General features: G+C 40.8%; 5 protein-coding genes, 3 long non-coding RNA genes, 1 other non-coding gene and 2 pseudogenes across 14 annotated transcripts; 6 read left to right on the forward strand and 5 right to left on the reverse strand.

Annotated features, from left to right (window-relative positions):
- The first annotated feature begins 21,245 nt into the window (after positions 1–21,245).
- Positions 21,246–23,911, forward strand: LOC148878166 (protein translation factor SUI1 homolog). Its single transcript, XM_088950108.1, has 5 exons — positions 21,246–21,570; positions 22,909–23,018; positions 23,117–23,322; positions 23,433–23,486; positions 23,597–23,911. Exons 2-5 carry the CDS (start codon positions 22,982–22,984, stop codon positions 23,639–23,641), a joined length of 342 nt encoding a protein of 113 aa, XP_088806234.1. The 5' UTR covers positions 21,246–21,570; positions 22,909–22,981; the 3' UTR covers positions 23,642–23,911.
- Positions 23,912–25,840: 1,929 nt separating this feature from the next.
- On the forward strand, positions 25,841–32,106 carry LOC148878167 (uncharacterized). 4 transcript variants are annotated; one of them, XR_016100819.1, is made up of 7 exons: positions 25,841–27,758; positions 29,913–29,987; positions 30,069–30,303; positions 30,442–30,811; positions 30,898–31,027; positions 31,149–31,259; positions 31,396–32,106. It is a non-coding gene; the product is annotated as an uncharacterized LOC148878167 (long non-coding RNA). The 4 variants fall into 4 exon arrangements; XR_016100817.1 differs by having other exon boundaries at positions 25,842–27,758; positions 30,094–30,303; XR_016100818.1 differs by lacking the exon at positions 30,069–30,303 and having other exon boundaries at positions 26,072–26,347; positions 26,508–27,758.
- A 6,074-nt stretch (positions 32,107–38,180) lies between these two features.
- LOC148878168 (uncharacterized) lies at positions 38,181–39,088 on the reverse strand. The gene is made up of 4 exons (XR_016105524.1): positions 38,919–39,088; positions 38,705–38,832; positions 38,473–38,583; positions 38,181–38,337 (listed from the first exon to the last, which is right to left on the reverse strand). It is a non-coding gene; the product is annotated as an uncharacterized LOC148878168 (long non-coding RNA).
- A 16,393-nt stretch (positions 39,089–55,481) lies between these two features.
- Positions 55,482–56,777, forward strand: LOC148878169 (transcription factor CPC-like). The gene is made up of 3 exons (XM_088950130.1): positions 55,482–55,936; positions 56,237–56,321; positions 56,408–56,777. Exons 1-3 carry the CDS (start codon positions 55,888–55,890, stop codon positions 56,496–56,498), a joined length of 225 nt encoding a protein of 74 aa, XP_088806256.1. The 5' UTR covers positions 55,482–55,887; the 3' UTR covers positions 56,499–56,777.
- A 3,270-nt stretch (positions 56,778–60,047) lies between these two features.
- LOC148878170 (postsynaptic protein-like protein) lies at positions 60,048–67,087 on the reverse strand. The gene is made up of 4 exons (XM_088950121.1): positions 66,876–67,087; positions 66,643–66,760; positions 60,562–60,653; positions 60,048–60,245 (listed from the first exon to the last, which is right to left on the reverse strand). Exons 1-4 carry the CDS (start codon positions 66,889–66,891, stop codon positions 60,181–60,183), a joined length of 291 nt encoding a protein of 96 aa, XP_088806247.1. The 5' UTR covers positions 66,892–67,087; the 3' UTR covers positions 60,048–60,180.
- A 24,246-nt stretch (positions 67,088–91,333) lies between these two features.
- On the reverse strand, positions 91,334–93,435 carry LOC148878171 (putative xyloglucan endotransglucosylase/hydrolase protein 8). 2 transcript variants are annotated; one of them, XM_088950143.1, is made up of 4 exons: positions 92,823–93,435; positions 92,532–92,632; positions 92,179–92,381; positions 91,334–91,939 (listed from the first exon to the last, which is right to left on the reverse strand). In XM_088950143.1, the coding sequence occupies exons 1-4, from the start codon at positions 93,007–93,009 to the stop codon at positions 91,537–91,539; spliced, it is 894 nt and encodes a 297-aa protein (XP_088806269.1). In that variant the 5' UTR covers positions 93,010–93,435; the 3' UTR covers positions 91,334–91,536. The 2 variants fall into 2 exon arrangements, with proteins under 2 accessions (XP_088806269.1, XP_088806278.1); XM_088950152.1 differs by having other exon boundaries at positions 92,532–92,662; positions 92,823–93,099.
- A 24,778-nt stretch (positions 93,436–118,213) lies between these two features.
- Positions 118,214–118,293, reverse strand: TRNAL-UAG (transfer RNA leucine (anticodon UAG)). Its single transcript has one exon. It is a non-coding gene; the product is annotated as a tRNA-Leu (tRNA).
- A 2,782-nt stretch (positions 118,294–121,075) lies between these two features.
- Positions 121,076–126,211, forward strand: LOC148878173 (uncharacterized). Its single transcript, XR_016100858.1, has 2 exons — positions 121,076–121,456; positions 125,861–126,211. It is a non-coding gene; the product is annotated as an uncharacterized LOC148878173 (long non-coding RNA).
- LOC148878174 (Oligosaccharyltransferase complex/magnesium transporter family protein) lies at positions 126,076–137,394 on the reverse strand. Of its 2 annotated transcripts, none has more exons than XM_088950195.1 (2): positions 136,161–137,394; positions 126,076–127,715 (listed from the first exon to the last, which is right to left on the reverse strand). In XM_088950195.1, the coding sequence occupies exon 1, from the start codon at positions 137,234–137,236 to the stop codon at positions 136,199–136,201; it is 1,038 nt and encodes a 345-aa protein (XP_088806321.1). In that variant the 5' UTR covers positions 137,237–137,394; the 3' UTR covers positions 126,076–127,715; positions 136,161–136,198. The 2 variants fall into 2 exon arrangements, with proteins under 2 accessions (XP_088806321.1, XP_088806312.1); XM_088950186.1 differs by lacking the exon at positions 126,076–127,715 and adding an exon at positions 135,204–135,619.
- On the forward strand, positions 128,156–129,377 carry LOC148878175 (isocitrate lyase-like; annotated as a pseudogene).
- On the forward strand, positions 130,196–130,939 carry LOC148878176 (isocitrate lyase pseudogene; annotated as a pseudogene).
- Positions 137,395–144,179: the final 6,785 nt, after the last annotated feature.

Raw genomic sequence — 144,179 nt, forward strand, 5'->3', positions numbered from 1 at the left:
AAAATATGTTGCAACACTCATATCTCCTTGCCTCAAGGCAGCAATGTCTTAATTCAGTCTATAAATTCTGGCATTATTCTTTTTATGCCCATAGGTTTTAAAAACTTTTTCCCATATCTTAGCAGCCATGGAGAAATGTTGAACAGTCCTATCTACTCTTGGAGTCATTGAGGCAAGTAGCCAGGACATAACTGTAGCATTCTCCTTGCGCCAAGCTGCATATTCAGCACTCCCCACTTTGGGTTCCTTCTTCTACCCGTCCAAGTAACCAGTGAGTTCCCGGGATGTGATGAAAAGCATGGCTGAGATAGACCATTCTCTGAAGTTGTACTCATCCAACAACACACTTGTGATCTGTAGGATGTGCAGATTTGGATTCTCCAAATTAGGAGACCTCCCACAAGCCCTAACATCTCTAGAAGACACTTCCCCGGATATGGAAGACATCTTCACTTACTCCTAAATGTCAAGACAGTAAACGCAATATATAGTGAACTGTTTCACACTTACGGAACTTGTTGCACTGTAAATTCAATCCTGAGAACCCGACACAGAGCTGAAACACCAAGTACTACACTGCACACTGTGCCCTAATTACTGCTGTCACAAATTATAATTTGTTGTGCTACCTTCTGTTGTGTTCTAATCACTGCTGCCGCAGCCTGCAACTTGCTGTGTTGGCTTCTACTGTGTGCTAAGCACTGCTATCGCAGGTTATAACCTCACCCACAAACAGTTCTTGGACTGCTGAGATTAGTCCTTCCGCCTAGATCTGTTCTACATAGATCTATCTTAGCCGAATGGCTACAGTCTGTTGTACTGCGTCTATTAGGGCATCAGCCTCTGGGTCTAACTCCCCTTGGGCACTACAACCAAGGGAAACCTTAGATGTAGGTCCAGCTGTGTTTACGACCAACCCTAGGTTTCTTTGCAGCAACCAAAAAAAAAGGTGAGAGAGTTAACTACGAGTAGAAGAAGAGGCGGCTGCTATAACCAATCGAAAGATTAGTGCTCTGATACCATGTTTGCAGAAATAGGGCTATCGAATGAGAGAAGAAGAAGAAGAAGAATATATGAGATGGGCGGCAGAATTGTCCTCAACCAGCCCTAATCTATTATATATAAGAACATTACATAATGTTACATAAATAGACAAGAATGCCCCTGATTAGTAATGGAACACCTAGTCAAAATAAACACTAAATAAGATTAGGCCCAGTAACTAAGGCCCAATAACTAATGACTTAAGACCCAACAAAGATAAACATACAAATTAAGACAGCCGAACCAACAATTAGTAATCTGCATATTCTTTTTTTAATGCTATTGGAGGGGGGGGGGGGGGGGGGGGTTGCAACCTTAGTGTGGCTTCCAGACTCCAAAGGCAGATTTTCAATGAATTAGCTTATTAGTTTGCTGTTAGTAAAGATCTTGTTCTCTCTACGGGGAGGGTTGCAAACTCAATGACTCAAAAAAAGTTAAGGAATAAAACATACACAATTAGGGTTCCCCCGAAGATTAAACACTTCATTTGGAAATGCTTTTAGAATAGCATTGCTGTAGATCAAGTCCTGTGCAAAAGAGGTATTAAAGAGGATAATTTGTGCAAAATCTATGGGAAAGAACCTGAAAGTATTATACATGCCCTCATCTGGTGTGAGCATGCCAAAGGCACTTGGTTTGGGAGCAATCTGAATGCTTTAATGGATAATTTTAGTTCTTTTTCATCCTTTGCTGAGTGGTGGGTTTGGTGCTGAGCCAGGAGCCCATCCTAGCATCTTCAGATGAATTTGTGATGGAATTATTAGTTCATATTCTGTGGTTCATCTAGAAATCCAGAAATAGTTGTGTTTTTGAGGAGTTTGTGCCTAGTCCTTATGATACTTTATTTCATGTGCAATGGAAGTGAGGAAAGCTTCCCCTCTAAAAGCAGTCAATTGTTCTTAAGCTAATCAGCTGGATGGTAGGAATTTTTTGGATTGTTGGACTAAAGTTTCTGGTTTTAAAGCTATGATTGATTGCAATTTTTGTTTTTCTGGTTCTAGTGGTTTCGGATTTTGGATTGCAAATGAGGTTGGTGATTTTTTGTATGCTAAGTGTGAGCCTTGTAAAGTTCCTTCTGTAGTGTTTGCTGAAACTGTTGTTATCCTTGAATGTTGCCTTGCTGCCATTAACTTAGGACTTCATAATTTGGTCATTTTTTGTAATTCAATATCTGTGGTTAATGTAATCACTCAGAAATCTTATGACTGTGAGCCTACTATTTGGCATGTTTTACATGACTTGTATACTCTGATAGGTGTAAAGTTCAGCCTAATTTGTGTTAGTTGAGTTTCAATCCAAGCAACACATTTGCTAGCTGCAAAAGGAAGATCCTGTTCAGAAAAGGATTGGTTCCCCCCTCTTGAGTAGCTGATCCCTTCTTTGAATCCAGATTTGTTTGTTTCGGGTTCCTCCAGAGGTTGTGAAGGTTTCAAAGCCCCCCCCCGCCCCCCCCGTAGTAGATCTCTATTTTTGGGAGCCTCTGTTTAGTAAATTTTAGTTTTCTTAGTTTGTTCTTTTCTTTCTTATTGTTTGTTTGTTTTTCTGCTTTGTTGCTCTGTTTTCCGTGGTTGTAACGAAAGGTTTCTTTCCCCCCCAAAAAAAATGAAGCAAAAAGCATGTTAGAATTTACTAGTGGGCAACTTCGGCGGACCTAACCTGCAATTTTCGATGGACTGGGCTTAGGCCCAAAGGTTGGGGCTTTTGTATTTTTCGGGCTACGCCTGGGTTTAGCCCGGCCCAACTATGTATATGCACATATGCAATTTTTTTGATAAAACCATACATAAATGCATAGATCATAAATATAGATATGTGGACTTTTAGCTCTAATAACCTCTAAACATTGCAAACAAGCCAATTTTGACCAAGGACCATTTTTTACTCCAAACTTTGATAAAAAGGCCATTTATAAGCAAAAACTAATAGCATTTTAAATGGCTAAAGTTTGAAAATGACCACTTTTGACCCTCAAGTTTGAAAATGGGCCATTTTAATAAAGTTAATTAAGTAAATTACTTCATGGTCTAATTAAATGATCCTAAATTATTCAATTTACTTAATTAAGTTAATTAAATAAAATAACTTAATTAAGAAAATACATTTAATTAATTAAATTTAATAAACAAAGCTAATGGGTCTAAATAAGTAAATTAAATAAATTAAGCAAGATTTTAAAAACCAACCCAAAACGGAACCACATTGATCATCAATTTCTAGGTTAACAGTTTTATTGGTTGGTCTGAATGGATTAATCCATGATGTTTTCAAAAATAAAAAATAAATATAATATAATTAAAATAAAAAAAAATCACCCAATAACCATTTATCATATCGAATAGTTTAGCTATTCAACCGTTTGAGTCAGCTTGTTGACGAAGTTACAAATTTTGGATGGTCAATTGTCTAGTTCCATTTTATACCCAAGTGGTAAAACCAATCAACCAATAACCATCCAATTTCACAATTCCATTTTATAATTGGCCCAAAATTTGTCTGTGAGCATGGACTTGCCACTTGGGCTGGATTTAGAATAATCACCCATTAGATTAGGAAAGGGAGGTGATGGGACCTCTGAGATTAATATCAAAATTATTTTGGCTCAATAGTGACTCCAAAACTCAAGCACTGGTCCAACTAATCTGGGTAAGAATGTGATGCGAGAGGGAAGGGATGTAGTCCAATAGATGGGACCCACATAGAAATATTAGCCTACGGATTCGGTTGAAATGCCTGCTAAAACTAATTAATCCTAAATATTAATGCAAACACCAACAAAAACTCCACAATCATGCCTGAGAAAATAACCGAATAAAGGAAGAAAACAAAAATATCAACTGAAGTACACCTATATTCACACAAGAATCAAAACCGAAATAGAACAGAAGTAGCATCACACCATTGTCACTATTAAATCTCAAAACAAAGGACAGAAAAAGGATTATCTAAACAAGCACAAGAGCAAATAGTAAATTCAGGTCAAATTGGCTCGAAGAGCATATCTACGGGGGTGGATCTGATGGGACCTACTCCATCGATCTGCTCTCCTACCTCTAATCTTGTCTGATAGAAATAAAGCAAGAAAGCTGTGTTTGCAGGAGGGAACAGAGATAAACGTGAAACCTCAGGTGGAATGCTAAGAACAACAAAAAAATGAATGCAGCAGAGAGCTTAGGCGACGACAGAATTTGACTCCAGTTCAGGTGACGGTACGGTAACCGAATTTGACTCCTCTTCGTTGTCTTCAAATGTAGAGAACAAGAAAGAAAACAGGGAGCTTCAGCCTATTCACCTTCGGTGCTTCTCTCTCTACTGATACGACTCCAGAATAATGGCTGACTTTCATAGTAACGGCTGATAAGGTTAAGCCGTCCTGGATTGCATGGCGAAAGATGCTGCCGGTGCTGCGTTTAGATCCACTGTGAACAAGAAATGATGACGTTGTTAATGGCGTACCCAATCGGAGACAAGGTCAAACCACAGCAGGTGTAGTTGGGTTTAATTGCTTTCAAACGCACTGCCGCAACGAGTTGCAGCGGTGGAACTGGGTCTGGGTGCGTGATCTGAGCGGCGGAAGGGGGGAGACAAAGAGAGAGAGAGAGAGAGAGAGAGAGAGAGGCAAAGATATCCGATTGGATTCGTCGCCCTTTTGGTTCGGTGATGACAGATCTGCGCAAACTAAGAAGGAGAAGAAGAAGGGGAGGAGGAAGGAGAAGGAGAGAGACGAAAATGAAAGAAAATTAAATTGAAAGAGAGAAAAAGAGGGAGGGATTAAGAGAACGAGGAAGGTCGGAAGGGGATACAGATTGCAGCGGCGGTGACGGAACAGAGAAAAAAAGAAAGAAAAAAAAAAAGGGCGCAAGAAGAACAAGCAGAAGAAGAAGAAAAGAGATGGAAGGAGAAGAAGAGCAAGAGAGAAAGTCGGAGATGGAGATCGATCTGGGTTCGCCGCCGCTCGTGCTCTGTTCTGGTTCGGAGGAGAACGAGAATGAATAGTCGATTTCTTTTAATGAGAAAGGTAGGTTAAAATTTATATTAGGGCTAAAGGGCCGTTTTCTAAATGCAAGGAAATCTACGGGTATTTTGGTAGTTTTGAAAAAGCTGGGTCAAACTGGGTCTGAAATGGTTAAGCCGGGTTTTTGGTTCAATGGCAAGGATTTTTGGGTCAGAAAATGGAGGGTTGAGATGGGTCTGAGTGTTGAAGAGGTTTGTATGAGCGGATTAGCGAGATTGATCGAAATGGAATCTTATTAGATGGAAGGGTAAATGAGTATTTCCCAAGATGGGGTTTTTTGGCATTCTGAGTTGATTGGTGGGGTCAGATTGGCCCAATTAGGCTCGGATTGGGCAAATCTGAAAAGGGTTTGATTCAGGTAATTTGGAGCCTCTGAATGGAATCTATGTTCGATGAAGGGGTAAACGAAGGTGTTTTTGGGTGAAATTTCATAGGGTATGGTGTCTGGGCAGTATGATGTGATTGGCAAGGTCAAATTGAGCCAATTAAGCCCAAATCTGGTGGATATGGAATCTGGTCAATTTGGAGCCTTAAAATGGAATCTTTGTGTGATGGAGGGGTAAGTAAAAGTGTTTTGAAATGAAATTTTATAAATGTATATTTGGAGGTGTCTGGGATCTAATGATGAGGTCTGATCAGTCTTAGAGGATTAAGATCGTAGGAATTTGGGTCAATGTGATATTTTGGAGTAGAATCTTGGTTTGACGGAGGGATAAATGAGGAAATCTAGGGTTGGAACTTCATGGGCAAGTGTTTTGGTGTGTCCAAAGTCTAAAAGTGTGATCTGATTAGATTGCATGTGTTAAGATCAAGGTAATCTAGGTTTTGAGTGTTTAAAATAATGAGGGAGGTCGAAATAGAATCTTTGTTTGATGAGAGGGTAAAAAGTGGAATCTTGAGTTGAAATTTTACGGGTAGGTATAGTGGGAGATCCTAGGTCTAATGGTTGTCAGATATAATGTTTGAGATGTAAGTAAGGGTCGATTGGGGTCATCGGATTGGTATCAGACAGGTTTAACAGTGGATCTAAGGGCTTTCGAGGTGAAACATGGGTTTTTTAAGTTATTGGGTGTTTCAGAGAGGTCGGAAGGATTTGATCGGGTGCTTGGGGTGAATTGGAGGCTTAGACGGTGAATTGAGTAAAAATCGGGTACTGACATTGTCAAAAAAAGATTGACTTGGTTAACAACCCACTCTCACGAATAGTATTGTTCAATCTACTAAATTTTTTGAGTCATTTTTTATTCTAATTACATTTTTTTATTTTTAAATTGTCATGGGTTAATCCATTCAAAGCGAACAATTGAACTACTCTCCTAGAAATTGGTGGCCGAAGTGGTCCATTTTTGGTTGGTTTTTAAATTACCTTGCTTAACTAGATTATTTTAGTTATTTAGATTGATTAGTTTTGTTTATTTAATTTAATTAATTAACTTTGTTTCCTTAGTTAATTTAATTTATTGATTTAATTGCTTTATTTACGTAATTATCTTAATTAGTGTAATTTATTTAATTTAAATAACTAACCTAATTAAATGAATTAAATACTTTAGGGTCATTTAATTAGATCCTGAAGTAATTTACTTAATTAGCTTTATTAAAGTGACTCATTTTCAAACTTTTAGTAGTCCCACATAACGTTGTCTAATAGATTTGTCAACAGTGTTTCAAATGTGTCTATTTTTGTCTATAAATGATCTTTTTATCAAAGTCTACGGTCTAAAATGGCCCTTTTATTCTTTAGAGCTGAAATTGGTCTTTTCGCAAAATTCATGGATTGTTAGAGCCAAAAACCCTATACATTAAATTTTAGTGTGGGCAGATTGACTAACTTGGGCCCAGCTTGGCCCTAAACCCTTAGGTCTAGATTTGATAATTCAGGCTTGACCTCGAGCTCATGCTTTAGGCCCAATTCTTAGGGTTTGGTCTTGGGTTGAGCTTAAACCGAGCCTAGCTTGCCTACTAGGTGTGCAACTAGGACAAACTAAAGTTAGCATTTTACACTTAGGCTCAAGCCTTCAAGTTAGGTCCATTCAAATTATGACAAAAACCCAACTTGATCCCACCCAAGTTGCACCCTTAGAATTTAAATAGTCTATTCTTGGGGTTTGGTCTTGGGTTGAGCTTAAACCTAGCCTAGCTTGCCTACTAGGTGTGCAACTTGGATTGACTCAAGTTAGCATTTTACACTTAGGCTCAAGCCTTCAAGTTGGGCCCATTCAAATTTTGACAGAAACCCAAGTTGCACCCTTAGAATTTAAATAGTCTATTTGCACTTCCATGAATTCACACTGGTCCAAATAAAATTCGCACCTATAAACAAATTGATCCTAAGGCTCAGTTTGAATCGAGTACAAATGTAAAATATGTACAATACAAATATATAAAATAATACAAAATATAAAGGTTTTGCACTCTACAAATTTGTATTTGTACTCCTTCCAAACTGAGCTTAAGGCTACGTTTGGTTGCACTGCAAATAAATTTGCATTGATGCAAAACTATGGTAGTGCAAATGATTTTAGTGTAAATTCTGACCTACTTTTGTTTCAAATTTTAATTTATTTTGTTTGATTGCAATACAAATGAAGTAAATTAAGGCATGACGTAGAGTAAGTAAAACCCTAAGCAAAATTAAACAAGAATTTGCATTCTTTACATTTGCACTCCCTCGCATTTGTACTAGTGCAAATAAAATTGCACTACAACCAAACACAGCCTAAGGCTCCATTTAGAAAGAATGCAAATGCTAGTTTAATGCATATATGCACTTTGGTTCATGTTTGCTGGTGTTTGGTAAAGATTCATTTATGTGAAAAATAATTGCACGGAGCCCCTGTACTATGGGGTCTATAACAAAGACCCCCTTGCACATTTTTTTTGCGATAAACACCTAGGTGTAGCCACGAGTAGACCTATTCATGGGCCAGGTGGCCCGACGGGCTGGCCCGGCTCGGCCCGGCCCCCAAACGGGCTTGAACATGCTTTTTGACCCGCAGGCTTAACCTCAAGCCAAAAAGCCCAGCCCGCATAAAATTCGAGCTGGGCTCGGGCTTTGCCAAAATAGCCCGGCCCAAGCCCAAGCCGGCCTGACCTATAGTTAAACCTAAGTAAAAACCCTATGTGATTTCCATTTGAATAAATTTTTTGATTTAAGAATTGTTGATTCACTTGTAGGCCCATTGTTCATTTAATAGGGGAAAAATCTGAATTAAAATAGATAATGTCGATTTGAATAGGGAAAATTTTGAATTTCTTTTATTAGGTCAGGCTTCGAGCTCGAGCTCGGGCTTTGGGACTTTCATCAGGGGCGGGCTCGGGCCCAAGTTGTAGGCCCGTTGGTCGGGCCGGGCTCGGGCTCGGGCCTAACATTTTTCTGTTAATAAAGAGTAAAAGCCCGGCCCGAGCCCGGCCCGGCCCAGCTCATGAAAAGCTCAGCTTGGCTCGGTTTCAACCGAGCTTTGAACCCAATTTATAGGCTCGTTTATTAATTGAGCCGAGCTCAAGCCTAATAAAGCTTGGCTCGTGAGGATCGCGAGCTAGCTCGAATAGCTACATCCATACATAAAATGATAATAATAAAAATATTATAGAAAATAATGTATAATAATATTAAATACATACATATAATTATTATTATTATAGAAAATAATATATACAATAAAAATGTTATATGTATACTATTTTTATTTGTATATACAATAATAACTAATTATTATAATTCTTAATTTTTTAAATATCAAATAAATAATATTTTGTATATAAAATTTTTTATTTTTATAAAATATTTTTCTCAAATCGAGCTCCAAGCTCGATCTCGAGCTCAAGGTTCTAGCTCGAACCAAGCTCAAGCTCGAGCTCAAGCCTTATACTACCTTGGTGAGTCGAGCTTGAATAGCTAGCTATTCAACTCGGTTAGCTCGAATCCACCCCTAAAAACACCCCCTTCAGCTTTTACATTGCGACAAATACCCGCTTGTCCATTAAGTCAGATAGCATTAGGCATTAAATTACCAAAATACCCCACTAAACTTACTCTATTTTATTTATCTTGCAATTCTCTCTTGAAACCCACCTGACCTCCCCCCCCCCCAAAAAAAAAAAACTTTTAATTATAACTATTCATCCACCACAACCACAAATACAAACACAAACACCACCACCGCTTTGGAATGTGGAGTATAACGGGACCGAATGGCGAAGCTAATAGGATGAGCAACTCGATGGCGAAGGCTAGTAAAGAAGTTGTCACTCGAATTTCCATATCCCGCTTGCCACGCTCCCCAACCTGGCGGGAAAACGATAAATCTATCCCACTGGATTATCCAAACACCTTTTTTCATTGCCAACTTCAACTTTAAGTCGTATCTTTAAACCACTATGCAAAACAACTTCGGTTCTTCTAATTTCCAAATTCTGCTTGATGTTTGTAGGAGAGAGAGCATTTGAGAGACATGCAATTTTTCATTATTTCCAACTTTATTCATCCTTCTAGTGACATTATGACATGTGGCTCCACAAACCTGTCAGACGACAACTCAATTCCACATAAGAAGGCTTCAAAAATAACGGACATCTTGCATCCATCGTGGACTCCTTGGCCCCCACCTCGACAAGTCATCCTGTAGATAGATCAGCCAGTGTTAGGTCAGCGTATGAGACGACTTGTCTCCGCCAACCTAGTAGATACGTAGCCCAACCTTGGCAGGCCGGACTGGAAATTGGTTGGTCAACGGTAGGTCAGCATGGGAAGTGACCTGACTCTGCCAACCTAGTGAAGATTTAACTAGCGACCTATGTGATGTGACGAGTGACCTCCTTGAGTAAGTTGCCACTTCCAACCTTCTTGAGATCATGATGTCACATCATCGAAGCTAACTACTGCCTCGATCGCTTCGGGCGCGATCGGATAAACACTTCCCATTTACACAGAGTCCATCTCTGGGTGTGAAACCACCTCCGAACCAAACGGGCTGGAGATCTCAGGCACGCTTTGTGAACCTCACGGCAACTTGCCTATATAAAGGCATCCCCTTTCATAGAAGAGGTACACATGCGATTTAGCTATCAAACATACTAGATCTCTTGCTTTCTAGTTCTCTAAATACACCTCACTAACTTAAGCATCGGAGTGCCCACCTCGAGTAAAGCAACCTAAACACTTTGACTTTTCTCTTTGCAGCTTGACCAGGCAACTTCAACAGCTCAGCATCTGAGTAGTCCACTACTAGGGAGCACCAGATTGTGCATCATCAATTGGTGTTGTCTATGGGAACTCACTACACAAAAGCCAAGTTCTCACCTCTCTAAAATCCTAAACTCAATGGCATATTCAAACAACAACCCCTTTAACAATGCCAACAACAATGCACGTGTTAACAATACAATTACAAGGGGGTAGGACCAGCCTGCGATGCATACTGAGGTTCCCTCTATTATTATCAGGCAGTTCAACATGCCCCTGACCCTATTAAGCATCCTCGCCATGCGAAACATAAACGTTCCTCTCCTAGTGGTCGAGCCCTCTACGGTTCCTGTTGGGGTTGATGGTCACCAATTTTACAAGCTGGTGCAGTTTGTCCACATGATAGACCTGCAGATGAGAATGTGGGAGGGTCGTTTCATAATAATGGTTGGGGGGCAGCAACTGCAACAGCACCAGACCATTGATCAAAATGTGAACCAGAATCAGTAGCTCAACAACCAGAAGAAGAACTAAGTATCGAATCCACCTCGCCGTTACAATGAGCCAAGCCAAGTCCAACTTGAGGAGTTAAGCCAAGTTGTAGCGTCGGCTGGGACTGAAGGTGTTGTAGATGTACATGCCACAAACTAGGGAGGAGCCACCTTGCCCCAAATGATAATGATGATGCAAATAAGGAAGAGGAGAAGAAAGAGGTGAGTCAGATTGCCATCTCGTTAGCACAGTTGGTGACCCGCACTTCGCCACTGGCCGCTGAAATCCTCATGGCCCCACAACTTAAAGATTTCAAAGCCCCCAACCTGGATCCTATTACGGAACAACCGACCCAGTCAATCACCTTGACAGCTTTCATGCCTTAATGTAGCTTCACGGGGCCAATGACACAAACATTTGCATGGACTTCCCAACCACCTTTCGGGGCACCACTTGAATGTTGTACTTAGGATTGGCTGCGAGCTTAATTAAGAGTTGGAGCCAGTTAACTGATCTCTTCACCACCCACTTCGCGATGAGCAAGCGACGTCCGAAGTCAGCAACCTGCCTCCTCCTAAATGTGGTCCAACAACCCAATGAGAATCTCTAGGATTACATCAAACGATTATAGATCCCAAACCTAGATCCTATCATTCAGCCCACTATGGCAGTTAATGGTGTTCGACATCTTGACTTGTGTTGGGAGGTTAATTTGAACCCTCTAGCTTCTGTGGAGGAGTTTGTCAACTAGGCCGCTAAGTTCACGAAGGTTGAGGAAGCACTCGGATCCCAGTTAGAGCTGAGCAAAAAATAGAAGAGATTGCAAGATGTACAAGGGAGCAACAAACAGAGGAAGAAAAGTAGGTTGCCAAGGCACAATAGGCCCCCACACAACCGGTGAAGTAGGTTGCCTCATAGAAGAAGCATGTCCCCAAACTGAAGCAACAGATCTCCAGGCTGATGCTCTTGCACCCCTCCCATTCAAAACCAGAATTACACTACATTAAATGCAAAGAGATGGGAAATTTTTATGCAGATCAAGACAACTGAGTACGTTAGATGGCTACCTCGGATGAGAGGGGACCCCACCAACAAGAACCCAAACAAGTACTGCCACTTCCACCGAGACATCAGCCACGATATTAAGAAATACCATAACCTAAAGGACGAGATTGAGGAGTTGATCTGTCAAGGTTACTTGAAGAAATTCATCAAGCAAGAAGACTGAAACCGACCTATCGACCAACCAAGAGAAGTGCCATAGTCGAGTAGAGACCAAAATAGGGACTAACCTCCATGAGACTCACAACCAATAGAGTGGCCCATCCGTAGTGTAATCAGCATCATCACGGGTGGGTCCACTATAGCAGGCTACAACACGTTAGCAAGGAAGAACTCAATTTGGGAACTCATGCATGAGGACGAGAACCTGTCGAAGTGCCCTTGTGTGAAGGAAGTAATTTACTTTATTTTGAGGTAAATCGGATTTTGGTCAACTCTAGCAGTTCGAGCAAATGGAGTTGGAGAGGAAGGACCTGCTCCCAATTGACATCCCCCTTGTCGGCTTCAACGGAAAGGTAGTTTGGTCTCTAGTTCAAATTAAGGTTCCAGTGATAGAGGGCTTGCCACCAAACTAGGTACACTTCGACCGTGACTTCTTAGCGGTCACAACTTCCTCTTCCTACAATGCAATCTTGGGTTAACCAGTCCTGCACGCCCTCATAGCAATGGTCTCGACCTACCATCTATCGGTGAAATTTTTGATAGATTATGGAGTTGGAGTGGTGTGAGGTGACTAGCTCGAGTATCGCAAGTGTTACGTGGTGGCGTTGAAAGGGAAAGGCAAGCAGGCCACCGATGTCAACTTGGAGCTGCCCCCGAAGAACGACGACAAGAGAGATCATCCCATGGAGAACACCACCCTAGTGTGAGTCTTTGATACTGACCCTACGAAGATAGTGCAGATTGTAGCCCACCTCAAGGAGCCACTACGATCTAAATTGGGAAGTTTTTAATTTAGAATTTAGATGTTATTGCTTGGTTGACAGTAGAAATGCCTGATACAGGCCCCTCTGTCATAACTCATAGGCTAAATGTTGACCCTCTAGTCAGACCAGTCTGGTAGAGGAAAAGGAACCTCGCCTAGAAGAGGATAGTGGTTGAGGAGGTAGGGAAGCTCCTCGCAACAGGCTTCGTTAGAGAGGTCCAATACTCAAGCTGGACTATAAACCTAATGCTTGTGAAGAAAGCCAATGGCAAGTGGCGCATGTGTGTCAACTACACTGACCTCAACAGAGCCTAACCAAAGGACAGCTTCCCACCCCTATGATAGATTGCCAAGTAGATGCGGCCTTGGGGTTCAAGCTATTGAGCTTCATGGATGCTTACTCCGACTACAACCAAATACAAATGGATACAACCGACCAGGAAAAAACAAATTTTGTAATTGAAATGGCCTTGTATTGTTACAAAGTTATGCCCTTTGGTTTAAAAAATGTTGGGGCGACCTAGTAGTGCGTTGTAAATAAAATATCTTTTGACTTGATTGGAAATAAAGTAGAAGTTTATGTTGATGATATGACTGTTAAAACCCTATTTTCTAACTCCTTAATTTCTGACATAAATTATGTTTTTAATATTCTAAAAAAAATATATCATGAAGATCAATCTGAACAAGTGTGTCTTTGAAGTCACGTCAGGCAAGTTCCTCAGGTACATAGTGAATTAGCGTGGCACTAAAACCAACCTAGATAAAATCCAAGCCATCCTAGACATGAGACCCACTAGGTTGATTAAAGAAGTTCAAAGTCTAACAAGTCAGATAGCTGCCTTGAACTGGTTTATGTCCAAGTCGGCTAGGCGGTGCTTTTTGCTCTTTAAAGCCATAAAAAAGAACCAAGACTTCGAGTGGACCAAAGAGTGTTAGTTCGCATTTGATGAGTTGAAGAGGTACTTGAGTTCACTGCCCCTATTCGAGTGACGAGGTATTCAACTTAGTCTGAATCCGTGAAGTGGACAGAGTGCAATAACTTATATATTTTGTGAACAAGGTCTTGTATGCCACTGAGACTAGGTATTCCAATATCGAGAAGTTAGCCTTCTCGCTGGTGCTAGTAGCCCGCAAACTACGCCCATACTTCCAAGCCCACACCATTGTAGTCCTAACTGATTGACCTTTGAGGAAAGTTCTCCAGAAGCTCGAGGTCTCGGGAAGGTTGACGAAGTGGGCAATCGAGCTTAGCGAGTACGACATATGGTTTGAGCCACACATAGTGATAAAGTCACAAGCCATAGCAGATTTCATCACCTAGTGCATGTTCAGCATGTCAACCCTTGACGTTGCGAAGCCTGTGACCACCTCAGAGGCTACTACTAGTGCAACACCCGACCTGATTTGGGACGAGGAGCCCTGGATCCTCCATGTGGACGACTCTTCCAACCAGCACAGAGATGGAGCTGGACTAATCCTCTATAGACCCAGAAAATTGAAACTAGAGTACACTCTCCAATTCACGTTCCAAGCCTCGAACAACGAAGGTAAGGATAATGGGCTAATAGCAGGGCTATCATTGGCAAAGGAGGTTGGCATGAAGAATCTAATTGTATGTAGAGACTCACAACTAGTGGTGAGCCAAGTGAAAGGGCAGTATGAGGTCCGGGAGCCTGCCATGTTGGCCTATCTGGCCAAAGGTAGAGAGCTGAGTTCCTACCAACTTCCACTCTTAGTACATCCAACAAGTTTCAAGGTCTGAGAACACCAAGGTTGATGTGCTCTCAAAGCTAGCCGGTGTAACAGGTATTACAAAGAGGATTGTCTATATTAAAGACTTGCCATGACCTAGCATAGAAAGGGCAGTAGAAGAGGTCGCTTTTGTCTTGGCTACGAAACTGAGCTAGGTAGACCCGTTCATTTACTATCTGCACCACGAGACCCTACTAACAGAATGCAGCGCAGCTTGGAGGGTAGAGCAACAGTTAGATCAGTATGTGATCATTGTTGAGCAGCTATATCACAGGTCGTTCATGCTCCCCAACCTACGCTACTTGCACCCAATGGAAGTGAACCAAGTGCTGTGCAAGATCCATGAAGGTCTTTGCAGAGGGAACTTAGGGGGTAAGACGCTGGCCTAGAAAGTCCTACGACAAGGCTACTACTGGTTAACATACCACACCATCCCATTGTCAACCTAGTGTACCTTACCAGCTCATGGTCATTTGCATAGTGTGGTATAGACATCCTCGGTCCCTTCCCACTCGCAACCGGGCTAAGAAGGTTCTTGGTGGTCGCAGTGAACTACTTTACAAAGTGGGTGGAAGCCGAGCCATTGGTATCGATAACAGATCAGATTGTCCAGGACTTCTTTTGGAGGAATGTCATCTATAGGTTCAGACTCCCTAAGGTGCTAATATTAGACAATGGGAAGCACTTCAAAGATATAAAATTCCAAAATTTGTGTGTCAAGATGAGAATCCAACAGAATTTCACCGCGATAGCCCAACCTTAGACGAATGGTTATGCTAAAGTGATGAATAAGGCAATACTTCATGGACTCAAAGCTCGACTCTCCTGGGGTAAAGGTTTGTGGGTGGACGAGCTACCCAGTGTTTTATGGGCCTACCAAACTACCATCAAGACAGCGACTGGCGAGACCCCATGCAACTTGACGTATGGAACAGAGACTATCATCTCAATTGAGATCGAAGTGTCGACCTTACGATCTAAGATTTACGACGAGGAGGGTAATGAGGACAAGCTGCAAACTAACGTTGAGTTAGTGGAGGAAATTTTCAACTTAGCCTATATTTGAACCGTGGCTTACCAGTAGCGAATAGGTCGATACTGTAATGCTCGAGTTAAGAGATGTCAATTTCGAGTTGGTGACCTGGTACTCAAGAAAGTTATGATACCTGAGCTCGACATGGAAAAGATAGGTCTGAACTAGGAAGGCCCCTACAAAGTTCTCAAGGTGATCAATAAAGGCATGTACGAGCTCAAAACATTGGAGGGGAGGCTAGTACCTCGTACGTGGAACATTGATAACTTAAAGAGATACTACGTATGAGGAGTTCAGAAGTTTCAAGTTGCGTCCACAAGAGAAAAAGTATAGATCGCTCGCTACGATGACCTAATTGAACTACTAAATGAAGAAAGGGAAGCCAAATCGCTTTAAGCTCTAAGATCCCCTTAAGCTGACCTCTGAAGAAGTTGGCAGCTCGGTAGCATTTTTGACTTAGCCAAAATCACAAAACTTAGCTATGGAGGTGTACATCACATTAGCTTGGCTTGCATTTTACACTTAGCCTAACTTACGCAGGAGAAATCGATCTCTTCGATAAAAAGTGTGAAGTACATGACCATTTAAAAAAAGGGGAAGAAAAGAGAAGGTAAAAAAATATAAACGAAAATATGTATTTAGAGCATGCAGACTCAAAGTACAAAACCTCCCAAAACACATGAATAAGGATCCCTCCAGCAGCTACTCTTCTTCATTACCCTCCTGATTGTCGCCAATCTCATTTGTGCCCTTGTCCTCCACCTCATTGCCACCCTTGCTAGCCTCCTCATCTAGAGTTAGAGGCTCTTGGTCAACCTACATGCCCAGCTTGTCTGGTATCAATCTAATCGATAGTGTCGAAATCAAAGTTGGGATGCAAGGACTTGAGGAAGTGGTGGCATAGCTTGAATCCCCTCTTCACAGAAGGAACAACGTTCTCGATCTTCTATTGCTCGTACTTCGGTGACAAGTAGAAGCACTTGACTGTTATGTCCTTGGCACGGTGGATTTCTTTAGTATACTTAGTTCACCGCTCTTCCAACTTATGCTCCCTGGTCAGAGTGGCGATGGATTCTTTGGCCTCCTCTAGCTCACGCTACATGCCAACACTAAGCTCATAGATTAGGGTGGCCACAAGCCGAGCTTCTCACGAGCTATTTGAACTCAGCTAGGCTCGGTTTAAACCGAGCTCTAAGCCAAGCTCGAACCTGATACATAGTCTCGTTTGCTAATCGAGCCGGGCTCGAACTAGTAAAGCTTGACTCGTGAGGATCGCAAGCCTGCTCGAACTTGATAGATAGGCTCGTTTGCTAATCGAGCTGGGCTCGAGCCCAGTGAAGCTCGACTCGTGAGGCCCGCGAGCCTAGTATAATAAATAAATAATTTTTTATTACGTAAATACATAGATACATACATAGATACATACATACGATACATACATACATACATACATGCATGCATGCATGCATATAAATATGTAAATATATATAAAATAAATAACTTTTATTATATATAATAATATTTTTATATAATCTTTTTATTCTTTATGTATAATAGTAAATAATTTTTATAATTCTTAATTTTTGTATGTAAAACAAAAACACTTTTTTATATGTATATTTTTTATTTTTTATATGTATAATAATAAATCATTTTTATAATTCTTATTTTGTTGTATGTAAAAAAAAATGTTTTTATATGTATAATTTTTATTTTTTAGAAAAATTTGGCTTGCAGTCAAGCTCGAACTTACGAGCTTTGAACTAAGTCGAGCTCAAGCTCAAGTCTTTAGCTCGAATCAAGCTTAAGCATAAGACTTTTTCAACGAATCCGCCCCTACTCGTAGAAGCATCTACGGTCCTCTTCTACATTGCAGTGGGTCGCCTTGGTGCTCAAACGAGCTCCCTCCAATTAGGCCTACAGGGCCTCAATGTTTGCTTGAATCTCCCGCCTTTAACGCTTTGAGACGATGACCTAATTTAGCAACCTGGCCCATCAAGTTCACTTGCAAAAGAAGAAATAATAGTAGTGAGGCTTGGAAGGAAAGGAAAACAAGCATAAAAAATGAGGATCACACACCTGCAGGATGTACCAAGTCATCCTTGTGCCGATGTCAAGAAGGAAGATCCCCCTCCCCACTCTCAAAACAACCAAAGGATTGGTTAGTTGGTCAACAATCGAAAGGCCAATATTGGGGATGAATCAAGGTATGTCAGAGTGTGAGGGGTGGCAGCACACTCATCTAGGGTGACGAGGCAGCCGTACCTGTGAAGACCTGAGTGGGCTCTGTGAATATAGGATTGTTTCCCCCTCGAGGTTGACCACCTCAGGCATATGCACAACAGCCTCACCTCGTGATCAGCTAATGAGCCCTCCATTGACGATCGAACTAAGGAATTTGCTACCCTCCTCATACGCTTTTAGGGCCTCTTGTCCGCCACTAGGAGGGAAGCAATACTCGCCATTTTTGAGGAAACATACAAAAAACATAAGTTATCCAAGCTAAAGAATATCCTTTGATATAAAGACAACAAGCGATGATCAGGCCGACCTACCTACAGGACTCAGGCCAAACCGAACAAGCATAGGCTCAACTAAGAACTGATTTATCATTAATCCCTAACATATGAGGTGTTGAACCTTGAGATACAACTTTTCATCGAACTCAACCTCGTAAACTTTTCTTGCCTCACATCGCCAAGCGATGTCTAGGGGACAGTTGACCTCCCGAGAGAGGAAGAAATACCTACTCGTCCAGTGCCTCACCTTTGTTGGGAAGCCTCCCAGAAGCTTATAGCCACGATGGTAGCTCAAATAAAAACAATAGAGCTCATTGGGAACTCTCTTTATATTACACAACCCCGAGAAGATATCCATATACAGAGGGAAACCAAGGTGGCAACTGAGAGAGATTGTCCGCACGATGGTCCAGATGGAGTTCAGGTGGAGTTGTTCCAATGAGATGTCATAGTGGGAAAGAATGCAACTGAAATCATTTGAGACGTGGAAAAAGGATACTAGCCTGACAACTTCTTCCTCGCTTAGCTCGGTGGGACCGAAATGGGAGCTTGACTGCAACTCTCGTTGAGAAGTTTAGGTCCCTGTATGGGAACCTTGTCACTCTCATGTCGAAGCCCCTTCCTCGGCCCGAGCAGAGTAGGAAGACCCCCTTTAGACTCGCTCAAATACATTACTAAAAGAAGAGGGAAAAGGAGTCACCAGCTTTTCAGGGAAAGAGAGATCAACTTCGCCTAACTAGATTAAGCCCGCCAAACTGACAGCGACCTCCCAACAAATCTCTTCTCCAATTACAAATGGGACCTCTGTGGGAACCCCCTATTTATAGCCATGGGCACGAAAAATCAATGGATGTGGTGTCGCGGTGGACGAAAGTCGAGAGGATCACACCGCTCTAATAACTCAAAGGCGTATTTGAATTTAAAAAATTTGCATGCCCAATTTAAAATTTGAACTTGTCGCGTGTGCTAGTCTGCCCTTGAGTCGAGTCAAGAGGATAGGTCAAGCGATATGTGAACCGACCAGACAAGTCACTACAGACCGGGGATTGGCAACGCTACTCCCTTTTCTGAACTAGCATCGACTCGGGAGTGGAGGGGCAATTGATGTGGGTTGATTCGACCCTCTAGTGACATTACGACACGTGGCTCCACAAACCTATCGGATGATAAATAAATTCCATGTAACTTGGCTTCAGAAATATGATGGACACCTCGCATCCATTACAAACTCCTCGGCCCCACCTTAGCAAGTTAGCTTACAGATAGATTGGTCGACGTATGAGGCAACCTACCTCGCCGACCTAGTAGATACCAGCCTCGGCAAGCCGAAATAGAAATAGGTTGGTCGATGACAAGTTGGTGTGGGAGGCGACCTAACTCCGTCGACTTAGTGAAGATTTAGTCAGCGGTCTATATGACACAACGAGTGACCTCCTCCTCGAGCGAGCTGCCAATTCTAGCCTTCTCGGGATCACGATGCAACATCGTTGGAGCTAACTAATGCCTCATCCACTTCAAGCGTGATCAAATAAGCACTTCCCATTTACACGGAGTCCATCTCTGGGCATGAAACCACCTTTGAACTAGACGGGCTAGAGATCTCGGACGCGCTTCATGAGCCTCATGACCGCTTACCTATATAAAGGCATCCCCTTTCATAGAAGAGGTACGCACGCGATTTAGCTCTCAAGCATACTAGCTCTCTTGCTTTCTAATTCTCTAAATACACACTTTGCTAATTTAAGCATCGGAGTGCCCACCCTGGGTAAAGCAACCTGATCACTCTGACTTCTCTCTTTGCAGCTCAACTAAGCAACCTCAACAACTTGGCGTCCGAGCAATCTGCTAGTAGGTAGCACTAGATCACACGCATCATCACTAGCCATTCTCTCCCACTTAAACATGTCTCTTTGAACTTCTCTTTCAAGAGCAATCAATCTCTCCGTAGCTTCCTCTGCTTGTGTCTTCTACATTTCCACCATAACATAATTTTCAAGGTCTCGGTGTTGTTTCTCCTCCTCATTTACGTTTTCATAATCTTGTTTTTCTTTAGTCTCTCTTTTTGGTTAAAGAATTTTCTTCTATGTAATGTTATGGACGAAACTTCTCGTCTTATTTCTTCCTCCATTTCTTAGGCTATTGAAGCAAAGGATTCTAAGAGGGTGGAAGCGGGATATGGTGGATTTTCAAGGATTGGGGATTGTGATTTACTAGTAAACCTCTACTAGACGAAAGTTCAAAATGGACCAGAAGCCAATGAGGTTCACTAGATCCGAGTGGGAATAAGGGGAGAGTTTGCTGCTACAACTCCCCTATTTTCGTTAGAGGAGGCAATGACAGTTGAGAGAAACTAAACAAAAAACAATAGGGGGAAGGAAAGTTTGAAAAATGATGGAAGGTTAGGACTTTGGAGAGAACGACGAGGTCGAATATTCATTGGATTTATGGCTGGAAATGGTGATGACGGCAAAGAAAAAGAAAGAAAACAATGAAATGGGGGATGAATGTCTCGGCCTGTATTCAGTCCAACTCGTCTAAAAGTCATGAGACGAAACTTGTGGGGTTAGAACGTTCGGTGCTCATGAAGAATGAAGAGGGAGCAAACATGGATGAACACGACGGTGTTGGTTACCTGCATGCGAATGTTTTGAAAGAACAAATGCCTAATATCTGCCATCCTGAAGGTCTCTCTGATAAATGGGATGATGATCATAGTAAAAAAAATGAGAAAAAGGTAAAATAAATTAGAAAAGGGGGCATTTAGAAAGCTTTAAACGGTCAAGTGAGAACTTTTTTCCAAATCAACTGATGGAATGCTAAAGGAGGGGGTCTTTGTCTAACAGCCAAAATTAAAGAGTATTTGTCACAAAATAATGTGCGGGGGTCTTTGTTATTGATCCCATAGTACAAGGGGTCCTTGTAATTTATCTTTAACATTTTTCACAAAATTTAAAAAGATATTTGCATCCAAAATGAAAGTAATAGATGCAAACTTTACACTCAAAGTTGATGAATGTATGTTTTAATCTCGAGATTCATATAATTTATTATTGCAAAACTAAATCAACTTTACATTTGCATAGATTAAAATGCACTTTGCATATTCCTATTTGTATTTTATTTGCACTCTAAACAAAGAGAGTCTAAAAAAATTTGTTATATTATTTGAGAACCTTCCTCAAATTTTCTATAAAACCAAACCTAACATATGAGCATATGATATAAGAATAAGAAAACAAATGCATAAAAGAATGGAAAAGGAAAAGAGAGAAAAAGAAAAAGGGTACGGAGATTCCTAACTCATAAACGAAGTTAGATGGGGCTGAAGTCGTGCGGTTAAGAGCAATCGTCTACAAATATAAAGTGTGGGGCGTGGGGCACCATTACCCATCACAGCCTCCCAACCGCCTTGCATCTTATCTCCTCGATTTCCCTGCCAATTTCCCTTCTCCCTTCTCTCTCTCTCCTCGCTTTTGCTCTGGTTTCTCTGATTAGGGTTTCTTCTTCAACTGTCAATACCGTTCAAACCCAAGTTCGGATCAGGTATTCATGCCTATTTTCCTTCCTTTCTTTCTCTTTGTCCTTTTATTGTTGCTCTTTATATCTTTGATTGTACATAAATAAATCTGATTTGTTTGCTTGAAGCTTCTGATTTTTCTTTCTTAGTTGTTTGGTTTTATTATTGTTTGACCTTTCTGATCTTCGTTTACCTGAACTCTTTCCGTGTAATTTAGATCAATGATTTCTTTGTTTTTTCTTTACATTAGGGTTTGAGTCCCCTAAATCTGGGTAGATCCCTCTCTTTCCCACTCTGTCTTTCTTTGTGGTTGATTATTGGGGTTTTATTATTTTGGCATGCCTTAACACCTAATTAGTTCATGGATTTTTCTTCCATGGAGTGCTTGTTATGTTTAGGGATATTGTCTTCCTTTGAAAAGGTGCTCTTTTTTTCAATCGTATACTCCGTTTCTAAGAAATTCCTTAATTGTTGAGCTATCCATTTCATTTGCCCGGCTATTTGTTTTATGCCATCCATGCGTCTGTACTGAATGCCATTTTTATCATGTATGAATAAATTCGAGGTTTCCTATGCTACTATTCTCATGCTGTTTCCCTTTTGTTCTTGCAAAATTTCTTTGACTGTTGTAAATTCTTATGTTTTTTAATCTCGAATTTCTATGTTATCATTATTTCAATAGTTGTCAAGGGCTTACTGTTTGGATATCATGTTATATTGTTTGTGAGATGCAACTCATGTAGTTGCCGAGTTCGATTTGATCTTACCTGTATAATGGAATTTTATGATGCATACACGCGTTTTTTTTTTTTCTTGGATGTGATTAGCTGACTCTGTTTCTTTCTTTCCATTCAGTTTCTCTTTGTTCTAGTTTTCTTATGTGTTAATTTGCGAGACACTAAGGTTTGTTATGATTACGTTGAATCTTGATGTGTCCTCTGCCGCATATGTTAGTAAGATACATGTTCTTGATTCTCAATCTCATCCCCCTCCCTCCTAGACAATTAAGAAATGGTTCCGAAACAATACAAGTTAAATTTTCTGTGGCACTTTCTGTTTGTTTAACAGGAGAGGGTAGTAATCCCAAAGTATCCCATAATATAAATTACCTTAGCTGCATTGGTGGGATCCATAGGGGCTATCTGTTAATCTAAAAGCTGGTTAACACTTAATTTTAACTAGAAATCTTTTCAGCAAATTGTACAGGAAGAGATCTATAAAAAGTACAGGAGGAGTTTATTTTGTCAAACTGTTGAAATTTTGAAGAATGCAGTTGTGTGTGTGTGTTTCAATTTAAGTTGTATTTGTTTGGATTCTTCTTAATTTGTATTGAAGCTAAATGGTTTGCCTTCCATTTGTGTCAGCTCTGAGCATTTTCTATTATAAGTAAATAGAAGCTCTGTTCCTTTTCTCTCCAACTTTCAACAGCCAAGGTTCATGTCTGAACTCGACATCCAGATTCCTACTACCTTCGGTGTGTTTATTTCTCTCCTTTACCTGATTTCTCCTTTAGACTACATATATATGAGATAAAGTCTAAGTAGTGTCGGTTGTGTTTGTATGGTGAAACAGATCCCTTTGCAGAGGCAAATGCTGAGGACTCGGGCGCTGGGTCAAAAGAGTATGTGCATGTACGTATACAGCAGAGAAATGGTCGGAAAAGCCTGACAACAGTTCAAGGTTTGAAGAAGGAATTTAGTTATAACAAGATCCTCAAGGACCTCAAGAAGGAATTCTGCTGCAATGGTACTGTTGTCCAGGACCCAGAGTTAGGCCAGGTTGGTTTGTAGTTTCGCCTTAGTTTGACACTTTATTTGCCTTTATCTGCTTGTCTGTGTGCGTATGAGGGTTCATATCATAATGGTAGTTTGTTGTGTGGGGATTGTAGGTTATTCAACTCCAAGGTGATCAGCGCAAGAATGTCTCGACATTCCTCGTCCAGGTGATCAGTCACCTCCCTCCTATCCTACTCTCAGTTTTCAAAGTTGATGCACCAACTGAGATTGTGATTTTTGAAAGCCCTGACATTTTCTTTGTTCCTGTGGCGAACAGGCTGGAATTGTGAAGAAGGAACACATCAAGATTCATGGTTTTTGAGCAGAAGTAACAGCAGCATTTGACCAGCCCTTTATAATTAATATTTGCAAATGCATGTCCGCAGGAAAATATAATACATTTAGACACTTAACAGAATATGCCCTTACTGCATGTGATCTATCTTTATTTTAAAATGTTTGGTATTAAGTTTGTGATTTAAGTTGTGTTGGTTCTGCTGCTTGTTTTGTAATGTGGAAGAATTATGGATTGTTCCTGGGCTTTAATCTTTATCCATAATAAAGGAAATGCCTCTATTGACTTTTCTTTCCATCACTGCATGTCTTTGTTTGGTCATCTCTTTAGACATTCAATCAGAAAATCATGTGCATGTGGGTGCCTCTATTTCTCTGTCATCTCCTTGTTTAACACAACATGTACAAAGCCCGGGCCAAGCCCAGACGGTCATCTACCAGTGTAGTAGTAGTTTAGCCCTTTCCAATAAATGGCGGTGGGCCTCATGTCCACCTTGTTAAGTAATCTTCAGTGCGTCTGAAAAAAAAATGATTTGACAGGTGTGATGTTTTAGAGCTGATTGTTTAAGAGGTATATTGGTAGAAATTTTTTTATCAAAAAGTTATAAATTTTTGGGAGAATGACGGTTCAGCCAGGGTCAAATTTTTAGGCCCAAAGTGGATGGGTGTCGGTTCGAAATTGATGCTAATTCATGGGTCGGCAGTGGTGTGTATAGCGAAGGTTTTTGACATTTTGAATGTTTATAATTCTACAGCGAAATGTTATTGGATGTATACTACAACTGTCTCTCTCCTATGGCCTTTGTCCACGGGGCTAGTCATTCAAGAGTGCTTAGAGCCTTGAAGCCTTTTCAAACTCTAATATGAATTCCTTTATCACATGAAGACTTCATTCCACAGGGTTATGGGTTTTAACTAATCGAGACTATATAAGAAACATAATGTTTATGGTGACCTATTCACAGAAACATAATGTGATTGGATCATTGATCTAACACTCAAATATATTTATAAAGAAAAAGTGATCGCAATAAATTATAAAAGATGAACCTTATTAAACTCATGTTCATTGGCCATTACCTCAATACGTTCTATAAATTTCTGTTCTCTAAAATAACAATTTTTTCACTGAATATTACTTCAAATCTTTTGACCCAACAGATAGAAATTCAGGTTATATATAAAAGATGGTCTTATGTTCTTGCTTTTGCACTTAATTCCATATCTTAGCTAGCCTATCGATCGGTTCAAGGGCTCCATTGATCATGCAGCAACTCCCACCTGCGACTTCTGTCAACTTCACCAGTTATGATCAGAGACGACCAAGCCAGTCAACCACCACAATCCTTTCTTGTTCAATTCATTGGCAACTTTTATAATCTTTCTTTCTCACGCTTACATTTAGGAGCTTTCAGAATGCCACCATCTATTAGAGGCTACAACTCAATAGATAGCCTGTAAAAGGGAGAGAAGGTAAAATCAGAACAGCAAGAGAAAGTATGAAAGCATTACCCACTAGAGAAAATGTTCTTATTGCCACTTGAGAAGTACTGCAACCATTAGCATTCACTACAATCCTCATTAATAACACATACATTAATTAGGATAAGCAACAAGAATTAAACTACCATAAGAGCAATCCCTCAGTAGCCAAAATTAAAAAATCCAGAGGAAAATACACTGAGGTTCCTAGAACCTAAGGCATGAGGTTGAAAGAAGGTACACACCTGAACTAATATTATCAGGTTGAAGGCAAACTGGTAATGGATCCCAGTTACAATGCAGTGGTTGTATCAAGAGCAAGAAACCAAAAATTAAATATACATGGGAGGGAAATAAAATAAGAATATTACCTGTTGATTATTAAATCAAACTTTCTATTTGATAAAAAAAAAAAAAACATGCTACATCGAAATAACAAAAAGTTCAGATGGGGAAGTAGAATGATATTTAGTCAATCGAACTCGATTAGAACTTCAAAGCAATCTTTTATATTAAAGCTAAAGCGAAAGGGGTGATCTTCCCTTTCGCTCGTGCCAATTTATACACTATCGATGAAATCTTACTATTTAGTACTCTTCATTTCTGTTAACTTAAACTATTTTATTGCATGTAGCACCTGTTCATACTCCGTGCTTCCTCTTGTCCTCTCCTTCTCGTAGGAAGAACCTGAGGGTGAGTAAGCCCTTATAGAAACCTTGAGGAGTTCGGATCTGATTATTTTATTCCTGGCTCTTACCATCTCGGCTTCAGTTTTGTACTTTATTGGTCTCGTCTTGTTCCTGTTTTATCTCTGGTACTCCCTCGTCGATCGCTCCCGCACCAGCCCATTCGATTCCAGCGCTCCACTGAAGTTGCAGAGGTTCTTATAGGGAGCTGAAGTCGGCCACTAAGGATTTCGGGTTATTCTCCGTGATGGGAAGTCCGTCGCTGTTAAGAAGCTCGATGTGTTCGTTGCAGGCGGAGAGGGAGTTTCAGAGTGAGTTGCAGATTCTCGGCGGGCTGCGGTCGCCGTTTGTTGTTTCTCTATTGGGGTATTGTGTTGAGAAGAAGAGGAGGTTTCTTGTGTATGAGTATATGCCCAACAGGAGCTTGCAGGAATCCCTGTTTGGTGAAGGCTCTGCGTCGCCCAGCTTGAATTGGGATCGGCGATGGCTCTTGGCTTTCTGGGAATCCAGCTTCCGTTCCTGCACAGACTGCAACAGATGGAACTCCAGTTGATAGCGCTACTGAGGTAGATTTTTCTCTCGCTTTGCAAGCTTCCTCTTCTTATTCCAGGAGTAACAATGGCTGAGGTGGCTGAGACGAAGGCGCAAGTGGTGGCGGAAAAAACAGCGATGGAGTTCACCCAGAGTAGACAATTCTCTTCCTCTGACCACTTCTCTCCTTTTCAGATCGAAGCTTTGAAAAATGGAGATGGAAAAAACAGTGAGAGTTGGATATTTCTTATTCATCTTCTCTGCCATGAGCTGCGAAACAAACCCAGAACCCAAAACGTTTTATTTTGAACCGAACCCGGTTCGATTGTGCTATCAGTTCAGTTGCCCATCAAACCCAGTTTTATTAATTATTGTTTTATAATTAATAAATACTGATAATTTAATTAATAATCAATATTTATTAATTATATCAATTCGGGTTATGTTTTGTGTTCAACCGAACCCAGTTTTACCAATAATCTATCATATAATAAATATAAAAATTTATTATATATTTACCAAAATATATACTATTAATAATTAAATACTTAATAAATATTTAAAAAAACGTTTGACCTTTTACCAAAATTAATACTTAATAAATATCAGAAAAAATAATGTTTGACTTTTATTAAAGTTATCATAAATTTGTAGAAAATGTCCAAAAATATAGAAAACATGGATTATTAATTAGATAATACTTAATAATTAACTTACTAATTAAATGATCATATTTAAAATTTAATATTAATTTACCAGAAATACTTTAGATTAATTTATTATAATTACCGATTATTACTGATTATAATTAGTAAATTAGTGTTATTAAAGTCACTGGCATTATTTTCAGATAAAATAGTAGAAATAAATACTTAAATACTTTTAAGTAAAGTTATGATTATCTGCAGAAAAGAGGGTGAATTCAAAAAGTTGAGTTATCGAAGAGAGGCAGAGAAAAGTTGAGTACATATTTCCCTTGCATGGATAAACTAAGGGAAGAGGAACTTTTAAGCTTAATATTGTTTGCCCAGTTTTTAGTTGTAGATTTCCACTTGTACCGATCAAACTATGGGGATGTTTGGTTTACATAAACACTGCCGCTTCAGAACCAGTTCAGCTTTTGGCGCAATAAACGTTTATGGGCACTTTTGGTGGCAGTGTTTAATTAAAAAACGGCAATAAACGTTTTTCCATTTCTCGCCTCCCCTAGTGGCTGTTCATTTTATGATACGCATAGCTGACATGGAACTTACGTGTCGTATGACATGGCACCCGCAAGTTTTAATCTGGTTCAATCGAATCCACCGTCCCATGATTTTCTTCCTTTTGTTTCTCGATTCGTTGAAACCCTGACCACGAACAAGCTTGACACCGCCCACAGATAGATGATCGAAGGAGTGACACCAGAGTCCGGAGGAGCAGTGGACATCATTCTTTGTCGTCAAGGTAATAGATCTATCATTTTCTATTCTTTCAATTTTTCCCTCGGCTTTTTCCCAAGTTACTTGTATATGGTTTTCTTCTTTGAGCCTGTGTTCTTTAGCCAATAGACATATCTATTACTATTTATCGTTTTCACCCATCACTCAACCATATATTTCTTCTTTGATTTTGGGCTGATTACATCTATCGCACTGTCATCTTGCACTTCCCATGGACTGAGAAGCATAGCTATAGTTGATTTTACTTATATTGTAGATTATTCAGTTGATTTCGGTTACTGTAGATTTAACTTGTTATATTGCAGAAGCAATTCGGCTAATTAGAGTGTTTAGCCATATACAATAGAATTTCAAAGACAAATTCTTCATATTTGTATGATGTCAGTTAGGTTGGGCTTTCAAATCATAAAAGGGTAAAATGACGGATGCCCATGCGTGTGAATAACTGTTGAAACTTGTAACACTTAAAAATTCTACATACTATAAATAGATTAAAAAGATGAAGTTAGAAATAGAAATATTCTAGCATTCAATATAGAGGTGATATTGAATGGTCAACTCACCAAAATTTAATAGAAATATTCTGGCATTCAATGGAAATCTATACTATGAATAGATGAAAAAAAATGGTAGCATGGGTGATGGGTTGAATGGTCAAGTCATCGAAATCAAAAAATCCAATAAAGAGGTGATATCCTGATCTGGTCTACCACAACGTTAAAATTGTGTTTGTTTCGACAGAAAATAAAAGGAAATGTATTATAAATTAACAAGCTGCCTCTGTCAAACCAGTCTCTCGGATAATGGGCTTCAGGGCAGATGTGTAATGGACATCTTGCCTGTCTCTGTCATCTCAGAGAACAATCTATTGATGAAACAGCCTGTCCATGAGCTGCAAACCCCACATCACTGCAGTGTAACAGAATACATTCCACTTAATGTGACTTCATCTGTTTCCGCACCTACATCCTGCATTTCTTCGAAAAATCTTAGTGCTTCCTTTTGGCCTTCAATTTTGGGCATAACCTGTGACAGTTGCCGCCCATGCCACCATGTCTTTCTCAGGCAAATCATCAAACAACTCAGAAACTTGTAGATATATACATTTTGTTGCATCAAATATTGAGCAGCCACATTCTAGATATATACATTTTGTTGCATCAATAAAGATCTAACTTAAACCTACCAACCAAAATAGTTTGGCAATGTATTTGCCACCCAGGATTGACATCGAGGGCTGCAGCACAAGCCTAGAAGAGGGCTGAGAAAGTGAAAAATACAGGGCCTGTACCTCCCCTTGTCATGCACTTGTAGAGCAAATATTGACTCAGTGAAGGGACTGTAGACAAAAACCATCTAAAGAAATGGATTCAGGTGCTGGACCTGATCAAAAAGCATATGGAAGGTAGGGGTCCATGGATAAATAAAATTTAGTAAAGCATCCAGATGAGCTTGGCCAAGTGAGAAATTTTGTATTCGCATGGAATAGTTTTTTATAAAACTTTGTTAATTTTTAATACATTTCCTTGTTTTCCTTTAGCAAGAAAAAGGAATGCCACCTAACCCAATTAACAAAATAGAAAAGAGAGGGGGTGGATAGAGAGTCATCCACCGTTGATTGTGGATTATATCATATTTCCACCGTTGGATCTAAAAATCGGTCTTTAAATAAAAGCACACGTAATTTGGACCATTGGATTGACTGATGGATCCTATGCACCAAAGCAAAAGTCTCACACTGAAACATCCATACGACTGTTTCTTGAAATGCCCCACCAAACAGCATGAAATGAAAAAACGTTTATTGTGCTGAGTTGTAAAGGGGCGTTTCTTGAAACGCCTCAACCAAACAACAAAATAAAAAACATTTAAAGTGGGTGTATATCAGATAAACTTTTTTTTCCAATAAACGCACACCCAATAGGAACCAAACACATACCATATACATTTGAATCATTTTGTAATCTGGACATATAGATTTGTCTTGAGATTTGCTTCGAACCGAGTACCACTCCTTGTGGCTGCAGGTAAAAGAAAACAAAGATGAATGAACAAATTCAAATAGTACATGATTTTCTTGCTCTTCAATGGATTAATTCCCTCCTTTTGAGTATTTTCTTTTGAATTTGTTGTCCTGATAGAGATTTTCGTCTTGCAGCTCTTGCAACAAATGCCTGCGATCGGCTGCCGATAAATGTGGAAAGCGATGCCCAAAGTGCAGGCAGCTAATTAGGTACGACAGTCGTAAGAAATTAGATATTTGAAGAATTTTCTTTCATTAGGAGCTTGTATGGGCTTTAAACAATGAACATAGTTCTTTGGAACACGATACAAATCAGGAATGCTGAATAGCCATGAAGCTGAGCACCGGAGCCCAGAAGAGGCAAGTCGAAATATATCCAGCTCCCAGAAGAATAGGAGCAATAGTTAGAAGAAGAGAAACGTCAACTCAAGTGGAGGAAGAGGAGACATTGGGTTAAAGTTGGGGGAGAAGAAGAGGAGTGATCGGTGAAGAGCAGTGTGAGAAGAGGAAGACCCAGATTTTATTTGTTAAGACCTTAAATTTTTTTTCTTTTTTCTTTTTTGCAATGCAATCTTATTTGCACTGATGTAAAAATATGAGTGCAAATTATGATTTATTTCTATTTCTGATTTTGCCTCATCTTATCTGTTAATATCTGATGAAGGAAGATTTGGCCCGACCTCTTCATTATGTGACACGTGGCAAAAACGACAGCTCGACAGAAGGGGCCAACCTTAGGCGGGAATAAGGGGACACCGCCGAACTGACCCACCTTGTAACAGCTCGGGATACACTTCGCCGAACTGACCCACCTTGTAACAGCTCGGGATACACTTCGCCGAACTGACCCATTGGTACTCCTAGGTGGGTTTTCGGATTTCTTGATTCGGGAGAGAAATGAATCTGGAGTTCTGGTACTATGGACTCGACAGTTGTTGATTTGAGACTCGAGATCTACTATCTGGGGGCGGAAATTCAAATAATAAGCATGACAAGGATAAAGGTGTTAATATTCAGGTTCTTCTCCATTGCAGGTTAGTCAAACCTAATCTTTCCTTGAATTTCTGTTTAATGGAGAATTTTTTATGAGTTCCGGACTATAATGACTTCTTTTTTCTAGACCCTTGAGCGAAGATGAAATGAGGGTCAAGAAACCTGTGGTGATTTCTTGCAACGAGCATAGACGAGAAGTATCTGCCATGCAGAACACAGCCAACAAGCATATGGATAGAGCTTTTGTATTTGACAAGGTTTGACACTTGAACCGCTCCCCCATTCATCACAACTCCCGCATTGATCTTTAAAACTATGGAATTAGAACTTGTGATCTGTTTTATAACGTATTATATAACTGTACACTATTCTGTGTAGGTTTTTGGTCTGGCATCTCAACAGAAGGATTTGTTTGATCAAGCCGTTTCTCCTATTGTCAATTGAAGTTCTTGAAGGTTACAACTCACATTTTCGCATACGGTCAGACAGGTACAGGGAAAACATACACAATGGAAGGAGGGTGAAGAAAATCAATGGTTTTTCATTGGTTTACTTATCCATTCTGGTCTTACCATGCTTTCTGTGAATTTGAGAGCCTCTTTCTTCTTGTTTTTTGTCTTTGTAGAATAGGGATTTACCAAGTGATGCGGGTGTTATCCCTAAAGCTGTTCAACCAATCTTTGACGTACTTGAAGCTCAAAATGCCGAGTACAGAATGAAGGTTACATTTCTAGAGCTGTACAATGAGAAAATAACCGATCTTTTGGCTCCTGAAGAATGCACAAAATTCATTAATGACAAGTCAAAGAAACCAATAGCCCTCGTGGAAGATGGAAAAGGGGGTGTTTTTATGAGAGACCTGGAAGAGGAGATAGTCTACTGCAAATGAAATATATAAGATCTTGGAGAAAGGGTCTGCTAAAAGATCGTACTACAGAAACCCTGCGTAACAAGCATTGCAGTTGCTCCCACTCAATATTTTCTATCACAATCCACATCCAAGGAGTGTACACCTGAGGGAGAAATGATGATTAAATGTGGAAAACTTAATCTTGTTGACCTTGCTGGCTCTGAGGACATATCACATTCTGGTGCGAGAGAGGTATGCGGGCTACTACTGGTTATCCTTCAACATATGAACTCTAGCCCTTTAATCTATGGGCTATTAGCATAGGTTCAGACATACAAGTGCACAACTTCAAATATTAACATTCACACATACACTTAAAAGTGCACAACTTCAAATATATAATTGTAAGTAGACCTATGTTTATACGGAATAGCAAGAGAAGCTGGAGAGGTTAATAAAAGTTTGCTTACACTTGGTCGTGTTTAATTGTGAACTATTTAATTGTGTTCTGTTGCTATCCTTTTAAATGGATTTTAAAAGGATTAACTGGTTCTCTTTTTAATTGCTAATACTAGCGAGGGGAAACCGTGCTAAGCACGGGCGAATAATACTGAATAATTGGGAGAGTAAAAAATGAAGAAAATTAATAGCAATTAAATTGGCAATCCCAGTTGTTGATTCTTATTAATAGAAACTGATGAAGGAAGAAGGGGCAGAAACGGCAGTTCGGCAGAACTGACACGTGGCAGAAACGACAGTTTCGCCCGACCTCTTCATTATGTGACACGTGGCAGAAACGACAGTTCGACAGAAAGGGCCAAGCCTAGGCGAGAACAAGGGGACACACCACCAAACTGACCCACCTTGTAACAGCTTGGGATACACACCGCCGAACTGACCCACCTTGTAACAGCTCGGGATACATTTCGCCGAACTAACCCACCTTCTAACAGCTCGAGATACACTTCGCCGAACTGACCCACTTTGTAACAGCTCGGGATAGATTTCGTCGAACTGACCCACCTTGTAACAGCTCGGGATACACTTCGCCGAACTGACCCACCTTGTAACAGCTCGGGATACACTTCGCCGAACTGACCCACCTTGTAACAGTTCGGGATACCTCCGAGCTCAAGACCGCCTCGCTCAGCACTTCGCATCATCTTCTAGGCACCAAAGCCAAACAAGTCGTACCATGCTTGACACCAGGGAAGTCCGTGCCTGAGGTCGCCACGCCTGTCTGACTTGGGATCTGACGTTTGGCAGCAGCACTCTAAATGGCCACCTGCCACCGCCACTGACACCGCCATCTCCAGTTAGACGGTTAGGCAGTGACGGTTCTGTCTCAGCAGAAGGGACGACGGCCGAGTTGACAAGCGCAAGGGTAATCATACCCGATCTGACAAGGGCCTCGGGACGAGTACACGAAGTGACTATAAGAGCCCCTTGCCCCCCGACAACGGAGGTATGCAAACTTTGCGCTATCTGGTATTACCTTGCTTTTGAAAGATTCTAACTTGAGCTTCGGAGCCTCTACACCGGGTTCCCCCCGGAACTTTCCCATCTCCTCCGTTTCAGGTTCCCTGCTACCCCGTTCGAAAGCAAGGCAGCGGACAGCTAAGATCGCCCGGATCGCGCTCCATCAATTGGCGCCGTCTGTGGGAATACACTTAAAAAAGCCTCCCTCCAAACTTCAATACCCCCTTTTTTCTTCAAAAATCTCAACACTCATGGCCTCCTCCAGCAACACCGGACGTGGCACAGAGACAAACGCCACCGGGGAGCAACTTCAGGTCCCCGTAGTGTACGTTGGACAGTTCACCATCCCCCTTTCGGTGGATGGGATCCCCATCCTGAACACGCCACAAGCAGTGGCACCCGTAAACCCTCCTACCACAAACGTCCCCTTTCCTCTCCCCATTGAGACAACCTTCACTGAACCAACTGCCGTCCCCCTGGCAGCTAGCCAAGACCGATTGGAGGACCTGATGCAGTGGATGCGGGCAATGTAAGCCCAATGCAACAGTTCCAGCAATACCAGCTTCACCAGCACCAAGTGCTGCACAACATCTCACAGTATCACTATCAACAGCAATTCCCCCAACTACCACTGAACCAACCACTACTTCCACCTCGCCACCCCGCTCCAAGGCCGGTCAAGGCCTCACCGCAGGATGGGCGCCCCCGCCAGGCGAAGGCCTCCTGGCCCCAAGACCACCCCAACAGCCAGGCCTCGTCCCCAGGCCGAAGAGAGAAAAATGTCATCCCCGCCTTGCAACCCGCAGGCGGGTCGGGAACCTCGCCCGCGAGGTCGGCACCCCGGCGCTCCCAGCCCGAGCTCCCGCTCACCGAAAACCGATTCATCGCCCTGGCGGCAGACCACCAGCACTCCGGGCCCATCGAGCTCGGTAACACGGAGGCCAGTAGCGCCAGCACAAGGCCCGCTCAACGGCGAAGGCACCGGCGAAGTCGCCAAACCGCCACCCGCGCCTTGTCGGAATTCAGAGGCAGAGACACGAGCTCGTACGAGGTAGGGGCTGCCCCGGCTCTCTCCGTTCCTTCCCCCCTTGCATCGGAACTCTTGGCGGCCCCCTTACCCAGAGACTTCAAGCTCCCACCTCTGGACAAGTACGACAGGTCCTTCGACCCCAACGACCACGTTAACGCCTTTCAGTCGCAAATGCACCTCGCCAGGGCTAGCGAATCGTGCATGTGCGTGGCCTTTACCACCATTCTCAGGGGGGTATCCCGCACATGGTACAGGAACCTGGCCCCCGGATCGATAAAGTGCTGGGCCCAGTTCGTGCAACTCTTCACCACACACTTCGTCACCAGCCGACGGTGCCCCAGAACAGAGGAAAGCATCTTCGGAGTGGTCCAAAGAGAAGGAGAATCTATTCGGGGCTACATCAAGCGGTTCAACGAAGCATGCTTGCAAATACCGCGGTTGGACCCCGCAGTGCAGCTCGCAGCGGCCAAAAAAGGGGTGACGCACAAAGAGTTCAAATGGCACATGGTGGCCAACCAGCCCGCAACCGTGGCCGAATTCCTCAAACTCGCGGATAAGTTCATGAGTACAGAGGAAGAAATCAACCAACGAACCGAAGGCGGGAACGAGAAAAGAAAGAGAGAAGGCGAGCTCTCCAACCCGGTGAATAGGAAAAACCCGACCCGGGAGCCGAAGCCGAACCAGTCCTTCCGGGCCCCCCTAGCAGTTTGGACGGACTACATGCTGTTAAACACGAGGCGGACAGAGATCTTAATGACGATCAAAGACGCTCCGTACGTTAAGTGGTCACCTCACCTAAAAGGAAATCCGAACGAGAGAAACAAGAATTTGTATTGTAGTTTCCATAGAGACCATGGTCATAACACCGAACAGTATAATAACCTCCGGGACGAGATAGAGGGACTCATCCGTCGCGGATACTTGAGAAACTTTGTACAGCACAGCAATAACAATAAATCATGTTGGCAAAGGGAGCACGAAAAGGATGCCTCCGAGTCTAGCAACAGACCTGTCGAACCGTTGCAGAAGCAACCTCCGGAAGAGAGGCCAGTTCGGGGAACCATCCATGTAATAGTGGGAGGTTCGGTGGTAGCGGAGTGTACCTCGGCAGCAGCCTGGACTTCAGTTCGCGAAGCGGCCCTCGAAGAACGGAACACCCCAAAAAGACCAAAGACCGACGAACCAATCTTTTTCACGGAAGACGACGCGCGAGGAGTCCACTACCCCCATGATGACGCGCTTGTCATTAAGCTAAGGATCAGCGACTTCGAGGTCAGGCGCGTACTCGTAGATTCAGGCAGCTCAACGGACATCCTCTTCAAATCAGCATTTGACCAGCTGCAGTTAAAGAGGAGCGAGCTGAAGCCCGCGAACACTCCCCTGCACTGCGGGGTCCAACTGCAGTATTTGCAAGCATGTTTCGTTGAACCGCTTGATGTAGCCCCGAATAGATTCTCCTTCTCTTTGGACCACTCCGAAGATGCTTTCCTCTGTTCTGGGGCACCGTCGGCTGGTGACGAAGTGTGTGGTGAAGACTTGCACGAACTGGGCCCATCACTTTATCGACCCGGGGGCCAGGTTCCTGTACCATGTGCGGGCTACCCCCTGAGGGTGGTGGTAAAGGCCACGCACATGCACGATTCGCTAGCCCTGGCGAGGTGCATTTGCGACTGAAAGGCGTCAACGTGGTCGTTGGGGTCGAAGGACCTGTCGTACTTGTCCAGAGGTGGGAGCTTGAAGTCTATGGGTAAGGGGACCGCCAGGAGTTCCGATGCGAGGGGGGAAGGAACAGAGAGAGCCGGGGCAGCCCCTACCTCGTACGAGCTCGTGTCTCTGCCTCTGAATTCTGACAAGGCGCGGGTGGCGGTTTGGCGACTTCGCCGACGCCTTCGCCGTTGAGCGGGCCTTGTGCTGGCGCTACTGGCCTCCGTGTTACCGAGCTCGATGGGCTCGGAGTGCTGGTGGTCTGCCGCCAGGGCGCTGAATCGGTTTTCGGTGAGCGAGAGCTCGGGCTGGGAGCGCCGAGGTGTCGACCTCGCGGGCGAGGTTCCCAACCCGCCTGCGGGTTGCGAGGCGGGGATGACATTTTTCTCTCTTCGGTCTGGGAACGAGGCCTGGCTGTTGGGGTGGTTTTGGGGCCGGGAGGCCTTCGCTTGGCGAGGGCGCCCATCCTGCGGGGAGGCCTTAACCGGCCTCAGAGAGGGGTGGCGATGTGGAAGTAATGGTTGGTTCAGTGGCAGTTGGGGGAACTGCTGTTGATAGTGATACTGTGAGATGTTGTGCATTGGGCTTACATTGCCCGCATCCACTGCATCAGGTCCTCCAATCGGTCTTGGCTAGCTGCCAGGGGGACGACAATTGGTTCAGTGAATGTTGTCTCAATGGGAAGAGGAAACGGGACGTTTGTGGTAGGAGGGTTTACGGGTGCCACTACTTGTGGCATGTTCAGGATGGGGATCCCATCCGCCGAAAGGGGGATGGTGAACTGTCCAACGTACACTACGGGGACCTGAAGTTGCTCCCCGGTGGCGTTTGTCTCTGTGCCACGTCTGGTGTTGCTGGAGGAGGCCACGAGTGTTGGGTTATTTGAAGAAAAAAGGGGGTATCGAAGTTTGGAGGGAGGCTTTTTGAAGCGTATTCCAACAGACGGCGCCAATTGATGGAGCGCGATCCGGGCGATCTTAGCTGTCCGCTGCCTTGCTTCCGAACGAGGTAGCAGGGAACCTGAAACGGAGGAGATGGGAAAATTCCGGGGGGAACCCGGTGTAGAGGCTCCGAAACTCAAGTCAGAATCTTTCAAAAGCAAGGTAATACCAGATAGCGCAAAGTTTGCATACCTCCATTGTCGGGGGCAGGGGGCTCTTATAGTCACTTCGTGTACTCGTCCCGAGGCCCTTGTCAGATTGGGTATGATTACCCTTGCGCTTGTCAACTCGGCCGTCGTCCCTTCTGCTGAGACAGAACCGTCACTGCCTAACCGTCTAACTGAAGATGGCAATGGCAGGTGGCCGTTTAGAATGCTGCTGCCAAACGTCAAATCCCAAGTCAGTCAGGCGTGGCGCCCTCAGGCACGAAATTCCCTAGTGTCAGGCATGGTACGACTTGTTTGGCTTTGGTGCCCAGAAGATGATGCGAAATGCTGAGCGAGACGGTCTTGAGCTTGAAGGCATCCCGAACTATTACAAGATGGGTCAGTTCGACGAAATGTATCCCGAACTGTTACAAGGTAGGTCAGTTCGGCAAAGTGTATCCCGAGCTGTTACAAGGTGGGTCAGTTCGGCAATGTGTATCCCGAGCTGTTACAAGGTGGGTCAGTTCGGCGATGTGTCCCATTGTTCCCACCTAGGCTTGGCCCCAAATGTGGGTCCCATTGTTCCCGCCTAGGATTGGACCCTACTACCGCACTGTCAATTTTCTTCATTTTTTACTCCCAATTATTCAATATTATTCACCCCGTGCTTAGCACGGTTTCCCCTCGATAGTATTAGCAATTAAAAAGAAAACCAGTTAACCCTAAATCCATTTAAAATGATAGCAACAGAATACAATTAAATAGTTCACAATTAAACACGACCAAGTGTAAGCAAACTTTTATTAACCTCTCCAGCTTCTCTTGCTATTCCCTGTAAACATAGTTCTACTTACAATTATATATTTGAGTGTGAATGTTAACATTTGAAGTTGTGCACTTGTATGTCTGAACCTATGCTAATAGCCCATAGATTAAAGGGCTAGAGTTCATATGTTGAAGAATAACCACTAGTAGAATGTGATGTCCAGCAAAGTCAACAAAATTAAGTTTTTCACATTTAATCATCATTTCTCCCCCAGGTGTACACTCCTTGGATGTGGATTGTGATAGAAAATATTGAGAGGGAGCAACAGCAATGCTTATTACGCAAGGTTTCTGTAGTACGATCTTTTAGCAGACCCTTTCTCCACGATCTTATATATTTCATTTGCTAGAATATCTCCGACCATCTCCTCTTCCAGGCCTCTCATAAAAACACCCCCTTTTCCATCTTCCACGAGAGCTATTGGTTTCTTTGACTTGTCATTAATGAATTTTGTGCATTCTTCAGGAGCCAAAAGATCGGTTATTTACTCATTGTACAGATCTAATAATGTAACCTTCGAGCTTCAAGTACGTCAAAGATTGGTTGAACAGCTTTAGGGATAACACCCGCATCACTTGGTAAATCCCTATTCTACAAAGACAAAAAACAAGAAGAAAGAGGCTCTCAAATTCCAGAAAGCATGGTAAGACCAGAATGGATAAGTAAACCAATGAAAAACCATTGATTTTCTTCACCCTCCTTCCATTGTGTATGTTTTCCCTGTACCTGTCTGACCGCATGCGAAAATGTGAGTTGTAACCTTCAAGAACTTCAATTGACAATAGGAGAAACGGCTTGATCAAACAAATTCTTCTGTTGAGATGCCGGACCAAAAACCTACACAGAATAGTGTACAGTTATATAATACGTTATAAAACAGATCACAAGTTCTAATTCCATAGTTTTAAAGATCAATGCGGGAGTTGTGATGAATGGGGGAGCGGTTCAAGTGTTAAACCTTGTCAAATACAAAAGCTATCCATATGCTTGTTGGCTGTGTTCTGCATGGCAGATACTTCTCGTCTATGCTCGTTGCAAGAAATCACCACAGGTTTCTTGACCCTCATTTCATCTTCGCTCAAGGGTCTAGAAAAAAGAAGTCATTATAGTCCGAAACTCATAAAAAATTCTCCATTAAACAGAAATTCAAGGAAAGATTAGGTTTGACTAACCTGCAATGGAGAAGAACCTGAATATTAACACCTTTATCCTTGTCATGCTTATTATTTGAATTTCCGCCCCCATATAGTAGATCAGGAGTCTCAAATCAACAACTGTCGAGTCCATAGTACCAGAACTCCAGATTCATTTCTCTCCCGAACCAAGAAATCCGAAAACCCACCTAAGAGTACCAATGGAGCTCGAACGATCAAGAAAATCTATTGAAACATCCAAAAATAAGAAATCCAACAAGAACTCTTGACATTAACAAAAAGGAATAAGAAGATAAGGAAAACGAACGTAGTGAGAAAAGAACATAGAAACGGATTGATCTTTCCCACAAAGAACTCTCTCCCTTGCTGCTTCTTCTTCCTTGGTTCATCTTTCCCTCTCTATCTCCCTCGCTCCCACAATCTCTCTTTTTCTTAAGGTACCACCATCACTGCAACTACTACTCTCTCCCACCTTCTCTCCCTCTCGCTCCCACACTCTCTCTTTTTCTTATCCGCTCCCCTCTCCTGTCTGTCAGGCTGAGGCCCTCGATCCTACTCAGCTATCAGTCAGTAGCAGCTCTTCTAGGGTACCACCGCCACCCCTCTCTCCCTGGTCGATTGTCAGGCCATCGATCAACTGTCAGTTAGTAGCAGTTCGAGACACAACAGGCCTTTAACCAACGGCCTCAGCGGCTCAAGAATAAGAAATTGCATAGGCATCTGGTTATGTCCAACAGGCCTTTGCCCATCGGGCTATGTCCAATGGGTAGTGTTCAATGAGTGCATCGGGCTTTGTCCACCTCAGCGGGTTCACCGGGATTTATCCGCCGGGTTTTGTTGGTGCCGTGGCAGCTTACATGTCTTTGCCCATCACTCCATCAGATTATGTCACACCAATCATCGGGGTAGATGAATAAAAGCGGTTTAAGAACTCGAGAAGCCAGAAGGTGATCAAGCACAAGATTTTTATGTATGTAAAAGACAAATAAGAAGTAAAAATAGTGATGATGATCAATATCTATAATATAAAAATAGTGATAAAAAATTAACCTAAAATGCAATAAAAAAGACTCGCAAAAAACTCTACTTGTCACGCATGGAAGCTGGACACAACGCCGACACGAAAGCCAACGCCAATGGTCAAGACTCCTGCGCTCTCTCTCTACTCTATCCCATTTTTCATCAACCCATCAGTCTACAAACTCCATAGGCTGACGAAATAAAGTAAAAGAGTGAGAAGGAGAGAGAAATACATTTAGTCATACGGAACAAAGGAGATGTGTCATTACTCCCTCTTTCTTTCATTGTTATTGTTGTTCGTTGGATTCAGTCAGTGAAAAAAATGAATGTAACGAAAGGGATCCTCACCCAACTGAAACCAAACCAGAAAGTTGGTTCCTCGTATCCCCGTAATGACCAACCTGCCCTTAGTCTTTTGAAATCAATTAATGTTTTGCTTTTGCCTACCACGTTAAGAACGTGATAACACGTTTGAAGGCGAAGACTGAAAGTGGGGTTTCAACGGAAAAAGGCATATTTCAACCCTAGTGAAGACAACTGAAAGAAAGAGCTACATTATACACCATGGGAACTACAAATTCCAAAACATATTATTTTAAGCTGTCCATGAATTCCTATTTAATCGATGAACAACAAGGCCCATTTAAAAAATACGAAAACTCTGATTAAAAACATTGAAAAGAAGATAAAGAATGAAGTTAATAAACAAAAAAGATACACCCAAACAATCCATCTCATGAGTGCAAAGTGCAACCGCTCAAGAAATGTGAGGTTATCCCACTATTGCAGTTGGGGGTTGGGGGGGTCGGGTGAGGAGTTATGCATCCGCTTCCAGCCGCAAATGAAAAACCGGAAAAAAGCCTACGAACGATGATGTGATAAGGAAAAGTACGACCAGATCGGAATGTTGAATGTGAGAGATCGATGATGTACGGTGCTGTGTGATGGTACGCAATTCGGCCGGTCTTATATGTCAATGATCTTGCCTCTGATTAGAACAACAGGGGGTCTGAAACGGAGAAGAAGGTGGGGAATCTTCGAGGAGGAACCCGATGAGATTGCTCCGAAACTCAAGTTAGTATTCTCTCAAAGGCAAGATAAAACCAGATGGCACAAAGTTCACATACCTTGTTCTTGGGGGGTAGGGAGCCTTTTATAATCACCTCGCGCACTCACTCCTAAGCTTCTGTCAGGTCGGGTATGATTATCTTTGCGTTATTGCCAGTTCGGGTGTCATCACCTCTGCTGGGACAGAACTGCTACTGCTCTCTTTGTCGGAGCCGTCTCTGCAACTGGAGATGGTGATAGCAGGTGGTCGTGGCAGGTGGCCGTTGGAGTGCGGCTGTCAAGCGTCAAATCCCAAGTCAGTCAGGTGCGCCACCCCTGGGTACGGACTTCCTCGATGTCAGGCGTGGTACAGTTGTTCAATTTGGCATCCTGGAGGCGAAGTGCTGGAGTGGCGGGCGAGGTGAAGTCTTGAGTTTGGATAGAGATGTGTCCCGAACTGCCATGGGACAGGCCAGTTCGAGTCGTTGCCCTTTGTGCTTGTAAGGCTCAGGGCTTAAGGGAGAGCTCGGGCTCCTTACGGGGAATTCAGGCTCCTTGTAGGGAGTTCGGACCACTGGTTTCTCCTTTCGGAGCTCGCATCTTGAGCGTGTTGTCGTGCCGAGCTATTGCCTTCGCCATGTGTTGAGGGATTACGAGATCGGGCCAAATCTTCCTTCATCAATTGCCCCCCACTCCTCGTGTTTAAGAGACTTGCCTTGGCGCGAGGAGTTCGCGAGGTGGCAGATGGATTTGTCTCATATTTCGAATTGGTTTTGACTAATAGCACAAGGTGTTCATCCAAAATTTTCTGGGTTTCTCGAGCGCCAAAGAGATGGGAAGCGTGCCAATCTGTCTAAAAATGCTGACAGACGTGGCGGCGCGCGCTTATTTCAAATTTCAAAAAAGTGCGCCGCTGGGAGACGTGACAACGGGTCTTTTCAAATTTGAAAAAACGCGTCGCTACCGCCTTTAATGCGAGGAGACGTGCGCTAGCGTTCTGTCAATTTCAGAAAGACGTGCGCCAATCACATCTCGGTCTCAAGGGACGTGCGGTCAGCACGACTGCGGGGCGTCGGATTGGTTTTGATCTACATCGTTGGTTCTCGGTCACTGTGGGTATAAATAGTGGGTCACCCCAGTCGCTTTGTCACTTCTGCGCTTTGCCTTTTGAGCTCACATCCAAGTTTCAGCTCGCATCCAAGCTTTTAGTTCGCATTCAAGGTTTTTTGCTCGTGTTCAAGTTCCCGTAGTCCGTTCAAGCCTTTTTCCAGGTGAGTACTTTCCTGGAATCCATCTTCTCTCCTCGATGTCTAGCTCAAATAGCTCAGACGGTTCTTCAAGTGGGTCAGATGCAGGTTCTACGAACCGAGTTGCATCCCCTGATGGTCCTAGCGAACCGGAGGTAGAGCTTGAGGAAGAGTTCGAACCCGTAGGGCGAGTCGTCTCGGGTAGTTTGGTGTCCACCTCTTGTTGGGGTCGGATGTTAAACAAGTTTGGTCCCTCGACCATAACGCCTGAGGGGCTCCAATCCCTTATTACCTATTACAACTTGCCTAGGGAGTACGCCTATTTCATACCTTCGGGTAGCTTTCCTTGGGAATATGGTCCTAAAGAGATCGTGATATTTTGGGAGAAGCTCGCTGCGGGACTGCGACTGCCTTTCCACCCCCTCCTTGTTGAGGTCTTGAACCACTTCGGCGTTACGGTCAGCCAGCTTCACCCGAATTCCATTTGTATCTTGGTGGGGACAATCTCCCTATTTTGCGAACAGGGCTTCTCTTTAGACTTGGAGATCTTCTCTTCCATTTTAATGCTTAAGAAGCAAGCGGGTCCCCTTCCTGGGCGTAGGTGGGCGTATTACATGTCTCCTTGCCCGAGTTTTAAGCTTTTACATGAACTTCCCAACAAGGTCCTGGCGTGAAAGCGGGACTACTTCGGGGTGCGAAGTGTATTGGGGTGGCCGTTTCAAACCAGTGAAGGGCCTCCAGCAATGGGCACGGCTTGGGCAAAAATGCTATCAGTATCTGACGGAGGCCAAGCTCATTTGCGGCCGGCCTGAGTTCAGGTAGGTTCATTACTCAGAGGTTTTTTGTTTTGCTCTATTCTTTTGTTTTTTCTAATGTCGAACTCTTTTTGTAGGTGTGATGGACTCAGAAGGGACTCATGGTGGGCGCCAGTTTCACGGCATGAAGAGGAGAAAGCGAGTTGCCAAACGAACTCGTGTCGAGCTGCCCCAAGGTACTAGGCTACCCGCTAGAGGATCCGCCAAGGGAGCCCGAGATGGCTCCTCCAATGCAAGAAGCGGCAGGGGCCCCTTATGCCGAGACTACTTACACGGGGGCTTCCGCTTACTTTGGGGCTCCCGCTTACTCTGGGTCTGCTTATACGCGAGTTGGGCCCTCAGGCTCGGGAGCCCAAGGGGAATTCAGGAGTGTGTTGTCGCCGAACCACGCTCTTCAGAAGAGTAGGGAGGCCATTTACCCTGAGGAAGTCGTGGCGTGGACCGATCTTCCTTTGAACCAGGTGGCTCACGCTGTCACTCATGCCATGGTGGTAAGTCAGATTTCTTGTCGGGCTCTTTGCTTTTATCCCTCTTGCTGTCGTTCTTTCTGATCACTTGTTCTTCCCTTTTGGTAGGTGAATTCTTCTATCCATGCCTTAGTGACCCAGGTGTAAAGGTGCTTAAGGCAGGCGCGAGCTGCCGAAGAGGTTTTCCGTGCTGCAGAGGCAACTTCCCGAGCTACTGAGGTGGCTGCTCGCGCTGCACAAACCAGGCGATGTGAAGCACATGGGAGTCGTAGTGAAGCACATGGCAGACTTGAGGCTGGATTTGCAGCATCAGGTCGAATACCTTCAAAAGGACATTAGGGAGAGGATGCAGATCTTTTCTCAAGGTATTGAAGATGCCAAGAAGAAGGCCATCGATGAGTATATCGCCTCGCTGAACTTTGATGACCTGATGGTGGACTCGTACAGAAGGGGTTTTAAGCTAAGCCAGTGGATGATTCGGAGTATGTACCCCGAGCTTGATATTAGTGTCATATCTACTTCACGCATTACTCAGGAGATGGCCAACGCTGCTGATGGTGAGCCAGATTCTAAGGGCGAGGCAGGACTTTCGGGTATCGTTGAAGTGACTTCTGATGGTGAAGAAGTAGCTCCAAGCCTATAAAATGTATATACATATATATATATATATATATATATATATATATATATATATGTCATTGCAAAGTACATTTGCAATGGAATGATTTTCTTTTGATTAAGTGTTGGTTGCTCTTTCCTCCGAACTGGCCGTATTGCCGAACTGACCATATGTCGATGCCCCTATTAGTTCGTTGTTGGCACTTTGCCTGAGCTTTTAGTTGGCATCTTTTGCCTTCGCTTGCCCATGCCGAGGTCATTGTTAACTCGGCGTCCTAACCCTTTGGCTCTGGTAGCGACTTGGTTCACTTCGCTTGGTGATCTATAGGTAGTATCATCTCAAGTTAACAACGTTCCAAGCTCGGGGTACTTGTTTGCCCTCTAAAGTTTCGAGCTCGTATGCCCCTCTGAGTGCTCTCTTAACTCGGTAGGATACTTCCCAATTCGGTCCAAGTTTGCCCACACCGGGCTCGGGTGCCATGATCTTACGGAGAACAAGGTCGCCGACGCGGAAGTTCCGCTTTTTTACTCTGGCATTGTAGTACCGAGCTATCTTTTGCTGGTAAGTTGCGGCTTGGATGTATGCGAGGTCTCTTACCTCGTCCAGTAGGTCGATGTTGGTACGCAACTCATCTCCTTTTGTTTGATCGTCGTACACTTCTGGTCGTAGTGTAGGTATTTCGATCTCCACCGGGATTACCGCTTCAATCCCGTAGGTGAGGTTAAAGGGGGTTTTTCCTGTGGCGGTTTTTTCTGTGGTTCGGTGAGCCCATAGAACACTTGGTAGCTCGTCCACCCACAACCCCTTAGCTCGGTCCAGTCGTGCTTTTAGTCTGTGGAGGATGGCTCTGTTCATTACTCCTGTCTGACCGTTCGCCTGCAGGTGTGCGACCGATGCGAAGTTCTGCCGGATTCCCATACCTTGGCACCACTCCTGAAACTTGATATCATCGAACTGCTTGCCATTTTCGGAGACCAGTACCCGAGGTAACCCGAAGCGGCATACTATGTTCTTCTAAAAGAAACTATGCACGTTTTAGGCTGTAACTGTTGCCAGGGGTTCAACTTCTATCCACTTTGTAAAATAATCTACAGCTACCACTAGGAACTTCCTCCCACCTATTGCTGGCGAGAATAGCCCTAGGAGGTCGATGCCCCATTGCGCAAAGGGCCATGGACTGGTGAGGTACTTGAGGTCGGCGGCAGGCTGATGGTGGATGTTGACATGCTTCTAACACTTGTCACATTTTCTGATGAGCTCGACAGCCTCTGCCTTCATCGTTGGCCAGTATTATCCTTATCGAAGTGCCTTTTGGGCAAGGGCTCTGCCCTCCAGGTGTCCGCCGCACAGACCTTCATGAGTGTCGCGAAGTACGAGCTTGACTTCGGCAGGTCGCAAGCAACGCAGGTAGGGGAGCGTGTAGAACAGTCGGTACAACCATTCGTCTATTATGACGTATTTGGCTGCCTAGCGCTGCACCCTCCTAGCTGCATTGCGGTCCGCAGGGGGGGTTCCATCTAGCAAGAAGATCGCGAGTGGGTCGATCCAGCTCGGCTCTGCTTCAAGGACGGGAGTGACCTCCTTTGCCCCACCGAGAATGCTAGGTCGAGGTAAGTCCTCTATGTACACGGTTCTCATGGTGTTGTGACTCGTGCTGGCTAACCGAGACAGGACGTAGGCCTCAGTGTTCTCTGACCTCGGGATTTGCCTGATGAAGTGTGACTGGAAGTTGAGTAGAGCCTCCTTTACTTTTGCCAAGTACGCAATCATAGTGAGTTCGCGTGCTTCGTATTCGCCCGTAACTTGATTGATCACGAGCTGGGAATCACTGCAGATAACTACGTGCTTTGCTCTTACCTTTTGCGCTAGGTTCAACTCGACTACCAGTGTCTCGTACTCTGCCTCGTTGTTGGATGCCGTGAACTCAAAGCGTAGTGCGTATTCAAATTTCGTGCCACCTGGGCCGCATAGTACTATTCCAGCCCCGCTGCGCTGTTGATTCGAGGAGCCATCCACGTGAAGGATCCAGGGTTCCTCATCCCAGTTCGTGTTTGGCCTAACCCGGAGAGATGCCACACTGGCTACTACTTCACGGTGTTCAGACTCTATTGGCTTGGGAGCTCCGAGTTCACCCGAACTGGGGATCTCGGGCTCAACCGGCCCAAGGACTTCGAAGCTAAACGTGCACTCGGCGATAAGATCTGCTAAGGCTTGGGCCTTAATAGCAGTTTATGGCTTATACTGGAGGTCGTACTCGCTGAGCTCGATGGCCCACTTCGTTAGCCGACCGGAAACCTCAAGCTTGAGTAAGACTTGCCTCAGAGGTTTGTCGGTCAAGACCATGACAATGTGAGCCTGGAAATATGGGAGGAGTTTCCGAGCTGCAATTACCAGTGCATATGCTAGCTTTTCTATCTGCGGGTATCTCGTCTCCGCTCCCTGCGGAATTTTACTAATATAATAGACGGGCCACTGGACTCGATCTACTTCTTTTATTAGTACCGAACTGACCACCTCGTTGCTTGCCGAGAGGTACAGTTCTAAGACCTCGCCCTCCTCGGGCCTGGTTAAGATCGGCACACTAGCGAGGTAGTTTTTTAGCTCATCGAACGTGAGCTGGCAGTCTCAGGTCCATTTGAACCCTTTGCCTTTGATTGCCTTAAAAAAAGGCAGACAGCGCGGTCTGCCGATTTGGACATGAAGCGGCTCAGAGCGGCTATGCGGCCGTTTAGCCTCTGAAGTTCTTTTACTTTTCGATGTGGTCTCATATCTAGGATGGCCTTTATCTTGTCCGGGTTGGCCTCAATACCGCACCGGTTGGCAGTGTACCCTAGGAACTTACCCAAGGTGACACTAAAGACACATTTGTTGGGGTTCAATTTCATGCTAAATTGATGCAGAATTTGGAAGACAGAATCTAAGTCTTGTATTAATTCTTGTGGAAACTGCATCTTGACGACCATGTCGTCTACATAACATTCTATTTCTGTGCCAATTAAGGGCCGAAAACAACTTATTTACAAGTCTCTGGAAAGTCGCCCTAGCATTCTTCAGTCCGAAGGGCATGACCTCGTAGCAGTACAGGCCGAACTCGGTTATGAAGCTAGTTTTTTCCTCATCAGACTGGTCCATCCTGATTTGGTTGTAACTTGAGTAGGCGTCCAAGAAGCTTAGCAACTCATGTCCCAAGGTCGTGTCCACTAGGCGATCAATTATGGGGAGGGGGAAGTAGTATTTTGGGCAAGCTCGGTTCAGGTTGGTGTAGTCGACGCACATGCGCCACTTGCCGTTTGCCTTTTTCACCAGCACTGGGTTGGATACCCAGCTCGATAATGAACCTCCCTTATGAAGTCTGTTACGAGGAGCTTTTCGACCTCCTCGTTGACCGCCCTCCAGCGCTCCAGGGCTAAGTTGCATTTCTTCTGTCTAATGGGTCTGACTACAGGGTTAGTATTAAGTTTGTGAGTTATAAGGCTAGGGTCAATACCGGGCATATCGGCCGCGGACCATGCAAAAATATCTAAATTTTGAAGTAAGAAACTGACCAGTTCGGTTCGTAGAGGCTCCTTGACGGAAGCACCGATTTGTAGCATTCGAACCGGATCCATAGTTGAAGTCGGGATTACGACTGTTTCCTTTGTGGGCGAAGCTCATTCCTTGCCTTGCTTCGTAGGCCGCTCCAGATCGAGGTCGTCGTTCGCCTTAGTTTTTCCTTTCAGGGCGGCAACATAACACTTGTGGGACTCAAGCTGGTTGCCCTGCGCTAGCCCCACACCGAAGTCAGTAGGGAACTTCATTGCCAGATAGTAGGTGGAGACCACTGCCCGTAGGACATGCGTAATTGGCCGCCCTATTATGGCATTGTATGGGGAGGGGGCCGCGACCACCAGGAAATCGTGGTTGAGTCTCACCGCATAAGGCCATGTGCCGACTTCCACAGGTACTGTTATTTTCTCAAAGGGCCTGACTTCTTCTCCGTTGAAGCCCACCAGGGGAGCGTTCGCAGGCTTCAACTCGCTTCTCTGCAACTGAAGCTGGTCAAATGCCGACTTGAAGAGGATGTCTGCTGAGCTACCTAAATCCACAAGTATGCGCCTGATTTCGAAGTCGCTGATCCTTAGTTTTATGACAAGCGCGTCATCGTGGGGGTAGTGGACACCTTGCACGTCGTCTTCCGTGAAGAAGATTTTTTCTTCCGTGTTCGACCTCTTTGGAGGGTTATGCTCTTCTCGGGTTGCTTCGTGAACTGACGTCCGGGCTGCCACTGAAGTACAACTTGCTACCACCGATCCTCCCACTATTACGTGGATGGTTTCCCAAACTGGCCTCTCTTCCGGAGGCTGTCTTTGCGATGGTTCGGCTGGCCTGCTGCTCGATTCGGGAGCATCCTTACTGTGCTCCCCTTGTCGGTATGTATTATTATTATTATTATTTTTATTATTGTGTTGTACAAAATTTCTCAAGTACCCGCGGCGGATGAGTCCCTCTATCTCGTCCCGGAGATTATTACACTGTTCGGTATTATGACCATGATTTCTATGGAAACTATAGTACAAATTTTTGTCTATCGTTTGGGTTCCCATTTAGGCGAGGTGGCCACTTTACGTATGGGGCGTCTTTGATCGTCATCAAGATCCCAGTCCGCCTTGTGTTTAAGGGTGTGTAGTTCATCCGAGCTGCTAAGGGAGCTCGGGACAGCTGGCTTAGCTTCGCCTCCTGGGCTGGGTTTTTTCTGTCACCTAGGTTGGAGGGTTCGCCTTCTCTTTTTCTTTTCTCGACCTCGCCTTCGATCCTTTGGTTGATCTCTTCCTCTGTTCTCATGAACTTGTCCGTGAGCTTGAGGAATTCGGCCATGGTCGCGGGCTGGCTGGCCACCATGTGCCATTTGAACTCCTTGTGCATTACTCCTCTCTTGGCTGCCACGAGCTGTACCGCAGGGTCTAGTCGCGGTATCTGCAAGCACGCATCATTGAACCGCTTGATGGAGCTCCGAATGGATTCACCTTCCCTCTGAACCACTCCGAAGATGCTTTCCTCGGTTTTGGGGCACCACTTGCTAGTAACGAAGTGTGCGGTGAAGACCTGCACGAACTGGGTCCAGCTTCTTATTGACCCGGGGGCCAGGTTTCTGTACCAGGTGCGGGCCACCCCTCTGAAAGTGGTGGTGAAGGCCACGCACATGCATGACTCACTGGACCTTGCTAGGTGCATTTGGGATTGGAAGGCATTGACGTGGTCGCTGGGGTCGAAGGACCCATCATACTTGTCTAGAGAGGGGAGTTTGAAGTCTCTGGGCATGGGGACTACAAGGAGTTCTGATGAGAGGGGGAAGAAACTGAGAGAATAGGGGCTGCTTTTACCTCGTCCGAGCTTGTCTCTTCTTTACCTCTGAGCTCAGGCAGGACATGTGTGGCAGTTCAGCGGCTTCGCCGACGCCTTCGTTGTTGAGTGGGCCTGGTGCTATCGCTGCTGGCCTCTGTGTTGCCGAGCTCGATAGGCCTGGAATGTTGGTAGTCCGCTAAATCGGTTTTCTGAGAGCTGGAACTCAGGCTTGGAGCCCTGAGGTGCTGACTTTGCAGGCGAGGTTCCCGACCCGCCTACGAGTTGCGAGGCGGGGGTGATTTTTCTTTCCCTTTTGCCCGGGGATGAGGCTTGACTATTAGGGGGGTTCTGAAGTTGGGAGGCTTCTCCTCGGTGATGGCGTCCACCCTGGGGGGAAGCCTTGACTGGCTTTGGAGGAGGATGTCGCGGTGGAAGCTGCGATTGGTTGATAGGCAGTTGGGGGAATTGTTGCTGATAGTGATGTTGAGAGAGGTGGTGCAGTACTTGGTGCTGCTGGAGCTGATGCTGCTGGAACTACTGCATTTGGGCTTGCATTGTCCGCATGTACTGCATCAGGTCGTCAAACTGGCTCTGGCTAGTCGCTAGGGGGATAGCAGTTGGTTCAATAAAGGTTGTTTCGATAGGGAGCGGAAAGGGGACATTCATGGCGGGAAGGTTTATGGGCGCCACTGTTCGTGGCGCATTCAGGCTGGGGATCCCATCCACCGGAAGGGGGATGGTGAACTGCCCGATGCACACCACGGGGACTTAAAGTTGTTCCCCGACGGTGTTCATCTCCGTGCCACATCCGACATTGCATGAAGAAGCCATAAGTGTTGGGGTTTTTTGGAGAAAAAAGAGGTTATGATAGTTTTAGAGGGAGGCTTTTGGAAGCGTGCCCACAGACGATGCCAATTGATGGTGCGCAATCCGGCCGGTCCTATCTGTCAACGACCTTGCCTCTGACTGGAGCAACAGGGGGCCTGAAACGAAGAAGAAGGTGGGGAATCTTCGGGGAGGAACCCGGTGAGATTGCTCCGAAGCTCAAGTTAGTATTCTCTCAAAGGCAAGATAAAACCAGATGGCGCAAAGTTCACATACCTCGTTCTTGGGGGGTAGGGAGCCTTTTATAACCACCTCGCGCATTCACTCCTAAGCTTCTGTCAGGTCGGGTATGATTATCTTTGTGCTCCTGCCAGTTCGGGTGTCATCACCTCTGCTGGGACAGAACCGCCACTGCTCTCTTTGTCAGAGTCGTCTCTGCAACTGGAGATGGCGGTAGCAGGTGGCCGTTGGAGTGCGGCTGTCAAGCGTCAGATCCCAAGTCAGTCAGGTGCGCCGCCCCTGGGTACGGACTTCTTCGGTGTTAGGCGTGGTACGGTTATTCAGTTTGGCGTCTTGGAGGTGAAGTGCTAGAGTGGTGGGCGAGGTAAAGTCTTGAGTTCAGATAGAGGTGTGTCCCGAACTGCCATGTGACAGGCCAGTTTGGATCGTTGCCTTTTGTGCTTGGAAGGCTCGGGGCTTAAGGGAGAGCTCGGATTTCTTACGGGGAATTCAGGCTCCTTGTAGGGAGTTCAGACCACTGATTCCTCCTTTCGGAACTTGCGTCTTAGATGTACTATCATGCCGAGCTGTTGCCTTCGCCACATGTCGAATGATTACGAGGTCGGGCAAATCTTCTTTCATCACAATGTGACCATTAAAAACGATGAGGTTCTTTATAGAAACGGTCGCCTGGTGAACAGTCCCCGCTTTCTACATGATGTTCGAAAAGAAGAAAGTCGCCCGTGTTCAGCCGAGAAGAAGTAAAAACCGCCATTGTGACCATTAAAAATCAAGATGATGTTGTGAAGAAACATTAAATGTGAAAACCGCCATCGAGTGTGAGAAATCGATGATATACAGTGCTGCTACAGAACAGAACGATGATGGTGCAAAGTGAGGCAAAGTCGCCTTCTAAGATCGGAATCCCGAGTGCAGAACGATGAGGTTCTTTTTAGAAACAGTCGCCTGGTACAACAGTCCCTTTTTTGCAAATGAGGTATTTTAATGCACGTGTACATTAAACATTAACCGTTGGATTATTCATTACACTAAACACAAATAACAGTCCCTTTTTTGCACATTAATCGTTGGACAATTAAATGCATGTACATTAATTACACAAAACATAAATGCACATTAACCGTTGGACAATTAAATGTAGGATTTTGTGACATTAAATGCACAAGTGCACACTAACCGTTGGATTAAATGTATGCAGCCGAATCATCAATCCGACAGGATTTTGACCGTTGAATGTTTTTTCTAGTAGACGCTTTTCTCCAACACCAGAAGCGGCCACGTTGCCTCTTTTTATGCCTCTCATGCGCTTTTTTTATATATATATAAAGGGGTCTTGGTATTTGAAGGAATTGGTGCCTGTTGATATGCGTTGCCGGAAACAACATGAGTTTTAACCCTCTCTGGCAGATTGGCACCATCGAGCGTCTCTTTAACTCGACCCATGTTATTATGTATCCTTGTTTACTTTCCAATGGTGTTCGTATCCAATTGTACTAAATATATTATCGATGGATTAATCAATTAGGGTCAGGGGAGCTGGATTGCTTATTGGTGTTGGTAGGCGTAGCTCAATGAGCAACAAACAACTAACAATGCGCAATCCCCAACATTCCATCATTCCAACCAAACTATTCCATGAATATATTCTAATCATTTTACCGAGAGACAAGTTTCATTGGTTTTCTTCCGTCGCGTTGGATGTGACGCCGGCACGGCATACGATGCAACGGTAAAAAAATAAAATAAAATACATTAGATTAGAGTATGATCTTGTGGTTAGAGGGTCATTTATGCCAAGTTGCCTTTAATCACGACATTTTGGATCCCAAGCCGGAATACCTCAGCCGTTTATGCAGATCTTGTGGTTAGAAGAGGTGGCAGTGTGGAGACGTTGACCGCTTCCACTTCAACAGTATTGCTATCAACTAGTGTTCTTAATTTGCCGCCATTAATTTGATCGGTTGAACCGTAGGAACCATCATTCAATTCGGTTATGTTAAAATCTATCAGTCAGTTAAAAATCATTGATTTGGTTAAGAATAATTTAGTCCATTAATCTGGTCATTAGATCATAGGTTGCATACTCAATATTATATAAACTTTCATTTAAAACATTGCTATCAACTACCCAAATAACTTTGATTTAGCGACATGATTGAAATTATATGATATCAAACAAAAGCAAGAGTATTCACACCTTGACCCAATATTTTGCAAGGACCAAATTGCTAGATTTACGATTCTACCAAAAATCCAAGATTAAAGGATTAAGTCCAGAGCTGTATACCCTTGATATTATTTTCCCATTAGCATCCTTATCTTTTTTTTTTCCTTTTGTTTAGGATAAACACACATTAGCTGTGACTTCCATCAAGGCAAGTCCATGCCCATACCATTCCAACCACCTTAAATAAAACACATAAACAGAAAGATATTCTCAATGTAAGACCGTAAAAGGTTATTTTGCGGTGGATGAGCGTTATCATTGATTTCACAGACAGCTGAACAGCTAAATTTACAAGTTAGAATACAACAAATTGATCTCATGTGAAACACAGATCATCATCATTATACCCACGCAATGCAATCACAGTACGGACATCATCATAAAAAATTTATTTTTTTCTCCTCTTGAGAGGAGGATGGGGGGATTTAGGTTTTCTCCAAATCACATTTATGTCCCATAAAATACGCTCACGATCACCCCATATACACATTTTTCTAAATTGTCAGTGGAAAATATTCACAATATATGATTGGGATATTGCCGTATGGCATTTGTGGGACGCCCTCTATGGGGCGCAAATGTGAATTCAGGTTTCTCAACATTATGTTAGACAGTTTTTGTATGCCCTTAGCTTCAATCTGATTTGATGTGCTTTTGTTATTTAGTGGAAATAAATAAAGTGCATGTTTGATTCATGTTGTTTGATTTAATTCTGTGTAAAACCTTAAAACTGGACATTTTTAGAGACTCGTGTTAGTTTTAAATGTTCACAGCCGTTGGATAAGTCTGGGGAGATTTATCCTGCCAAGGCTGATACTGGTGTGCCACCAAGTGTTGGGATGGCCTGTCTCAGCCACCAGGGTAAGACCCGAGGCACATGCAGTGTGGGATTACTTAAATCCTTGAACCGGACCAGATTTCCAGTATTGCCCTGGACCTTGAAGATAGATGGGCAAAAATGGAAAGTTACACCTGACCCCTAAACTCGATTATGACACTTCACTAGGTGTTGGATCAGGCTGCCTTTGATATGCCAATCAGTGAGATCCTTAGCGGGGATCAAAACCTGGGTATGTTGGGGCAGTTTGAGAATTCATCTGAGTGGGTGATCATAGTGACAGAATCAGCCACTTTGTTGGACAAAGGGTAATGATCGGGAATGCACTCTCTTTGATGGAAACCAAACTGCCGGCAGTTGATTTCAATCGTTGGAATTTTGTTTTGCAAAATTAATATATATATATATATATATATGTGTACGGTTTCAAATTGTTTGCAAATGGTTTTAATTCCCGGGATCCATGTGAGAGGAGAGTGCGGCACTGTTCCTTGCAGCCGAGGGAGAGGTCCTCTCTTGTCGGGCAGTGCTTGATCATTAAGGGCTGAGAGGTTAAGTGTAAGATCATTGAGGATAATACCTGATGGGCTAATCTTGCACCTGCCCACAGTCCCTGGGTTTTTATAAGATGGCTTGGCCCAGGGACCACTTAATGTAAGTGTTGGGCCCATAGGGTCCATATGATGGACTCAAGGGGTTCATTGAGTTTTTCAGTGAATTCGGCTGGGCCGAACCCATGTGGCTGGTGTGTAGATCAATGCTTGGGTCCCACGCCATACAAAGAAGCCCAACTGGACAGCAGATTGGAAAGTAATTAGACACTGAACACTTAATGGGCCAGAAGCCCATTTCGAGGTGGGCTGATATGATCACCCATCCTTGGGGCGAATCTGAGATTAATGTTAGTAAAAGGATTGGGCTTTTAGCCTTATCCACTCTTGGAGACGAAATTCAAATTAGATTTGAATCTGGTAACCTCCTGATAAGATCAGGAGTAAGCTAACTTTATCTGCAGATAGGATTAAGATTATCCCCTATCCAAATACTGATTTGGATTGGGATAACTCCTAATTAGGAGGATTCTTAATCAAGAAGAAAGGAGGAGAAACCCTAACCAAGAAAGAGAAATATCAGATTTCGAACCACCTTGAAGAGATATAGGATATCTCCTGCGAATTGAGATAGGATTTCATTCATACTCCAGAAAAAGAAAAAGGCAATTCAGCCTTTTCGCCTTTAGAGTTCTCCTCCTACCGCCGCCATCTGTTTTTGCAAGATTAGATATTTGCAGAAAAAGAAAGTCAAGAAATCTGTTCTTGACATTAGTCTTGCAATAAAGACTAAAAGGATTCAGTGTTTAGTGATTCCAGATGATTCTTGTGAAGGATCCAGTGTGTAGGACGCACCCTGCTGGTTCTGTTCCATCCACAACTGTGTCATCTTCAGTAGGAACGGATCTTGGAGCATTCTTTGGGCGTGAACACCAACTTTGGGAGATACTGCTTCTCCGGATCAGATATATTCTTCCCATTTATCTTTTGGTACAGATCTGGTTTGATTATGGTTAAATTAGAATCCTTGAATATTGTATTCTAAATTTAGGAAATATGATTCCCAGTTGGGAAAAAGTAAGAAATTTTTGAAATTCACCCACCCATTCCGCAACTTTTATGGCGTCCATTAGATGGATCCTACCATTTTTTCACATTAATCCCATCCCATTTCTTTATGTATTTTTTTCTTTGTTAAAATCACTGTTGCCTTTGGGGTCTGTGAGTCTGAGGAGGGCCCCTCCAAGCCCAGGGGTTGTTCTTCGTGCATGCTAACCTCAGTTGAGAACGAAAAAGGGTGGGGTCCCAAGACTTAATGGTTATTTTTTGTCGGTAAGTACAAGAGGGATAGAGATGGCCAGACGGGTGAGATATTTGTAACGTTTGGTACTTTGTTCATGTTGTTTTCTTACTGTTGGCAATAGATTTATGTGTCATCATAAGCTTTCCGGCTGTTTGCAGGTTTTATCATTTATTGCTTTCAAGGTGATGTCCAAAGGGATAAACTCATAAACCTTTGTTGTTATTTGATCCTTACAACTACCCATCAAACCAAGCATTCCGACTCCCTCTTCACACCTACCGGTCTTCTTTCTTTTCTCAACACCCGTTCTTCTTCCCTCACTCTTCTCGGGATTCTCCGCCCCTCCTCCTCCTATTAATATTACTTAAATGCATCCACAGCACCACCAGTTCCTCGCATTCTTTTTCTTTTGCCTCCAACAAATTGAATCCAAGATCTTGCTTATCTTTCTCTTCCCTAGGAAAAAATGGCTGACTTGGATCACTCTTCTGACGATACCTCTGTCGATTCTCGAGGTACCCACTTGAAATTACTGAGTTTTAGCATTGATTATTTGTTATGACATTCGGATTTTTCTTGTTGGATTTTTTCCCCTTGCATCGGTTTTACTGAGCGGTTGATTTTTTAATCTTACATGGTTTCCTTCTTATTTATTATTTGTTATTTTGTTTCTTTCGGGGTGTTTGTTCGGGTACCCATACAAACGCAGCGGCTTTTCTGCCTCTTTCTTTTCATTTTTTTCCTACCTGAGACACCCTGATTGTATACTCTGTTAATGTGATTTTCCTTCTGGTTTTACTTTAACATTTGTTTAGAGAACAGCAGCCAAGATTCTAAGCTGGAATTCTCAGAGGATGAGGAAACGCTTATTGTTCGAATGTATAATCTGATTGGAGATAGGTTGGTCTGAGGCCTTTCGTTTTCCCCTTCTTCTCACTCAACAAAGTCTTCTTTTACCTAAAGTTTCAGTATCTTTGATTGACCAGGTGGGCTCTAATTGCTGGGAGAATACCAGGAAGAACAGCAGAAGAGATCGAGAAGTATTGGACTTCTAGATACTACTCAACAAGTGAATGAGAGAAATTTGACGATGTTTCTTCTCTACGAAAGCAAGCATTGTCGGGGGTTTTGATGCAGAATTTGGGCACACAGTTCGGTTTGATTGGCTTAGAGGGGGCGGGTGGGGGTGGGTTTCGCCCGTCCTATCGATGTGGTCTTTGGTGTTTGGAAATTAAATTTAGTGCTCTATTTTCATTTCCCTCAGATGGGTATCGAGATATCAAGCCCATCAGGAGATAAATTTGCATGTAAATATGCTTTGTCCAAGTTTAGCATTAGAGCTATATCTTCCCTCAAGCATAATTCCAACTTTTCCCCTTCATGTCCGATCAAAGAAGAAAGTTACTAGGACGATGCAAACCTCGTGGGTTGATAAAATAGGGCTAAAAAAACACATAACAAAAATAGAAGCAACACTCAGACCTCAAAGTCCACCATAGTCAATCAGATCACTATGAAATCTTAGTTCTTCTGTAATGAACTTCCCAGGTAGAGAGTATTCTCAACAGCTCATGACCTGTAATACGCTAATACTACTAGCCGTAGTTGGATGACAAGGAAGAAAGTAACTATACTTTGGGGGTATAGTAAACAGGGAAAATATTAGTTTGAATTTTCAACCAAGTGCTTACCAAAAAAGAACAAAAAAAAAAAAAGATTTTCAACCAAGTCAAATGAATGCTTGAGAGGTGAGAACCCTTTTTCTTACTAATTTCCCAGTGTCCAGAAATGGTTTATCAATAAGCTTCATGCTAATCTAGATAGAAATTTATTTTAGTACATTTAAACAGGGAAAAATATGTGACCATAAACAACAAAAACACCAATAAAAAACTTTTTTTCTGTAAGTTTGCTGAAAAGGTAAAATTGTATGATGTACCAACAGCAAATGATATCAAATTTCGATGAGATATTTAAAAATTTGAAACTACTATACCGTGGTTTCAGGAATGACCAGAACAAAATATATGGACTATGGAGAACATACTCTCCAATACTTTTGATCCAGATTGAAGACGAATTTAGAGTATTTTACTTTGTTCAAATGAGATTGATGTGAATAAGAGAAAACAACCAGACAGAAGAGCAAACCAAGGAAAAATAAAAAAAAAACCTAGAAATAGTAAAGAAAAATACCAAATATTCTTTTCCTGAACTTCAAATTAGGAACCAGCTTGGTGCAATGGTAAAATGTCAGGCTGACAAGGTGAGAGCACATTTTTACCAAAACACTTTGAAATCAACTTGTTTAATGGCCCTTTTTTACCAAAACACTTTGAAATTCCACCAACATTTCAGGCAAAATTTGAAACCTGGTATGAAACCAAATTTCAAATCCTTAATACATATAGATTGCAACATACAAGAAAAGGGGATCCATGTCATACCGGAAATGAAAATACAGAACATACTCGACATGACTAACATAAAAAATCAGTCAATTTTTGATGTTATATAACATCAAAAGTCAGTTCAATAAGATCAACTCCAATGATTATGAGGTTATATAACACAATGTATGATAAGTTATTAGTTATTAGAGTGTTGGGAGAAAGAATCTGTAACCAAAAAAACCAGTCAATTTGTTCTCTCCAAATACTATCAATGGCCATTTTCACATTCTTTTGCTTACTTGGGTCCTGAACGACTCTCTCCCAAGTGGAAGCCTTGGGTGGAAGATACTTCTGCAACTTTTGAAGCACTGGAAATTCTTTGCCCCTTAAGTAGCCACTTAGCCAGACCACAATCTCCTAAAGTTTAAAACCCAGGCCACAGCTTAAAGATAAGCACAATTGATGGGGTCCTGAGTCCAGATTTATTTGTATCACAGAGAGCTCCTTACACTGACCTCACTAGGGCTTACAATCTTGATCCTAACCCATTTGATCCACCCAATCCACCCAATCTATTGGTGGGCCAATATGGGTCGAATAACCAATTAGGGTCAAGAAAAAAAGGTTAGGGTGGGTTGGGTTGAGGGTACCTATTAGGGCCAAGATGGGTTCGACCAAAGTCAACAATACTCATTACTCGTCAAATCTCAAAAGCTTGAAGTTGAAGTGAATCAACTCACACCTCCTATAGTGCCCATATCTCATGAGCCTTCAGAACCACTATGCCACATTTCACTTTGGATTCAAAAATGAAATGAAATCGATTTTATTAACTTTTGTGTTTACACACAATTTTATACAAAAGTACTTTAACAAGAGTAATTTTATGAAAAGGACTTATGAAAGCACTTTTATAAAAGTACTTTTACAAAAATACTTTTACACGAAAGCACTTTTTTAATAGTACTTTTTTGAAAACACTTTTATGAAAGCACTTTTACAAAAGTACTTTTATGAAAACACTTATGAAAGCATGAAATCATTTTTATAAAAGTACTTTTACAAAAGCATAAAAGCACTTAAAGTGCTTTTACAAAAATACTTTTATGAAAGCACATTTACAGAAGTACTTTCATAAAAGTACTTTTGCAAAAGCACTTTTATAAAAGTTTTGCATTATTTTGCATTTTCTGCAAATTTTTTTTGTTATTTTCTGCATTTTCTGTACTTTTTGGTCTTTTCTACCTTTTTTTGCAATTTTTTGGTATTCTTCTACATTTTCTAAAATTTTCTGGTATTTTCTACATTTTTTACCATTTTTTGGTGTATTTCTGCAAAATTTTTGCATTGGATATATGGGCTGTCCCGACCCAAGTGTTTCCTTAGTAGAGGAGGACCTTTGTTGTTATAATCTGCTTTCCTCTGACTCTGAGGCACTTAAAATCAATACAATTTCCGCTATCTCTGGTTTCCTCTGACTCTTTTCCGCGATCTGAAAAGTGGATATGCCTCTCGCTGATTTAGGGATGACTTGCAAATTTTGAAAACTCAAGCTCGAGGAAGGAACCAAGTTAGAATTTAAAATATCTTATAAACGCTCTCCACTTTCATGACGACGGCTCTCAACTTTTATAAACGCCCTGTATCGGTCCTTTTCTTTTAAGTTTTATTTATGTTTTTCAATACCTGTTAAGGGTCAGTTTAAGTGCCGGCTACCCTCTGGATCTGGCCCTGGCCCAATACAACCCCTATAGGGGCATATCAGGAAGGGGCTGATACGATACGTATCGGCCGATACGTAACGATTTTTTTGAACCTTGGCTTGAACCCAATTGCCCCATCAACAGGAATGATTGCTCATTGAGATCAAGGTTCAAAATATCATTACATATCGGCTACCCATATTAGCCGATACGTATTGTATCAGGGCCTTCCCGATACGTACTTACAGGGGGTGTATCGAGCCAGGCCGTGGTTCAGAGGGTAGCCGAGACTTAAACCAACCTCTCTAAACTGGTTTTGGAAAAATAAATAAAGCACAAAAAAAAAATAAAAACACCGATACAGGCCAATACGCCCTACTGGCATATTGGCCTGTCATATTTAGAACCTTGGTTGAGATGTACGATTCAGCTAAAAATATTGAAATCTAGTTTATTGAATTCATAATTAAAAAAAGCACACACATGAGAGAGAGAGAGAGAGAGAGAGAGAGACTCCCATGCACAAGAAATATTCGAACCATCAGTCTCACTGAACTTCTTTTACATCAGCTGATAGTCATAACATCTTTGTTAAAGAAAGGTATGGTTTATGCCCATTTACAATCCAAGAGCCCATTGAATAGAAAAGGAGCACCTTGGCAGTTAGACATTGCTTTGCTTGTAATACTTGGTATCAAGTACTTGCTTACCACACATAGCACATACTCCTGCCCAAGCACAAACCATTTCAGTAAGACATCTAAAGTAGTAGATGCTGAACTCCCTAATTTTATTTGGAAGAATGCTAACTTGACACGCATGCATGTAATGCTGTTGATGCTATGAATGCCCCAAAGACCAATGTAGAAGTGATATTTTATCAATTTGCATGGGTTACTAATTTAAATCATTAACAATTCAATTTTCCATTAATCCATGATCAGTCTTTTGGGGCAACTGTAGCACCAACGTCCATTGGATGGTTTCACACTATCATCCAATTAACTTTGAAACAATTGAAAGGAAGTATTAAGATGTTCTTACCTTTGGTATAAGCACAGGTATGGCAGTACTTGGCATCTTGGTGGACTTGCTGCTTGCAAATGATACATTTGGTTGTTCCATAAGGAGTCCATCTACACAGGAATCAAAAACTTGGTAAATTAGGATCAAGTCGGGAATCTCAGGGTAAAGTAGATATGCATAAAATAAAAGGTTCATCACTCGATGTTGGTCTTGGAAAGGTAGACTGGAATATGAACCTAGCCTTTGGCATTTTGTACACTGGCTATTCTCAGACTATAGAATCCACATTCTCAAGCATTCATTGCACCAATACTAGAATACACAGTGGCTATTCTCAGACTAGAATCCACAAAATGCATAAACACAAGTTCAGCAGAATCAGATTATACCTAAGAAGTAAGAACAACGACTCTTCTATGTTATTAAGCATAAGGATAACTCCAACTTTATGGTGGCCTATTATGCTTCTATTTAATCTGGACATGAGACCATGTGCCAGGTGGACTGCACAAGTTTGAGCACTCAGTCCATTTGCTGTTAGCATTAGCAGTTCAACATCTAGTCCAGATTTAGACATTTATAAATATATATTAGGAAAATGTTAAAATATTTGCACATTTCTCCCAACATTTCATATTTTAAAACAATTGACATGAAAATTTGATTATTGAATTAAACATCTTAAAGGATATATTATAGGGAGAATGACTAATCAGCCCAGATCAGAATTTTATAGCCCCATAGTACAGGGGGAATGCATCCTGACCGTGAATTGATGCCAAATTCACGGGCAGGATGTGATTTATAGGGGGGGAGAGGGCTAGTAGTAGGGGGGGGGGGGCTGGAATTCAGAATCCTGCATCAGGTGTTTCCGTACTTCTCCGTATATTATATGGTTGATATAATTATGAAAGAATGAAGTGAAGAGAAAAAGAAATCAACAAAACATTAAAAAAAAACTGACAGAATATATAGATACATCTTAATAGGTTCTTTTTCCTTGAAGAAGGTTTTGACACTTAATGGGGGCTTGAGTTGAAATAGAATATTCATGTTGCTCTCTCTTTTTTTCGCTTTTTCAACTATAATGACAAAAATAGAGGTTATTGGGTTCTGTTGGGTGTCTTATTTATTAATGGTTCTTTTGATGGAAATATGTATGTCATGAGGCTAAAGCCCTCAGATTCCTGGTGCCAACATCTTCTTCATATGGTTTCCCACAAATAGTAAGTTGTTTATCATTTTATCTCAACTAAACAATAGCAATCAAAAGTAAAAAATCTAGACAGTGATGCAAAAGAGTGGGAGTTTACATGAGTACTCGAAGAAGTCATGGTTTAGGAAATTAGCATATATCTAACAAGTACTTGTAGGTGTCCAATCAACATTTGCTATTATTTTGGTAGTTGTAAGTAGTTTTACTAGTGGTAAGTAGTAAACAAACAGGTCTTAGAAGAGTGGTTTGTTACGCAACTAATTTGTAAAGAGAGGTTGGACAATAGGAGGGGAAGAACTTGTAGGTATTCAGTTAACAGTAGGTGCTTTCTTTATTTGGTAGTTAAGTAACAATAACAAAGAAATTTAAATTAGTAGGTCCCACAATTAATTCCTTAAATATTGGAGTTAACTGTTTTGTTTAGTAGTTAAACAAAAGCACATTTCCTTAGATTTTGTTGGGGGCATATTAAACTTCTTTTTTAGTTGTTGGGAGAAAGGGATGGAAGAGGAGAAGGGAGCAAACTAGAGATTTTTACAACTTGTGTAAATATAACAGCTGTGTTATAAACACAAACCCTTTAATTCAAGAACTTTCAGGTTGGCTCTGCTCCTGTTGGGTGCTGATGGCATAAGATTCTAAGGGAGTGCTATCCATTTAAATACATCTCAAGAATTCGGGATTGGTACTCATGTCCATTTAAAGAAGTCTCATTCTGTTTTTTGTTCCTGTTTTTGTCTATTTATTTATTTATATTTATATATATATATATATATATTTTTTTTTTTTTTGGGGGGGGGGGGGGGAGGGGAGGCACAAATTAGAGATTTCTCATAACTTGTGCAATAGCTGCATTATTAATAAACTAGAAAACCCTTTAATTTAATAAATCCCAGATGGTGCCGTGGCTCCTGCCAGCTGCCTGGTCCTTCCCTTCTTGGCATGGTAATAGCATAAGATTTTCATCTGTGCATATTGAAAGAGGCACTACCTTTTGTACATGTGGTTGAGGATTCCTTGCCTTGCCAGCTCCCTGGCAATATGCATAAGATTTTCATCTGTGCATATTCTCTTTATCTTTCAAAAAAAGAAAAAAAATAGTGCTATCCTTTTGAAGATAAAAAGATTCAACAATTCAAGATGCAACGTACATATCCAATTAAAGGGGATTCCCTTAATTTCTACATGGTAGTATATTTATATGATCACCAAGGTAAACATGGTAGTAAAACATAGAAGAAAGAATATTGAGATACTGTAAAAAATAAGTAACTACAGAAACATTTACAGGGAGCTAACTATAGGTAGCATGGAGTATCCTTCCTGCAGCAGTTTTCTGGGCACTATGGGGTGAAAGAAACAGCAGATTATTATTATTATTATTTAACAATTCAAGATGCAATGTACATATCCAATTAAAGGGGATTCCCTTAATTTCTACATGGTAGTATATATATATATGATCACCAAAGTAAACATAGTAGTAAAAGATAGAAGAAAGAATATTGAGATACTGTAAAAAATAAGTAACTACAGAAACATTTACAGGGAGCTGACTACAGGTAGCATGGAGTATCCTTCCTGCAGCAGTTTTCTGGGCAATATGGGATGAAAGAAACAGTAGATTATGATTATGATTATGATTATGATTATGATTACTATTACTATTACTATTACTATTACTATTACTATTATTATTATTATTATTATTATTATTATTATTATTATTATTAGTAGTAGTAGTAGTAGTATTATTTTGAAACAGGTAATGTGAGAATTTCATTAAGACAAAAACATGTACAACAAGGAGCTGTACACAGGGATTTACAAAAACTGCACCAGAGGAGCTAGACCCTCAAACCCTGATTTACAAAAAGATTCCCTACTGCAAGAAAGGAATTAAAATTTGTCCTTGAAAGCATTATTTACTGCTAACCAGGAAAACATTTTTCCCATAACTTTGTGAAATACTGTATCTGAGGAGCTGTGTTGGTTCTTGAAAATCCTTGCATTCCTCTCCAATGCACCAAAAAACTGCAGCAGGAGTCAGATTCCAAGCCAACTTGCCCTCTTAAGTTAGACCTTTGACTCTCCAACTCTTCATAAAATTTGCTACTGGTTCAGGGCAGCAACTGTTCATCTCATATAAGTTTTTTACTTTATTTCAGACCTCACAGGAGAAAACACAGTGGAGTAGCAGATGGTTTACTGACTAAGTATGGTTCTGACAAAGCACACAGACAGTTGTGCCTAACAGCATACCCTTCTTTTCCAGATTATCCCTAGTTAAAATCCTGTTCAAGAAGGCTGTCCATACAAAAAATGCCACCTTTGTGGGCACACCCTAACACCATACAGAATTAACTGGGATTGGCTCATCCTCTGATCTGGAAAAATATTTGTAAAAGGACCTAACTGAGAATTCCCCCAACTTCTCCCACTTCCAAACTCTTCTATCCTCTTTCCCTAATTCCACCGGGGTGCTATACAGCAAATGCAGCAATTCCACTAGAGACTCCACTTCCCAATCATTCGGATTTCGCCTGAAGATAGGTGCCCAAACAATACTTCCACTCTGCACCTGCAAATAGTCCGAAACCAGAGCATCTTTGTCCGCTGCTACTTCAAAGAGGGTATGGTAAGAGACCTCAAGGGTCTATTATCACACCACAAGTCTTTCCAGAAAAGAACTCGCCTCCCATTCCCAACCCTAAATATAACTCCATTTGAGAATGGACCATAAGTTTTCCCAATCCCTTTCCAGACAGAGCATCCATAGGATTGGTTTAGCTCACCCAGGACCCAACCAGAAATACCATAACCATACTTGGCTGCGATCACCCTTCTCCACAAATCACCTTATCCTTTATTGATCTCACACCCAGGCCCACCTGAGATTTGAATTTACAGATCTTGGACCAGCTAATTTTTTCTTCTCATCCTCCATCCTTTCCACAGAAACTCCCGAATCTTCCTCTCTAAAGACTTAGCTATCCCACTAGGAATTGGATATAAAGAGAGCAAATGCAAGGGGAGGGAAGACAGAACACTTTTCAGCAGAGTTAATTTACCTCCATAAGATAAGTACTTGGACTTCCAAGAAGCCAAACACTTGTCTAATCTCTCCACAATGGGCTCCCACATTGATGTGGAATTGCACCTAGCGCCTAGAGGCATCCCCAGATGTTTCAAAGGAAGCTTACCTCTTTTACATCCCCACTCCTCCGCCCACCTCTCTATTTCTGGCACATCTCCCACTGCAACCAGTTCAGTCTTATGCCTGTTTACATGGAGGTCTGACACAACCTCAAACCATTGCAGCACTTCCATTACATAACCAAGCTGATCAACTGAAGCATCACAAAATATGAGTGTCATCTGCAAACTGCAAGAAAGAAACCTCCACCCTTTCAGCTCCCACCTGAAAACCTTCTATGGGACCCCCTGTTGTGGCCCTTTTCATCAGTCTATTTAGAGCTTCAGTCACACATAAAAAGGAAGGGGGAAAGAGGGTCCCCTTGCCTTAAGCCACTAGAACTCCTAAAGCGACCACAAGACATCCCATTTACCAGGACTGAGAAGGAAGGAGTAGTCACACAGACTTTCATCCAATTCTGCCATTTAGAGCCAAAATTCGTTCTTCTTAGGATGTAGTCTAAGAATTGCCAGTTGACATGATCATAAGCCTTCTCAATATCGATTTTACAGAGCAGCCTAGCCCTCCCACTTCTCAATCTTGTATCTATCATCTCATTTGCTACTAGCATTCCATCTACCATGAGTGTACCCTCCACAAAAGCACCTTGAGTTTCTGAGATTAGGGTCCCCATCACTAGTTTGAGCCTCGTGGAAAGAACCTTGGAAATCAATTTGTAGATACTACCAACCAGACTAATTGGTCTGAAGTCTCCCACTTCCTCTGCCCCTTTTTTTCTTTGGGACTAGAGTTATAAAAGTGGAACTTAAACTCCTTTCTAGAGCTGTTGAGTCATGGAATTCCTTCAACACCCTTAAAACATCATTCTTTAGAAAACCCCAACAGTGTTTGTAGAATGCCATGGTGAACCCATCCGGACCCGGAGCCTTATCTCCTTCCATCTCTTTTAAAGCTTCCCAAATCTCCCTTTCATCAAACTCTCTCTCCAAATCTGCATCTTGCTCCTCTGAGAGACCATCAAACTCTAGGCCATCAAGTTTTGGCCCGTTAACCGACTCTTGTAAAGATTCTCATAAAAGTCCACAATATGGCTTTTAATTCTGTCTACCTCCTCCACTAATACACCATTAACAACCAGCTTTTTCAGCGTGTTTTCCCTTCTCCTAGCACTAGCTAATTTGTTAAAAAACTTTTTGTTGTTATCACCTTTTTTTAACCAGAAACATTTGGAAACAGCAGATTATTTAAAGGAAGACAAGCTCCAAAAGAAGAAGTTTTTAACAGAATTTTGAGGATGATACACTCTTGGTTGGCAGCTAACCAGTTATTCAAAAATAGGTATATGTCATCCTTTTTTGATTCAGACTTCCCATTTGTAAGGAGAGTTTAGTTTTGTCGGTCTTTTGGTGGGTTGGGATTTTGTGGATATCTGATTTCCTACTGTATAGCTTCTCATTGTACAGCTAATAGATGCAAATATCAAATAGATTCGATTGTCGTAGATCCAATAAAATTAAAGAATTTATTCACCGCAATTTTTTTGGTATTGAGCGCATCAATGCAATTTTGGGGGTGCAGGAAAAGGAGAGTGCAGAAAAAAAAAATCATGAAACCATTACCCAATTGCTAAATATCACAGAAAAAATAACTCTAACGATAAGAACGAAACTCTGAATACTCTAAATATAAGATTTAAACGGAAGGATTAGGGTGATGGGGGGAGAACCTGTTCTTCTTGGAAAGGAGCTTGTTCTCGTTAATCTTACGACCACCACTTTCGTTGGTGTTGCTAGCCCCTTCTTTCCACTTGTCCGGGACAATCACCTTAGTCAGCTTCTTCTCACCTGAAGATTAATTAATCAGTTTCAGTCATGCCTCGTTATTAGAAAGAACAGATTAAAATTGAATCCTTTTAGCCTCTTAATCACTTGAGAGAGAGAGAGAGAGACTGAGACTTACACTTCTCACACACCATTGCTGCTAAATGGTTTAGAGTTGCCGAGGAAAAAACCCGGGAAAACCCTCTTCTTCTTCTTCTGCCTTCGCCCTTTCGGTCGGAGTCTCGGACAGTCGGACTCTCAGAGCTGTGACGAATTTTTCGTGATAATAATTTAATAAGGACCCATTACGAGAGAACCTATATCACCCGTTGATGAATGTGAATGTGGGTCCCACTACATCTATTAATAGATGGTATTTTAAGCGATTGTATAATATAATAATTCCGGTCCTAGCGTGTAATGCTTGTAAAAAAATTACAATATAATGTAATATCTACTTGAAGAGACAAAAATTCTATGTAATTTTGCTTAAGGATTCATATTGGGTATTGTATTGGATAAGTTGAATATGAATACGAAACCTATCCGTATAGGTTTGGATAAGTTTAATATATCCAATATAAAAAAATTGGATATATTAAAAATATATATATAAATTTTATAAATATATTGTTGTTGTGCGATCTAGGCACTCTTAGCTGGCAGAAACTTAGCTCCTAGTTAGTGACGGACGGTACTTGAGACGACGAAGAAGGTGAGGAATTCCTGGGGAGCTCGCCCCGCGGGAATACTCCAATGCTTAAGTTAGAACTCTGAGAAAGCTGAAGAATGCAAGTAAAGAGCTGAGAGTGCAGATGGCGCAAGTTCAATACCTTTCTCTTCCAGGGTCGAGGTCTTTTTATATTGAAGATTTCTCAATTCAGGTGTAACCGACTCTGCCACAGACGTTATTGCCAGAGCCGAGGTGGTAGATGTGGGTAGCCGTTGCAGGGTACGGACCTGTTAGGCGTGCCACATCTGGCAGAAGTGAGAAGGCACGCCGCCGCCTGACAAGAGATGTGGGCGCAACCTCCAGATTCGACAGGTACCATTGTCAGGCAGATCCTTTCTGTAGGTTGTTGAGCTACTTTGCACCGAGTTGCCTTGGTCCGAGCTACCCTACATCGGGGTGCCGGGTAGCTGAGGTGCGAGTGCTCGAGTCGAGCCTTAGGCAAATATTGGCAGGAGCATTAATGGGATTATCCCAAAGTGTCCCCACTTCGGGATACTTCCCGTAGACCGGGGTGCTCCCTTCTCAGGAAGGAAGAGTTTGAGGCCCACCGGAAGGAACTCGGGTCTCAGGAGGAGCTCGGAAGTCCCCCTCACTTAGGGAGAATTCGAAGTATGCTAGATGTTTCTTCTCGGCGAGCTGCTACGTCCGCCGAGTTGCGTTGCTGGGCTTTGGCGAGTTCAGTACGCCCGGTTATGGCCAGGCTACCACGTTGACTTGTCACTTATGCCAGGTTGTACACATGTGTCCCCATGCTATGAGGTCAGGCCAAATCACCCTCCATCAATTGCCCCTCACTCCCCGTGCTGGGGGTTTTGACCTAGTGCGGGAAGTCCGTAGTGTGCCAGGTGGATTTGGCTCAGAGCTCTGGCCTCCTGGTCAGGCGGCTTATGGGTCATACCAGTTCTGCAGACGTCAAAAAATGCGCTAAACCGATTTCGCCTTGAGGGTCGCATAGCCGATTTTCTTGAGAGCCATCAGATCGTCTTGATCTCGATCGCTGATGCCCGAGTACAGTGGCTATAAATAGCGGGGGTCCTGGTCATTTTCCCTCGCCATAAGTCCTCAGTACTTGTCTTGAGCTCGCGTCTAAGGTCTTTAGCTCGGGTCAATTATTCCTAGTTTGGTTGCTTTCCTTGGTGAGTCTCCTTTGCTTTTCTTTCAGTTTCCTTTTCCTTCCAGTTCGTTTCTTTCCTTCACTATGTCTAGTTTCGATAGTCAACTGGATGAGCCCGAGGTAGGTACCTCGGCTCAGGGTGACCCCACTGAAGTCCAGTCTCATGAGGCGCGGAAGGCCTCGGGTAATCTGGAGTCCACCTCTCACCGAGGTTGGATGCCAGATAGGTTCAGTCCCTCCATTATGACCCTGGAGAGGATCCGATACCACATTCGGCAATACAATCTACCTAGGGAATATACCTACAGTCTTCTTGTGGGTAACTTCCCATGGGAGCACGGTCCTGATGAGATCGTGATCTTCTGGGAGCAGCTTATAGTCGGGCTTTGTCTTCCTTTCCACCCTCTTATCGTAGAGGTCCTGAACCACTTCAACATCATAATAGACCAACTTTACCCGAACTCCGTTCGTAACGTGGTCAGGACCATATCCCTGTGCTTCGGGTATGTCCTTCCTTTGAACCTTGATATTTTCTGCTCAATCCTCTCAATCAAGAAGAGCGCTTCAAGCGTTCTCCCCGAGCACAGGCGGACCTACTACCTGTCCCCTCGCCCGGGTTTTAAGTTGCTGCACAAGCTTCCTAGCAAAGTCTTGGCCTGGAAGCAGGACTACTTTGTAGTCTGGAACACCGCGGGGTGGCCTTTACCCACTTCGTCAAAGGGCGGCTATTCAAGACCCCGACATTATCTTGGACAAGAAGACAAGGGAGATGCTCCAATCATGGGCTGAGCTTGGGTTTAATTACAAGGATTATATTGCCGAGAGTAAGCTCATACAGGCCGGCTTGAGCCTGGGTAGGTTGTCTTACTTAGTACCTTGCTTAAATAGTTGGTACTTTCGAGTTTACTAATGTCGAGCTATGTTGCAGGGCCCATGGAAGAAGAGAATCTTAAGGGGGAGAGGCTTTTCCGCCAGATGAAATGGAAGAAGAAGTGAGCCGCCAAGAGAGCTCGCGTCGAGCCTCCACAAGCCCCCACTTCCAAACCCGAGCTTTCGCAGGCTCCTACCTCTGAGTCTGAGCTCCCTGACGTACCTCCAATCATCGACTTAGAGGAGATCCTACCACCTCGGGAGCCCGAGACATCAGTAGAGCCTGCCCCACAGGCAGCTACGGAGCCCGAGGTCACCATCGAGGCCGCTGATGCAGCGGCTGAAGCTTCCGTTGAGCCCACCCACATAGTCGAGATGGCCATTTCCAGCTCAGGGAGTCAGGAGAGGGACTGGAGCATCCTGATTCCTCAGTGCAGCCTTCGAAAGAGATAGCCCATAAGGCCATAGAGGACCCGAATTCTGAAGAGGAGAGCGGTGATGAAGAGGCAGATGCCACCGACCTGGCAGAAGCTCCTGAGGAGGTCCCGAGTAAAGATGAGTCCCCCAAATAGTGTAGTCCTTGTATCTTGAGCATGTGAGCTCAGTTTTAGTTTCCTTTCTTCTTTTTTTTTTTTTTACCGAGCTCGTTGTGCGAAACTCTCAATTAATGAATTTCGCTTTCTTGCAAGTACTGCACACTTTATACTTTTGCCAGAGTGACTGCTTTATCCAAACTGTTAAGTGTCCGAAGTAGGATTTTTCGTCTGTCCCCTCCCCGAACTATCTCCCAGTACTTTGTAGGGGTGGTTTTTATAACGTACACTGAGGTGAGTGACATAGTAAGGCATATGCCCGACCTGTCTACTCCTAGGTTACTTGAATTGATGGTTGTCCCTAGTGGGTCCAACCTATTGTATGCCAAGGTGGGCTATGTACCGTAGGGTCCACACCCGAGCTTCTTGTGTTTTTGGCATACTAAGCCAACGTTGATGAGGCAGTTAGGTCATATGTAGTGCCGAGGCCCTTAGTTAGCTCGGCATTTTAGCCCTTTGGCCGAGGTAGTGACTTAGTCACACCCCTCCTAGAGTCTACCCATGTCGAAGAGGCGACTGGGTCTTATAGTGCCGAGGTTGTCGTTAGCTTGGTGTTTTGGCCCTTAGGCTCTGGGAGTGACTATGGTCCACCCTCTCCTGGAGTTTGCCCATGTCGAAGAGGCGATTGGGTCTTATAGTGCCAAGGTCTTTTTATTAGGTTGGCATTTTGGCTCTTAGGCTTAGAGAGCGACTTGTAGTTCACTCAACTCGACGATCATGGGTAATATCGCCTTAAGTTGACAATGTTCCATGCCCGAGGTACTTGTTTCCCTTCTAGGGTTTCGAGCTCGTATGTATCTTCCCCGAGCACCCGCTTTATTCGGTAGGGTCCTTCCCAATTTGGCCCGAGCTTACTAATGTCGGGCTTAGGCACCATAACTTTACGAAGAACCAGGTCTCCGATGCAGAAGTTCCGCTTTTTGACCTTGGCATTATAGTACCGAGCTACTCTCTACAGGTAGGCCGTGGTCCTTATATAAGCGAGGTCCCGTACCTCGTCAAGTAGGTCGAGGTTGGTGCGTAGCTCTTCTTCATTTGCCTTGTCATCATATGCTTTTAGTCGTAGCGTGGGGACCTCGATCTCGGCTAGAATGACTGCTTCAGTGCTGTAAGTAAGGTTGAAGGGAGTCTTGCCTGTTGCGGTCTTTACTATGGTCTGATAAGCCCATAATACGCTGGGCACCTCGTCTACCCATAGTCCTTTAGCTCGGTCTAGGCGTGCCTTTAGCCCACGGAGGATAGCTCTGTTCGTGACCTCCGCTTGACCGTTTGCTTGGGGGTATGCTACCGAGGTGAAGTTCTGTTGAATTCCCATGTCTCGGCACCAGTTCTGGAATTTGATGTCCTCGAACTGCTTACCATTGTCAGAGATCAGTACCCGAGGTAGTCCGAAACAACACACTATGCTCTTCCAAAAGAAGTTTTGCACATTCCGAGCTGTGATTGTTGTGAGGGGTTTAGCCTCAACCCACTTAGTGAAATAATTGACTACTACCACTAGGAATCTTCTTTGCCCTGTTGCTGGTGGGAATGGCCCGAGCATGTCGATCCCCCACTATGCGAACCATGGGCTAGTAAGGTTTTTTAGGTCGGCGGCAGGATGGTGGTGGATGTTGGCATGCTTCTGACACTTGTCACATCTTTTGACGAGCTCGGTTGTGTCTGCCTTCATCGTTGGCCAGTAGTAACCCTGTCGTCATGCTTTCTGGGCAAGGGCCCTGCCCCCCAAGTGTTCGCCGCACAGGCCCTCATGAGTATCATGGAGGACCAGCTCGGCCTCAGAGGGTCGCAAGTAGCGCAGATAGGGGAGCGTATAGGATCTTTGGTATAGCCGCTCGTCTATCATGACGTATTTGGCTGCCTGACGCTCTACCCTTCTGGCAGCATTACGATCTGCAGGGAGGGTTCCATGTAGCAGGAAGCTCGCAAGTGGGGAGCGACCTCCTCTGCCCCCCCCCCCCCCCCCCCCCCCGAGAATGCTAGGCCGAGGTAAGTTCTCTATATACACTGTTCTCATGGTGTTATCGCTAGTGCTGGCTAACTGGGATAGGGCATCGGCCTCAGTGTTCTCTGATCTTGGGATCCGCTAGATGAAGTGTGACTGAAAGTTGAGTAGAACCTCTCTTACTTTGGCTAAGTAAACTATCATGATTGGCTTGCGAGCTTCGTACTCACCCGTAACTTGGTTGACCACGAGCTGAGAATCACTACATACGACAATGTGCTTGGCTTTCACCTCGGCTAGTAACGCCTCGTACTCTGCTTTGTTGTTGGATGCCGTGAACTCGAAGTGTAGTGCGTACTCCAATTTTACACTGCTCGGCCTGTACAAAGCGATCCCAACCCCACTGCCCTGCTGGTTTGACGAGTCATCTACGTGAAGGATCCAGGGCTCCTCATCCTAGTTTGCGCTTGGTCTGACTAGAAGAGATGCTGCGCTGGTTGCTACTCCACGGTGCTCGAGCTCAACCGGCCTGGGAACCTTGGGCTCGCCCGAGCTGGGGGTCTCGTGTTCGACCGACCTGGGGACTAAGGAGCTGAAGGTGCATTCTATGACAAAATCTGCCAAGGCTTGGGCCTTGATAGTAGTTCGTGGTTTGTATTGGAGCTCGTACTTGCTGAGCTCAATGGCCCACTTTGTTAATCTTTCAGAAACCTCGGGCTTGAGCAGGACTTGCCTTAGAGGTTTGTTGGTAAGGACGACGATGGTGTGAGCTTGGAAGTAAGGATGAAGCTTCTGAGCTGCAATGACTAGTGCATAGGATAGCTTTTCTATCTCTGGGTACCTCGTCTCTGCTCCCTGCAACACTTTACTAACATAGTAAACGGGCCATTGGACCCGATCTACTTCTTTTATTAGTATCGAGCTGACCACCTCGTCACTTGCCGAGAGGTACAACTCTAAAACATCACCCTCTTTGGGTCGGGTTAAGACAAGAATGGTGGCGAGGTACTTTTTGAGCTCGTCGAACGTGAGCTGACATTCTTCAGTCCATTCGAAGCCTTTCCTTTTTATTGCCTTAAAGAAAGGCAGGCAACGGTCTACCGACTTGGACATGAAATGGCTCAGAGTGGCTAAACGATCATTCAACTTCTGAACCTCTTTCAATTTTTGGGGCGGTCTCATTTCTAGGGCAGCCTTAATTTTGTCCGGGTTAGCCTCAATGTCACGCCGGTTAACAATGTACCCTAGGAATTTGCCCGAGGTGACACCGAAGACACACTTATTCGGGTTCAACTTCATGTTAAACTTACGCAGAATTTCAAAAACCGAATGCAAATCTTGTATTAAATTGTGTGAAAATTGTGTTTTGACGACCATGTCGTCTACATAACATTCTATCTTTCTGCCAATTAATGGCTCAAATAATTTATTTACAAGTCTCTGAAAAGGTTGCCCCAGCATTTTTTAACCCAAAGGGCATGACATTGTAGCAGTACATGCCGAGCTCGGTTATGAAGGCAGTCTTTTCTTCGTCAGCTGGATCCATCCTGATTTGGTTGTAGCCTGAATAGGCATCTAAGAAGCTCAACAACTCATACCCTGAGGTCGCGTCCACCAGACGATCGATCCTGGGGAGTGGGAAGCAGTCCTTTGGGCAAACTCAGTTCAGGTCAGTGTAGTCGACGCACATGCGCTATTTACCGTTAGCCTTTTTTACCAGAACGGGGTTGGCCACCCAACTCAAGTATTGGACTTCCTTGATAAAGTCGGCTGCGAGGAGCTTCTTGACCTCCTCATCGACTGCCCTTCATCGCTCTAGGGCTAAGTTGTGTTTCTTTTGTCTAACGGGCCTAACTACAGGATTATTATTTAGCTTGTGAGTCATAATGCTAGGGTCTATGCCAGGCATCTCTGCCGCGGACCATGCAAAAATATCTAAATTTTCAAGTAAAAAACTTACCAGTTGGGATCGCAAAGGCTCCTCAATAGAAGCATCGATCTGAAGCGTTCGAGCTGGGTCCTCTGTCGATGCTGGGATGAAGACAATCTCTTATGTGGGTGCAGCTCATTCCTCGCATTGCTCCATAGGTCGTTCCAACTCTAGGTCGTCGGCCACCTTAGCTTTCCCTTTGAAGGCGGTGACGTAGCACTTGCGAGACTCAAGGGCATGGGTGGTCGCTTGACCTACTATGGCATTGTACGGGGAGGGGGTTGCGACCACTAAGAAATCATGGTTGATCCTCACTATGACTTCCATAGGTACTGTAATCCTTCCTAGGGGCCTGACTTCCTCTCCGCTGAAGCCTACTAGGGGAGTGTTTGCGGGCTTCAAGTCACTTTCTTGGAGCTGGAGCCGGTTGAATGCTGCCTTGAAAAGGATATCTACCGAGCTGCCCAAGTCGACGAGAACACGCCTGACTTCATAGTCATTAATCTTTATCTTTATGACGAGCGCGTCATCATGGGGGTAGTGGACCCCATGCGTGTCATCCTCTATGAAGAAGATTGGGTCTTCCATCCTTCGCCGCTTCGAGGGATTCTGCACTTCCCTACCGGTCTCGCGAGCTGATGCCCAAGCTGCTGCCGAAGTGCAGCCTGCGACAATTGAACCTCCAACGATCACATGGATAGTCCCCCAAACTAGTCTCTCTTCTGGGGGTTGCCTCTGCGGTTGCTCTACCTGCATGCTGAATTCGGGAACATCTCTACTCTGCTCCCCCTGCCGACCTGCTTTATTATTATGATTCTGTACAAAGTTTCTCAAGTATCCACGATGGATGAGCTCCTCTATCTCGTTGCGGAGGTTTTTACAGTTTTCGGAACTATGACTGTGGTCTTTATGGAAATTACAATACAAATTTTTATTCCTTGCATTAGGGTCTGCCTTCAACCAAGGTGGCCATTTCACATACGGGGCATCCTTGATGGCCATAAGGATCTCCGCCTGTTTCGCGTTCAAGGGCGTGTAGTCCGCCCTTTCTGCTACCGGAACTCAGAAAGGCTGTCTTGGCCTTGCTCCCTGAGTTTGGTCCTTCTTCTTCTTGCTATCGCACTGGGTTGGGGGCTCTGTCTCCCTCTTTCTTTTCTCAAGGGCCTGTTCACCTTTCTGGTTGATCTTCTCCTCTGTCCCTATAAACTGATCCGCGAGCTTGAAGAACTTGGTCACAGTCTTGGGCTGATTAATGACCACATGCCACTTGAATTATTTATGGGTGATGTCGCGCTCGGCCGTAGAGAGTCGAACTGCAGGGTCCACGTCGGGTATTTGTAAACAAGCATCGTTGAATCGCTTGATATAGCTTTGGATGGACACCCCTTCCTTCTGGACTATGCCAAGGAGGCTCTCTTGAGTTCTAGGACATCTCTTGCTAGTGACAAAGTGGGAAACAAAGACTTGTACGAATTGCGCCCAGTTCCTTATTGATCCGGGTGCAAGGTTTCGATACCACGTACGGGCCACCCCTTTGAAGGTGGTGGAGAAAGCCACACACATACAGGATTCACTGGCCCTTGCTAGGTGCATCTGGGACTGGAAGGCATCCACATGGTCGTTCGGGTCAAAGGATCCGTCATACTTATCCAGCGGGGGAAGCTTGAAATCCTTCGGCATAGGAACAACAAGAAGTTCTGGCGATAGAGGAGAAGGAACTGAAAGAAGTGGAGTAACTTTTGCTTCACCCAAGCTTACCTCTTCCTTACCCCGGAGCTCGGGCAGATCGTGAGTGGGAGCTTAGCGAGCTCGGGGACGCCTCTGTTGCTTCCTTGCTGGCTCGACGTTGGTGCTGTTGGCTTCGGTATGACCGAGCACGATGGGCCCAGGGAGGGGCTCGGACTATTGTTGGTAGCTATGAACTGAGGGGCCTTGCCTCAAGTCTGCGGCCAGCACCTCGAACTGGTTCTCAGCAAGTGGGAGCCCGAACAAGGAATGCTGAGGCGACGTATGCCTAACTAGCTGGGAGGCCCCCGACTTGACTGCAGGTTGCGAGGCAGGGGTAGCTGGTCTCTCTTTTCTGCCACGAGACGATGCCGAGGTCTCTCCTCGGTAAGAAGGAGTTTCATTCAGACGGCGGGGCTTGGCCTGTTGCGTGGCCGGATGCCGAGGAGGAAGTGGCTGCTGAGCCTGAGGCGGTGGAGGAAACTGCTATTGATACTGATACTGGGAGACTTGGTGCAATACTTGCTGCTGATAAAGTTGAAGCTATTGGAACTGGTGCATTCGAGCTTGCATAACTCACATGCATTGCATTAGGTCCTCAAACTGGCTTTGGCTGGCCACCGGAGGGATGATTGAGGGTTCAGCAAAGGTTGTTCCAATCGTAGAGGGAAGTGGAACATTCAAGGGTGCCACTGTTTGAGGCACATTCAGACTGAGAACTCCGTCCGTAGAGAGGGGGACGGTGAACTGTCCAATGCAGACAGTGGGAAGCTGGGGTTGTTCCTTAAAGGCGTTTCAGTTTGCACCTCATCCGACATTGCTGGAAGAAGCTATGGATGTTGAGTTCTGAGAGTTGTTGTGGTTGGAGGAAGGCTTTTTGCAGCGTTTCCCACAGAGGCGCCAAATGATGCTGCGCGATCCAGACACTCTTAGCTGGCAGAAACTTGGCTCCTAGCTGGTGACGGACGATACCTAAGACGACGAAGAAGGTGAGGAATTCCCGGGGAGCTCGCCCGGTAGGAACATTCCGGTGCTTAAGTTAGAACTTTGAGAAAGCTGAAGAATGCAAGTAAAGAGCTGAGAGTGTAGATGGCGCAAGTTCAATACCTTTCTCTTCCAGGGTCGGGGTCTTTTTATATTGAAGATTTCTCAAATCAGGTGTAACCGACTCTGCCACAGCCGTTATTGCCAGAGCCGAGGTGGCAGATGTGGGTAGCCATTGCAGGGTACGGACCTGTCAGGCGTGCCACATTTGGTAGAAGTGGCAGGCACGCCGCCACCTAAGAAGAGACGTGGGCGTAGCCTCCGAATTCGACAGGTACTATTGTTAGGCAGATCCTTTCTTAGGTTGCCGAGCTACTTTGCATCGAGCTGGCTTGGTCCGAGCTACCCTATACCGGGGTGCCGGGGTAGCCAAGGTGTGTGCTCGAGTCGAGCCTTAGGCAAATATGGGCAAGAGCGTTAATGGGACTATCCCAAAGTTTCCCCACTTCGGGATACTTCTCGTAGACCGGGGTGTTCCCTTCTCAGGAAGGAAGAGTTCGGGGCCCATCGGGAGGAGCTCGGGTCTCGAGAGGAGCTCAAAAGTCTTTCCTTAGGGAGAATTTAGAGTATGCTAGATGTTTCTTCTCGACGAGCTGCTACATTCGCCGAGTTGCATTGCTGGACTCTGGCGAGTTCAGTACGCCGAGTTATGGCCAGGCTACCACGCTGACCTGTCACTTATGCCAAGTTGTAGCCACGTGTCCCCATGCTACGAGGTCAGGCTAAATCACCCTCCATCAATATTAATAGCATTAAATCTAATGTAAAAAAAGACTATAAATAATATATAAATATAGAGGAATTGTATATTTAAATGATATATATATATATAATATGAAGAAATATATTATAACTAATATAACAGGACATGTAGATATTATACAATTTTATTAATAATGCATTAATCAAAATTCCAAGGCAAATATTATATAGATTTTTATAAATTAATATATGCAAAAAGTCAATATTATTTTATTATCTATTAAAGTGTAAGGCATAAATAACAAAAAAATTGAATTATTATATCATTTTTCTATTTTACTATTTTTATTTTTTAACATTAACAAAAAATTTAAATAAAAAATTAATTCTTAAATGTTTGACAAATAATATTTATATTTTTGTAAACAATAAATATGTTATTATAAATGTAAATTAAAATGTCAATTAATAATTTATAAAAATATATAATCTTAAGTTAAAATATATCAAATCTATTAACATTTTGAAAATGCATATCATATGAAAATTCACAAATTTTAATTACTAAAATAATTATTTTATTATTAATATTTTATTTTTATAAAATTTTCGAAGTTAAAAATTAATTTTTATATAAAATGTAGTTTAATGGATTTGGTAGATTCAATTTTTATTTTAGTAAATAATAAATACATTGTTATTTAATGAAAATTAAAATATTAATTAATAATTTATAAAAATTTATATATATATATATATATATTCCATATGAAAATTTATAAAATTTAAGTATTAAAATAATTTTTCTATTATGAATATTTTATTTGTATAAATTTTTGAAATTAAGATTCATTTTTGATATATATATATATATATGTGAATTTTATAAATTATATATTCTATTGATTTATAAAATACTAATTTTGAATATTATTATTTTTATGTTATAGTTAAAATTTTTGAAAATAAATGTATGCAGTTTTTTATTTACATGTAAACATTAAGTTTAATAAAAATTATTTTATTACACATATTAGAAATAACAAATGGCCTTGAGGCTAATGTACTTGTGTGCCGAGGCAATGGGCATTCACCAACTTGAGTTTAAGTCACACTCCTCCCTTTTTTTTATTGTGATAAGTTGATCGATACATACTAATACGGTGGCATATCAGATGGATACGCATTAACAAGATACACCTGTATTGTATTGGTGCAATCCGATACCGATAAGCCCCGCATCCAACCTATCGTATTGATATTTTGATCCGTGATTCCGCTTCTCTTATATGCATATTTTCTTTTGGTATATACACATATATAATAGCCATTAGTGTAATAAATGAGTAACGACCAGATGTTGATGTACAGGATCAGGGTCGAGGGACGAAAACCAAAGGCTCTTTTTGATTTGGGGCTTTTTACAGAAAAAATAAAAAAAAAATGATGAAGTAATGTATGATCATTTAACAAGATCAAATGCGTTTTAAAAAAAATAACTAAAATAGTGAGTGGGAGAGGTTTTGCTTTTTCCTGGACTAAAATTCTTTCAATTCCTGTTTGTTCATTGTCTCCCTCAATCTTCCACAACTTCTTTCCTCCAATAACCAAATTGGAAAAACAAAAAGCATCTTCACCAAACTGACTGAGCAGTCCTGGGTTTCGGCCTTTTAATAGTACAACTCCAAAGCAAAGCATCCTGGATCCAATGGCACCGGGCATTTAGAAGCGGTGTCAGTGTGTCCAGACTTAGACGTAGCTACTTGGACCTTCTGACGCGAACTTGTTAGATACAGGTGACCTTCGGCGAAGAGGGCTTTTGGGTTTTGATGGTCGTATTCTTCTTTCTCACGAACAAGAGGCTAGCTAGGGACCTTTCTCTGCTTCTGTTCCCTTAATTGCTTCTTAGAAACCTCGTTAATGAAGGTGGGAGCTTATCCGTTCGACATTTTTTCGGTAACTAACGGGGATATCATTAAGAAGAAGAAAGATGGCCTAAAGCTGATACATCAAAGTTACCAAGCAATGGCAGAAGTCATGATGGGGGATGGAGGAGCTATTCCCCTTTACAACACTTTTGAGAAGCAAGAAGATGAGCGATAAAATTCAACTCCCTTGAGAAATAATAGAGACAAACAACATCACAAAAGCCAAGTTCCACCTTGATATCCAGCATAAAGGACATGATCTCCCACGGAGGAGGGGTTGAGTCACTTGCTAACACCTGAGCCAGAGTTAAATTGTCAGTGAAGATGTAGATGCACTTCACGACCAGTCTTTTGGCTAGTTTGACACCCACGAGAAAAGCTTGAGCTTTAGCACACAAAGAGGTGATCTTGGGGGAACACTGGAAGAAATAACACCTTTGAAATGGCCATCTGTGTCAAAAAGAACTGAACCAATACCTACACACCCAGAAGGAAGAGAAGGCTCCGCCCACCAGTAAAGTCTCAAAATGTACGTGGGTTGCACTTGGACGAAGGGAGTTATCACTCAATCTTACCAACTTGTTCTGCTTTGTATTGAAAGCTTGACTCAGCGTTGTTGGCTGATTGAGGTACCTGTTAATATTGTATAAAGCAGAATGTGGATTTAAAACTCGACCATTAAACATGAAATCATTTCTATAGTTCCAAATGACCCAGGCTGTTATAGCAAAAGACAATCCAAGGTTCTACTTGTCTAACTTTGTTAACCTCGAGTCATTAAGCCAAGATGAAAGCAAGGATTTAATGTTGGTATGACCATTTGACCGAAAATGGCACCCCGGATGAGAGCCAAACCAAATTATCCTAGCCATTTCACAATGGAGTAAAGCATGCTCCACCGTTTCACTGCAAATTGAGCACACAAGACACACATCAGATTGTCTAATGCCTCTATTATGAAGGTTTGCGCCCACCAGTAAGCTATTATGACAGGCCCTCCACAAGAATGTTGTAATTCTTGGGATTGTGTTCATACCCCAGATGAAGCACCAGAGTGCACTTTCAAATGGTTTAGAAGTTCCCATGTTGTTTGAGGTCCCAACTCTCAATAGCCCAAGCCCTTCCTTATTTGCAACATAGTAGGCTGACCTCACAGAAAATAAACCTTTCTTTTCAAACAACCACACCATCTTATCCTCTATTTCATACAAGGGTATATAAATTTTAACAATCTCATGAGTGATCCATTGAGGGAAGACTGAATTCAGCTTAGTGAAATCCCAAGTTCGATTTCTCCTATCAATGAAGTCTGAAGCAACCTCCAAATCGCAGCCTAAAGGCTTGTCAACTGGAATTTTAAAGTTTGGCAAGGAAGGAATCCAAGGATCCTTCCAAACATTGATACTATTTCCACTTCCAAGTTTCCAAACAGCTCCTTTTTCAATAACTTTCCTTCCCATCATAATACTCTTCCACCCCCAAGATGCACTTGGGAGACACTTAGCATAAGAAATCTAGTCTTAGGGTAATATTTTGCTTTCAAGACTTGAGTTAACAAGGAGGTTGGTTTCTGAAGGAGGGACCAACTTTGTTTTGCAAGGAGGGCAAGATTTGCACTTCTCATATCTCTAAAACCCAGTCCTCCTTCCTTTTTCGGCTTGCACAGCGTGTCCCAACAGATCCAATTGACTTTACCCCCAGAGACTAAGCTACCCCACCAAAACCTTCTTTGGGCACGAGAAATTTCCTCACACAATGATTTAGGGAGAAGAAAACACGAAAGTGTATAGACTGGAATGGGCTCAAAATGGGTTTGGAAGAGAGATGCATTTAATGTTAATCAAAGAAAAGACGTAGAGGAAGAAATGCCTGAACAACTAGATTTCGAAGAAAGTTCTTGCTTTCTTCTGCTTTGCGAATTCTCACTGATGTCATCAAACATTAATACTTATACAAAACAGGGTTTTTTTACATTAAAAATGATGAAGGATAATCCCCAACATCATCTTAAAATTTTTGTTCTCTTGTCAAAGAAGTTTCTTTTAGTTTTGCTTTAACTTTTTATTTAAATGTTTTTGTTTTTCAATTTTCTTTACCGCCATTGTTGGTGATGTTCCGAGGAGGGAATGATGAAAATTGAAATTTAAATGGAGACAATGAACAGTGATGACGAGTGGTTGCTTTCCAATTCCAAGAGGGAATTTTAGAAAGGACATTTTGTTGTTATTATTGTTTTTGCATTTTTTTTTGTAAATGTATCTAATTTTGCCATTTTATCAAATTTTATTATTTTATTTTTTTTGTAAAAAACCTTTTCATTTGTGGGATGGGGAGAAAAATATGGAATATTCTAAAATATTCTTTTCTTTTCATGTTTGGTTTGTGGGATGTTATGAGATGAGATGAGGAAAAGGTGGAATTATATGTCATAATTACCATTTTGATGGGAAACAAAGTGGGTTTGTAGGGGGGAAATTGTTAAAAAAGCATCTTCCTTATAGTATTTCTAAATTCTAAGAGTTAATATCATACCCATGAGTCATGACTCATAAATAAATTATTTAATAACATATTAATAAAATATTTTAATAAAAAATAGTAAGAAAACTAAAATCAATAATTAAATTTTAAAAATATTAATTACTTCATAATTATTAATAAAATAAAAATGTTAATAATAAAATACAAACTAATAAAAACTAAAATATTAATTAATGTTAATAATTAATTAATTATTAATAATTTAACTAAAACAAATTGATAAGTACATTAAAATAATCAATGAAAAGTAATTTAATAATTAATTATAAAATATTAAAATATCAATTAAATTATATGTATTAATAAAAATATATTAATCTATTAGTATATATTAAAACAAAGATAGCCACCTTAAATGGCCTCTCATTTCTCCTTTACCCCAACCCTCCATTTCTATCTCTTTACTTTATATTGTTTTCAACTCTCCCAAGTTGCAACATCAATAAGGTAAAAATTATTCTTAGCATTTCTCTCTCAATCTCTCAATCCCCACTTCCCTAAAATTCCCATTCACTTCCCACTTACCTAAAATCTCTCTCTCAATTTCTCAATCCCCATTTTCCTAAAATTCCCATCCACTTCCCAATTACCTAAAATTCTTTCTAAAATCTCTCTATCAATCTCTCAATTTCTCAGCCTAAAATTCCCACATCCCAACATTCATATCATACATACTCTTCTTATTTCCCTCTCTACCCTTCATCTTTATCCCTTTTGGCGAGTCCATATCACCACCATCTCAACCTACCCTTCATCTATTAATGTATAAATAAAATGGAATATAGGGTAAAACGTTAATTTAGGTATTGCTAATTCGATTATATAATAGTGATTTTTTAAGTTACAAACCATAAGGGGATCATCCTAAGTAGCACCACGGACTAACAATTGCGACAAGACCAACCAAGTCCGACCAATCAAACCCGGGTCAATTTGGCCCATTTTACTGATTAAATAGAAGTGTTGAATATTTTTAGCACAATTTATGAATATTCTAGAAACCAAGAAATCCTTAATGAATAAGAACAAACATCATTTTGGATAACCAAAACCAAAACCGAAATTTTTTAAAACTGAATTAACCAAACCGAAAAAACAAAAAATCAAAAAAATGAACCAAACAAACCAAAATCAAAAATTTCGGTTCGGTTTTTGGGTTTTAACTGAACAATGCCCACCCCTAGATAATTTTAGAAAGATATTCAACCACATGTTTTAAATGTGAAAAAAGAACATTCTAGAGTACGAGAGTAAAAATGAAAAAATACAGACTTAAGAAACTTCTAGAACGAACAGCCAAAAACTATAAATATGTGCTTCCCATCCATTTCAAGGAACCTTGAAACCATTTCTTGTCCCAATGGTTTTCAAAACCGGACTGAACCGGAAAAACTGAGGACCGGTTCCGTTTTCCCCAAAACCGTTGATTTTGGTTAACAAACCGCTGAACCGGCTGGTTAAACGTTCAAACGGTTTTGATCATTTTCCATTTTTTTTTTTGTCAAAATGGGTCAGTCGTTCGGATTGAACGATCAAACCGTTCGAACCAGTAACTGGACCCCTAACCGGTTCAGTCACAGGTTCGTTTTTAAAAACCATGCTTGTCCCTATTATCTTGATATCAATCCATTCTCTCTCTCCCTCATCCATTTCAATCTCTTTTCATCTTCCCACGCAACCATCCGCCATTTTCACTCTCTTATCACTAGAATTCCAGCTCTAGTGAATTACATCAACTTAATCCTTTTCTCGGAGGGTATGTAGGCCAAAGCCCCTCGGGGGATTTGGCCACTTGCTTCTCTCCCATTTCTTCACATTTCCAGTTTGGCCAATTCCTTAGACCTCGGGATACAAACCACCTCACATCCTAGGCCATACACTAACTTTAATTTTGATAGTATTAATTTGATTACCTTAAGAGAAATTTAATTATAGTAATCAAATTAAATTTGATCACATAGATTTAAATTTAATGTGATTTATTTTCAATAATAGTAATTTAATCAAGTTAGTTATAATTTTCACTACATCAATTTAATTAATTAAATATTAATTCATTCTATTTAGATAATTTTAGTTAAAGTTAAATAAAAATAAGGTACTTACTAAAGAAGAAATCCCATATCCATTGTTCAAGAATTAAAAGAAGAATCCATATCTATTAATTATTTAAATTAAATTTATAGATAAAACACTTAAATTTGGATAATTAATTAATATTTGTGGGCAAGTAATTTATTTTATGTTAATTTGGATAAATTAGTTTAGATAATATTAATTTACATTTGGGATGACACTTTTCCCTGTAAAATTAGGACCCCTACCCCAAATGAGGTGGGTTTTCCTCGATCTTAAAAGGGGATGGAACAAGTATGGGAAAAATATTGTTTCCCCAAATTGTAGATGGGGCGGGGATGGTGGTTTGTATATAATTCCTCGAATCCACCCAAGGTAGGAACGTCAATGAGGTAGGTTAAGGTAAGAGTGGGGTATGGAATTCACTCCCCATCCTCAACCTTGTCCCCCATTGAGTATCACTATCAATCCCGTCCCCATCAAGGCAATCTCCATCCTTAACCCCATTGGGTCAAGGAAACTGGGTACCTAGTGGGGATAGGAAAATTGCAATCCCTACCTCTCGAACTCGATAATAAATTGGTAAAATACCCCTATATTTAATATTAATTTTGTCCCTAATAGGGAATGAGTGTTCTGTCCCAAACCTGCCCTACCACCAAGAATAGTGTAGGGGTTGGGTATCTTAGCTATGGACTAGGGATGGGGAGGAGGTACCCTGCCCAATTGCATCATACTTTAGATAACTATTGCTAAGGATATTTCATAATCATTGTTAATTATTAACATTAAATATTAATAAAAAGTTATTAAGAAAACAATATTTAATAGAAATTATTATTAATTGAAAGAATTAAGATTAATGGATAAACTACTTAAAGCTCCCTTATAATATGACCTCTACAAAATCCTCTCTTGACATTTGGTGTAAAATTATTATAATGCCTATATTAACTACTAAATCAATTTACTTATCTTATTACAGTGCCCTTATTAAGGTTACAATTGGACTAAGAATTGCTCTACCTAGTCTAAATGTCCAATAAATCCTTTTTGCTTCAAAATTGATAAAAAAATACCTCACATTTCACGGGTCATGACCAGTTAAAGTTTAAACAAGAGCAATAGATAGATGAATTGTGACTAAATTATGTCAGCTATTTCATCTTGATGTTAAGTTACTCATCTCCAATAATGGCTTTGCTTAAAAGATAGGTTAGGTTCTTCTCTTTTCAGTAAAGAAGGCTTATTAGCAATTTACCTAATCTCATCAGCCAAATACACATCCTATCCGCAGGAGTGTAATGAATTGGGTTTGGGACCTAAAAATTGCACCATGCTTCATTTGTTTGTTATATCTTTGGAGGTTAATTAATTTGAATTTTTTCTGGTTAAAAGTCAGTCATGGCAATCTTGGCCTTGTTGGTTTACAACTTTTAAGTTACTCGAGTAAGTGCACTTACTAGGTAAATGTTTTGTGGGTAACATTTACTTGAGTAAAAGCACTTACCCATGTTCTTTTGATTCCCAAGATTCCTAGGTAAGTAATAGAATAACATTTTTGCACATAAAAAATTAGTATTAAAATGGGCAAAGTTGTCCCAATAAGGTTTATAAAAGTTTTTCCTATGTGGGAAAGTTACTAATCTGCTTGTGAGATGGGTTGCCTGGGTAAGTAAAGGTGATTTCACCATGGTACTCACTACTTAATGCAAAAAGAACATTGTAAAATTGATTAATGAAAAAAAGATACCCATTGACCAACTTTCCTAGGCTTATTTACTAGTAAATGAACGTGGCCTTAATGAAATGTAAACTTTGTGGTATTTAAGCTGGTCGAATATGTTATACACCTTTTTAGTGGCTGTGAATATGCAATAGTTGTTTGGTTTGGAACTTATTTTGTCTTAGATTACCTATTAAATTTAATAAAGGCCCCTTGAACTTTTAGATTCTAACACTTTAGCATTGTCCTTTTAACATGGTTGATGGTGTAGTTAAATTATTAATTGCCCATTCAAGGTTTTATGAATTGATAACAATATCAAAATGAAGAAAATAATCATTTTAAAGCATAAAATATTCTCAAGGCATTCTCAAGATGAACTTCATTGAAAGAAAGTCGAAAGAAGCATGTAAGAGTTAGGAATTTAGAAAAACTAAGGAAGTGTTTGACAATGTGAATGACCTAGTTTTCTAAAACAAATACAACTGCCATGTCTGTAAAAACAATACCGTTGAGTTGGAGGTGTTTGGTACAATGGTGTTGTGTTGCTATTTTGTTTTGGGTCGATCAATACAAATTTGTGGGAAATAGATTTTTCTACTTGAAATGTTTTGAAAATATTTTGCGTTGGTCAAATACAAAATACTATTTTTTACCTAAAATGTCAAATTTGATGTTTCTCACACACATGTATTTTTCTAATTGAAACGACACTCATATATGATGTGGCAACACATATTTCTCACAAATTTGTATGATTAACAAAAAATGCAACAACAATGCAATGCCACTGTACCAAACACCCCTTAAGTTAATACAGTAATGGTCTAATAAAATAACACAAGGAAAGTTTAGGCTCATTTTAGAAGTACAAATGCAATTATGTACATACAAAATAATACAAAGTATAAGGTTTTACACTCTACAAATTTGTATTTGTACTCCTTCCAAACTGAGCATTAGGGTTTTAAAAGTGATTAATGGAATATTCCACAAACTTAACCAATGGAATGCTAATGGTGGGGGCAAAGTGCTGGAATTCGAAAGTTAAGGAGAAGGGTGTTTGTTACAAAACAGAGTTTGGGGGGCTAAGTGTCACTACCCCATAAATACAGGATGGATGCCTGTAATTTACCCAAAAAACTTCTTGTTCATAATTAGAGCGCAACTTGTATAAGGTTGGGTTGGGAATTTATTAAATTTTTAGTTTAGCTTTAACCTTAACCCAAACCAATGTAATTGGTTTTTCTTTTTTTTTTTCTGTTTTTCAAATCAGGCAACCTGATTTGGAGCCCTAGCCAATAGTGACTTATCTTGATTGGCTACTTACCGGACAAGCCACCACCTACAACAGCCCAAGCTTGGGCGGAATAAGCTGGTTCAGCTGCTTTGAAACACTAGGGAAAGCTATTCAAACTATTCAAAAAGGCTGAAAGCGGACTGCTCTTCAAAATATTCAGGCTCTCCAGATTTTTCACCAAATATAGCTTATAGGCTATTTGTGTGAGACCAACCTCAGAAAGCCAGAAGCTGCTGTGCTTCAGCCTTCCCATGTGTGAGCTGTTGGTTATAGCTTACTGCAATATGCAAATAAAGTTTATAGGCTATTTGTGTGAGACCTACCTCAGATAGCCAGAAGTTGCTGTGCTTCAGCCCTCCCAAGTGAGAGCTGTTGGTTATAGCTTACCGCAATATGCAATTATGCTACAATATCATTTTCCAATATTACCCCCTAAATAATCCTACTATTCAACATTAGTCCCAGGTAGATCTGTTCATGGGCCAGGCCGGGCTGGGCTTTTACTCTTCATTAACAGAAATATGTTAGGCCCGAGCCCAAGCCCGGCCCGACCAACGGGCTTACAACTTGGGCCCTAGCCCGGCCCTAATGAAAAGCCCGAAGCCCGACCTAATAAAAAAGTTAAAAATTTTCTCTATTCAATAATCAATATAAATCATAATTTATTTATATTAAAAAATATATATAAAGAAGGGAAAGAAGATGTGGAGAAGAAGAATTTGGTTGGAAAAAGAAGGGAAAGAGGTGAAAAAAAGAGGGATATTCAACTAGGGTTTTTAGGTTCATTTATAGATCAGGCTGGGCCGGGCTCGGGCTGGGCTATTTTGGCAAATCCCAAGTCTGGCTCGAATTTATTGCAGGCCGGGCTTTTTGGCCCGAGGTTAAGCCCACGGGCCTATATATCTGTTAAGCCCATCCGGGGACCGGGCCAGGTCAGGCCGGCCCATCGGACCACCCAGCCCATGAACATGTGTACTCCCAGGTAAATGGTTTGATTACTCTTTTCACAGTTTATACATCATTAATTAGAGCCCAGATAAATAAATAGGGTTGTATCAGCCTAAACTATTGCAAATTTATAAAATTAAGAGTACATAATCTGCTACTAGGATTCAATAATTTCTTGGTGGAAGGAGAGTCCAAATTGATTAGTAATTGTGTCAATGGAGGTTTGTCTGTAACATGAGTAATGACATCCATACAGACGATATACAATGCGTGTGTTTGAAACTGTTGTTGTTGCTCGTAGAAAAAAAAAACGGTGTTATGTAGAAAAAAATGGTGCTGTCACGTGTTATGTAGAAAAAAATGGTACTGCAGAAAACAGTCATTAGTTTAGAATCGTTTTTTTTATAGAAAACGGTGCTTCAAGTCACATCTTAGAAATCGGGAAAGCATGGCTTATAGTAACGCCAAATTTGACATTTTCTGGAGCTGTAACTCGTTGCTGCTAACAGGGCAATGATGTGGCAATGAATAATGGATAGAAGCGTAAAAAACGTTTCCTAGAACATTGATACCAAACAGAAAAGTTTGCTGTTACTCCAAGAAACGTCTTACCTAACATCAAGTCATCAATGACTCCAAACATAAAAAAGGCATGGTACTCCAAATCACATATCAATATCACCGTTTTTTGAAAATGATGCTGCAACTACAGCATCGATGCCAAAATACAATGACCGAATGCCAATGTATCAAGCTACAATTGCCTTAACAGACATGGGCCATGAAACCATGAAATCAGAGATGGCACATGAAGTGGGCAGTGGCCTCCAAGTATTAATTTCTGGTTATAGGATTCTTCTGCTGGTGATTGGGGTGGTTTAACCCCGCACCTTATCTCTTCCTTTATGTAAAACCCTCAAAAAAAAAAAAGAAAAAAGAAATTGGTTAGACTCAGACTAGAACCCTTGAACTCTCGAATCCATCCTTGACACCCATTCAAATTGATTACATCATTTATGGATGATCTGCACATCTAAGCTTGTTCTATACCATTACAAAATGATTCAGCCTTCTCTTTCCAAATTTGAAGCGTAGAGAATTCTTTATCTAGAAAAAGTTTAAAATTACTAATTGTTAGCAATCCTTTGAAAATTTTAGTTCACTTCTATTATTTACTAAAGAACCTTCTAATCCTTCTTTACAAAAATTTAAGATTTCTACCCTTGTGTAACCAAGAATTCCAATCAAATGCGACTTTGATTTACACGTTGAAGAGGTCAGAAATTCTTATGTCTATATTTGCATGTGTGTTCATTTTACATTATATAACTAATTAAATGAAACCACACCCCATATTATATGCATAAAATTTGGATGTTAATGTTTCATGTTAGCTCTATTGCAGTTGTAGATTACCAATCCCATTTAATTAGTTGATTCACATTGCTTCTTTCGGCTCAGTTTGGAAGGAGTACAAACGCAAATATGTATAGTATAAAACCTTATATTTTGTATTATTTTATATGTATCTGTACTGTATATATTTGCATTTGTACTTTTTTCAAACTGAGCCTTAATGTTCACAAAAAAAAAAAAAAGGATTACTTGGGCTGGGTTGGGCTGAACCCAACCCGAGTTGGGTCAAGTTGATGCTCGGGTTAGGGTTTGGGTTGAAATTTATGAATCCAAATTTTCTTTGGGTTGGATTAGGGTTGAAATTTATGAACCCGACTTTACTTTGGATTGGGTTAGGGTTGGCCCCTCAGGCAACCTGACTCTATAGTACATGCTATCATTTATTTCTTTTAAGATAATCACTTCACTTAATCCTAATTAGAAATACTAAAAGCTTAATAACATATTTTATGTTTTTGAATATTTTATTCTTTATCTCCTCTCTGATGCTTTCCACCCATAACTTGTTGCCAATAAAATATCTATTATAAGTCATAACTCATAATAAACTATAGTCCTTTCAAACAATTTCTTTTTTCTGAATTTTGTAGTTAAAGAACAAATAAAAACACCAACAAACAAATATTAATAAAACATAGGATTAATATATGTAGTGAAAGTTGAAATAAGATCTAAGATTAAGAAATTCTATGAAATTATAAGGGATGGGAAGAAGGTTGGGTTGAAGAAATTTAGTTAGGGTTAGGGTTAGGTAGGTCAGATTGAATTAGGGGTTTAAAACTTAGGGTTGGGCTAGGGTTGGCCTCAACCCGACCTAATCCAGCCTGACTTGCAGCCCTAGATATACTTACTTGGCGATGTATCACTCAAACTCTTGATTCTCTCTTTTATGTTACTACTACTATTATTATTATTTTTTTTTCTAGTATTAATTGAACTTTACCAATATTGACTTATTTCTGGAACTCTATTGGATCCATTGGCTAATATGAAACATTGCAACCATTTAGTTCAACAAACAAACTACTAAGGTGATGTTTGGTACCGTTTACGTTTATTCAGTAAATGTTTATTGGTGTTGCCACATAGGCACCATCTCAGCATTTTCTCTCTCTTGCTCTTCTGCATACATCAAAAATGTAAAAAGTGAACTTTGGTTTATGTGCATGCCAGCCATTTGTAGAAGTTAATTTTTGAAGCTTCCACAAACGGACAGGCGTTTACTCACTGTTACGCTGAAGTGGCGTGGGGGCCAACATGCCCGCTAATTGTACTGCAAATAAATGCCAACTTTCTATCAATCTTTTGGAGTGTTGTCTTCACTTGATATGTTTGCAGTTACCAATGATGAATGGACAGGCTACCCTGCTGTCTGCTGTCTATGCTTTATCAGATATCCGAAAAAATAACAGAAAAGTATGGACAGGCCTAATGCAGATTTCTGATTCCCACTGTAAAGCTATAAACATTCAGAAGGTCTAAAAACTACAATCTGTGCACCCATATCCGCCCGTAAATTGGCATCAATTCCAAGCTAGCACCTACCTTAAATGTACTTTGAGCCTATAAATTCTGACCCTGGGGTTATCGGTCATTCTCCCAAAAATAAAGGTTTATTCGAGAGAGGACTGACTAATGACTAGTGCAAATAGAAACTAAAAGAACAGGGGAATACCAAAGCTAAGTGGTAAGAAATGTATCTAAGAAGTAATTTATCAGAAAAAATGGCTCTTAACACCACACTGTAAATGGACTGGATTCCTATAGGATATGTTCGATCAGGTAGAAAATAAGAGTGAAACAGAAAGTTGAGAGAAAGTTCTTAACAGACTTTGTGAAATTACTTTAGAACTTTCCATCAACTTTCTGCTTCTCTTATTTTCTGTCAAACCAAACACAGCAGTGATTGACCCCAAGTAGTTGGGATTAAGACTCAGTTGAGTGGGGTTGCATAAACATGGTTTAAAAGTTAAATCACACGGTGGGTAAGGTAGAGAAACTCCAAATTTCAAACTTGGCCTCTTTTTATTATTTAAATATATACCATTTGGAGAGTTACAAATAATAATTACTATCTATCCATAAAAAAATCAGTACTAAGAACCTCCCAAAAATACCTTAACTATTTATGAATATGAATAACTGAAAGAAAAACCTGAAAAAGGAAAAACTAATAAAGAATCTATGTGTTATTTGTCTCTGAGTGTCATCAATCCCAGGGGCTTATCGAGCACTCCCATGGTTGCTCAGGGTACCTCTGAGTGTCCTTGCAATAATCATAGATAACCAGATTCCTCTGAACCCAAGCATAGTCCTCCTTCTGAGAATCTGAGAGGTGCCAAGCTTCGTATTGATCCCACCAATTCTGGGTCGTGGTAGAAACACAAGCAGGGTAAGGATCTTCCCACTGGCAACCATCGACACTGAAGTCCTTGTAGGAGGAGACAAAGGGGGCTTTCTTCCAATCTGTCTTCTCAAGCCCACCCCTTGTTGCCCAATCGTCTGCATTCCATATACTTGAGAAGATCCACATGGGCTTCTCATTGGGGAAAAAATTGTTTGATTTCTCTGTGTTCTTATACACCCTTATGGGCACTCTGTCCACGAAGAATCTGTTAAAGCAAATCAAAGTAACATCTGATCAGTTAGCCACAGTGTTTAGAGTATTACTAATCGATCTTAGAGTTTTGAAGAAAACTGTTTGGTTAAATCCCATTAACCAAATTCTACAGATCATGCCTGGCAATGCTTAAATATTTTATTAATCTGCAGTACTGTAGTCAAGCTAAGCAGGTTCCCTGTAGACTTGAACGAATTGTTTAGTTAAAAAAGAAAAGATTGAAGTACTTACATAATTTGATGGTTGTTCCAGAGAACGGAGTAGGTGTGGAAGTCCTCGGTGGGGTCAAACCAGAGCATGTGTCTCATCTCACGCCCTCCAACCCCGTTCTTGTAAACGTTAGTCTGTATTGTGTAGGGCTGCCCTGTTCTGTTCCCCAGGAACTCGAAATCTAGTTCATCCCTCTCAGGCCCAGCTCCTGGATCCGAACACATCTGTTAAAGGTAAGACAAAAGCATACATTGATCCATCAAATCAAATCTCTCCTTTAATAGTTCAGTTCATTGCAAATGAAAAAGTGAAGCTTTAGAGATGAAGCTATCAGAACAACTTTGAAGAAGTAATCTCTATGCTGTATGACTTACGTAATATGCCGTGACAACACCGGCAGAGTCGCCTCCTACCAACTTGAGCTTCATGCTGAACCACCCAAATCTGTATTTCTGCTTCGTCTGGAACCCGCAACCTATTCTCCTCATGGTCGAACACAATCAGACTTCAAAGAATGGGAAGAATGATTGGGTTTAAATCATGAAACCCAATTAGAAAAAAAAACCGTTCAATCAATGAAGATTTCAATGGAGATTGTAAATAACAGGTTGGAGAACGAAGAAAGACTTGTTTATATTTTCTCGAACTCTGTGGTTTTTCTGTACCTGTATCTTTGTCGAGGGAGAGATACCAGATCTGTCCATCTTGGGAGGTACTGAAATGGTCCTCAGACCACATTATATCGAAGTTATCTTGGAACGAGAACGACCCAACTGCTTCCGATGTAAAACAGGACGCCATGAGAGAAGCAATGCCTAGAAGAATGGCCAGTGGAGATACCCTTATTTCCATTCTGGTCTCCTGAGAAGAGGGAGAAGCCTTACTTTGGGTGAGTGAGCGAGAGCGCGAGAGAGAGGGGGGACCGAGGGGTAATCACTTATCGGTTGGATCACTGAAAATAAATGATTTATATACAATGACAGAGTCTGTCTGCAAGAGACTGTTCATCACGCACGCAAGGATACAACTCAAAGCCAACTTTTTTCTTTGTTTTATTTGTTGAATTGCCAGTTATAATAATAGAATGGTAAAAAAAATGTCAAAGTCTACACTGGGAAAATGATATACTGTTTTGTTCTGTCATTGGAAATTAGAACTTTAGAAGCTCACCGTGAGATGGGCACCTGCCAAGGATTTCTGTTTTTTAAGGCTTCTGAGTTTTGACCTGAGGCCTGAGGGAGGGACTCTGCTGTAGTTGAAGATGAGCCGAGTTTCCACGGTCCATTTCCAGATTTCCTCTCATCCATTCCATCATAATAAAAGATAAGAGAGGTTCAAATTTCACATTTTCTATAACACACATTAAAAAACAAAGAAAAAGTCTGATAACATCATGGTTTTGAAAACCGGATTGGACTGGATGGTTGGACCGATCAACTTAGAACCAAACAGGCAATCAGTTCCATTTCACTCAAAAACCATTAATGGGCCAAAAACCATTAATTTGGTCAGCAATTCACTGACCCGGGCAGTCAAACAATCAATCCATCGACCCAAATAATAGTTTTTGACTTTTTTTATTTTAATTATTTTTTAAATCAGAAAGGACTAAACAGTTGGACTGTTTGACTAGGGAACTGGCCCGTAAACGGTTTCATGTCCGGTCCAGTTTTTAAAATCTTGGATAATACTATACCGATGGTATGATAATCATGTGGATAGTGTGATGGTCACATGCTACAAAGTGCGTTGATAAAATTTCAATGGTGTGGTACCAAGTGATCTGCTGCTAAGCCTGAGGAAACCAGGCCAAAAACACCATTCAGAAAATCAGAAACAAACATCTCAGTGTGTTCTCTGTTACCAGATTCACCATCATCATCAACTAACTTATTTACTTCTGATTTGGTGCTTCTACTTTCTAACCCGGTTTTTTAGGCTGTATTTGATTTGAAGGAAAAAATAGGAAAAGAAAGGAAAATGTAGAAAAACCTTACAAAGAAGGGAAAGGTTTATATAGATTTTCCTACATTTTCCTTCAAACCAAATATAGCTTTAATGTATTGTTTTAAACGATTTTGCACTAATCTAATCAGATTTGATTCTACACTAATGAAAACAGATAGAATAGTGGCAGCCTTTAAAATTTAAATTACCTATTATTTTTTTTTTCGAAAGAGTCATAACACATTTGGTCCTTTTAACTCTTCTCTTCATGAACTTTTATTTGAAAATCATGGGGTGGAGGCCGGAGGGGAAGCCGGGAAGGGCATCTTGGAGTGGGACCCACAAACAATAGTAATAATAATGTAGAAATCCAGGTTGCCTTTTGATTGGGCTAAGGGACAACGAAGGTTGGTTGGGCCTACAACCCACAAGTTGTGTCCTGAATGTATTTAGAACTAAGAACGTGAGTGACTGCGATTGCTCTTAAAATAATGCAATCTCTTGGGCTTGACAACTGGATCTGGACCCACCCACCCACCAGGAATTAGTCTGAGTGGATCTGGAACCCCCCCCCCCCCCCCACCCCCACTCTGACTAATTACTGGTGGGTGATCATCGTTTGGATTTATTTTCTGGTGTACAAGTAATAAAAAGGAAGAGAATACTGATACATTTGATCATCAAAAGAAAGGTTGACGAATTTTAAGTAATTTGTAGATTAATACCATATATTTTGGGATAATTTCATTTTAATACCTCTATCTGAACTTTAAAATATGCCACTATAGTGTTATTTTGAGCCCTACCATTAGCATTTTGTGAGTTATTTGACGCACGAGATGTTACATGCAATATAAAACTTTCATAATTACTCGAACAGAATCATAATTACTCGCACGAGAATCAGAATAACAGTTATATGTGAGTTATTTTGTGAGTCATAATTACCCTTCATAATAAGACAGTTCATTATCTTCTTTCTTGAGATTAAATCAGAATAACGGTGAACAGAATCCCAAACTCACCAGACCACCACTAGTTCACCTCATCTCGAAAATGCCCTGATACCATCTTAAATCATCCCTCAGAGTCATAATCAAGAATTCTTTGATCCTACACTTAATAACCTTGGACAAATGGAATGAGTCCCTCGATATAGGCAACATATGAAAGAGACCAAATCATTGGCGACCTACCAAGTATGAGGGTATTTTGTGCTCCTCATCCGACAACATATCGTAGACTAATTTTTAGGTTCTATAAATGCATTTGATTGTTTATGACAGCAAAGTGGAATTTCATAATTTTAGGAAAAATTCTCGATTATTAGTATTCTGTACATTGGTCTTAATGTCACTTTGGTTATCGAACTTTAAAAGGTGATAATTTAGTATTCAAACTTTTAAAATGTTCAATCTTGGGAATTGACCAGTTATGTGTATCACATGACATCATGTACGACTTATGACTTTTGAAAATGTCAAAATCACCCTTAAAAATAAAACATTGTTCATCATCTTCTTCCTCAACAAGATGAAACAGTTGCAAAACACCTCAGGCCTCTTGTTTTCTCTCTTTTTGTTCCAATTTACTGCATCTTCTGTCGTATATTCTCTTTTCTATTGTAAAACCTGCATTTTGTTTTTGTTTTTGTTTTTTTTAACTTCTCTTTTATGGGTTACTTATCTACTTAAATGGAAGTGCTTTAGTTTGATTTGGGTGATATTGGTTCTTTGATTTTTCAGGGCATTTCTGTGGATTTGATCATGGTGAGGTTTTAGGGCTTTAACTATTGAAACGGACGGCGTTGGGGAATTGGATTTTGAGCATATAAGGATTGAATCTTCCTCTTTTTCCCCATATTATGGAGTGGAGTTGAGTTTAAACCGTTGAGTTCATCTATTACTGGTCTTCTTTTGTGCTAGAAGAATCTGGGTTTTTGCTACTTGTTCACTAAACATGTCTAAGTGGCGGTAAATTAGCCTAAGGTTGGGACCTTCTTCTCTGCATTAGACATTTCGTTCTACAAATGTCTTGAGAACCAAAAGGAGGCAGTTTTTTATCCTTTCGTTCAAAGGGAATGGTGTAGTTGCCCATGAAGAAGTAAGTATCCTTGTTCGATTTGCAGAAGGTGAGCAGTTGGGCTACTTTGCTGATTTTGGGGTAATAGTAATTGGTGGAAAGAACGGAAGAGGAGAGCATTCCTGTGGTACGTACTGGTGTTTTGCATTTGGTAAATGAAACCAATTAATCCTAAAGATCTCCAATGTGCAGAAATTGGAAACTGATGATAATGTGTTTTTCTGTTTGTTACTTGATTTTGTCTCTCTTTCCTCTCATGGGTGTTTGCTTAATTAATATAAAAGTATCAATTTTTCATCAAAATTCTTGAAATCAAGAGGATGGGATTAATCTTCTCATCATCTCAGTGTCATGAGTATAATAGTAGCAAAGCAGAGACGATAAAGAAAATTAATCTCATGAGTATAATCCTCGTCCATGGTTCTCTGGGCATCGTTCTTCATCAGATTTAGGCATTTGGATGGTTGATAAAAAACATTAGATAGCTTTTAAAAAGCATTTGTATCTTTTCACATGCCACTTAACAGTTAATATTAACAACAGGTACTGAATTAATATATTTCGAAAATTTGGAGACTAAGATAGTAATAGGCCCAAAGTATAGGGTACTAATTGAGAATTTCCCATAATTTTATTATCTATTATAATATATTAATGATATTGGACTAAAGTGGTAATTTTTGAAAATCCAAATATTGAAATAGCACAATTTAAAGTATGAATACGATCCCAAACTAGAAGATATTAATATGAAATTTACCGATTAAATTCCATTAACAGTTGTTCGTAGAGTGGAGACGGGGAACATGTGCCTGGGTCCGGCCAAAACTCAAAACCAAAAGTAGGTCCATTGATATGATGGTCCAAAAGTCAACTTAATATTTCAATGAAGTATGAAGCCTAAGGGCTAAGGCCAACATATTTTCTGGATGGGGGAAGATGAGGAACCAATGGCGATCTGGTATAACCTACTCCCATGTTAATAAATTTTGTGTTGCGCTGCTAACATCTTGTTGAATCATGTAGATCTTGAGTTCTTTCTTTACTGGTGTGTTTCGTCAATCAAATCCACAACAATGTTAACATCGATCCATATCTTTTTCATTCATTCATCACATCGACTGCATTCACAGCTGGCATCAACTCAAGACAGAAAGGTGTCCGTGGAAATTCCTTGTTGAGGGCAGCTTTACAAGTTAGAACCTTAGTACATACATGATTCAATTCTGTAGGCATGGACTAACAAAATATTATCAAAAAGAGTAAGTAAATTATCTGATGTGCTCTATCAGCCGTTGATGATTCCAACTGGTATTTGCTTTGAGATCAGCATCCTCTGATTGCCCAGATCTCAGAGCTCAGCTTCGCAGGGGGAGACTGCCATGCAACATTGTCCTTTTGCAATGCATATATATTGAGAGTATGAGAGGATATATAGGAAGAGACATCTGCTGTAGAGGAGTTTGTGCCCCAAAAGTTCTTCAAAGGTCTTGAGAATCTTCTTGAGGCTTTGGAGGGTGTGAAAATGAGGCAATCATTTGCGAATAAAAGATGGGTGATAGGCGTTGCATCCCTTGTAATACAAAAACCTTTCAAAATACCCTGGGATTCTGCTTTCGAGAGGATAGAAGAGAGGACCTGCATGCCAATGATAAAAAGAAATGGGGAAAGAGGGTCCCCCTTGTCGGAGACCCTGTTTGGTGAAGAAGAGAGCGCACCAAAGATCTGGAAACTGGAAACCCCAGTTTTCTCATTACTTCAATTAGAAACCTTCAATCCATTCTATCAAAGGCTTTTATCATGTCTAATTTTATGGCTGCCCATCTTATTTTTCTTTTTTACTTTTTAAACTTATGATTTCTCTTGCTAACACTATGTTATCTGTAATATGTCTGCCTTGAATAAAGGCTGCCTAATTTTGACTAATCATTTTTGGCATAGGGGGTTTCAGCACCTTAACTATTAATTTGTATAGAACATTAGATAGACTAATAGGCTTATACTGATCAGATTTTTTGCTCTTATACATTAGTGTCAAACTCTTATTTTGGATCACTATTAGTACAAGGAGGGGAATAGATTCGTATGGGGAAATGGGCCATAATTGAGATTGTCGATGGGCTTGTTGCAGTCAGGAGCCTATCAAAAATCAAGCAAAGCTTGAGCCCAGGTGAGGTCACCCAAAGGCAAGTCGGAACCAAAAAGAAAAAAAAAAATTAATGTTTTACTCATCTCTCCATGTTTGACCAACCTATTTATTGTATTTTTTTTTTCATTCTTGATCGGGTTATAGCTAAGCTGGCCCTACGAGATACGTGACTGCCCAATTGTCGCCTTGCCACTTTATCCTAGCTTGGCTACGATGGTATAGTTCGACCACGTTGGTCTAGTTCAGCCATGTTGGTCTAGTTCAGCCGAACTATGCTAGTGTGGTGGCTTCCATCCTTTTCTTTCAGCCACATCAACTATTCATGTGGATGAGTACAACCACGGCCGAAGAGGAACAAGGAAGATGACTCCTCCGAGGAATGGGACTCTATCCCAAATACCTCAAGAGATAACTTCATCCTAGCAACCCCGGAAGCCCAATCCGATCAGGACACAGATCTTTGGCTATAAAAAGGCACTCCATGCTCGAGGTAAGGGATCCAATTTCTGAGACCCATATAGCCACTTAGCTCGAACCAACATCCATATAGCTCGGCCCGACCATCCCACCACCTCCTACAGACTTGAGTGTCAAAGTGCTTACCCGGAGATAACTCCTCGGGACTCTAACTTTTGTTTCCTTAATCATAGGTCTTGAAGCACAACCTCGTCCTTGTAGCTCGGTCCCACCCTACCGACAAGGACTATCTGGTTGCTCTTCTTAGTTCATGCACCACCTCGGATTCAGCAGCATTAGATTGGCACCATTTGTGGGAACGGTACAAAAAGCCTTTCCCAAAAATCTCATTCATCGCCGCACAATCAAGGAGGTAACAAAGATGCCAAAAAACCAGCCTGAGCGATCAGTTGACCATTCATCGACTCGGGAGAACTGACACTCCCCACACCAAGAAGTCCTGTAGCCTTCAGCCGCAGTAGATCAAGTGCAGTTCCGAGCCATGCAGGAAAAGGTTGATAGGATCTTTGAATTTATGTAGACACTAGGGCCTGTTGTGCCGCTTAACCGGGCTACCCCTCACGTCCCAACGAGCACGAAGGACGATCCTCGGACCGAGGACCCCAAAGAGCGCTGGATAGACATAAGGGGAGAACAGTTCGAGCACATGAGGCAGGACACGACCCGAAGGCCCATCGCTACAGCCCATTCCCGCGGACGGGACCGCCACAGCCAGACACACCAACCAGTGCGCACTCCTACCAGAGAAAGACTCAGCAAAAGGATGCCGCCCTTCATGGTCTCCGTCATCAGGTCAAGCTCAGTCAAGGATCGCCCCACATGGCCCAAAAGGGAGGCCGTACATACGGCAGTCCCAAACTACAGAGATGCCGAGATTAAGGAACTGCGGCAACGTATGGAAGAGTTAGAACGTATGTCCGTCCCTAGAAGCGCAATCCTCACCGTGGATCAATCTGTGCAAGCCATCGCGCATATCACCAAAGAGTCGCCTTTCATCCAGGACATCGTGGATGAGGTACCCCCTGCTGGATGGCGAGCCCCCCAACTCGACAAATACAACAAAAATTCTGACCCTTTCGACCATGTCGCGGCGCTCTAGGCCCAGATGATGCTACATGGTGCATTAGAGGGACTGATGTGCAAAGCCCTCGTGACCACATTGCAAGACCCGGAGGTCTATAGCATCCTAGGCACAACTGGAGACCCAGTTCCTGGTGCAGCTCACAGCAAGTCAGAAGCACTGGAAAACCTCGGCCAACCTCATGCAAATCCAACAGAGGAAGGCGGAGTCCCTAAGGGACTACCTGGAGAGATTTAACAAAGAAGCGTTTCAGGTCAAAGAATTAAATCAACCAGTCGTGGTGACCACCATACAACACGAACTCCGCCCTTCCCCGTTCAACTTCTCTATCTCCAAGAACCCTCCTCAAACGTTGGCCACGTTAATGAGCCATGCACAGAAGTATATCAATGCTGAAGAGGCCTAGGCGCAGCTCAGAGACGAGGATGAGAAACTTGATAGAAAAAGAAGAGAGAACAACAAGCGAAAATCGGAGAGGGCAGACAAAGATCCCAAGAGGCAAGATCACTAGCCCGACCATCTCACCACCTCTTACTGACTTGAGCGTCAGAGTGCTTACCCAGAGACAACTCCTTGGGACTCTGACTTTTGTTTCCTTGATCACAGGTCTTGAAGCGCGGCCTCATCCTTGCAACTCGGCCCCGCCCTGCCAATAAGGACTATCTAGTTGCTCTCCTCAGTTCATGCACCACCTCGGATTGAGCAACATCAATTCTCATATGATAATTGTACTTAGAGCGTATAGGTCCATAGGTATGCACTAACTAATATCAACACAATAGCATCATCATTCATGTCTTATCCCAATTATATGGGATCAGCTACATAAATCTTGTTTTACCAATTCATTTAATTAAATTCTTAAGGTATAGTGTGAGAGTGCTTAAAAATAAGTGTTTATTTTAATAAGTGCTAATGCGTCTTTGGTGAAAAAGTACTTATTTCAAATAGGGGCAGTATAGTTATTTTCAAAATGATGTGGTAGATAGTGTTTTAAAAACCAACCCAGAGGCCAAACCATTTTTTGCCTTTGGGTCATGAGTCACCGGTTTAACCAACTGGATCGGATAGGTTAGACCAGCCACGTCAGCCATAAGGAAATTCAAATACATACATACATATATATATATATGTGTGTGTGTTGTATGTGTGTGTGTGTGTGTGTGTGTAGACCTATTCATGGGTCGGGCTTTGTCTATGTATCAACAAAATACATTTAGGCCCGAGCCTGAGCCTGGCCCAACCATCGGGCCTAGGTCTTGAGAGTGAGCTTGACCCTCATATAAAGCCCAAAGCCTAGGCCTGAACCCAGCTAGAAATTTGAAAACAAAAACTTGTTTCTTTTTTTATTCAATAAAAAAGTGTTTTATTTATATTAAAAACCTTCAAAACAAAAAAATAATAAACACCTCACTATTACTTGAAAGAAAAGAGAAGAAGAACAAAGAAAAATATATTATATATATAGACACACACACAGACACACAGACACACACACACACACACACACACACACACACATATATATATATATAACGTGTATTTTATCAATAAATAACATATAATTATAATTTACATGTAATATATGAAATATTTTATATTTAATTTATGTTTTTAATTCAGTTTTAAAATTTTATTTGTAAAAAATAATAAAAATTTCAATTTAAGGCTAAAAAGGGTTTTTTTTGGAAAAAAAAAGAATGGGGCAAGGTGCCTATGACACCTTGGGATGCATATATTGGAAAAGTTACCCAAAATAAAAATAAAAAAATCACCTTAACCCAATATCAGAGTGCAAAGTTATGGCCTCCTAAAGTTTGCATACATAGTTACTATGCAACCTGTGATCCAGTCACCGGGTCGAATGAGTCAACAATCCAACCATCCGGCTTAGAATGTTTTTACCAAGTCAACGGTTTTTTACCTTCTTTGGGTTTTACTCAAAATGGACCTAGAATTTTGATTGGGTGACAGTTTGAGTGGTTTAAGTAGTCGGGTCAATGATGGGTTGAAAACATTGGCAGGCCAAAAAAAAACATAAGCACTTAAAAATAAGCCCAAAATTTGGGATTCTCAAATAAGAACTTATTCTTAGGAATACACACTTATTTAGGCTTATTTCCCAAATACAAATCTCTCAATGTGTTGTCTTAACAGAAAATAAGAACAAGCGCATATTTTTAAGCATTCTCAAACTTGGCCTAAATCATTTCTTATTACTTCTACCCAAGTCCTTTTTGGTCTATTCCTAGCCCTTTTAACCCCTTCAACTTGTAACAAATCACTTCTTCTAACTTGTTCTTTTGAAGATCTTCTATGTACGTAATAAGTCTATCTCTCATTTGAACATCTATTGGAACTATTCCTTGATTCTTACAAATGACTTCATTCCTGATCCTATCTTCTCTAATTTTTCTATTCATTCATCTTAGAATTCACATTTTTAACACACTCATTTGTTGGGTATATTGTTTCATGATTTCCCTACACCGTTCCATATAACATAATTGGCCTCATTAACTAGTATCAACTGTTGAAGAGAAGTTCAATCTCTTCATTTAATGCCATTTTTCTATCATTTCAATAAAGTAACAGAAACCATATGTCCTTCATTCTTCATAGCAATGCAACTAGAGCGGGTTGATTTTATCATAAGTGCTTAGACTTGAACCAAACCAATATGAGGGGAAAGTTCGAGTTTGCTAACCCAAGCCCAATCTAAGCTAAACTAGTAAAATACAGGTTGGCTCAGATAGGTTGGTTGGGAAGATTTCAATGTCATTTTATTCATGTTTTATAGTTCCACGTTTCATAAGACATCATTTGGGTTACATATGCCAATATAAACATAGAGTGAAAGATAATTGTATATGATTATTAGGTGTGTGACTTGGTCTGGTTGGGTTGAAAATTCATTAAATTTTCAATGGACTCTAATGAGGGGTAATTTGGTTCTCCTAATTGCCTCACGACACGTGGCCTTCAAGTGACACCTCAGCACTGAGTGAACAAGATATCTTGGCAAGTCCACTTGGGACACCTCACCTAAAACGATCTCCACCTTGTCCAAGCCAAACTAATAGGCCCCTTAACTCACAGCGAGCTGTCTTAGAGACCAGCAGAGCTATGCGAATCCACAGGGACCTACGAGGAGAGCCCGCTAACTTGGATTGATAACACGTTACCAGCCCGAGATCTCTGGGACATCAATACCTCGACCATTAGACCGACCTACTGCATCGCACGCCTCAAAGTTATTCAGGTAGAGCATAACCTCCGCATAAATCTCATAACCAACACATTAATGCGCCCGAATAAGCAGAATTGGCTTTGTAAGAAGATGAGACCTATTGTGAAGGGCTCTGACCATCAAAACCTATATAAAACACTCATTTCTACCTGAGAAGGTATGCGCGGTTATACAATCTCAAGCTCTCTCATTCTATCAAGAACTCTCTAAACACCTTCTAACTTAAGCATCGAAGTGCCCTCCTCGGGTAAAGACAACCCGAGCACTCTAACATTATCTTGCAAAAACACATCAGCTCCACCACTTCTAGGTTGGCTTAGCATAGCTCAACCTTGACAAGGAATCTTCTGAATTAGCATCCATGTCATCTGACATGAGGGAGCAACCAAATTACGAAATATCAATTAGCGTCATCTGTGGGAACTGAAACAAAAAGCTAAGTACTCTCTTTACATTTTTTCAAAGACTAAGAAACCAATGGCTTTGTCTAGCAACCAGCCTGCCAACAACAACAACCAAATCCCCACTATAACCATTGGACAAATAGATGTCCCTTTGTACCCAATCGTTGTACCAGATAATGTGAACATGCCTCCTCTTGCGGTCGAGCCCACAGCGGCTCCTGTGGCAATCGATGCATGCCAGTTCTATGATCTGGTGCAATGCATGAGGGGAATGAGCGACCAACTTAAGTTTTGGGAAAGTAAGTTTGCCTTCATGGCAGAGGGGGGGGGAAACAATAGTAGCAACACTAGCCTCATCACCAGTAGGTGTCGCCACCTCGATAGGTACCTCAACAGAACACCAGCTTGAATCAGATTGGCAACCACAACCCGGCTCCAGCCCAGGTTCACAGTCAAGTCTAAGTCTCCAACAAACCGCCTGGGCCTGTTAACAACCAGCCCCAATTTGACAACGTGGCCCCTAAACTGAACCAAATCCAACTGTTGGTTGAAAGCCGAGTTATGACTCCCATTGGAATCGAGGCCACTGGCTCGTCTGAGGGTCCAAGAGAAGGCGCAGGAGACGTACACATCACGCTGCAAAGAAAAGCTAGCTCACTCTAATAGGGAGTATGACACAGAAAAGGGTAGATAGAAAAGCAATGAGCTAGGTAGGAGCTTTCCGAATAGCCACGCAAAACTTGGGAATCTCCACTGGAACTAGAAATCCTCCAAGCCCCGAGGCCAAAAAAATTCATAGCACCTACCCTTGAGACCTACATGGGTGTGATCGATCCAATTGAGCACACTGATAGCTTTCAAGCCCTAATGTTGCTTCATGGGGATAATGATGCAAGCATGTGCATCACCTTCCTAACCACCCTTAAAGAAGAAGCTTGGATTTGGTACTCAAGGTTGACCCCTGGCTCCATAAAAAAATTGGAATTAGTTTTCTCACCTATTCATCAACTAGTTCGCAACAAGTAAGAGACACTCAAAGTCCTTCACCTGCTTACTCAATGTAATTCAGAAATCTAATGAAACAATAAAAGATTCAACATGGAACGCTTGCAAATTCCTGATCTAGACCTAGCATTATGACTCAATGTAGCCAAAAATGGCGTGCGTCATCCTAACCTGTGCTGGGAGATCGAGTTGAACCCTCCAACCACTATGGAGCAATTCCTTGCAGTGGCAGACAAAATTCATAAAGGCAGAAGAGGGCCTAGGGTCGCGGTTTGAGCTATTTGGGATAAAGAAGCGAGTAGCAGCAAATCAAAGAATAGGAGTAAGTCTCCAAAAAGAAGCAGGTTGCCAAGAAGCAGGCAAAGCAGCTCGCCTCAGCTCCCCTAGGAGAAAAAGTAAGTCACCTCAGCGGGGTTCAAACCAACGATCTGGAACCCCACCTCTGTACAATAAAATCTTCACTCCCCTGAATGCAAAAAGGGGAGAAATATTACTGCAAATAAAATCCACCAATTTTGTAGTGGTCGCCCAAGATGAAGGGAAACCTTGCCACTAGAAACCCCAACAAATACTGCTACTTCCATCGTGACGTAAGTCACAATACAAAAAACTATTGGAACTTAAAAAATGATATTGAAGACATCATCCAATGAGGATACCTGAAGTAGTTTGTCAAAGATGAAGGTTGACTTGTAGAGAAAAATAGGGAGGCACCTCAAACAAGCAGGAAGCAAGAAGCAACTCCTAGGAACCAACAACGGGAGCGACCTATCCAGGGGTCATTAACATGATCATCGGGGGGTCAATTTGTGGTAGGGTGCACCACCTTAGCCGGGAAAAATTTAGTTAGGGAACTTGAGCATGGAAATGATAGCCCACAAAAGCGCCTGAGAAAAGAAGAACTAATCTACTTCACCAAAGATGACATACTCGGAATACAGTATCCACATGGCGATGCCTTGGTGATAAGGTTACTAATCAACGATTTTAAGGTAAAAAGAATTTTGGTCAACTCTCGCAGCTCGGCTGCCATCATATTTTTAGAAGCCTTTAAGTGCATGGAGCTCGAAAAAAAGGATCTGCAGCCCGCTTACATACCCCTGGTAGGCTTTAGCAAAGAAGTAGTTCGGCTCATTGGCAGGGTGAGGTTATTAATTGAGGCGGGATTGCCTCCTAACACAGTTTAGTTTGATCACAACTTCCTAGTAGTCACCACTCCCTCCCCATGCAACACCATACTAGGCCGACCCATCTTGCATGCCCTCCGGGCAGTCATCTCAACATATCACCTGGTTGTAAAGTTCCCTACTAATGGAGGCATCAGAGTTTTGCGAGGTGACCAACTGGAATCCCGTAAGTGCTATGTAGCCGCCTTGAAGGCAAAAGGCAAGATTTCCATTGACATCAACTTGGAGCCTCCTCCAAAAAATACAGATGAGCAAGCTCAACCGACTGAAGAAACCATCCTGGTAATGGTCTCAAAAGCCAAGCCAGAAAAAAAAATTCAGATAGGAGCTCACTTGATAGAACCAATGCGCTCTAGCTTGGTAAGTTTTTTACTTAATAACTTACATGTTTTTTCTTGGTCGGCAACAGAAATGTCCAGCAAGATCCTAAACTAATAAATCACAAATTAAATGTTGACCCTACAGTCATACCAGTCCGGTAGGAGGAAAATGAACCTCGTCCTGGAGAGATGGAAAGTAGTAGATGAAGAAGTAAGGAAGCTGCTCACCGTGGATTTCATGAGAGAAGTCTAGTACCCAAGCTAGATCGCAAATCTAGTATTAGTAAAAAAGGCCAATGGAAAGTGGCGCATGTGTGTCGACTACACCAACCTAAGTCGAGCTTGCCCTAAAGACAACTTTCCTCTCCCCCAGATAGACCGCTTGGTATATGTGACCTCAGGGTTTGAGCTGTTGAGTTTCATGAATGCATACTTCGATTACAATTAGATCTCGAAGACAAAACCGCCTTTGTAACCGAGATGGGATTGTATTACTATAAAGTCATGCCCTTTGGATTAAAAAAAATGCTGGAGCAACTTTCTAGCAACTTGTAAACAATATTTTTTGGATTTAACTAGTAATAAAGTTGAGTGTTATGTTGATGACATGGTTGTCAAGACTAAATTCTCGAATGATTTAATCGCTGACCCGAACCTTGTTTTTAATGTTTTAAGAAAGTATAATTTAAAACTTAACCCCAACAAGTGTGTTTTCAGTGTGAAATCGGGTAAATTCCTCGGATACATTGTTAACCAACGTGGCATCGAAGCTAACATAGAAAAAATCTAGGCAATATTATATATGCGACCTCCTAGCTCAATAAAGGAAACGCAGAAGTTAACGGGCTAAATAGCCACCTTGAACTGATTTATGTCTAAATCGGCTAGGAAGTGCTTACCATTTTTTAAGGCAATAAAGAAAAACCAAGACTTTGAGTGGACCAAAGAATGCCAGATTGCCTTTGACGAGTTAAAAAGGTACCTTAGTTCACTTCCCTTATTGACCAAACCTGAGACCGAGGACAAGTTTAAGCTTTACCTCTCCGCGAGTGACGATGTAGTAAGCTTGGTCCTAATAAGAGAAGTAGATAAAGTTTAGCGACTTGTTTTCTATGTGAGCAAAGTCCTAGATGTCACTGAGACAAGGTACTCAGACATAGAAAAGTTGACATTTGCCTTGGTGCTAACAGCCTAGAAACTAATAAGACCCTACTTCCAGTCCCAACTATCATAGTCTTGACCGACCAACCTCTGAGCTAGATCCTTTAGAAGGTCAACGTCTCGGGGAGACTAACGAAGTTGTTAGACAGTCTTGTATGCCCTTAGCTTTAATCGGATTTGATGTACTTTTGTTATTAAGTGGAAATAAATTAAAGTGCATGTTTGATTCATGTTGTTTGGTATAATTCTGTGTAAGACCCTAAAACTGGACACTTATAGAAACTTGTGTTAGTTTTAAATGTTCACAGTCATTGGATAAGTCTGGGGAGATTTATCCTGCCAAGGCTGATACTGGTGTGCCACTAAGTGTTGGGATGGCTTGTTTCGGCCATCAGGGTAAGACCCAAGGCACATGCAGTATGAGATTGCTTGAACCCTTGAACCGGACCAGATTTCCAGTATTGCGCTAGACCTTGGAGACAGATGGGCAAAACTGGAAAGTTACACCTGACCCCTAGACTCGATTGTGACACATCACTAGGTGTCGGATCGGGCTGTCTTTGATGTGCCAATCAGTGAGATCCTTAGTGGGGGTCAAAACCTGGACATGTTGGGGCAACCTGAGAATTCATCTGAGTGAGTGGTCATAGTGACAAGATCAGCCCCTTTGTCGGACAATGGTAATGATCGGTAATGCACTCTCTCTGATGGAAACCAAACTGCCGGCAGTTGATTTCAATCGTTGGAATTTTGTTTTGCAAAATAAGATATATATAAATGTATATGTACGGTTTCAAAAGATTTGCAAAAGGTTTTAATTCCCGGGATCCATGTGAGTAGAGAGTGCGACACTGTTCCTTGCAGCCGAGAGAGAGGTCTTCTCTTGTCGGGCAGTGCTTGATCATTAAGGGCTGAGAGGTTAAGTGTAAGACCATTTAGGATAATACCTGATGGGCTATTCTTGCACCTGCCCACAGTCCCTGGGTTTTTATAAGATGGCTTGGCCCAGGGACTACTTAATGTAAGTGCTGGGCCCATAGGGTCCATGTGATGGGCTCAAGGGGGTCACTGAGTCTTTTAGTGAATTCGGCTGGGCCTTGTAACAAAGGCTAGGCCGAACCCAAGTGGTTGGTGTGCAGATCAATGCTTGGGTCCCATGCCATACAAAGAAGCCCAACTGGGCAGCAGGTTGGAAACTAGTTAAACACTGAACACTTAATGGGCCAAAAGCCCATTTCGAACTGGGTTGATATGATCACCAGTTCATAGGGCGAATCTGAGATTAGTGTTAGTAAAAGGATTGGGTCTTTGACCTTATCCACTCTAAGAGACCAAATTCAAATTAGATTTGAATCTGGTAACCTCCTAATAAGATCAGGAGTTAACTAACTTAATCTACAGATAGGATTAAGATTAACCTCTATCCAAATACTGATTTGGATTGGGATAACTCCCAAAATATTGGGAGGTTTCTTAATCAAGAAGAAAGAGGAGAAAACCCTAGCAGAAATATCAGATTTCGAACTAGGGGGTTTGAGCAAGCAAGAAACACACCTTGCAATCTGAGATTTGATCTCTCACAGACTCCAGAGAGAAGAGACAATTCTGCCCTCTTCGTCCCTGGACTTCTCCTCCTTCAGCCACCGCCACTACCTGTTGGAAGATTGGATCTTTGCAGCAACAGGAAGTCAAGAAAGCAGTTTTTGACAATAGTCTTGCAAGAAAGACACTTGGATTCGGTGTTCAAGGTTTCCAGAGGGTTCTTGTGAAGAATCCAGTGTGTAGGACGCACCCTACTGGTTCCGTTCCATCCACAGTTGTGTCATCTTCAGCAGGAGCGGATCTTGGTTACTTCTTTGGGCGTGAACACCAACTTTGGGAGATATTATTTCTCTGGATCAGGTATAATCCTTCCTGTTTCCTTTTGGTTCAGATCTGGTTTGTTTATGGTTCAAGTAGGATCCTTGAATAATGTATTCTAAATTTAGGGAATATGATTCCCAGTTGGAAGAAGGTAGGAATTTTTTTTTGAAATTCGCCCCCCATTCTGCACCTTTTTTGGCGTCCATTAGATGGATCCTACCATTCTTTCAGAAGTGTGTAATCGAGCTCAATGAATATGACATTCATTATGAGTCGCAACCAATAATAAAGACATAGGTCCTGGCCGACTTCATCACTAAGTGCACTTTCAGCTCGCCAACCCCTAAAGTTGTCGAGCTGGCAACCACATCGGAGGCTTCAACCAACGTTGCACCTGCCCTAGCTTGGGAGATACCGACCTGGGATGAGGAGCCCTAGATACTCCATGTGGACAACTCATCCAACCAGAATGGAAGCTGGGCTGGGTTGATACATTACCGACCTAGCGATGTAAATTTGGAATACACGCTCCGGTTTTTATTCTGAGCTTCAAATAATGAGGCCGAGTACAAGGCATTTATAGTTGGGTTGGCACTAGCGAAGGAAGTTGGGGCCAAGCATCTCATGGTTTGTAATGACTCACAACTCATAGTAAACCAAGTGAATGGAGAGAATGATGCTCAAGAACCTGCCATGTCGGCCTAGTTGGCCAAGGAAAGGGAACTCCTACCTATCTTCCACTCTTGGTATCCCTAGCAACTTCCGAGATAGGAAAACAAGAAGCCGACACTCTTTCTCGGTTGGCCAATGCAATTGACTTGACAAAAAGAACTGTCTACATAAAAGACCTACCTTGCCCCTCCATAAAGAAGGTAGTGGAGGAGCTCACCCAAATAATGACAATAGAGCCAAGCTGGATAGACCCACTTGTCGACTACCTATGCCAAGGCATATTGCCAAAGGAGCATAATGCAGCTCGGAGAATAGAATGACAGGCAGCTTGCTACGTAATTGTGGCCAAGCAGCTATATAAAATGTCTTTTACATTACCTTACTTGTAGTGTTTATATCAAATTGAGGCAGATCGGATATTGCATGTAATTCATGAAGGACTCTATGGAGGACACTTGGGAGGCAGAGCCCTTGCCCAAAAAGCTTTGCAACAAGGGTACTACTGGCCCACAATGAAAGCAGATACCATCGAGTTGGTACAAAAATGTGACAAGTGCCAACGACATGCCAACATCCTACACCAACCAGTGATTGACATGAAATACCTGACCAGTCCATCGCCGTTTGCATAATGGGGAATCGACATACTAGGCCCCTTTTTGCTAGCAACTAGACAGAAAAAAATTTTAGTAGTAGTAGTCGACTACTTCACAAAATGGGTAGAGGTCGAGCCACTAATCACCATAATAGTTTGGATTGTGTAGAACTTTTTTTAGAGAAAAATCATATGCAGAATTGGGTTGCCAAGAGTATTGATCTTGGATAATGGTAAATAGTTCGAGGAAATATAGTTTCAAAACTGGTGCATATGAAAGGGTATAAGGTAAAACTTCACCTCGATCGCCCATCCCCAGGCAAACAGTTAGGCCAAGGTAACTAACAGGGCAATCCTCTACAGCCTTAAAGGTTGACTCTCCCGAGCTAAAGGTTTGTAGGTGGACAACCTACCCAGTTTGTTATGGGCCTACTGAACAACCATCAAAATGGCGATAGGAGAAACCCCCTTTAACCTAATGTATGGAATCGAAGTTGTGATACCGACAGAGATGGAAGTGTCGGCCTTGCGATCTGAGATGTTCAGTGAAGGAACTAACAAAGATGACCTACGAACCAACCTCAACTTGGTAGAAGTTAGAGACCTAACCTATATTCGGACCACAACATACCAACAACGGGTGGCTCAATATTATAGCACCCGAGTCAATAAATGCCAATTTAGAGTTGGCGACTTGGTACTCAAAAAAGTTATGGTACTTGAGCCCGATGTAGGAAAGCTAGGCCCGAACTGGGAAGACCCTTACAAAATCTCCAAGGTAATAGGTGAAAATGAGTATGAGCTCGAAACACTGGAGGGGAAGGTGGTACCCCAGATGTGGAACATACACAACCTACGAAAGTACTACCTTTGAGAAGAAATGTTTTGAACTTCATCCGCAAACTTTTGAAATTTCGCCTAAGGCATTCAAGCCGACCTACTGACAACTTGGACAAAAGAGCACAGAAGATAAGTTTATTACTTAGAAGATAAGTTTTATTACTTAGAAGATAAGTTCTGAGCAGCAACTATAAAAATTTACTAAGGCATTTGAGCTAACCTCCCAATAGCTCAATACGAAGAAAGTTTTTGCACTAGGGCAACTGACCGACCTAGCGGCTATTCGACCGAGCTAAACAACAGAAATAGGAAAGAACTCCATCCAAAGGAAAAGCACCAAAAATAAAAGTCTAAGTTTCATCAAGAAAAGAAAGGCCTACGACTGTACATCTATGCAAAAAAAAAAAAAAAAGAACTTAGTGACAATCAGTTTGGAGATAAAGGGCATGCAGTCCCAAGGAAACAACTTACAGGAGCACGCAAGCTCCCGGAATCACCATAGATACAAAAACCACCAGACAGGAAGAGCTACTCTCCATTGCCTCCCTGAACCTCATCGTCAACACCATCGCCCTCCTCATCCCCTCCTTCACCGTCTTCTTGCTCATCCTCTTTGAGAGTTACAACTCCTCATAAACCTGTGTAGCTAGCTCATTTGGTACATCATTCATAGAGAGAGAGCCGAAATTGAAGGTAGGATGCAACATCTTCAAATAACAGTGACAAAGTTTGAAACCCTTCTTCATCAAAGGAAGGGCGTCCTCCGCTTTCTTCTTCTCATATTCAGGGGAATCCAAGAAGCGAGCGACGACTGCCTCCTTAGCTCGGCGGATGTCTTGAGTATACTTCGATCGCCTTTCCTCCAGTTGGCATGCCTGGGCAGCAATAGTGTCTTGAGCCTTAGACAACTTGCATTGAACCTCAGTCAGGTCGCATTGCATTTTTTTATTAAACTCATAGAAGCGTTGGCGGTCCTCCTTTGAATTGAGCTGCACCTTCTACATCTCAGCTTGCAACGCATTGAAGTTTGCCTGCATCTCACCTCTCTCCTTCTAGCTCGCATGAACATGGTCTAGTAAAACCTGCCCGATGGTGCTCGCTTGCCAAAAGAAGAAAAGCATGATTGGAATAGGCGCCCCAGAAACCAAAAAATAGAAATCTTACAAGGAGACAAACTTGAATGATGTATTGAGTCATCCAAGCTCTGTCATCGATTGGGTCTAGGCAGCGATAAAAACAAACATCTTCAGGAAGCAACATACCCCTAGCTATCCAAATAGCTACTCGAGGACTAGACACGCGATCAAGTACAAAAATGTTGACGTTAGGGACAAAGCGAGGAATGTCTGAGACATAAGGGCCAGCCTCATGCCCCTTCTAGCTGACCTGAGGTTGGAAAGCGGCGGAACCTGTTGAGTACTAATCAGTTCTCATCGGCCCACTGCCTCCCTTAAGGTCAATGACAGGAGGAGAGGAGTGTGGTGACCTCACCTCAGAGCTGGCCAAGGTCCCCTCCATCGAAGAGCGGCAATCTGCCCTTCGCTTCTTCCTTGAATCCTTCTTCTCCTTGGAAGTTGCCAACATTAAAACCATGCTCACCATATCTAAAGAAGAGAAAATGAGTTAGCCAAGCTAAAAATTAGTGGAATACCAAATGCAAATCCAGACAACTCGATGGCCGACCTACCTCGTGACTGAGGCCAGCCTGTATAAGAATGGGCTCGGCCAGAACACTATCTACCTTGACTCTTTGGTGGACAAATTCTTGAACCGCAGCATGCAGCTCTTCATCAAAACACTCACTGAAGCTTCAACAATCGCTATACCAGACAATGTTCACACCCCAACCACTGTCCTTAGAAAGGAAGAAAAACCTATCCTTCCACTCCTTAACTTTATTAGGAAAATTGGTCAATACCTTGTAACCACTTTGGAAAGGGAGATAGAAGTAGAAAGGAATGGTGGATCTCTTCATATTACGCAGGCTAGAGAAGATGTCTAGGTTCAGAGGTAAGTTATGATGGTGGCACAAACTGATCAGCCCCACCAAGGTCCAAATTGCATTGGGGACGAGCTGACCCAAAGAGACACCATAGTACCTCAACACCAAAAGAATGAAAGGATGTAGACGGAGTTGAAGACCCATGACCAGCTCCTCCTCATAAACGCAGATAGCATCCTGGTCGTGCTCTCAGGGATACTGATCAACGCGCGACTCAATACAGTTATATTCATTAGGGATCTGAAAGGTATGGCATAACTCCATAATTCAGTCCCCAAACAGTTCGGTCGAGCTGAAAACAACTATTTCCCGCTCGACCTCACTCCTCTTCCCTACTAAAGAACCATCACAACACTCCCTAAAGGAGTCCTTCCCCAAGGAACTCACTTCATTGTCCGACCCTTGGTCAAATGACCTACTACCAAAAGGGTTGCAAGACATTAGAAAAGGTAAAATACTCACTGAGAAAGGTAGGGAAAACCGACAATGACAACTAACAAAACCTTAACGAAGCGGACAAGGAACTCGAATGGCGACCTTCAATTAGACACCACCCCAGAAAGCTCCAAAAATAGTGCAAGTGGGGACCCCATACTTATAGCCCACCAGACAAAAGAGCGAACAACAGAGATGCTTTGATAGCGGATCAACGATTGGCGTCGCGCACGGGTAACTTTGAATTCAAATTTTGCATACCTCTTTTCGAATTTGAAAACAACACGCCCATTGAGCATGCCTCTTTTTCCAAAGATTCAAATTTTGAATTTTTGAATTTGAAAGACCATCGTGGTTCCACCCGACATCAGACTGGATCAAGAAAGCAAACCTGGCGACCTACGAACCAGTTGGACCATTACCCTATTGAGAGCTACTCCCTTCGCTGAGCTAACATCAGCTCGAGAGTGGGGGCAATTGATGAGGGGTAATTTGGTCCTCCTAATCGCCTTGCCACACATGGGCTTCAAGTGACACCTTAGCACTGAGTAAACAAGCTAGCTAGGCAAGTTCGCTTGGGGCACCTTGCCTAAAACGATCTCCACCTCAGCCAAGCCGAACTGATAGGCCCCTTAACTCGCAGCGAGCTGTCTCAAAGACTGACAGAGCTATGGGAATCCACAACAACCTTCGAGGAGAGCCCATTGACTTGGACCAATAATGCGCTACCAGCCCGAGAGTTATTCGGGCAGAACATAACCTCTGCATAAATCTCGTAACCAACACATTAACGCGCTTGAATAAGCTGAAATAGTTCCACAAGAAGATGAGACCCATTGTGAAGGGCTCTGACCATTGAAACCTATATAAAGCACTCATTTCTACCTAAGAAGGTACGTGCGACTATACACTCTCAAGCTCTCTCATTCTCTCAAGAACTCTTTAAACACCTTCTGACTTAAGCATTGGAGTGCCCTCCTCGGGTAAAGACAACTCGAGCACTCTAACATTCTCTCTTGTAGAAACACATTAGCTCAGCCACTTCCAGCTCGGCCCTAACAAGGAATCTTCCGAATTAGCATCCGAGTCACCTGACATGAGGGAGCAACTAGATCGTGCAATATCAAACCCAAACCTTAACCAAAGTCATATGTAGTTGAAATTCGTTCAAATGGGACAATCTGAGTTTCTGACTTGCAACCCCAATGATTATCATTACTAATGAAGATCGATAATTGCTAAGATCAGAGGCAGCTCGAAGGTCGGCCTGCAAGAGAAAATGAGCTTAGAGGGCCCAGGGTGATATCTTGGTAATTAATGAGGCTAAAAGTATATAATGAATGTGGAATTAACCTTTAAATAGGATTTTAGCGCTTGCACCAAGAGGATATGTGTCAGAAAGGTGTTGGACACCTAGAAGCCAAGCAAGACACTTGGAGCACGGACAAGACACTTGGAGCTAAAGTGGAATATGTACAGGTGTCTCAAGAGCCACATTATTCTTGCAGAGGAAGTCTATGTTCTTTTGATAGACAAGGCAACCATGTGCAATGATGATGATTTTATAGGCAAGGCTGCCAGTGCCAAGTGGTCACTTCTTGTACACGTGGCGGAAATCAAGTGCGCTTCTTCTGGTGTAGCTAGCCTTGGTGAAATGTGCTTTCTCATGCATCCATCTTAGGTCATACGCCAGGCTAACACTTGGCAGCTCAACAGTTTAATCAAGACAATAACTAGGTCATCCGAGATGAGCCAAGTTGTGTCAGAGCGAGGTGGACCTTAGGTGTCCGAGGTGTTATTGATCAACCTAGGTGGAGCTCGTACCAATCCAAATTTTATTGGAGTATGCATATTTAAATATATTTTAAAAGAAAAGATTAACAAACATAATATATGTATTTTTGTACATGTGCACTAAACAAATTAATGCTTTAGTTAAGAATTTTGGAGTTGCTTAAAGTTTCAAAAATGGGTTCGACTATAATATGGGATAGACATGATATCCAAAAAAAACCTTGTGACCAATTAATTGATATCACAAATGCATTAATCAATCAAGTGGTATTTATCATAATTCATGATAAATCACGACGGACTGTGGGTTGTCGGGCACGACACAATCATATGGGTCGTGTTGGGCTTGAGATTTTAGGTTCATGGGCTGACACAATCAAGCGGGCTATATCACCCATGGCCTGCGTGCCAGCATGGCCTGACCCATATATATATATGTATTATATTATATATAATAATTAGATAATATGTTAAGATATGTAAAATTTTATTTTCAATTTTATTATATTTTTTCATTTTATTATTGCATATTTAAACAATTGTATACATCAAAATTCATATAAAATAAAATTTTGAGATATTTTTTAATTTCTTTGTTATTTTTAATTTATGTTAAATTTTTTGTTATTTTTTCTTTAATTTTTAAAAAACATGGCTTGACCCTGTTTATGGCCCAACCTAGCGCAAAACATGGCCCGTGGCACGGGCCCGGGCTGTGGGTCGTGTCAAACCAACCCATTCCATTGGTATTCCCAAAGAAGCCACAGCCTAGCTCGACCCGCGGGCTAGCACGACCCGATATGCACCTCTACTCATATCTAAAAATGGTAATGGGGCAGGGATTATATTCCTTATCTCCAACCTCGATTTTAAAATTAATCATTGTCCCCAACCCTATTTCCCGTTGAGGAAAAAATTGCCCCCATCCCTAATCCCCGATGGGAATGGATTCCCTATAGGGACCCAAATCCCCAAAAAAATTTAGTTAACAATATATATTTTTTAAAATAATTTTACTTAAAATAAATAAAAATTTTAAATATAAATAACCATAATCAGTGCTGGGCAGGGACCTCATTCCCCATCCCCAACCTAATGGGATTGGGGAAGTCGGGGATTGAGAAAAATTCCATCCCTACCCGTACCATGTATTTCCAGCATCAAATTAGAAAGGGAAATTGTCTAAAACTCACCATGAGTTTTCAGCATTTCCTTAAATTCACCATAACTTTTCAAAATGTCTAAAACTCACCATGTCACTAATTTGACATTAAACAGACTAACGGGAGTTAGTATATTATCATTTTACCCTTCATAGAAAAATATAAAATATATACCTATATATTTGAATATTTTAACTACAAAAACATGAAAAAAGGAAAATGTTCAATAAATATTTTCAAATATAAAATACATAAAAAACAGAAAATTAAAATTGTAGAAAAACACCTAAAATTATAGAAAAAACATAGAAATTGCAAATCAATAATAAAAAAATTATAGATTGTAGAAAATAGAAAGTGTAAAAAAACAGAAATTATAAAAAACATTGGAAATTATAACAAAACATTAAAAATGAAAAAAAAAAGACAATTGAAAACTGAAAAAGACAGAAAAAAACTCAAAAAAATATAAATATTGGATAAAAACAGAAATTGCAAATATACATAAAATGATAAAAATTAAAAAAAATCAACTAAAAAAGCAAAAATTAAAAATAATGATATTTTCTAAATTATATATTTTAGAAAAAATAAAAAAATTATAGACAAACTAATAAAATGATAATTTTTTTTTCAAAAAATAAACAAAAATTAGCATTAAATCCGAAGATTATTGCAACAAAATGTCAAAAAATATTTCAAACAATCAAAAGAATATATTGAAAATGTTTCAAAGCATCAAAACTCAGTAGATCTTCAAACAATAGATCTGTGTACATCTTCAAAAGAGAGAGAGGGAGAGAGAGAGAGGTTGGTGCAGTGGCTATCTTCAAGATCTGAGTGAAAGAGAAGGTGCTACGGCGGTGACAAGATCCAAAGACGGTGGTGTGGCGGCGGCAAGATCTGAGCAAGAGAGAGGGTGGTGCAAAAACTACCTTCAAGATCTAAGCGAGAGAGAAGGTGGTGCGGAAACAAGATCTGAAGAGGGTGGTGCGGCTACCTTCAAGAACGAGAGAGAAGGTGTGATGGTAGTGGCAAGATTTAAGTTAGAGAAAGGGTGATGTAGTGACTACCTTCAAGATCTGAAAGAGAGAAGGTGGTGCAGCGACCAGATTTCTGAGAGAGAGAGAGAGAGAGAGAGAGAGAGAGAGAGAGAGAGAGAGAGAGAATTTTGATCTAACCCTAACCTAAATGACCCTTTCCCCCTAACTCATCATTCAAGTGTAATTTGGTCATGAAAATTGTTATTTATGCTGGCATGGCCATTTCTGTTAAGAAACATCAACGATGCAATGACGAAAAAGGTGAATTTTGGAAAATAAAACTCAATGACATGAGGTTCCCTGAACGTTTTGAAAAGTTGTGATGAGTTTAAGAGAAATGCTGAAAGCTTATGATGAATTTTAGACAATTTCCCAATTAGAAAAAGATTTGAATAAAACTGAATAATCTTTTCAAAGTATCGATATGATACGCCTGATAGGGGGCATATCGTATCGTATCTTTTGAAAAAGATACAGTCTGAGACGCCTGTTTCTAGGTGTTTCGGACCCCCAATTTTTTTAATAATAAAAGGCATACTAAAAACTTTCCAAAAAAACAAAATATGAGAAAATGAAATTACCATTTTGACAGCTGTGGGATTTGAACCCACGCCCTTTCGGACCAGAGCCTAAATCTGGCGCCTTAGACGACTCGGCCAAACTGTCAGATGTGGTAAGTTGGTCAATGCTTTTTCTATCAAGTGTTATCCAGTAATTTGGGGTTTGCTATAACCACGTACGAAAAGCCCCATTCAGCACATAACAAACCAGCTTGATGAGATCAAGGACAGAATCAACGACATACTGATGGTCTAAGAAAAGGCCCATTCTAGAGGATTGAAGCTTTGGTTCAACTGCTTCAGTGAGTTTTGAGCTGAGCTGCTTTGAAGAAGCTATTAAATTTCATCATAAAAGCCTATTTTTAATTTAACAATAGCATATTTTGGGTTTCCGGATTTTTAACCTGACACAACTTATAGTGTTTTCATGTAAATACCACCTCACAAAGCCAGAAGTCTTAGCATGAAATCCCTCACAAATGGGTACTTTAGACCTATCTTAATTATTAGGGTTGAAATGAATTGGATCAGATTCGAATGAGGGTATATTTGAGTTGGATTTAATAGAAAAAAATAATAAATCGAATTCAACCCAATCCAAAAATTCAGTTGGATTTTACAAATACTGATTCAAATTCGAATCTATTAATAATGTTGGATATCCCAATATGATTCAACCCAATTTAATTTCTGAAAATTTTAAAAAATATAACAGTTTATATAAAAAGACAAAAATATAAGTATTTTCTTCAATTAATTCCATCTGATCTGATCCAAAAATATATCAGAATCGTCGGACAAAATACTATCAGATTTCAGATCAGGCCGGATCCTGATCCGATCAATTGGCACACCTAGAGCTGAGCTAGGGTTAGTATACAATTATGTTAAGCCATGAATGAGCTGCCAGTCGTGGCAGGTTGAGACAATAATATTCAACGATCACATACGAAAACCTTTCATTGAAAGGTGAAGGGGAATTTCTCTTCAAATATATAAACAAGAGAGTTTTGAAACAATGCCCAAATAAGATGGTTAAAACTCTTCTAATTCGGCTATATTTTTAACCGGTCTTAACCGGTTTCAACTATTAAACCGGTCCGGCTCATCTTCCAAAACCGGTTTAGGTTAATGAATTTAATTAATTAATATAATTAATTAATAGATAAATGATTATTAATTATGTTAACAAAATAATTAGTTATTTAGTTACCTAAATAATTAACTAAACCAGTCCTAAAGAAAATAATTATTAATTATTAACTAAATAATGAATAATAACTAATTAATTATTAATTAATAACTACATAACTAAATATTAAATATTGTTAGTACTTATTATTACAATAATTTCAAGAAATTAGTATTTTGTTAATTAAATTAATAATTTTAAGAAATTACGTTAACTAAATAATTAGTTAATTATGTGAACTAAATCATAAACTAAACTGGTCCTAAATCAAATAGTTATTAATAAATAAATAAACAATAACTACATAATCTATAATTACGTTAGTGAATAACTAAACAACATTGTAAATAACTCATTTTTAAACATTTCAAATATCAAATAAAAGACTAACTAAATCATTTTTTTAGATATTATTTAAAAAACAAAAAAAAATGTTAAATAACAAAATTATGTAATAACTTTAAATAATTTATCAAAGCCAAAAAAATAATTATAAAAGATTTAATAATATTTGATTATAAGAATATAAAATATAAATAAATTTAAATTTTAAATATGATTGAAATAATGAAAATGTATTAAATAATTTATAGAGATTACAGCTTTCAAATAACAAAAATGTAATAACTTTAAAAAAAATTAATAGATATTAAAAAATAGAATAATAATTGCAATTACTAATGTAATAATATTTAAAACCATTATTTCACTTATATCAATTAATAATTATAGAAATGAACTTTAAAAAAAATTAATATTTATTAACAATAATTTTAAAATCATTATCTCTATTTATTATATATTTATATATAATATTTATTATATTTTCAGTAATCATTTTTGGCAAATGTTATTTATTTGAGATCAAATTATTAATTTAGCTAAAATTAGAAATATTCATAAGTTGGTTCAGTTCAGTTATAGACTATTTGGCCAACCAAAGTGACCTAATTGGATTAGGGAGTTGGTCACCCAAAATCAATCAACAATTAGTGTAAATCAGCTAAATTAGATTATAACAATTTAGATCAGTTTTTTGGTTTGATCGATCAATTCAAAAGATTTAAAATTAAGAATTAAATTTAAATTTAAATTTGGATTCTCAGACTCTATTGATAGTTTAACAACTTCATCACCTATAGGCGTATGTGATGATTGCTGCAATTTTTTACGTTGTATTTCTCATGACGTGTGGTGTATGAGACATGTGACTAAAAAAAGTGCAATGCAAAAAAGTTTAACAACCTCTTGCTTGTTGCTTCACTCAGTACTATTCCTAAATCATCTAATTCCAAACTTCAAAGGAATAAATCTAAGGAAGGAAAAATAAAAAAGAAGCTGACCCTAATATTTGAGAAATACATCTTACCATTCTCGGGGCTCCATCAATCTCAATGACTTCATTCCATTAACGATCATTCCCGGAACAATCTCCCTCATGTGCCTGACAACTGCATCCTCCTATCCGATGGAATCGGACCGATTAGACCGGTTTTGATTCCAAAATTTGTCCCTAATATATTTCCCCGATTATTATCGTGTCAAAACCGAGTCTACCATGTCCCGAATCAATCAGGCCCCAAACCAACCCTATATAATTATTTATATATGTGTTGTTAAATATATAATATATAATAATTATTAATTAATAAATTATATAGATGTAATATTTAATCAAAATATGTCTAAAATGGTCATTTTGGTAGGGTTTTCATTCAAAACCATAGCGAAATTGCATTCCCATTTCCCCTTCCCTTTCGTTTGATCGTTTTTTCTCAGAGTCACTCAGTTCAAAATCGAAAAACTGAGAGTGAAACTTGTAAAGAATAAAGAATGATTTGTAGTGTAAACGCTGAAACTGACATTGGCTGTCGTCCCCCAACCACTGCCAAAGACGCCGAACAGTGAATTGTGAAGCTTGAAACTTGAAAGAGTGAAAGTTGAAAGCAAGGTCGACGCTAAACAGAGAAAGAAAGGCCGACGTGGTGACGCCATCCTCGTCCATCAGCAAACAACTATCCTTCACGAGTTCACGGTTCTCATCATTCTCCTCACAGAGAGTCAAAGACACACTATGGTATATATTTTCATTCTCTCTCCATCATTGCTCATAGTTTTGATGAATTCCAAATTTTTAATAGTTCTTTTCTTTGAAAAAAAAAAAAGAAAAGGGACTGAAATTATCTATAATATCTCATAAAGAGAAGGCAAATCTCTTGGAGGGTACAATATCTTCCAGATTTATTTGTTTAGGTTGTAGATACAAGTTCTCAAAAGGCTGCAAAAAGAATGCCCATTTGGTATTATCCCAATACAAGTTCTTAGAACTTGTAGAATATAAGTTCTCAGGAGCCATTGACCATGCATTAATCATGTTAGCCCAAGACAAATGGCAAATTGTGCCTCCAAACATTGAATGTGAAAGGTCCCTAGTGTTTTTGTTATTGTTTTGTCTTAAATCTTAATGTATTGATTTTCTTTATTTCTTTATGTATAGTGTTTTTATTTATTCTTGTTGGTTAATTATAAATTTAATATCTAGTTTTATTGATTGCCATATATAGGGCTATTTATTTAATTGCAAATTGCATTAGTATGGCTTAACATGGAACAAATCAACCTTCTATTGGAGGTTCTCCATTAGAACCAAATTCTCATCAAATGACAATGAAAGTATAAGTACAAGTACTAGGAAGAGAACACCAATTGTATGGAATGATTTTTCAATTAGCAAGAATGCATATGGTGAAGTAGTTGCTACTTGTAATCATTGTAAGAAAAAGTTTAATGGATTTCGTAGCAATGGTACTAGTCACTTGAAGAAACATTTGGCTCGTTGTGTTTGGAAGAAGTGTAAAGATTCAGGTTCATGTCAACAAATTTGATCAATAAAGAAGTCGTAGAGATATTGCAGAAATGGTCATGAAACATGAATACTCTTTCAATAGGGTTGAGCATGCATATTTTTATAAGTTTTGCAACAATCTTCAACCATTATTTAAATTGGTTTCTCATAATACAATTAGGGCTGACATTATGGCAGTGTACGAATCAAAAGGAGAAATAAAAACTTTATAATTTCTTTGATGCCCTTTCTTCTAGAATTGACATCACTACTGGTATGTGGACAACATAGAACCAAAACATTGGTTATTGTTGTATTATTGCTTATTTCATTGATGATGTATGGATATTGCATAAGAAGATTATTTCTTTTGTGCAAGTTCCAGTTCCTCATGATGCAGAAACTCTTAGTAGGGTATTAATGGATAAGATGATGGAGTGGAATATTGGCAAGAAGTTGGCTAGCATTACAGTTGACAATGCATCTACAAATGATGTACATTAAGAGTCATCTTGTTGATTAGCATTTGCTTCTATTGTATGGGGATTTTTTTTTTCATGTTCAATGTTCAAGTCATATTTTAGATCTCATTGTGCAAGATGGTTTGAAAGTCATTGGACATGTGCTCCAAAAATTTTAGGATTTTGTTAAGTATGTGAATTCATCTCCTTCAAGGGATCAAAAGTTTCAAAGTGCAATAACTCAAATAAAATCGCAAGGTTGTAAAAGTGTATTTCTTGATGTGGGAACTAGGTGGAACTCTACTTATGTTGGAGTCTACTTTGACACTTAAGAAGGCTTTTTTTTTTCGTTTGTAGCAATTGAATCATAATTTTAAAACAAATCCATCTGATTTTAAAACAAACTACTTCCAGTGTTCTCCCCTTGTATTAGGTATGGTCTTAACTCTGGTAATAAAATAAAATTTTGGGAACGACTTTGGGTCGGGGACTCACCTCTAATGGACCAATCCCCCTCTTTGTATGCTCTTTCTTTTTTGAAAAATGAACCCATTTCTTTCTTCTTAACCCCCTTGGACCACATTTTGTCTTTGTTAGCCATGCTTGAAAATGTCTTCTTGGATCCCATTAAGGACACCAGATTTTGGGTTCCCTCCTCTTCAGGTGTTTTCTCTGCCTCATTTTTTGAGACTTTAACTTAGCCTTCTGATCCCATTGGGTTGTCTTTCCCGGTTAAAGAAATTTGGAGTAGGCCCATTCCTCCTCGAGTTGATAGTTTTTGTTGGGAAACTTTCCTGGAAAGAATTAACACAAATAACCTACTTCAGAAGAAGAAACCCAACTCTTGTTTACTTCCTAATAGATGTACTCTCTATAAAGCTGATGGAGAAACTGGTTACCACCTTATGGTCACTTGTTCGGTTGCTAAATCAGTTTGGGAGTGGGTCTTTTCCCTTTTTGTGTGTGTTTGGATACCCCCTAGGAGTGTTCAAAGCTTGTTCTCTCCTCTTTTTTCAGATGGCCGAAGAAGAGAGGGAAGACTATGTGGAGAAGCATTAGAGCTGCAGTGTATTGGTCTCTATGGGAAGAAAGAAACTCACGAATATTTTTAGATAAGGGAAGAACCATTGGAAACTTATTAGACCTAATCCTATTAAGGGTGGCACATTGGTTGAAAACTATGGAATTGTTCTCTGATTATTCTGTGGCTGATGTGGTGAGAAATTGGAAGGAGATAGCCTCCTCCGCCCTCTATAAGAGGACCTGTAGTCTTTCATGGTCCCCTCTTCCTTCTGGGTTCATAAAATTGAATTTTGATGGTAGTTGTATAAGGAACCCAGGGCCTTTTGGGATTGGGGGAGTATTCAAGAATGAGGTGGGGGCTATTATTGTTATATTTTCAGGCCCAATTGGGGAAGGAGATTCTCTTAGGGCTGAGTTCCTTGCAGCCCTGGAAGGTATCCAAAGAGCAAGGGAGTTGAAATTCAGATGTTTGGTTCTTGAAGGTGACTAAGAGGTGGTGATTAGGTGGCTAAAGGGGGGAGCAACAGATTATGGAGTTATAACAATGAGAATAATAAATTTAACTAGTTGAGTAGGGATATTGTGATTCATTACAATTGGGTCAAGAGGACTGCTAATTCTTTTGTTGATGGATTAGCAAAGCAAGGGGTGGATAGGGTTTCGACTTTTTGGGATAATTTTTTATATTTCCTTGTATTCTTTGGTGGGGAGTTAAGTCTTTTTACCTCCCCTTTGTACTTAAGCTTCACATAGTTTCATATCTTTAATAAAGTTTCTTGTTATTGATAAAAAAAAAGAGTGAGAAATGGCATCAATTGTTAAAAAATGCTTAAAATTTTTGTATGATGCCACTAATAAATTCTCTGGTTCTAAATATCCAACAACAAATCTTTATTTTGTAGATATCTATGAAAGAATTCATTTGAAGTTGCTTCAGTGGGTCAAAAGTGACCATGTTGAAACAAGGATGATGGCAAATGAAATGAAGGCAAAATTTGATGACTATTGGCATGAGTGCAACTTGATATGAACTATTGCCTTGATTCTTGACCCATTGTTTAAAATTAGATTGGTGAAGTTTTATTAAACTCAAATTTATGGTGAGAGTGCTTCTTATTACATTTACAAGGTTTGGCATGCATTGGTTTATCTTTATTCTGAATATGATGCTGATAACATAAATTCACTTGTGAGTTGTGATAGTCCTTAAAATGTTAGAGAGAGTGGTTCTCATACTAATTCATTCGGAGATGGGATTGGAAGTGGGGAAAATGATCAAACATTTAGATTTTTTTGATAGTTGGTGTGAGAATGAATGTGTTGATGGTACTAGGCAATGCCAAAAATTAGATTTGGATCAATATTTGGATTATTTACTTTTTCCTAGAAATCAAGATTTCAATATCTTAAATTGGTGGAAAGTGAATAGTCCGAAGCTTCCAATACTTTCTAAGATGGAACGTGATATATTGATGGTTCCAATTTTCATGATTGCATCAAAGTTAGCCTTCTCTATAGGTGATAGAGTAATTGATTCAAGACATAGTTACCTTCTTTCAAATGTTGTTGAAGTTCTAATATGTGGACAAGATTGGTTGCCAGATTTAGATATAAGTAAGTAAAATAATTTTATTCGTTACTTTATTTTTTTAATTGACATTCTAATTTTTTTAGGTTCTATGTATGTATGTATCAAAAAATGCTTTCACCAATGAAAACAAGATTTAGTAGAGTTTGGCTGGTCATTGGAAAATGATAAGAAATTGACAATGGTTCATTAAATTAAACCATTTATTTTCTTTGAATCAAGTATATGAATATATCCTTGATTTTTTTGTAGGATTGAATGGATAAAAAGATTGGCTTGGGAGATTCCTTGTCACTTGTGATGACTCTTGGACTAATGAAGAATTAGAGAATTCAAAATTGGACTTAGACTAGTTATTGGATTTATGGTTGAATGAGTTGTAAATTTATTGGGATTTGATGAATGGTTTTGAAAATTTGTTAAATTTATATGTATGTTGGCTTTAACTTTTCTTCATCTAGGGTTTGATGAAATTAGAGTATGCCCATCATGCTTGTTGTTTTCACCGATAAAAGGCAATATGCATGCTCTTATGCCACTTGGTTGTTTTACATATGCTAACAGGATAATGGGACCTTTGCCATTGCTCAAGCACTGAAGGCTAATGGAGATGTGTCAATTGCATCCTTGAACCTTGCCAAAAAAACTTCATTACAAAATTAGGGCAGGTAACTACATATTCTTGAACAATATGTCATGCTGTATGGAGTTCTTTGACAAATGCAAGAAGAAGGTTGGTTTGGCAATGGGACTACAGCATAAATCCATCTTTGATAATGACCATCTTGTGGGAATTATGATTTTTTTTTTTCACTAACATACATGTGAAGGAAAAAAGAACACTTTTGTTAGGCCCATATAATTGGATCCACCGTAGAATATGATACAGAATACAAGCTTTTGTGTTCACCACAATGGCCATAAGGTTTTGGTGCAATATAGTCAAATCTTAAAAGTTGTTGGTTACCAAAAAGAAAAACTCCAAAGCTGAAAACCACGATAATTAGCAAATCATTAAGCATCTTTAGGTGAATAGCATTTATTCCCAGTTTATAATTAGATACCTTGAGTGGCTAGGCTTTTTTCGGAGTTCATCTTACTGAATCTGATACTTGATACTTGTAAGTTGTCTTTTTGATAGGCTAAACATAAACCATTACCAATTTGCTTTAAAGTTTGAACCCCCTTCCTTGAGCTTAGGCCTAAATCCTCGAGGACTTAAATGGAACATGATATTCATTGTCTTTTCCAACTCCCTTCCTTTGTTAATAAGATTGCATTTGGAAATGATGCAAATAAGTGTGCATGCAAATATGTAGAGTGTAAAGCGGTTCATATAAATTGTAAAATTGGGTTAATTTTGCACCGACAAATTTGCCTTTTACCAAATAGACTTTTAGCTGTAATGGATGCAAAAACGGATTCCAATAAAGCATATGCCTTTTTTTATTAAAAGCTCACTTGAAGGCAAATTTACTTCTTTTTTATTGTTGTACTTTTATATCTCATTATCGATGTAAATATGTATTGAAAAATGTGTTTTTTGTTATTTGTCAATGCATAAATACAATATTGCCAAACATGGGCAAAAGTGAACCAAAGTGCAAATTTACCCTAAACCGGGATTTACACTCCATTTGCATCATTTCCAAATGCAGCCTAAATTAAAAAAAAAAAAAATTGCTTTGAACACAACATTGTAAGAAACTAAGAATGCAGGTTTACCCACGGGATCTTCTTCAGGAAATAGGCAAATAGCTAACAAACTTAATGGATTTATGGATTTAATAGATCAACGGATTTTAGCAAGTTTTTAATTACTTTATTAGAAGGTTTTTAATTATTTTCTTAGTGGATTTTAGTAGGTTTTTAATTCCTTTACCCATGGGTTCTTCTACCTTTTTAATTGTTCTATTAGCAGGTTTTTATTGCTTTTTAGTAGTTTTTTATTGTTTTTTAACAGGGCTTTTAAAGCGTTTTAGTAGGGTTTTTATTGCATTTTTAGTAGGGGTATTATTGTTCTTTTCAATGGGGATATTAGTGTCTTTATATCAACATGCTTATTATAATTGGGTCTGGACCCAATTGTCGAACCAATCCGTACTGTTCTGCATCCAAAATTACAGGTCTGGTTTGGTTCCGGCTTCATGATTTTTCCTATCGGTTCGGGACCAGTTCTATTAGGTTCCGACCCATCGATAGGCCTATGTCCAGTGCTTTCATCCCGAGGATGCTGTCAATCAATCCGATGTTCTTGAACCACTTCACTCCGATGGCACCGAAAGGTTCGTCGTGCCCACAAGAGCTTATCACCACCTTCGCCTCCATCATGTTGGGGTCCATGCGCAGAACGATTGCGTGTCATGGTTCATCAATACCAACACCCAGTTTGTCACGACCCCTCCCACCTTCCCATAGTCTGTGTGGTTCAAATAAGAATGAGAATGAGAATTGGAATCAGCAGGAATGAAATTTCATTCCCAAGGTAAGAGCAGGAAATGACCATAAATGGGAAAATGCTATTCCAGCAGGAATGGGAATGAGATTCCAATTCCACTCAACCAAACTGTTGGAATTAGGATAGCCCATTCTGATTCCAATTCCAGACCCCTATTCCCATGAATCAAATAGAGCCTTATTCTTGGCTTTTATGCAAAACATGAATAAGTACTTATTTCCACTTATTGTTGGTACATGAAATGGATTTCAATATGCTTTCTAGACTGGGAACTTGCTTATTGCATGTTTCACGATTAAGGAATTCAAGAAATGTTGAACAGTTTTGTTAATGAGACATCAATTTTCTGATGATGATTTTGTTCTCTTTCTACAAGGAATTTGGAAGTTGACATCGGTGTAATGGTTTTCTGGGTACTTGAAGTACAAGGCAGCTAGAATGGCACTTTAAATGGTCTACCATGATACGGAATTTACCAAAAAAAAAAGGAATTTCTCGTCTTTTGTTTATGGAGCCCTTAAAAAGGAAAAAAATGTTAATTAGCAAAAGATTAATCAATTATATTTCAACTCTGTAATTAGTAGGGAATGGCCATTCCTTCAATAAGAATGAAAATGGGATTTTGATTTCACTCAAGCAAATAGATGGAATATAACCCATTCCGATTCTGATTCCAGACCCCTAATACCGCAAACAAAACAGTGCCTAAATGCTGTGGAAGAAGCTTTTCGTTTGAATGCTTTAACATATAAAAAGTATAAGATACAGCTAAGGTGGATGTAACTAAATACATATTAGGAAACACATGGATCAAATTTTTCCTAAGCCTCTCTAATCAATCGATTATTTTACATTTTTGGCTAATTAATCCATTTGTTTGAAGGCACATATAGTTTGGAAATACATGAACAATAAACCTAATATAGCTTGTCATGTAGCAATCGAATTATTCAAACCATGTAATTTGACATTTTACAATAGTCAAAAACCTAGATCAAAGTAGGTTACAAATTTAATAAATCGTAATAGTAAAGTGCTTAATTGCTTATAGGTAACAGAGGAGGAAAAGAGATTTGAAGCTGAAGTTGCTGAGGTGCAAGCATGGTGGAACACTCACCGAGGTAGCCTGAAACAAAACTATATGTCTCCAACCAACTTGCCAAGAAACTATGGAACACTCACCCACCAAGCCAATGGGCCGGACTGCATCGAAAACCTTTGGTGCTCTAGACCCAGTTCAAGTCACCATGATGACCGAGCGCTTGGATACTATCTATGTTTCTGGTTGTCAGTGCTCATCGATACACAACCACCAATGAACCGGAGCCAGACCTTGCAGACTATCCCTATGACACTGTCCCAAACAAGGTTGAACACCTCTTCTTTTCTCAAGAATTCCATGATAAGAAGCAAAGAGAGGCTCGAATGAGCATGAGCCAAGGAGAGCTAGAACCCCAAATAGATTACTTAAAGCCTATAATTGCTGATGGGGATGTTGGTTTTGGTGGTGCATTTGCTACTTTTAAGCTTCGCAAGCTTTTTGTGGAACGTGGAGTAGCTGTTGTGCATATTGAAGACCAATCTTCAGTGACTAAGGCGGTGTTCGGAAGCATGTTCATTTAATGGATGGACCTTTTCGGTCCATGCAATGGGGTGAACACATTGTTCGGTTGGGCGTGGACAGGATCAGTCCACAGTCCACACGACCACACCCCAAAATATCAGCAATGCTAATTTCTCGTGCAAGGGGTCGGTTCAAACTCCATTTTTTGATATTATGTATCACACACATCCTCCCACACCCTATAACATTTTACCGTTGAACATTACCCGTGCATTCTCCACCGCCAAAACTCTCCTTTGCCACTATGCTCTGCCACAAAGGGAAGTCTCCTCCGCCAAAACTCTCCTCTGGGCATTCACCTAGGCATTCTTCACAACTAGTATGGGAACAAATGGATTATTAGTTTGCATAAATAGTTTGATACTATGCTTATCTTGCAATAATTTGTCATTTCGTTGATTTAAATATTATTTTTTTAATATTTTTATCAATAAAATAATAATTTTAAATTTTAAATTATTTTATAACCATTTTGTGGAAATTAATATTTTTTAGTTAATACTCAATTACAAAAGCCTTTATTCAATTTGTATAATATATAAATTATAAAAATTAGACATTTATGATCAAAATCTTCATAAACTGTATAATATACATGGAACCAAAAAGTGTGGTGTGGACTGATCCACACCACGCCCACAAAACACCACTGTGGGTGTGGACTAGTCCAATCCACACATATCTATCGACAATTCAAAACAATTGTAGACCATTGTGTGGTGTGAATTGGTTCTTGCCGCAGAGTATGTTACAGACCAGTCCATACCTACCAATTTCTCATCCACACTACAGAACACACCCTAAGAAATGTGGGCATATGGTTAGAAAGGTTCTGGTTTTGCTCAATAAACACATCAATAGGCTTGTTGCAACAAGGTTGCAATTTGATATCATGGGAGTTGAAACCATGTTGGTGGCCCGTACGATTGCTAGTGCAATCAATTTGATTTAAACAAATGTTGATGCCTAAGACCATCGGTTCATACTCGGTGCAACTAATCCTAGTGTCAAAAGCAAGAGCTTAGCCATGATACTATCTAAAGGGATAGCTGTGGGGATCAACACAAGTTGAGCTTCAAGTTGTAGAGGACAATTGACTATCAATGGCCCAATTGAAAACCTTCTCTGAATGTGTAGTGGACTCGATTAAGAATATGAACATTGGAGAGGATGAGAAACAGAGTAGATGGAATTGGTGGATGAAACTACTCTGGCTTTGATAGATGCCTCTCAAATAACTGAAACAAAGAGATAGCCAAGAAGCTGGGGCTTAAGGATTTGTTTTGGGATTGGGACTTAGAACCATAGAAGGTTTCTATAGGTTCAAAGGATCTGTAATGGCTCTAGTTGTGTGTGGTTGAGCTTTTGCACCTCTTGCCAAACTTATTTAGACAAAAACTTCATCCCCTAATATTGTGGAATGCATAGTTTTCAAGGCGCCAAGGCGAGGCTAGGGCCGCTAGGCAATAGGGGGCGTTTTGTCTCCTAATTGCCTAAGCAACGCTTAGGCGATGGATTTTTGTAAGTAAAACCATATATCCTAGGATAGTTCCCTAGGTTCCATAACCATATTTCCTTAATAATTGTCCACAATTTTGATAAGAGAAGTATAAATTTCAAAAAATAAAGAGGCTGAACCCCCATGTGTTGATTAGACAAAATTTTAAGTTCTTCCCTTGTTTATTGGTTCAGGTTTTGAAATCTTCCAGGATTCAATCAATGATCAAAATTTTGATACAATACACCCTGTATCAAGTGTATTGTATTTTGGACGTCTCAATACACCTGTTTATAGGTGTTTTTGGGAACCTAGTTTTTAAAATAATTATATATATATATTTAAAAATTAAATTGAAAATCAAAAGAATAAAAAAGGGGAAGTATCATTATAAGTACCGATACACCTCTACCAATACACAAAAATGTATCGATATTTTCAACCATGGATTCAGTAAAGCAGTTAGCAATGTTTGTGTTAATTAAACCCTAACAAATAAGAAAATAATAAAAAGAAATTAATATATAAATACATAAGTTGAATATTCTAGTTTAATAATGTCTATTTTATAATTATAATATAAAAAAAAATTAAAATATAAAAGTATTTTATAAAACAGTGCACAAAACTTCTTGGCAACATGGTTAGGCACAAATTACTACGATAAGGTGCTCAAGATTGCCGAGATATCTCTTCCACTGCTGCCATGGGGAAAGGTAAGTCATCGACTCCTTTTCATTTTATTCCATAATTTACTGGTATAGAAGCTTATTAAATATGTCTGCATGCGTTGGCTGATTTTCATGTATCTAGACCTGAACAATTTCTGGTTATTTGCTCAAAATTTGTATGTATCTAATGTCTTCCTCTAAATGGGTTTAATTGAAGACGTAACCGGAGCAGTTCAAAGAAACTTGGACTCGGCCAGGAACCATGAGAATCAGAGAAGACAACATTGTGATAATGAAGTCAAGAATGTAGGAGAAGGCGATACCCTATTACAAGGCCTACATAGAAATGCTACATTTTTTATTAAGTTTATCATCTTAACTGCTTGGCTTCGTATTTTTGCTTCAATGAATCCCGTTTGTCTAATCGAAACCTGACGAGTGTCGACTGCCAGACGGAGTTCTTAACTGATCCTAAATCTTGTTAATGAATTAGGTTGTTGAAGAATTGGTGGAGGGGTTGACTTATTTACTACTGGGATTAAGCCTTCACTGATACTGGGATTAAAATGGCATCTGAGCTCTACAATTGCTTTTGTTTGAGTTGACAGCGTACTTCAAATACAATTTCCCATCTTCTTGAATGTTTGTTGATCATGAAGAGCAGGTCAGTGAACTCAAACACATTCTGAGAAAATGAATTTCTCTATATTAAGAATCTTTGCAATGAAGAAACCAAAATCAAAACCAGCTTGTTTCTGTTACAGAGATAAAATTGGATTCCGTTTCTCTGCCCGTCCTCTCTCTCTTTCTCTCAATATACCCCCTAGTCTCGTCCAAATTCTTCAGAAAACCCAAAACAATCCTGAAATCTCACTGGGTTTCTTCAATTGAATCAAAACTAATCTAGGCTTCGAATCAGATCTCAATACTCACCACATTCTATACCAATACGGCAATACCTAAAATGACTTCACAAATATTGTTTACCACAGTACCAGACATTTGCATGATTTGTGATGAAACACTTCAAAACTAGCCAACTCCCTTTACAGGAGAGAGGACCTAGACCAATGTGAGGCATGAAACCAGATAATAATCCTTCGCCATGCTCCATAGATAGCTTATTCTAAAATTGCAAAGATAATAGAACAACAATCTATACACAAGCTCTAAGAAGCAACTAGCACTTGGGAAATTATGATAGAGAAACTTAGCTTTTACACACAAATAGGCTCTGATTTAAGAACCATTAGATTGGAACATGATAACAAGTTATACGTAACTTCCTAGGTTGAAGCCACACCATTCTTCAGCACGTACGAATATAAATAGGAGACTTTGTCCAGAAAGTTTAGAAGTACATACAATATATGCAATTTCAAGATTCAATCAATCCCCCACCCCAAAAAGGTAGTAATCAGGTTTATTTAGGCTCCGTTTGGTTTGTGGGAAGATTTGGGTGGGATGGGAAAAGATGGGATGGGAAAATGTAAAAATTTAAGTTTCTATTGTTTGGTTTTATTGGGATGGGATGGGATGAGAAAATGTAAAAAGGGAGAGAAGTTTAGGAAGCAATCCACTATTCATCCTTGTCCTCCTCTTGACCGAACAGAGTGGTGACTAGAAAGAGAAATGACTAGGAAAAGAAGCGCAGATCTGAACAGAGCGGCAACTACGAAGCAATCCACTATTCTTCTCTCTTCTCCTTCTTCTTCCCCTCTTCCCCCATTTTTTCTCTCGCTCCATTTCGTCACTGTTGCTGCAAGTTGCAGCGGCGGTAGATCTGCACGTCCCTTCATATCTGTATCTGTGAAGTTTAGGAAGCAATCCATTATTCATCCTCATCCTCCTCTTGACCGAACAGAGTGGTGACTAGAAAGAGAAGTGACTAGGAAGATAAGCTCAGATCTGAACAGAGCGGCAACTACGAAGCAATCCACTATTCTTCTCTCTTCTCCTTCTTTTTCCCCTCTTCCACCATTTTTTCTCTCGCTCCATTTCGTCACTGCTGCTGCAAGTTGCAGCGACGGTAGATCTGCACGTCCCTTCATATCTGTATCTGCGACTGTATCTGCGAACCCAGAAAAAGAAAGAGAAGAAGAGAGGAGAGAGGGAACAGTCGTTTCTCACATTTTTCCACTGGGGTCGCACGGTTTTGGTGCAACCCCAAATCCACCATTTTGGGATCTGACATCCCACATTTTTCTCATCCCATCCCTCTCTTTCCCTCAAAACAAATGAAAGAAAAAGGAATATTTTCGGAATATTCCCTTTTTCTCATCCCCATCCCACAAACCAAACGGAGCCTTAGGAAATCCCAGAATGAATTTTGAGAAATTCCTTGACCCTAAAAGCCCTTATGAATTTTCCCTCAACTTTCTGTTTCTATCTTATTTTCTATCAAATCCTTTGAAGCCCATTGCAGTATGGTCATCTTGGTATATTATGATCCAATTCCCCAATGTACCTATTTGGAGCTGAGGCTAAATATTTGGCATCTATAGTTGAGATTTCATTTGGAATGATCCCAAAGATGCCTAACTAAATGCCTATATGGAAGATGGTTGACTAAGGAGAGGATTGCAAGAAGAGTTATTTTGAGGATCTCTCCTCAAGGGCAGCATTTTAGTATTGTTTGCACTTGATGTCTATCCTAACTATATGCCTATATGGAAGATGGTTGACTAAGGAGAGGATTGCAAGAAGAGTTATTTTGAGGATCTCTCCTCATGGGCAGAATTTTAGTATTGTTTGCACTTGATGTCTATCCTATTTCTGCTCTTTTTTGTAGCTTGCCTCCTCTTGGGGCTTCCTTGGTCTCTTCCTCTTCTGAGGGACTGTCTTTTGTACTCTTTGGCTTTTTCCATTTTATTAATAAATCTCTTTTGGTTGTTATTGATAAAAGAGTATAAATGGAGATAGCAACAAAGATAACATCAGGAAGGTACATGACAATAGCAGTTATCATTGTAATGCATGAAACAAGTGAGGGAAGGATGAAATATTGGTTTGGAAGAGATTTGAGCAATACCAGGAAATAATAATAATGGGAAACCACTATAGTGGTCATGGTTAAAGCAGTTTGAGCCTTGGCATTTGATTAAAGAGTACAAAACCAATGAAATCATTTTCCTTCTTTTGAGAAGACATATGAATAACATTATCAATTCTTTGGAAAAAAAATCTTCTGCATTGGTGGTAGTTTTGAACTTAACACTATTCAAAATTTTCGATATTGATAAAAAAAAAAAATTGAATAAGAATTACCTTCCAACATGGCATTAACTCTGCAATCTTTAAAATTTCACAAGTTCAACGATTGTGTATTTCATAGTTTTCAAAGTGCCTAGTACCCTTGTTACCAAGGTGAAATTAGGTGACAAGGTGCACCTTGTTGCCTAGTAGCCTAGCTGCCTAGGCGACGGATATTTTTAAATAAAAATAATCATGAATTCTAGGGTTATTCCCTAGGTTCATAGCATCTAGCAACCATCTTTCACTAGTAATTAGAAATAATCTTCAATAGAAAAAGTATAAAGTTCAAATAGTAACATAAAAAATCAACATATTAATGAGAAAAAAACAAGAAAAGAAATTCAGAAGATACAAGGGTTGTGGAATGTGGACCAGTTTTTGTTAGAAGAAGACAGCATATAGTATATACCAACATGTGTATTTATTGAACCCAGACAAATAAGAAAATAATAAAAAGAAACTAGTATTTTTTTCGACAGCAAAAGAATAAAGAAATTTTCTTAAAATAAAAAGGAGAATGATTACACCCACCAAAAATGTTAAAGCAACACCTTAACAACAACACTATAAACCCACAAAATGAATGGTTTAGTTTAATAATGCCTATTTTACTATAATGATCTCACAAAAAATAATGAATATAAAAACATTTCATAGCACCATATACAAAAGCTTAAGCAAGGAAACCCTCCACAGACACCTTGTCACCTAGGCATTGCCTTGACAACTATGGTGTATTTTCATATGCCTTTCTATGGTTGCTCCATGAGCAATCGATCTCCATAACAATGATTCCATTTTCTGAAAAATTTTTGCACTGTAGTCGAAAGAAACAAATGTTAAAATAAACCATGGTGCACCGACTGTCTTAAGCTATTAGTCATATGTGGCTTATGTGATCTGAAAAAGCATACCAGCTTATCAAAGTGCATTCTTTGATTAGTGATATTGTGCACCACCAATAAGAAAAGGGCATTCGAACACAATTGTTTTTTTCAAATTTATATCTGCCAATATATGTAATAAACTATAATAGTGTATAACGGTTCTTCAGTTGCAAAAAGTGAAATATTTTGAAGAATGGAGGATGAACCCAAATGTCACAGGGCATTTTAAAATCTGAAGCAACACAGTCAAAATCCAGTAGCTATCAGACCATCAAATGGAACATAAGATGAAAACCTCATAATAAAAGCACAACTTCAACATTCTAGGCGTCAAGAAAAATTCAAAGAGCAAAGTACAATTTTCTTTATAATGATTTAAAACTCAACAAGTGTTATGTTGCAATATCATAATTCAGAAACACAAAGCGAGTTAAAAGTACTTTCAAGTTCTAACTAATACAAATTCCTCACCTCACGGAATATATTCAAAAGTTCAATCAGCTGCAATCTCATTTCCAGCTATTAGGCCAGAAGCCATGAATTCCATATCCCGTCTTCCAGTTGTCCAAATAAATAACTTTCTTCACAGCCCAAAACGAAACCAAGAGCACGAATACCATAGACACCCTCTGCACAGTCACATTCCTAACCCGAATAAGCAAATGTGTCACGAAGGCCAACAACAACCCCACCACCGTATACAGGAATCCTATAGCAAATCCCTCTGCTCCGAGTTGCATTCCCGACCCCTGGTAGAAGAAGATGAGTTTTGACGGATCGTTCCGGTCAACCAAGAACATGGGCATTTTCCTAATTATGTTATGCATTGCCCCAGAAACACTGAAGAAGTAAACGAACACTGCAAGCGCCAACCACAGCTTTGAGTCATGAAGCAGGGTGTCCCCGGCGAGAACCCTTTTCACAAGGAACGGAGCCCATATCATCAGTGCAACCGCCAAAAGCCCTAGTTGCTTATTGGAGATAACTGGAGGGCGTTCAATAGGACCCACTGTGAGCTTGGTCTTGGACTGGATGAAATCGGCCATGGATTCAGCCAATCTGGAGAAGTCGCTTTGGTCCATCGGTTCGGAATCCTTGAGGTTTTGGATCTGGGGGCCGACATGGCGGATGTGAGGGAGGGAATTGACGCCGAATAGGGCGAAGGTCGATTGAGATTCTTTGAATTCGATGTCGCAGAAGAAGAGTTTCGATTGGGCAGGGGTATCCTTGTTGTTGGAGATGAAAGCAGAGGAGACGAGGCCGAATTCGTTGCGGAGGTCATGGAGATGGAGCTCGTGCTTGTCGTGGAGTTGGACGGCATCGAAGAAAATGAAGAGCGAGTACGATCTAGGTTTTGCGGAGGTCAGGAAGCGATTGAAGCTGTGGTCGTCGAGATGGATCACACCAGACTTGGATCGAGACTGGAGGTTCAGGAGCTCGGCGACTCGGTCCGAATCCGACTCAGCGGAAGCTTGGAAGAGAATGATAGATGGAGAAAGGATAATAGCGAGGAGGAGGAGGAGGTGAGAGAGAGTTGGAATTGACATTTTCCTTGATCTATTCCCACTGCAGGCAGAGCAGCGGCGGAAGACAAGGTTCGCAGGTCAGAACTCTTCTTTGTTTCGGTCCTTTCGGACTTTTCGGTCGAGGGGGGGTAAGGTAAGAAAGCTAACAGAGACGACGGATTGACGTTTACTCACTAATTTACGCCGTTCGTGTACTGATAGTCAAAGTCAAGTAATAAGTTCATTAAGTTGAACGGAAGAGTGGAGCGGGATCGAATCGCGGGAGCGTCATTAAAGAGATCCTATCCGGCTAGGCGGCTAACCGTAGAGCCCTACCTCACGACTTCACGAGTTCAGATCTGCGCAGATGTTCCCGGGAGCGTCATCGGGTCTGGTACCCGGGAGAATCATCGGGGTCTGGTACTATATTGGGACATGTTTGCGGGGATGTGTTGTGGAATATTGTGGGGTGCATACATGAACTCCTATTTCACTTTTATAGTTCATTCTCGCAAATTTTTTTTGTAAAACTTATACTGCACTCCAGTTCACAATTCTAAATTCACCTTCCCCAGTTGTATCATGGAGGTAAGATTTGTTGTGGTGTACTGAACAATAAAAACTTTATTTTTTTGGGGGGGAAAATTCCACCAGTACCTTGAATTTTGGGGTAGTGTCATTATCAATTTAGTATCTCAACTTTCAAACGTGTCACTGTTAGGATAGGTGAACAACAGGGACCAACTATCTTTTGAAGGGTAACTTTGACATTTGAAGGGTAACTGAACCATCAATTTAGTATCTGAACATTGGGGTAGTGTCAATTTAGGTCACTGTAGTACCTAAACTTTGAAGGGTACCTAAACCTTTGAAGGGTAACTTTGAAATTGAAGACCGTAAATTATCTATTCATATATTTTAAATTTTCAAAATTGATGGTTCAGTTATCCAATGAACCAATTATCTTTAAAGATAAAGAGAAAAAAATATATATGAAATATAATAGAGGAAAACAATAACCGAAAGCAAAGAAATAATTAGACAATAATGTGTTTCAAATATAAAGATAGAAGACAATGACTTCATTAGTCTAGAATCTCAAACACTTCAACCGGTTTAGTCTCAAGGTAGAAGACAATGAACAATGTTTTCTTTTAAAGGGTAGTTTTGACATTTTTGATAGATAATTGACGATCAGTTAACGACAGGGACCAATTTGACACTTTTTGAAAGTTTAGGTACTACAGTGACACATTTGAAAGTTTGGGTACTAACTTGACACTACCCCAAAGTTCAAGGTACTAAAGTGAAATTTTCCCTTTTTTTTGGTAAAAGCAGATCATTTAGGCATTCAATTACCATGTCTAGACTCCAAAACCGGATTTGCACCTTGAGAAGCCTCAAGAGTCAATTCTCATGACGTAAGGTGTAGCTGGAGGCATAAAAAGGCATTAAGTTCAAGTATCAACCATAATTTAGCTATTTAATATAAAATATATATTTATGCATTTTTATAGTTAAAAATATATGAATAAAGTATTTCAATAATTATGAGCCAAATAAATAAAAAGAGTAAAAATGAAAAACCAACAAGGAAAATCAGGTTTTATTAGTTTCTTTTAGTGTTTTAGGAGAGTTCAATGTAAAAAACGCCAATCAAGTTCTTAGTTTCTCTTGGATATATCAAGTGAAACTATTTTCTAATTATTTTAAATATAGCCTCCCAAGTTGCCTTCTTTCTTCTAAACTATTGAATGACCATAAATCTAATATCCAATTATAGAGATGATTCTTCATATGTTTCTTTTCTTCTAAATTGGTTATTTGAATTGTTTGAGAAATTTGCAATTTGAAATATGAAGTGTAAAATGTTTATAATTGTTAGTTGATTAGTTATTATTTTGTTTAGGGTAAATTTCTTAAAGCACCCCTATGGTTTGGGAAATTGACTAATTCTACCCTTATTATTTACATATTGTCTTAGATTACCCTTGAGTTTTTTGACAATTGTCTAAAAGCTCCCTTGTCGTTAACTTTCCATCACACTGTTCACATGTGACTAATATATTTTCAAAAAAATCTAAAATACCTATATTATTTTAGGAGGTTGGGAGACTTGTAATTAGTTGATAATCACTATTAATTCATCTCTAACTTAAACAAATTGAGGCCCTCCACACCGTCCCGATTTCTTTGTTTAGAGATCATCGAGAAGAAAGAGCATGTATGATTCCTCATCTTAAATTTGCAACTTTTCATCAACACCTAAGTTTCACTAGATCTTTGCTTTTCCTTTCCTTTCAATGAACATCTTATGATTGTTCGAAGAAATGTCTCATGTAGAGATCGGCTTGATCTATAGGCTTTTGTTATGGTGAAATTATCTAGTCCCAGAGTTTCTCAAGTAAATAGGGTTGGGGAAGGAGGATTACTACCTTTAGAAGTGATGTCACGCGATCTAGTGGCTCTTACGTGGTAGATGACTCGACATTGAATCAAATGTTTGTAGTCGGTGGCTCAGCTGAGATGGCCAAGCTAAGGTTGGCCGAGTTGTATGATTTTGCAAAAGGGGAGAGTTAGAGTGCTCGGGTTGTTTTTACTCAGGGTGGGCACTCAGATACGTAAGTCAGTGAGGATTTCTTAGAATGCTTTAGGAGATTAGAGAGTGCAAGAGCTTAATCATGCATACCTCTTTAGGTAGAAATGAATCCTTTATATAGGTGTGGGTGCTCAAAGACCTTCTCAAAACGGGTCTCAGGTCCTTGTAGAGACATTTCCGTTAAGTTGGGGGAGTAATGTCGTTAGTTACATAATCTATGCAAAGGGATAAGGTCCGTCCGATTGGCTCTAATGCGCGTGATGTGGGTAGGCTAGCCTAACGGTCAACTCACTAATGTTCTAGAGAACTCGGTCTGGCAATAGATCTATGTGAAAAGTCAACGAGCATGCCTTGAAGGTCGCCTAAAGTACTTTTCTTACCTCTGCCGGTCCCTTAGGTAGGTCTCTTTTTAGTTGGAGGTCCTTCAAGTTAGTCGGGCTGATGTACTTTTAGGTCAGCCCTGCGAGGAGCTTCAAGCCGACTTGTCGAGCTGATCACCTTACTTAGCACTGAGGTGTCACTTGAAAGCCACATGTCCTAATGTCACTCAAAGGACCAAATTACCCCTCATAATGAAGCAAATAAGCAAAGCTCTACTCTATACCTACACAATGTTCAGTATGGCTTGGTTGTGGAATGAAACATCTCTGCTTGGTTGGTGGTCGTTGAAATCTCAATTTAAGGAAGAGAAAGATATGGCCCACCTGTATGAGCGTAGGAGATTTCCATACCTAGGTAACAAAGAGGCAGTTGAGGAGTTTATTGCAAGTGGGGGCGCTCTTAGTACCACCATTGGTCCTAGAGGAGTTTATTGGGAGTTTTCCACTCTCAAAGTCAAAGCCTCCCACTTCATTGCCTTTCAAGGTTTATGACCCCCCCTCTCTCTCCCATGTTTGTTGTTTACAGAACAACACACCAGTAGGTAGGGCCTAGGGGTGGCAATTTTTCACCCAACCCGTTGAATCACCCAACCCACCCATTTACTTGGTGGGTCATGTGATCAACCCATCACCCAACCGATCCATTTAAATGGGTTGGGTTGTGCATAACCATTGGGTTAACCATTACATACATAAGTATTAATTCCTTAGCCTTTTTTTTTAATTTTCTTCATTTGAATTAAATAATTTATAATTAATGCATTAATTTTTTATTAATTATTGACTAAATTTAGTTTTGTCTTGAATCAACACACTTTATCCAACATAAATCCAAATCAATTTGACCCAAGTTCAAACCAGTTCAATGTGGTTTGACCCAATCCAACATATACCGATTCGGGTCAACCTAAATCAGAAATAGACCCCGGGAGGGATGGTTCGGTATCACATGCTCTGCCTAGTTTGGGTCATCCGATCCAACTAGTATTCACACAGCTTGACCCGACCTGACACAAGCCTATCCAAGTCAACCCGAATTCGAAATAGACTCCGGATGAGATGATTCAGTACCGCTTGCTCTGCCTGGTTTGGGTTGTCCGGTCCAACCAGTATTCACACAGTTGACCCGACCCAGTACAGGTCGATCCGGGTCGACTAGAATCCAAAATAGTTCTGGGTGGGATGGTTCGGTGTCCACATGCTTTGCCTAGTCTGGACTGTCCGGTCGACCAATATCCACACAACCCAACCCGATTTACTTACGTTGGGTCAATCGATTTGGTTCCAAATTCGTGCACAGACATGATATGGTCCGGCCCAAGTCAATCCACCATTGACTGAATCAGTTCGGTTCGACCAGATTGATCCAGATCTAAACGGTTCAACCACTCTTGATGTGATTAGGTCGAAGATAATCCAATTAGATTGTTCAAGTTGGTTTGACCGGTTTGAACCTAAGTTGTTCGGTCAAACCCAAAATCCGAACATAGTCAAATGGCTTCGCCACTTTGTGTAAAAATAATATGCATGTAATGTGATTTGAACCTTTACCACTTGTGTAAATAATAATTACAATTACCACCAAGCTATGGCCAACTTATTTGTTAAGAGAGAGTTGGTTTGTTTTTTAAGTCCATAATATTAGATTAATGGGTTTGGGCGGGTTGGATTAGGTTAAAGTGTGTTTGGGTTGAACCCAACCCATTTAATTTTATATAGTTGGGTCATTAATGGGTTGGTGGGTTAGATGGGTTGGGTTGAAGCTCAACCCAAACCAAACCCAACCCAACCTGCCCAATTGCCACCACTACCAGTAGGTTCGCCTTTACATTATAAAATCAATTTGTGGTTGCTCAGCTTCACCTCTTTCTCTTCCCTCATAACCTCTTCCACTTAGAATGCCTTCAATCTGAACCATCATGAAGATATGAGGAGCAAATCATAGTTCTTGAAAATTTTCATTAATTGAACTTTATTTTGAAAAATTGAAGAATAGTGGAGGGTAAATTTGACATTTTATTTTTTCCCATGTTAAAGTACCCCTAAGGTTTAGGGTATTGACTAACTCTGCCCTTATTGTTCACATTTTGTCTTAAAGTACCCCCAAGTTTTTTTACAATGGCCATCATTGTGAAGTATTGATGGAAATGATGAAATACTAGTTTTACCCTTTTGTTAAATCCTGCCCCAAAAGGATATCCGCCGTGGACCGCAAAAAGGAAGAACTCCATTACCTACAATGGTAACAACTGCAACTTCTAACCAGCAACTTCCATTACCTACTCTACGGCATTGCTTATGGACACACTTGGTTTGGGAGATGGGGTTATAAGTTCGTATGAGGGAGCTATGGGGCCATAGAAGAACAACACAATGACACTCTCGAGATTCTCAACTCATTGAATCTCGATCATATCATCGATGAGTTCATCAACACTCGCTATAACAAAAAAAATCAAGCAAATCATTCGCAACTATAGAAATGTATGTGAAGCCAAGTTGATGTCTATACCTCCCATTCAGAGAAAATGTATCATGGTAGCCATTGCTCTAGGCCCTCATTCAAAATGGTCAAGTAGTGTTTCCTACCAACAAAAATCGCCATCGAAAGACAAGCAAATTAAGTATAAAAAATTTGCTTTTATGTGCAAACATGGACAACAAGTGGCTTGAAAAATTATTATAGTACACCATATCGGTCATCATGGAAGCCCTAAGGCTCCGTTTGCTTATCGATAAGTTATATATCCAAGTAAATGCACTTACCCAGGTAAGTATTTCCCAAAAAACGTTTACCTGGGTAAGTGCATTTACCCATGTTCTTTTGTTTCCCAAGTGAATAAGTTAATGACCATTTTAGATATAAAAGTCCATTATTGAAAGGGGCAATTTTGTCCCATTCAAATATTGACAACTTTTCCCCAAGTGTAAAGTTGTTTACCCACCTAAGAGATAGGTATCACTTACCCGAGTAAGTGGTACCTAGGAAAATAAGTGAAAATAAATTTTCCCTAGTTCCCACATAAATATGAAATAAGAATATGGGTTTCTTTGCCAATGGGAACCAAAACCCCATTGACTAACTTTCCCCCCTCTCAAAATCCAATAAAAGAACTCCTCCTAAAAGAGAAGAAGGCAAGAAGCATTGGCCAAGGTGGGATGTCTAGACAAGACGTACGCAATCAGCTTGGCTTCACATCAGTGACATGGGTTTTCTCGGCTTCACTCTGAATCCCTCAACAAATTCATCATCGATAACTGCAAAGTTGAGATAATTGATAAAAAAGAACTAAATAAGAGGTCTTTGGTTCAGATTTCTATGGATTTGAGACAAGGGACTATCTTGACTCTCACTTAAAAGTTTTGAATCTTCCCCTTTTCATAGGATTTGGAATTCAAGTTTTTTATATATTCCATCCTCTCAAGTTCAACATACGAGGGAAGAAATGAACAGGGGATATGTGGAAATGAGAAGAAGAAGAAGAAGAAGAAGAAGAAGAAGAAGAAGAAGAAGAAGAAGAAAGAGGGAGGGAGGGTGCACCATTTATTGTTCACCACCACCACTCAGAGGTTGAAAAAGATGAAGAGTGGAGTTGGGTGGTGATGGATAGGAAGAACTTCATGAAAGAGTGGTCATTTAAAGATGAGTAAGACGAGTTGTTGAGATTTGTGTGCCACTGTTTGTTTGCTATGCTCATTTTGCCACAATTTTCTCGCGAAGAAGCTAGGTTGCAAAATAGAGAGAGTACCTGCTTTGTTTTTAGACCTCTAATATGTTGCTTTCCACTAGGGTACCATTGATAACTTCAACTTCAATGGGAAGAAGAAGATAGAAAAAAATTGAACAACAAATAAGAAGAAGATTGATTGCAAACAAAATATGAAGAAGGAAAAAAGGAGAAAAAGAAAGTGCTTATCATTGTCAGACGTTGTGAGCTCTAGGAAGCTCATGGCCGGCTCAAAAAGATGGAGTCACCATCCATTTTTTAGAGGAATGGGCCCTCAT

The sequence above is a fragment of the Nelumbo lutea genome, chromosome 1, assembly GCF_056320005.1.
Source record: "Nelumbo lutea isolate HS-2025 chromosome 1, American lotus-T2T, whole genome shotgun sequence".
Lineage (NCBI taxonomy): Eukaryota > Viridiplantae > Streptophyta > Magnoliopsida > Proteales > Nelumbonaceae > Nelumbo > Nelumbo lutea.

Bases quoted from the DNA above. Each gene is read 5' to 3' on its own strand.
- LOC148878166 (XM_088950108.1), top strand. From the start codon at position 22,982: ATGTCTGAACTCGACATCCAGATTCCTACTACCTTCG. The intron at 23,323-23,432 runs GTTGGTTTGTAG...TGGGGATTGTAG, and splicing joins AGGACCCAGAGTTAGGCCAG to GTTATTCAACTCCAAGGTGA. The intron at 23,487-23,596 runs GTGATCAGTCAC...TGTGGCGAACAG, and splicing joins TCTCGACATTCCTCGTCCAG to GCTGGAATTGTGAAGAAGGA.
- LOC148878169 (XM_088950130.1), top strand. From the start codon at position 55,888: ATGGCTGACTTGGATCACTCTTCTGACGATACCTCTGTCGATTCTCGA. The intron at 55,937-56,236 runs GTACCCACTTGA...ACATTTGTTTAG, and splicing joins TACCTCTGTCGATTCTCGAG to AGAACAGCAGCCAAGATTCT. The intron at 56,322-56,407 runs GTTGGTCTGAGG...TTGATTGACCAG, and splicing joins TATAATCTGATTGGAGATAG to GTGGGCTCTAATTGCTGGGA.
- LOC148878170 (XM_088950121.1), bottom strand. The intron at 60,654-66,642 runs GTTCTCCCCCCA...ATTCCTGTGTAG, and splicing joins CTCCTTTCCAAGAAGAACAG to ATGGACTCCTTATGGAACAA. The intron at 60,246-60,561 runs GTAAGAACATCT...GTGCTTGGGCAG, and splicing joins TACCTGTGCTTATACCAAAG to GAGTATGTGCTATGTGTGGT.
- LOC148878171 (XM_088950143.1), bottom strand. From the start codon at position 93,009: ATGGAAATAAGGGTATCTCCACTGGCCATTCTTCTAGGCATTGCTTCT. The intron at 92,633-92,822 runs GTACAGAAAAAC...TGAGGAGAATAG, and splicing joins CTCCCTCGACAAAGATACAG to GTTGCGGGTTCCAGACGAAG. The intron at 92,382-92,531 runs GTAAGTCATACA...TACCTTTAACAG, and splicing joins GTGTTGTCACGGCATATTAC to ATGTGTTCGGATCCAGGAGC.
- LOC148878174 (XM_088950195.1), bottom strand. From the start codon at position 137,236: ATGTCAATTCCAACTCTCTCTCACCTCCTCCTCCTCCTCGCTATTATC.